The sequence below is a fragment of the Nuphar pumila genome, chromosome 2 (assembly GCF_984573655.1).
Source record: "Nuphar pumila chromosome 2, dmNupPumi1.hap1.1, whole genome shotgun sequence".
Classification (NCBI taxonomy): Eukaryota; Viridiplantae; Streptophyta; class Magnoliopsida; order Nymphaeales; family Nymphaeaceae; genus Nuphar; species Nuphar pumila.
In genome coordinates, this window is record NC_143250.1 from 102,417,015 (window position 1) to 102,561,193 (window position 144,179).

Below are 144,179 nucleotides of genomic sequence, written 5' to 3' on the forward strand. Positions count from 1 at the left end.
AAAAAATGACAAGTAGGGTTTGTGCCACTGAATTAGCCAAAATTGATAAACTTAGTAGCATAAATTTTCATATTTGGAAGAGAAGGATTCCTCTTGTTCTAACTTTGGAGGCCATTGAGAATGCCCTCACTACTAAAATGAGTGAACTTGGTACTTATACTTCTGACGAGGTAAAAGCCACATATATAAAATATAAAAGGGACAACATATTGGTCAGAACCATCATGTTAACTTATATGAATGATGATCTCATTAGGGTATTTAGAGATTACCCTACGGCTAAGTACATGTTTGAAGCCATTTTCAAAAAACATGACACCACCTCTGAAACACACATACAACTTTTGTTAAATCAATAGAATTCATGTCGTATGTAGGAAACTAACAATGTTGTTGACCATGTCAACAAAATACTTGTTATGGCCAAGGACCTGACAATTGTTGAGAATGTTATTCCTGATCGAATGTAGATATCCACCATTGTACATAGTTTATCATCATCTTGGAAGATGGTACAAAGAGCACTTAGTGTTGTTAGGTCTCCAACGAGTCCCTACAACAATTTATAGTATTGTCGGGTCTCCAACGAGTCCCTATAACAATTTATAGTATTGTCGGGTCTCCAACGAGTCCCTACAGTGATTTACAGTGTTGTCGAATCTCCAACGAGTCTCTACAGCGATTTATAGTGTTGTCGGGTTTTCAACGAGCCCCTATAGCGATTTATAGGGTCTCCAACGAGTCTCTATAATAATTTATAGTGTTGTCAGGTATCCATCGAGTTACTATAGCGATTTGTAGAGTCTTTCGCGTGTCATTATAGTATTTTGCAGTGTCCTCCGAAAATCACTGTAGTGTTATTTAGTAAGCTGTTACGCGTAAATCACTATTTGAATCAAGACCAACTTGTCGGGGGCGTATCTCTCTAACCGGATATTGAATTTTAAATTCATAAAAAGTGGTGTCTTTGTTATTAAGTCTAGTTTATTTCTGCAAAATTTTAACATTTTTTATGATAATTTTATTCCCCATTTTGATTAAAAACCAGACCCCTATTATTCTTCAATATTTAAGTTACACAGGTTTTTAGTCCATTTTGCAAAAGTCATATTTCCCCAACGGAAGATCATTTTCTAAATTTGTAAAAAGGGTTTTTTTTTATTTTATATGTCTAGTTTATATCTGAAAATTTTTGTAACTTTCCATATTCATTTAATATTTCAAATTTGTTAAAACTGGAAGTGGTTACAAAACTTTAAATTCTGTAACAGGTCCATTTCCTGTTTGAAAACAGTGATTTTCCGAAGTCACCATTTTCAACCAAAATAGATTTTCCAATTCTGTAAATTAAATTAGTTTTATGATTGAATCGAGCAGCTTCTCCCTCAAATTTGGAAAAATTTGAGTCAGTTTAGCCTCTGTAGCATCCAATTTACTGAAATCTGTCTGTTAAAATCTAATTTTTTGTTTCTGAAATTAATATTCTGATGTTTTGATCATAACTCTAGTTTTAAAGGTGATTTTGATATTCTATAAAAAAAGAATGTTTTTCTGCTGCGTTATGAATTCATGAATTCATTTCGAGCTAAAACAAGTTGTTTAAGGCTTTCATCTGTTCGAAATGCTCTAACAAAATCACCTACAAAATCTTGATTCTGCAAAATACTGTCTTATCTGAATAACATAACTCTAATTCGGGTTTTTCTCATATAATTGCTTAGGATTTCCAATTCTACAACATTCATAAGGTTGTTAGGCATCTGCATACCATTTTTAGAACTTTCTAAGGTCATTGACCATTCATTCATTGCACCTTTCAAAACCGATAAAAAAAAGACATTGCTTTGTTAAATTCACTTTGAATTCAAGTTTTAAAATGGATTTATATGTTTTAAACCCTAATTTCAAAAATTCAAAACTCGAAAGCACAATTTTCAAATATTTTGCAAAGTCATACGTCATTTACTTTTATTTCATTTGATTTTATTTATTTTTTTGGCGTAAAAGACTAATTTTGGATATATTCTTCAATTTCTCAATAATTGAGGAAAAAACTATGAAAGCCTATATTTATTTATAACAAGTTTGTTCTTTTTGTAAGATTTTTTCTTTGTTATTATTTTAAATATTGTACTAATTCAAGAGTTGTAATAGGTCAATTAATGAGAAGATTTCTTTATGCTTGGTTTAGAATGAATGAGCATATAGTTTAATTTTTCATAATTTTTATGTTGCATTTTTATTTTCATTTTCAGAAACACTATGGTGGAACACGAATGACACATGCATCATTTTATTAAAAGGTGATTAAATCCTAAATTGACGATTTGCATTTATGGCTATAGTCAAAATATGAACAAAACTTAGGATTTTCATCTTTTATGGAATAACATTGAATCCACACTGGATCTCTTTCAAAAATCATTATATTTTCTGAATTTTTCTTCCTTTATTAGAGTTTAACTTGAAATTAACTCAAAATATGTATCAATGGCCATAGTCATGATATATTGAGAGTTAATTTCATTTCAAACCTTATAAAGGCACCAAAATGTGTTTTATTCTTTATCTGAATTTAAATACAGATTATTTTATAATACATTTTATAACCATAGTCTGGAATGTATTATATCTGCAATCTTATTTTAATTCTACTAACGAATAAAACATGCTTTTCAATTCCAAGATTTCAAATCCTTTAAATGCATTCATCACTTAAGATAGAATTGAATCATCATTTTCCATCATTTTCAAATCATTTTTCAAATTTCCAAGTGAATTTTGCAATGATTTTCGAAGATGTCTTTCATTCCTAAATTGAAAGCCATCATTTTAATTTATTTCGTAAATTCAAATTGATTTTTCAATTTCATTTTCAATTCTCTTTAACTTTAAATCCTATTTTAAATACCTATTCTCAATTTTCAATTTCCAATTTCCAATTCTATTTCTATACTTCTATTTCTACATTCCAACTCTGAATTTTATTTTCAATTTCAAATATTTAATTCAATTCTTTATCCAAGACTCGATTCTCTATTCAATTTAGATCTCAAATTCTAATGACTTGACTTTGAATTCGATTTACAAATCTTCGATTTACAAATCTTCGATTTACAAATCTTCGATTTCAAAACTTTCAATTCAAATTCATTTTAAAATCTTGATCTTCGAAATCGTCATTCGATTTATGACATCTTTTAGTAAATCTTTGTGCGATTTAGAATGTCTTTCAAAAAAATCATTATACAATGTTCTTCACTAAAGCGCTATCGCGATTTATAATATCGTTCAGTAAATCATTATGCGATTTACAATATTTTTTCAATACATCACTATTGTGATTTACAGTAAATCGTTGTTGGATTTACAGTGTTCTTCAGTAAATCTCAATACAAAATCGATTTATGAACTTTCAAAGTCATTTATTAAAAGATATTTTTTTAACTCCATTTCAAAATCACTCAAAAAAATCTAAAATTTCTGAAGCACTTTTCAAAAGCATACATATTTGCATTTTCATTGCACAAGCATGATTTAATGTGCGTTTAGGATTTCAGAATAATCACTTAGACAAATTTAGGCAAAGCAAATACATAAGTTCGATCATTGGTTCGATTACCCTTGGTAAAGGCGCTAGGAACGGTTGAACCTCGTACCGAAGAGCGAGCTCCGTCTCTCCATTTTCTCGCAATTTTATAAAAACGAAGGCGAGTAAATTTTCAAAAATCTTTTTCTAAAGGTCAAGTGAGACATTGCAAGAAGTATTTTCTTTTTCCCTAAAAAGGAAGAAGAGGAAAATTTTTGCAATGATCACACCTACCTATCCAATGTGGGAATATTTGGAAATATCCAAGGTGGTGTCTTTGTTCTACTACCCCAGGTAGCGACAACATGGCTGCTGTTGTGCAAGCCTGGGTTCGGTTTCGCTGGGCACCTCGAACCCTCTCAATGAGGGAGAAGGGCTCGACCCTATCGACCCCACCCACTCTACTGCCCCAAGATTTCAAGTGGGTTGGGCTAGGCTCGACTGAGTCAAGGCCACCAGCTCAACCAATCGAGAGTGCCCCCTGAGGCTCTAGTTGGGCTCGACTCAACTCAGTCGAGCCACCCCCCCCCCCCTTTTCTTTTGGTTGCTACCCTCGCGCGTAGCAACAATTGCAACTGTTGCTGCCTTGGGCTCGACCATAACCAAGCTAAGCTCGAGCCCAACCGAGTTTAGCTTGGTCCCAAGTAGATTGGGGTTCAAGCCCAGCTCAGTTTGAAACTAAGCCTAGATCAGTAGTCGTCCAAGATCATCTCGATCTTTGTGCCATTTTTTTAACCAAGTCAAAACTTGTCTTTGTCTGGTTGACTCAAACTGGGTTAAGGTTCTACTCCTGCGACATAATCATTGCTTATTATGTTAGATTAAGTTTGTTACATCATTCTATTCGCAACACGATAAAAATCATTTACAGTGCACCATTCGACACAAAAGACGATACTCAATATTTTTAGCATAATTACCGAGGCATGAATAATATTATAACCTATGCTCAGAATCGTCAGAGATTCATACCATTTCCAAGGTAAGGGAAAGTTGCATGCAAGAATAATGACGAAACACTTCTAATATATATATATATATATATATGTATTATATATACACATATGCTTTTAACTCAATTATGCAATTTTGCATATTCTTGTCTATTTTTTACTATGTTGTTTACTTTGTCATCGCGTTGTAATGTGCACATGCTCAAGCTTTCTAAAATTTATTTAGCTCGATATGTGGTTTCACATATCGGGCCCTACTTTATGTTATTTACTTTATCATCACGTTGTAATGTGCACATGGTTTAACTTTATGAAATTTATTTAGTTCGATGTATGGTTTCACACATTGAGCCTTGCATTATATTATTTTTTTTTGTCGCGCTGTAACATGCACATGCGCTTGCTTTACATAATTTACTTAGCCTAATATACGATTTCATACACTCAGCCTCACGCAATGTGCATAGGCTTATGTTTTAATATATATATATATATATATATATATATATATATATATATATTTATAAAGTACACAATTTTTGTATACTCCTGCCTTCTTTAAATTAGACTAATATGTATTTAAAGATGCATATTTGTGTATCTTTGCCGAAACTCGGTTTTTGAAATAATCCACAAGTGAGATTTTAAACTCACATTCTCCGATGTCTTGAAGAAATAAAATCAATGTTTTACGGTTGCATATTCGTAACATTCAACAATTTCATACTTAACTTATCGTAAGTATAAAGTAAGACTCCCTTGTATACTAGTATTAATGTTGTCACGTCCATGCTTATCGAATAAACTCCCTAGCATTGGAAGGTTCCTTTAAACACCTTTCTAACCTATATGAAACTTTAAATTAACATGACTAAGAAGTTTTCTCTTCGTACGAACATAACAAAAAGGCTTCAACTATGTAGCCCTCGGTGGTACGTACGTCAGGTCTTTTTTTTCGATATTCAAAAGAACTCATATATTCTCCAACATAAGGTGTAAGATATCGTGATTTTCAATAATAGGTTTGGGGTTTATTTCTGAGAAACTCATATCTTTCCCATAGTAGTAAGCATTATCAAAGATGCACAACATGTTAGTACAACGATGAATGAACTAGAGGTTTATGATAACCTCAAAGTACAACATAGCACCTTGCTAAAGGAAATCACATAAATGAAAATAATTGTCTTCACATGCAAGATGCTCGATTTAGTTTAAAAGAGCAGAGCATGTTGAATGAGTCATCTGTTAATATAAGACCTAATGTACCTGTTCATCCTTTGATTTTGTCAAGGGAAAGAATAATATGATACAAAAACTCTAAACAATAAGTTGTTAACAACTATGTTACTCGACTAATAATGACTCAGTGTCCCCGGTTATTAGAGTTAGGGGACTGGGCTACCAAATATTATCCTAGGTTGTAGATTTCATTGACTTCTACAAAAGTTTTGATGCATCCCCTATTGTTTATGCCTTTAGGGAATTCTCTCTCGGTCAATAGGTTGCCCTTTTTTTAGCAGACTCAGCTAGTTATTCGGATATCAAAATATGTAGAATAATGAACCCCTGAATAGTCTCAGTTCTTTCTATGTATTATCATGTGCGTACCCATAAGTTGTTAATTATCGAAACAAGATTTTCATGCTCATTTTATTTATTATGAAATTGCATATTGTGAAATAACGCATATGTTAGTTTTGTTCTGACATTTGATATTGATGCATCTACCAGACTTTCATGAGTCTGACCCATTTTATGGGATATAGGTGACAATTAGCATAATTCTACAGGCAATAACGAGACACACATTTTGTAATTTTGTATAAGGGTTTCTTTTGTAATACCTCATTTTGTGTAAACTGTATCTATCAAAAACCTTGTTTTCAATCTACGTGGTTTTAATGAATATATAGATATACAAACCTATAGTGTTGAAAATGAAATTCATGTGTAATGCGCCCAAGACCCTTGAAATTGTTCTTTTCCATATTGTTTTCGACTGATCTACCATTTTTTACTCTGAAAAAGGATTTATTTTAAAGTTTCAAGTTTTTTCTAAAATTTACAAGTTTGAGATTTTGGGGCACTACAATACCCTATTTTATACTAGATAAGTATAACAAAATAAGAGTAATAATTGATTAGATGTTTATAATGAAAGCTATCATATGCATAAACATATATATGCGAACATGTAGAGATTGCTAATGGTTGCATGCATCATTACATATGAAATGTTATATGTAAATAAAAAAGACATGTTTAAGGTCGTGTGATTGACCTATGAATGCAAGTCATAGACTTGTTTGTGGCAGGTGTGGTGCCTGTGTGTGTGAGGCAAATGAAATGTCGAGTTAGGGCTTATTCGTTATATGACTTCTAATGCAAAAGTGCATTAATGTTCTATAAACGAACTTGATTGATTTAATAAATGTAAGAATGCATATTATAGTCATAAGTTGGATATGTGTCTGCTCTTTTGGAAAAGGAACATGAAGACTTACATTTTCATAGATTGTTATGTCTTATTTCACTTGAAAGTGTGCGTGTATCAAGTACATTGGAATTGTTGAATAGGATTTCGACATGTTTATCATATACGTTCTTTAGAAGCATATATTATATTTGTAAGAGACTCTAATGTCAATAATTATTTGAGAAGCATGTGTGTGTATTTTATACTGGATACGGTGAAATGAGAATTGACCTAATTATATTTGTGCAATTATATGCGAAATGAGTATTGTTATTCATTTGGGTGAATGAATGCTATTATGAATGTTATGGATGAAAATGAATAAATGAATGATTATGAATGCAAATGAATACTATGTGAATGCCTTTTTGTAGATTTTTTTGACCCATGTTTTATAAATGATTGGAATCACACTTTGGTTGTACGATTACAAACTTCACATGTATTCTTCAAGTTTGAATTTCTTACGGGGCATATGGTTGATGCCTTACAATATTACATATACCCTCCTGGAGGACTGAGGCAAGTGATGGATTGTTGCACAGCTCAAAGCTACGTTCTTACCTATTATGATCCATGGAGGATCCATACATTTTGACTTTTATAAACTCGTAAATAATTAAATTTTGTTATTCTGGATCTTTATATTTGTGAACTTGTAACATTTTAGAATGAGAATCCTTATGAATGATACATTTCCTTTTATGCAATATTTGTGCATATAATTTTAAAATCTCAAATCTTTGCATAATTCCTCATTTGTCTTAAAGCTTAAATGAATTATGTCTTTCATATTTTTTTACGTGTGATGATCCTTAGAGTAAGAACCTCAATCGAGTAAGAACCTCAATCGAGTTGTATCTAAGGTTGATTTTGTACTGGATTTGATACTTGGAGGCTATTATACACTCGCGCTTGCAATCCGACGAAACGTTCAATATTTAGAATGGTTGAAATATGGTTATAAAAGAACTCATTGACACATTACTTTCAAGAATCATATAAAACTTTACAACAAATATTTTTTTTAAAATTGTATTAATTTTGTTGAGAAAGTTTTAAAAATGTTAAATTTTTCAATAACATTACAGATATTACCCTTGAAATTGTGTAAATTTATTTTGATGCATGTTTTAACATAAATTGCTATATATTATACATGCCCGTTTGCCCAAAAAAAAGTGAGAGATGTTGGATTTTGGTCCAGTGTGTTCATAGAATCTCACAAATGAAACTCCAAGAGCCATAAAACTGGTAGGCTCATTAAGATAATTCAACATGTTTTATGAGTTGCATGCAACCTATTATATGTGGGTTATAGTATTTAATGAGACATTATCTTTATGTTAATAGTGGAGTTAAACTCAATATTCTATGAACCATTATATATAGATCCATGGTTATGAAAACATGCACGGTAGAGACATGAGCTAAAAATGAGCTCAATAGAGGATTGAGGAGAGAAACCCATCATGTGGAGAGGGTTGAAATATCTCAATAGATAGAGCATGCGTCTTCTTATAGATTGAGGTTTAAGTCCTAGCGACATGACCTCTCAATAGGGGTGGCAATCGGGTCGGGTTGGCGGGTTGGCGTGTCAGCATACCTCAACCCGAACCCGACCCGTTTATTAAACGGGTCGGCTGTGGTAAACACGAACCCGACCCGTTTAATAAACGGGTAACCCGACACGACCCGCCAACCCATTTAATAATTGGGTTGGGTCGGGTAAACGGGTTTTCAGGTTCGCGGGTCAGGTTGGCGGGTTGACGGATCGGGTTGGCAGGTAGGCAGGTTGGCGGGTCGGGTTGGCGGGTTGACCCACCCGCCTAACCCGTTTATTAAACGGGTCAGCCGGGTTGGCATACCCCAACCCGAACCCGACCTGCTTAATAAATGGGTTACGCGGGTCGACCCATTTATTAAACGGGTTGGCTTAAGCCCAACCCGAACCCGCCTAAGAGGGGGGTTGGCGGGTCGGGTTGGCGGGTAGTGTCAGAATTTCGGAACCACTATATTCCAACAATCGGCTAAAATGCATGGCAAATAAAGAGATGACTGGTATTATATTCCAACAATCGGCTAAAATGCATGGCAAATAAAGAGATGTCTGGTATTTAAATCTCATCATTGTAATCTACAAAAAAAAACATACATTTTTATACACATGCCAATTCAGTTCGAATCCGGCTCGCGCTTGTCTTAGTTAGTGGGGCAGCCCGAACTGGGTCCGTGGTAAATAAGCCAAGCTTGAACACAAGACGTTTGGTTTGTTCGGTGGTCTCTTTATATGTGAGAATGGGAATATACAATTAGCAGTTGTAATTGGTGGTTCCGTAGGATAAGTCCAACTACAGAATTAAGGCTCACTTGGACCAAGACTCGTTTGGACCCAAACGCGCCCATATTCAACAAGTTCACAACAAAAGCCTAGGTCAATGCACAATCTATATATGTGCGCAGCCTTGACCCAACCACAGACCTGGTTCCTTGTGCAAAAAAATCTGAACCGAACCCAGCCCGACCCATGCTGAGCCTATCGGGGTTCAATAGGTCCAATCTGACTTGGACCCAATAAGTCCTGAGCAGAGCCCGAACCGGATAAGAATCAGGCCTCCGATGAAATTCGGATTGGATAGTATGTATTCGACCCGACATTCTTCCGGGGGAATACCAAAACAGAGCACTTGGCGGGAACCCTTTTCCCTGGTGATTAAACAAATACATTTTTTATTTTTTCTTATGCAGGGTCCATGCGCCCGCCTATAAATACCATTTCTGGCCCCTCGCTTTCCGGAGAAGAGCGCTTGCGCTAGTATGCGAGGAATTCACCGACTCATCTCAAGTCTTGTTTCATTTTCCCCTCTATTTGCGTGAGATCGAGGGTTCCCACTGCGAGGCGTTAGGGTTTCCGTCATGGCGAATCCGAAGAAACCCCGGCCGTTGCTTGAAGACGAAGATGAAGACGAAGAAACGTCTTCGAACGGTGGATCCGCTTACGGATCGTCTGAAGGAGAGGAATCGGAACGGAAGAACGAGGAGGAGGAGGAGGAAGAGGACGACGATGAAGAGGAGCTCGAGGCGGTGGGGAGAACTGCGGATCCTGACGACGACGAAGGCGAGGATGCAGCAGCCGATTCGCCCGTGACTGATAACGAGGATGGAGACCGTACGAACAGCGAGACGGAAGTGGAGGGAGAGGAAGAAGAAGAGGTGAGCGAGTCGATTTCTAGGGTTTTGATCGTGAATTCGTTATTATTATTTCATTTGATTTATGATTCCTGCTTTTTTTCATGTTTTTCCTATGGCGGCTATGATTCTTTTCCCCCTTCTTCACAGGGTACGCCTTTTGACAGCGCATTACCTGCAGATCCGCAGGCTTCTCGTTCTCCCTGAGATTTTCGCTCTATGATTGTTTTTAGAACTCTTTGATGAGAGAAATCGTTGATTTTGTAATTCTTTGACAAATTTTCATTCAATAGTTTTATGTTTCGTGGTCTTTCGGCCTAAATCGACATAGCACTCAATGAATTCTATATGTATTTCTTTCGCAACAACAGTAAAATAATCCAACTATCAACACAAGGTAGTGATTTCTGCGCCTTTAAAAAAATTACGTTCAGATGCTATTGCATTGTATCTCTCTGCATGATTAGCAATCAGAAGCCATTTGTGAGTAGGATGAAGTTCGTGCTGCGTGCATTCAAATATTGGGAAATGACATTATATGTTCTTTGCAGTATAGTGTTCTTGACAAGTTTCTCATGAAGGCAGTGCAAAAAAACAACAGAAAATTAACACCTGATGTTCATGCAGGGTGGGAAACGATCGGCAGATGCTGTTGGTAAACGTGAAAAGGCTAGGCTGAGGGAATTACAACGGTTGAAGAAGCAGAAAATCCAGGAGATGTTGGATGAGCAGAATGCAGCTATTGACGCTGATATGGTATTCTGATTGTATCCGTCTCTTCTCTTTTATGCATTCTCTTTTCATTTTCCTCTTCAGTAACATGTGTACTTTATGGGGTTTTCTAAAGCGCGATCAATACATGTAGCATCAATAGAAAGGCACACAGTTCATCACAAAAAATTTCTGGAACCAGAAAAAGGAAAAAAATTGTAGCCTATGCCTTTGGTTCAAACTATGTTAACCTCACCGTCTTAACAACGTGGTTACATTGCTCTGATTACCTAGGCAACCACAAAATATCCATAGAAATGCTTGTCCTTGAGCCTTTTCAGGTAATGGTTATTCCATTGATGTACTTGTGCATGTTATCTAGTTATCTTGCCATTGTCTTGGATTCTCAAACATCCCAATCTTGATTTATTCATTGATTATATAAACACTGCTTCAATTAGAAAAAAAATCCCTGCACTTGTTCCATTAAAAAAAGAACATAAAATCTAACTTCAGTAATAGTGTTTCTGAAGCTACTACAAGTTCTTTGCACCAATTTGCATGATTCCATGCATTCCTGTTATTAATTTTTCTTGTAGTCATTTTCATATCACAGAAAACAAGTCATGTACTATGTTTGCCTTGTCTGTAGAACAACAAAGGGAAAGGTCGTTTGAAGTATCTTTTACAGCAAACAGAAATATTTGCACATTTTGCTAAAGGCGCACAAGCTGCATCTGAGAAGAAACCAAGGGGCAGGTAATGTACTTCATATATCACAAACTAGGCATTGACAAAGCAAATGGTCTGTTTGTTTTTTTGAGTCAATGAGGAACTTTGTTGTCTGCAGTGAGCTGTGGTATTGATGTTAACTTCTGTATGACACAGTCATGCATGCCAGTCTTGGCTATATCTCAGGATGTCAAAGTATCAGGATATTGTGGGTTTCTTAATAAATCTCAACAAAATTTCAGTTTTGAAAAGTAAACAATAAGAAAATGAAGATTTTGTTATGTTAATATACTAATATTTTGTTGGCAGGAATGTATCAGAAAACGTAGAAAAGTTTCCAAAATTGAGAAGATAAATGAGAGAAACAGATCACACATAGGACATAAAAAAAGGCTTGGAGCCATTGAACTGCTGCTAACTTCTGTATGACATATCGTCATGTTTGTCAGTCTTATATTTATCTTGGCATGGAAAAATATTCGCATGTTAGGTTCTTAAAAAACTCAAGAAAATCTCATTGCTGAAAAAGAGAAAAAGAAAAGAAGATAGGTTATATCAATATTTTTAGTTGGTAAACATGCACCCAAAAGGTAGAAAGGTATATATATCAAAATATTGGTTAGTTTTCCCTTAATTATTTTTTTATTATATTGTGATTTATTCATAGTATTACATACATTTGTTGCAAAGAGATGATATATGTATACATGGCTATTGTTTAGCCCACTTTGTCTTAGTTTGCACATTTAAAGCCTGCATTATGATACATGATATGATACTTGAAGGGGTCGGCATGCTTCAAAAGTAACTGAAGAGGAGGAAGATGAAGAATGTCTTAAAGAGGAAGAGGATGCTATTGCTGGTGCTGGGAGCACACGACTTGTTGCACAGCCTTCATGTGAGTTTTATTGTTTCAGCATGGATTCATATCTTGCATCTTTATTCAGTTGGACAACTACTGTTTTTTTATTGCAGTTAGTTTTTAACTTGTCATAACAATATGTTGGCTGTGCACTTAAGACAACTATATGCATGTCTATCCAAGGTACTCCTTGCTACAGTTAAAGGCTAGGAGTTAGTCTATGAGTCAACTCAGGTTGCAGTCTGTCATTGTTGCCTAGGTCTGTGTGTCTAAGTGCAGGCTCTATCCAAATTGGGCCTGTTGAATGCTGAGAAGTCATTAAGCAAAGCCTAGACTACCAAATCCCTCTATTGAAATGGAAAAACATTGTTTTTTAGTGGGTCAAATTGCTAATTATGAACTTAGTTGTCAAAAGCGGCCCCTAGGTAAGCTAGGCTCAGGTCCACCACCTAGGCTTTTGGGTCTAGGCTGTAGAACCTTGTTTTTCTGCCTAAGCAGGGACATAGTGAGTTGTGGTTCTATTGCGGAACCATCAACATACTCCCACAATCCTTTACCGATAAGGATTCTTTTGATGGTGGTAGCCCATAAATTGTAGTTCTTTCCATCAAATTTTTTTGGAACTACCGTTCCCAATTCTTTTTCAGCTATAGAGCCAAATAACACAAAGCAAGAGAGAAGAAAAAGTGAGAAATTGAGCAGATTTTCAACTCTTTTTGAAGCACCAATGTCTCTATACATTCATAGGAAGATGATACTATGTGAAGTTGCAGCCACTCCCTTGTCAACGTCACCTGTTTCACAAAGAACACAAAAGAAAAAGAAAAAATTAAAGATAGAATAGGAGGTCGTAACCCTATGTGGGACATCCCTCTCTCTTTTATATTAGACCGCAACAAATTATATTAATGCCCTCTCATGTAATAATGAACACAACGTACAGATGAGACAAAAATGTCCTTTAATATACAAATGAATAAAAGAATACTAATTCTAGCACTTTCCCTGTTATGTCTTTGTCTAAATCTAGATATTATGTGATTTTTATGGATGACTTTACTCTTTTCACTTGGATATATTTTCTAAAATCCAAAGGCTAGGTCCTTCCCATTTTTCCTAGATTCAAATCTTATGTTAGAACTCAATTTTCTCGAAAAACCCTTGCTTTATGGAGTGATGGTAGTGGTGAATATATATTAAGCAAATTCACACAAATTTTATATAATAATGGGATTCAGAGTGAGTTGAGTTGTCCCAGGACTTCTCAACAAAATGGAGTTACAAAACACAAACATCACCATATTGTGGAAACAACCCTAACCATGATGTATGATGCCAATCTCAAGGCTGGTTTATGGTCCGAGGCATTTTACACTGCAGTTTACTTAATCAATATATATATATATATATACACACACACACACACACACACACAAAGAGACGTCACCCCAGAGTGTGGGTCGAGTTTTTTGTTTTAAGCTTTCTCTCTTCTTCTTCTACCCCTTGTCTGTTTCCTGTGCAGGGCACAATCTCCAAAGGACATCTTCACACCATGCTTAAGGGGCTTGCCCAACTAGTTGTTGGGCCAGCCTTTTACAACAGTCAACAAAAAACAAATAGGAAAATAAGAATAAAAAGAAACTAAAGAACGAAAGTTGTCAGTCCCTAGTGGACTGACACCTATTACTAGCCAAAATGACTAAAATACTCCTAGTGTATGTATTTCAATTTACATACACAGTAAAAGATATATATATTGAGTATCTATATATACAATACATATGTCATATACACAGTACATTTTAACAAACGGTAGCTCCTTGACTAAGTTCAGACTTCTTTGTGAGCTCATATCCAGCCAATCCAAATAATACAAATCTCCCCTCCTATTGCTCATTCCAATCCTTTTTCTTGACAGTTGATCATTCACAACACAATCAATAGGAGAGAAGATAACATTACAGTTAAACTTGGTAATTTGGCCAACAAAAACAATATTCACTGTAAGAAAAGGGACATGATAAACTTGTGAAATATTCAATTTACTTTCAGGACAATAATTGGGAATAATGGACCCAACTTTAGATACAGCAGTGGAGAAGCAATTTGCAGTGTGAAAAATACCATTGTAAGGCTGACAATTGGCTAAAATGGACTCATGAGCAGTCATGTGGTATGATGCTCCTAAATCTATCAGCCACCCAAGAGGGCTACCAGAAATAACTGCACAAGCAAAATCAGAAGAGGATTTCGGAACATAAGAAAGGTCAGAAGAGGGGAGTAGCAGTGAATAACCGAGTTGAGAGCTACAGTTGGAGAATCTGTTGCATCAACTCCAAAATCCGTAGCTGACTTCCACCAAGATGCCCAACAAAACTTCTCACAAGCAAGTTGACAGACTGAATCTTTCTACTATTATCCATTTGCCCATTCTTGTCCTTAGGACTCTCTAATGGATTGAGTTGCAGAACCTCCACTCTTCTTTTTCAATGCAGGGCAGGATTGCTTCATATGTCACATTTCTTTGCAATAGTGACATCTCATATCACTCATGTCACCTCTGGATGCTTATGACATCCAACTTTAATGGGTCAAGTTGAATTAATTCCCCCTTCTCCATCGCAACTACAACCCCCAAAAGGCCTGCACACAACAGAAAACACAGTACAACCAAACCAAATGCACAGTATATAGTCCCAAAATTAGCAAGATATCACCAACTTCAAGATGCTCTCTGAAATGAAACCAAAAGACAGCACACACACTATGCTACTGATCACAATGAAACTAAAAAACACCACACACTATGCCCCGAACACTCCATTTTTTCCCTCCGTGCCATGTCAACACGTGTATCCTGGTGTCAACACGCATCGACACCCGAACGTGCCATTTTACCCTCTGCACATACAAGTTTGTATTCAATTCATAATTTATAATTGTATTTTCAGTTTATAACTTCATATTTTCAGTATATAATATATATTTTAGATATAGCATATATATTTAGATTCTATTCAGTTTATTTTGAATTTATTATATATATATATATATATATATATATATATATATATATATATATATATATATATATATATATATATATATATATATAGTCGTGTCCCTATACCGACATTTTTTGGAATCGCTGTCGTACCCTTCGTACCCGTGCCCCCACCTGCACCTATACCCCCCGTGACATAGCAGTCAATAGATGTCGATTAATAAGGAACATGCCTTAAACTACAAAGTACAACATCATCAAAGTATTTTCACAACCCAAACTTGATTCTGATATCAAATCTCAGTTACTGCCTCTTGATATACTTCAAATGATTCCTTAAAACCCAATCAAAAAATCCAAACTCTCACCAAGAATGTTATCAACAGCCTTCCAACACAAAATCAACCCAAATAATGCAAATCTAGGGCATTGAAAACCCCTGATGAGATCTATACCAGCTGATTTCTCAAATCTGAATACTATTCATGTCACTATTCCAAAAAGCAGAAAAATGTATAAAATCAAGTATACCTTCAATTGAAATGATTCTTGACTTAGAAATCATATAAAATCAAGATCTAGCAAAACCCTAACTCAATCGAACCAAACTACAATAAATGTACAAGCATCGTTCTTGGGGCACTCGAAATGAGGCACACATCCAACTCACCTAAATGAAGTTTTTTCTTTTTTTTCTTCCAGATGATCACCAAATACCTCTCTCTAGAGTTGGATATAGCTTTGATACTATATCAAAGAATAGAGTTTCAACCATGAAAAAGACAACAAAGAAGATAGAAGAGAAACTTCATTGAGAAAAGAAAGAAAACAACCATATATAGAGGACTTCCCTCCTATCAGAAATACAAAAATACCCTTGTAAATAATGTAATGTACACATAAATACATAGAGGAGGTTGCATACAAAATGTAATACACATATTGTATATAAGACACCATTCAAAAATTGTTTTTTCTCGAGAAAATCTTGAAAGATTTAGAAATTGAAAAAATATAAATAATATAAAAAAGATAGGAAAATAATAGGGTTTCTATTTTTTTTTCTAGCAAAAAATATAAAGAAACAAGTTTTTAAAGTCTTTAAAATGCAAAAGAAACAAAAAACAAATGCACTTAAAATATATAAAATAATATTTTTTAAAAATATTGCAAAAATATCATGATATTTTGTCAATATTATCAATCTAGCTTAAAATGCCGATAATATCACAATATTTTCAATATGTTAGCAATATCGGTGACTATGATACATACACACCTACATGCATATATGTAATGAAACGAGGATCTTCCACGAAAGCACAAATGCTTGTAATAGGTGTCTATTGAAGACACTACAATCATAACCCACAAAAGGGAATAAATGAAAAAACATAAAAGATAAAAATAATAAACCTTATTTCATTCATATGAAATGTATAAAAGCATTCTTATCATGGAGACGGGGATCGCCCCTTATTTATACACAAAATGAGATGAGAAAGAGGTGCTCTAAAGAGCTCCATAGAGTCGTTGGAGATAGTCCAAAAACTTTAGTTGGATCTTGACTAGTTTAAGGTCTAGTTCAATTTGAATTAGACAAAAAATAAAAATACAATAAAGGAAAAAGGAAAACGAAAAGAAAAAAAATAAAGAAAATAAAAATATAATAATAAATATAGAATATTATATATTATATAGTTACACTTTTTAACACTCCCCCTCAAACTTATGGTACAATGAGTGAAAGTTTGTTTAAGAGGAAATAATATTTAGGAGCAACGAGAGGTTTGGTAAAAAAATATGCTAATTGGTATTCTGATGTGACATATGACAAATCAATGGTTCTGTGTAGATACTCCTTTGGCATAGTGACAATCCATTTCAATATGTTGGTGCATTCATGAAATGTTTAGTTGCTGGCAATATAGATCACACTCTTGTTGTCACAGCAAATGCGTGAAACTTGTGTCATTTCAACTCTCATGTCAACCAATAGTCTTTTGCGCCAAACTACCTTCATTTAGGGGTGGCAATCGGGTTGGCGGGTCGGGTTGGCGGGTTGGCGTGTCAGCATACCTCAACCCGAACCCGATCCATTTATTAAACGGGTCAGCTGTGGCAAACACGAACCCGACCCGTTTAATAAACGGGTAACCCGACACGACCCGCCAACCCATTTAATAAATGGGTTGGGTTGGGTAAACGAGTTTTCAGGTTCGCGGGTCAGGTTGGCGGGTTGACCCACCCGCCTAACCCATTTATTAAACGGGTCAGCCGGGTTGGCATACCCCCAACCCGAACCCGACCCGTTTAATAAACAGGTTACACGGGTCGACCCGTTTATTAAACGGGTTGGCTTAAGCCCAACCCGAACCCGCCTAAGAGGCGGGTTGGCGGGTCGGGTTGGCAGGTCGTGTCAGAAATTGCCACCCCTACCTTCATTGTTGTGGTGGCCATGGCTCAATATCTAGCTTCGGTGGACAAAAAAAAAACCTGTTGCTTTTTGCACAGCCACAAAATCAAGGATTCACCTAAGAAAATACAAAAACCTTTGGTTGAGTGCTTGTTATTGGGATTACCTCTCCAGTCAGTGTCAATATAAGCCATTAAATATAATGAAGCAGACAAGAAGAGGCCGTGTGAAAGTGAAGACTTGATGTATCTAATAATACGCAAAACTGCTCTCATGTGAACAGAAGACTGACTATTTAAAGATCATTTAAAAAAAATTGTTTTGGATCTCGGTTGGACCTGACCGTATCCAGGTTCCATCCCCCCTTGTATTTCTATTTAAACCCCTAAGTGGGGGGGGGGGTCTTTTTAACGCAACACCGAAGCCCCCCTCTCTCTCTCTCTGCGCAACCTCCGGCACTGACCTTCTCGATGGAGCCCCCTTTGCCGAAGGCCCTGCTCGATGTCGGCGACACCTGAACCCTCGGGTACACGCCTCTCCTCCTGTTTCTTCTTCTTCCTCTATTTTCTCAGAGGACAACATCAACCGTTGGCTGTCAACCTCCCCACCTTCGCAGAAGTTGGACAACTCGAATATCGACAAAATTTTGGCCATCTTGGAAGAAAACTAATCCTATTGTGCATAGGACCATGGCTTGTTGAATCTTTTCTTTGTCTGCTCTCAATAGGGTGTCAACCTCCTCGTATGCTCCATACTGACGATAAAGCTTGAACAAGTTAACGACCTTGCTATCATGTGCCTCGACAATTGGCCAAGATTTACGTCATGTCATTCTGGCTAAGGCATCTCGAACATCCAATCCTTTGAAATTGATCATAAATTGTTGCTCAACGGGATCATCAGGCTGACCAACAGGTTCTCATAATCTCATAATATTATTAAATTCATCCATAAGTAGGGTCTTCTCTCCCAATGGAAACCAAAATGTGCAGGTACGAGGGTTCAATCATTCTGCCAAAGCTTGAATAAGATTTTCATTGATGATCTGCTTGCCTATTGCCGATGTCAGCTCCAACCCGCAACCATCCAGGTAGTTCAGAAACATACGTGAGAAGTTGGTGAACCAAGAATAGTACCAATGCGGAAAGAATGGACCTGTATGAATGACTCGACGATCTGGAAACCCTTGCTTTATCTCATGTGAGATATGACCTTAAGGAAAGATGGTATCAAGTGAACTGAGCGCCATTGATTTAGATTGGAGGAGAACAATAGAAAGGATCATAATGATGATAAAAATGCAGGACTTTATTGAAGAAAAATAGTTGGTAGATTTTGAAGAAATCTGAGGGAATCGAGATCCAGAAAGGGAGAAAAGGTATACACTTGGAGTTTTTGAAAAACAAAGGAGAATTTAGAAAAAAGATTTCTAGGGTTTTGAAAATTGTTCTAAAGAAAGAGAAGATATGCAGATATATAAAATAAGAAATGAAGAAAATATACACCTGGATTTTCAAAAATAAAGGAAAATTTTGGAAAGGCTATCTAGGGTTTTGAGAAAAAAATATTCTGAAATTACAAGAAAATATAAAAAATTACAGAATCATAAAACTGTATAAACAAGGATGCACAAACAACACTCCCTAAAAGGCTGACTCTGTTATGCAAATTTTTGAAAGAGCTTATAGGACCCTAATCTTAACTCTAAGATTTTAGATCATTTGAATCCAATTAAGATATGTTGATATTCTCAAGTCGAAGCTCGAAGTACGTGGCATAAAAAAATATCTTCGGTTTTAAGGTAATGGTTTTCCTTGGGTGCCAACTTGGTGGGGTGGCTGGAGTCGCCACCCCTCCCCCCCTATTGTTACCCGAGCCTCCTGCCTCCCTGCTTCTCTCCCCCGTCTCATGTTCTCCCCCTTCTCTTCTCTCTGTGGATCTCAGGCAGGAGCGCCGATGCTCTTGTCCTCCCTCTGGTCTCCCTATTGATTTTAGGCAGGAGCGCTGCGCTCATGCCCTTGCCCTCTTCCCTTCTCTCTGGTTGACGCTGACAGGAGGGGCAACCCTCTTGCCTCCTCTCTGTTTATGTAGGCAGGAGGGGCGACCCTCCTGCTCTCCCTCTTGGTTTACGCAGGCATGAGGGGCGGCCCTCTTGCCCTCACCCTCTACCCTTCTCTCAGGTTGACGTCGGCAAGAGGGCGCCAACCCTCTTGCCCCCTTTTTGTTTACGCAAACAAAAGGGGCGACCCTGCCCCCTCTCTATTTATGCAGGTTGGAAGGGCGACCCTCTTGCCCCCCCTCCCTCTCTCTCTCTCTCTGTTTGCGCAGGCAGGAGGGTTGCCCTCCTGCCCTCTCTCTCTCTCTCTCTCTTTGCGTGAAGGATTAGGAACAAAGAAAGAGAGAGGAACTGTAGAGAAACCCTGATTCCCAATACAAGAATCAGCTGCTACTAATGTTGTCATTATATGCTGTTATTAATACAAATTTAGGGTACTAAAATACCCTTTTATAACAAAGAATAATTTCATATGTGCCATTAATGAAAGGACCCATGATCTCGTGTTTAAACCCTGACCCGTGATCCAAACACGTCTTTTCACCCTCCCTTAAGTTGTGTATGGTTTTGAACCATAAACAACTTGCCTTTTAACATCCAAAACCTGTTTTTAGTCAATCCTTTTGTGAATATATCAACCACTTGATTAGTAGTTCGTACAAATTCGGGCTCAATTTCCTTCTATTCTACCTTTTGTCTAACAAAATGTTGATCTATTTCGATGTGTTTGACACGACTGTGATAAATGGGATTGAAGGAGGGATCGAGAGATTGATTCTCTCACTTCTGTCATTAAGTGCCTAATCCATGTAGCTTCAGCATAACAACTGCCATTGACCTATATTCGACTTCTGTACTTGATCTAGCAACAACCTTTTGTTTCTTACTGCTTCAGGATACCAAATTAATCCCAACAAACACACAATGGCCTGATACGGATCTGCATTCATCTGGATCTCCTGAGTCTGCATCAGTATATACAATAATTTCATGTGCATTTTGCCCATTTGTCCTTTTTCTATACAAAAGACCATCCTCAATAGTTCCTTTCAAGTACCGAAGTATCCACTTAACCGCTTTCATATGCCCTTCATGCGGCCCATGCATAAACTGAGATACTTGATTTACTGAGTAAACGATATCAGGTCGAGTGAAAGTGAGATATTGCAACATGCTGATTATGCTACAATATTTTGTATGATCCTCATATAAATCTCCATCTTGAGAACTGAGTTTCTGATGAAGGACCCTAGGAGTTCCCAAGGGTTTGCAATCCTTCTTACCTGCCTTGTTGAGGACATCAATAGTGTATTTATGTTGGGTGAGTCATTCCTTCAGAAGTACTGTCAACTTCAACTCCATCACAGTTTCTCACGATCCTAACCTCCTTAATATGAACTTTGAAGTTACCTGTGATGATAATATCATCTATGTATATCAATAAGAGAATAACTGTGTCTTGGTTCTTGAATATAAACAAGGAATTGTCAAGGACAGATCGCCTAAAACCATATTTTTGTATTTCCAGAGAGAAACTATCAAACCAAGAACATGATGCCTGCTTCAACCCATATATCGCTCTTTTTAATTTGCAAACGTATTTTGTAGGATTGCCTTCTGCATATCCAGTGGGTTGTTACATGCATACTTCCTCCAAATTTTCATATAAAAAGCATTTTTGACATCAAGCTCACTGATGTTCAATAGCTAAAGATAGTATGACTCTGATTGTTTCCATTTTCACAACTGGACTAAAGGTCTCGTCATAATCCTGTCATTGTTCCTATGTAAATTATTTGGCGACTAAGTCTCGCCTTGTATCGTTCTATAGTGCCATCCGGTTTGTACTTTATTTTGTACACCCATTTCGACCCAACTACATTTCTGTCAGGTGGTTTGAGAACAACATCCCAGGTACCACATTCATGTAGTGCCTTCATTTCTTCATTCATTGCTTCAATCCATCTTTTAGAATTTGCTGCTTGAGAAAATGTTGTGGGCTCATCTTCCTTGCCCAAAGCCGTTAGAAAAAGTTAAAAGTCCATTGAATTTTTTTTATAGCTGACCCATCTTTCGATCAGATGACAAGAGCGGGTGGATCTTCTAACATCAAAAGTAGAAGTAGATGTAGAGGGTGTATCCATTTCCTGATTAAAAATAGTGGGCGCCTCTCTTCCTCGTCGAGTATAAACAAAACCTTTATACTTTTCTGTGCTCTCCTGTGCAATCAACCTATCAACCAGCATAGTTTATTTATCCTTCTGATCACAATCTGAAGAACAAATATCGTTAGTACTGGAGAAAAGTTCAGAATTCAACCAAGGATGTTAGACCTCAACTTTGGAATTTGATTCAGAAGAATTGCTTCGACGATGATCAAAATTCAATTCGTCGAAGATAACATTTCTTGATATTTTGATGCGCTTGCTCATGGGATCATAGCACCTGTATCCTTTGTAGTTATCTATATGACCCACAAACCTGTACTTCAAAGCCTTTTCCTGAAACTTATGTCTCATTGAACTGACAATATGCACATAACATACACAACCAAGCACGCGCAAATCATGATAGTTGGGATGAACTTCAAATATGAGAAAATAAGGAGACTTGTTCTCCAAAACAGTCATGGGCAATCAATTTATCACATAAACTGCTGAATGAAAGGCTTCTATCCATAGAGTAATCAGAAGATTACTAGCATGTATCATACTCATTGCACTCTCAACAATACTGCGATGCTTTCTTTCAGCAAGTCCATTCTGCTGAGGTGTATGAGGGCAAGACACCCTTCTTCTTATTCCATTACTTTGAACAAAATTAAAAAAGTCTCTTGAAGAGAATTCACCTCCTCCGTCACATTGGAAGCAAAGAATATTTTCAGAAAATTGATTCTTGACAAGAGTGAAATTTTGGAACTTGAAGGTCTCAGACTTGTGTTTCATAAAGAAAATCCAAGTATAACGAAAATAATTGTCAACAAATATAAGGTAATATCTAGTTCCAGATACAAAAGCAACTGAGACTGCCCTCCAAACATCAGAACAATGAGGAGAGCTTCAAGTTGGGATCAACAAGGCGAACACGAGTAGAAGGATCTTCTTGGAAAATATACATATTGCCTTGTTGTTTTCCTTTAGCGAACGTCTTCCTCGTGCAGAGATCCTTGACAAGAGCAGAAGAGGGAGTAAATTCAACTTAAGCATTGATATCATCAACAAGCTTAGAAACAGAGACAATGTTTTTCTTGATGTTAGGAGCATAAAGAACCTTTGAAAGACTGAGAGAGGACTTTGACATAGGTATAACGAAATTTCCAATATGAGAGATAGAATGGTGGGATCCATCCCCAGTGACTATACTATTTCTACCAATGTAAGGAACACAGTTTAAAAGCTTACCAACATCACCAGTAACATGAGTCGCTGCATCAGAGTCCACATACTACCCTTCTCATTCTGTTTCAGATTTAATCTTGCTAAGGCTGCTTTGATGTGCCCCTTTTTATTACACAAAAACCAAGTAGGAATTGGCCTCTGTCGCTGTGAGTTAGGAGGCTGTGAGTTAGGAGGTATGTTGGGTGTAGGTAATATTCCACGACCTTCTTGTCCACTTTTCCCTTAACATCATAACTTCCTCGTCCTCGTTCATATGCTACCCCTGTGGCAAGAACATCTTGTGTGGCTGTATGCATATATGATTCTTCAGAGAACCCTTTTAAGTTCATCTCATATTGAAGTAGTTTTGCACGCAGGTCTTCAATTCTGAGCAGATGAGGTAAACACGATAAGAAAGTAACAATTATATGATATTGAGGCCCCAATCCACTCAGAGTTTGTTGGACCATATCTTTATTACTCACTGCACACCCAACAACTACTAGTTGATCTGTGATGATATTTATTTTGTTCAAGTACTCCATGATAGTCATGGATTCCTTTCTTAACATATGAAATTCTCTTTTAAGAAATACATTCTTGGTCTGAGAAACTTGTGAATATGTCTGAACTAGTCTGTCCCAAAGTTGCATGGCTTTACAGTCACCTGGAATTGCCACAAGCACCTCTTGTGACAACATAGAGGTAATATAAGCAACTAGTGCTCGGTTTCTTTTCATCCAAGTTACGAATTCTGAATTTCTAACATATACTGTGGTAGATGCTCCTTTACTGTCCTTTTCTTCTCGTGATATAAACTCTGGAGGGATGAGAACAGATCCATCCAGATGTCCATATAGATCCTGACTCCTAATAAAAGGAATGATCTTCCTCTTCCAAGTCAGGAAATTGAAATTGTTTAATTTTTTAGACATGAGTTGACTAAGAAAGCTTGATGAAAGACCAGAAGGAGAAGGAAATGAATCCATGTTTTACAATAAGAATAATATGTCCAACACAACCCGATAATAGCTAAAAGAATCAATATATCGAAAGACAACTTTCAACTTCAAAGAAACTCTTGCAACCTTTTACTTTTTTTTGCTGACAGAATAGTCACGCAGATGACTAAAGAAAACTGGAAACTTGCTATTCCTTTTTTTTCCTTTTGCAGAATAGACTATATCAGGCTATGTGAAGATTTGAATGAAAATGTCAGAAGGCAAATGGAGCTAGATCTGAATTTGATAAAGAAAGGATTAACGTGGCTGATAGGCAACCGATTACGTGATCAGATCTAATTTTGATCAACAAGATGATTTAGAACCAGGTTGAGAATTAAGAAGGCAACACAAAATCTATTAATAACAGAGAAACATGATTAGATCTGATTTTGATTTAATCCGATCAAGAAGATGAGGCAATTTTTTTTTTAGGAATTAAGAGGCGAGACAAAGTTGACGTAGGATCTATTAATAATAAGAGAAATGTGATCAGCTTCTGATCAGATCTGATCAAGGTGATACCGATTTTTTTTGGGAATTAAGAGGCAAGACAGAATTGGTTAATGAAAAACGTGATCAGATCTGATTTTGATCAGGTCTTATCAAGATTGAGAAGCATAAAAAAATATTGGAAATCAATTTTCTGACTTGGGAGACTGAACAATCTTTCTAGACATACCTTTTGGAAGCAATCCCGAATCCAGCTCTAGCGTGGCTTTAATACCATGTTAGATTTTATAAATCTAGACTTTTACCATGCGTGAAGGATGAGGAACAAAGAGAGAGAGAAGGAGCTGCAGAGAAACCCTGATTCCCAATACAAGAATCGTCTGCTACTAATCTTGTCATTATATGCTGTTACTAATACAAATCTAGGGTACTAAAATACCCTTTTACAACAAAGAATAATTATATATGTTCCATTAATGAAAGGATGCATGTTCACGGGTCTGGACATTGACCCGTGATCCAAACACGTCTTTTCACTACCCTCCCTCTTGGTTTACGCAGGCAGGAGGGGCGACCCTCTTGCCCCCCTCTCTCTCTCTGTTTACGCAGACAGGAGGGGCGACCCTCCTACCCCCTCTCTTTTCCCCGGGTCCCTTCAGCTGCAACATCATGCTGCAACTGAGGTAGGATACTGAGCTGGGCTCGGTTCGAGCCCAACCCGATTCTCTGTACTAGAGGATTGAGCCTAGGCTTGGTCTTGTCCAAGTTAAGGGCCAGGTCAGACTCAACTTGATTGCCGAGTCCACCCCCTCTTATTTTGTCTTCCCTTTTGCCAGGAATTTAGTCGGGCTCGATCGAGTTGAGCTCATTACCCAGCCCAGCTTGGTCCCCGCCTTCTGTTGGTCAGACACAACCAAGCTTTGTCCGACTAGCACCGAGCCCAACTCGATTCACTCTCGACATGAGCCTGGCTCAGCTTGGTTGGCTTGAATTAGGTTCGGGTTCGACCCTTGCGGCGCAAGCATCACTTATTTCAATAATTTAAAAAGGTTTCATCGTTTCTTTCGCAGAACGATAAAATACCTTTTAGCGCACTCCATCGGCGTAATGGATGCGACACACGCACCAAGACACATGCCCTTGAAAGCCTACGCTCTGAATCGTCCATGAGTCCGACAATCTCCGAGGTAGGGAAAAGTTGCTTACGAGAACAAATGACAGAATGCTTCTAACTTACACATATAGCATATATATATATATATATTTATATATGCTTTTAAACTCAAGGACGAGGTTTGCGTATTCTTGTCCATTTAAAATTTATGTCATTTACTTTGTCGTTGCTCTGTTACGTGCACATGCTACTGTTTATGCAATTTACTTAGCTGACGTACAGTTTCGTACATCATGCATTACTTGCGCAATTTATTTAGCTGATGTACGGTTTTGTACATCGTGTATCACTTACACAGTTTATTTAGCTCGATGTGTTGTTTCACACATCGAGTCTTGCTTTATGTTATTTACTTACTGCCGCGTTGTTATGTGCACAGGCTACTGCTTAAGCAATTTATTTGCCCGATGTACAGTTTCATACATTGTGCACTACTTACGCAATTTATTTAGCTGATGTATGGGTGCGTACATTGTATACCGCTTACGTAGTTTATTTAGCTCAATGTGTGGTTTCACACATTGAGTCTTGCTTTATGTTGTTTATATTGCTGCCGTGCTGTAATGTGCACGACCTTATGTTTTGATATATATGTATTATATATACATATATATGACATTGTAAGGTACACATTTTTGCGTACTCTTGTATTATGCTTGCTTTTAAAAACGCAGATTTGCGTATGTTCGCCAAGTCTTTAAAGAAAAGAGAATTTTGTGCGAGATTCCAATGTTTGAAGTATTTGTTGTTTCGAAAAGCGAAAACAAATATATGGTGGTTGCTTATTCACAATCAGGTCTTTTTTTTTCCAACCCTGCGTAGCCTTAAGAGATATGTGGTCTTTTGTTTTGATATTAAAAAATAACTCGGATATCCCCGGCCTAGAGTATGGGACTTTGATATTTCTAATTAAGGGTGAAGTTTCTTTTCGAGGAATCGATACCCCGTTCATCGTAGTGGTACTATCAAACATGCACAGCATATTGTTACTACGATGATTGATGAAAGGTTTATGGTAACTTCGTAGCGTACAAATACAAAATGATAAAAAGGAAATCACATAAATAATGATAATCGAAACTTTGAGATTCTAAATTAAGGTTGGGGTTTCTTTTTGAGAAACTGATACCCCTTTCATCGTAACAGTACTATCAAACATGCATGAACTATTAGTATTATGATGATTGGATGAGAGGTTTATGGTAACCTCGTAACGTGCAAATGCGCAATGATGAAATTAAAATCACATAAATAGTGATCATCGCCTTCGCAGGTAAGATGTTCGATTTGGTTTGAAAGATCAGAGCATGTAGAATAGGTCGTCAGAGATTGAGTTAGGCCTGAGTTTGGTATAAAATCACATAAGCCATATATGCTAATCAGGCCTCACTGATCCCTTCTTTTGTTATTAAATCTTAAATATGTTACAATGATTTGGGGGCTCGAAGACACAAGATTTACATTCAACTCGAAAGTTTGGAACTTTTTTCAAAAAAATGGGACACATGGACATGAGAATTCTTGATTGTTAATCAATAAAGACTATTTTGAATATTATAACATTTAAAAATGGATATTATTGAAATAAAATTAAAATGTAATAAAATATTATTAAAAAAATATTAAAATAATGCCATATGTGTCGGTGTATGAGTCAGCATGTTCGTTCACGGGACAGCCAAAATTGCATGTGACATATTACCCAACCCATTGACATCCCTTCTTTTTGTTACCAAATCTTGACCCTACTGGATCCAATATGGTTTGGTTTGGGTTCTACCTGACCCATAAACACCTGTGTGTGCATTCGCGCGCACGTGCGCGTGTGTGTGTGTGCAAAACACCGTACGATGATGAATGAGAACAACCCTTTATGCACTTTAAAGTTGATGAAGATGATTCCACATAACAGGTATGAGTTGGGTTTGGATTGAGTCAGTTCAGAGACTGATCTGACTTGCACCAATGAACTAACATTACCAGAATGGGTCTACATGGGTACACCGCCTTTCTAGAAGTACCCATTTTATATAGGTTGCAGGTAGAGAAAAGCAGACCTAGGTTTGGGTCAGTGTGCATGTGCTGTGTTGGGCATAGACATACAAAGTAAGGAATCTTAAGGTCAAAAGCATTCCTAGTCTCCTAGGCAACCAACATTCTTCCATATGTTCCAGAAGATACCTTAGATATAAATAGTGGAGTACCCTTCCTGTTTTACCTTGACACAGTGATCCTTCCTTGAGAATGCACTTCATGGTGTAGCATGGTATGCTCTTTTTCTTTGACATACTCTATTGTGGTATGTGATTGTACGTAATGGTTTTGTCATTGTCTTTTAGTTGCATTTATTCAATTTCTTGATAGATGAATGACATACTTGATACTCTGTCTGGCAATGTTAATGATATTAATGAACATTATACATCTTATGCCAAAGTTATGCCAAAGTGCACACATTAAATCTGAATTTTGAATATTTAATGTCATGCCTTTTAATCAGGCTTGTCTATCTTTATTTTCAGGTATAAAAGGAAAAATGAGGGATTACCAGCTCGCTGGGTTAAATTGGCTAATACGTTTATATGAAAATGGCATTAATGGGATTCTTGCTGATGAAATGGTGATTTACCTATCTTTTCTTGCATATTTCATGTTATACTTCTTGATATAATTTTCAGTCACCTGTTTCTTCTGTTAATCCATTCTCTATTTCTTGTATTTTGAGTTTGAGTTTTATTTTTTGGGTTGATATATTTTTTGGTTGTCTATTATTCTCTTTTTTCCTATATGTTTGTCCAAAAACATTTCCTTCTGTTCCTGAAAAGCATTAAAATTCTTAATGGCTTGCATTTCAAATGAAATTCCTGGATTATGACATGCATGCCTCTTTTATGAAATTGGCCTCCTTTTACGTGGTCCTTTTATTGCTTACACTACAAAAGGTGCTCTTGCATAATGTGCTGCTCAGTGTTGTTATATAATCCTCTATTTTTTCATTTTTTTAAATCACTGTGCCGTTGCATAATGTCCTTTATATAATTCTATCCCTTGGATCATAGGGGCTTGCTGTTTTGATCAAATCTGACCCCATGAATGTGTTTAACATGGTCAAAATAGTAGGAATCAACCCTTGGTTCATATTTTTCCGATGTAGATATACAATTTTTAAGGGGTCAAAAATTGGTACGTAGTCAAACATGTAGATTACATCTAGAGGGTCAGATCTAAAAAAAAAGGAAGTTTTCGTGGAACCCATGAGCGTAGCCAATATTTCTCCTAAATAAGTAAATAAATATCATATGTTGCTCAAATCCTATTTTTATGATTTTTCAAAAATATATATTTTTGCTAATAGTGATGGATAAGCATACGAGATCAATTCAAGAAAATTTGCCATGGTGTATGTTGTTTGCTGATGATATTGTTTTGATTGATGAGTCTAGAGCTGGGGTTAATGCTAAGTTAGAATTATGGAGACAAACATTGGAAGCAAGAGGTTTTAAGTTAAGTAAGAGTAAGACAGAATGTCGATTTAGTAAGCAACGAAGTAGTGATGAGAGTATAGTGAAGCTTGGTGAACAAGAAATACCGGTGGATGATTGTTTCAAATATTTGGGATCTATCATTCAAAAGTATGGAGAAATTGATGGAGATGTAAATCATAGGATAAAGGTTGGGTGGATGAAATGGAAAAGTGCAATTGGAGTGTTGTGCGATCGTAGAATGCCATTGCGGTTGAAGGGAAAGTTTTATAGGACGACTATTAGGCCCACCTTACTTATATGGTACGGAATGTTGGGCTGCCAAGAGACATCATATTAAAAAAATGAGTGTAGCTGAGATGCGTATGCTTAGATGGATGTGTGGAAATACAATAAAAGATAAGATTCGGAACGAGGAGATACGTAAGAAGGTAGGCATTGCACCCATTGAAAATAAGATGAGAGAGAATCGTTTAAGGTGGTTTGGACATACGTAAGAAGGCCTAATGATGCTCCGGTTAGAAGGATGGAGAAATGGGAAAATATATTAGTTAAAAGAGGTCGGGGTAGGCCTAGGAAGACTTGGATGGAGATGATAGGAAAGGATATGAATGCTTTGAACGTCACCGAGGACATGGCATTGGATAGAAATGATTGGAGGAGAAGGATTCATGTGGAAGACCCAGAATGATTTTCTTTTTTGGTTCATATTGCCGACCCCAATTGTTTTGGTATGAAGGCGTAGTTGTTGTTGTTGTATATTTTTTTAAAGGGCCAGCTTGAGCTCAACTCACCTTTCCTGGTTCACTAAAAACTTGGGCTCAGCTCGGCTCATCACTTGCTTGAGCTCACTGTCTGTTTTAGTCTTACTAGGCCGAGCAGCGAGCTTGAACTGGCCAAACACCTTGTTTGGTTTGTTTACTTGCTTTTTGAAAGAAAATGTTATCTAACTTGCATTCCTTTTCTCATATCCCTGACCTGATTCATTTGTCTAGCATCAGTCCCACCGTTAGTTTTTTGGAAACATTCTATTCAAAATTCCTTTTGGGTGCCTATCACCTTCTACCATGTTCTCTACTGTTTCCAACTAATTGTCTGTTCTTTCATCCCGTGCCTTTCAATTTTCGACCACACAATCACTGTTCAAAGTGACAGGAGTCTGGTGAAAATCCGAGTATATCATCTCTTAAGGTTTTATGTCTGCTTGAACAAATCTAGTTTGAAACTTCGGATGACCTGAATTGTCTGCTTGTAGATGGACTATGAATTCTTTGTATTTTTATTCTCATTGCGCTCTTTTGTTTTTCTTGTATCATTTACTGTTTCAGTTTTTGCATCAGTTTGTTGTCCCATGTTCATTGAACATGAAAAACAACTTTGTGCGCCTTGAATTCTCTCAAGCTGGAAACATGCTTTTGTGGATCCCCACTTGGAATCATTCACGTGTTGGTTATCCCAACAATGCTATTTTTCTTCACTACTTTTATTACCCAATTTGATGTAAGTTTCTCATCAAAACGAGCGAGTAAATACCACTTATGCTTTTACAACAAAGTACTTGTCCCTTCTGCCAATGGGGATGATTGTTAAACCTTGTTGGTTTGTCCTTCTATATTATTTATTTGACATGTGTGGTCCAAACTTATCAGCTTTCCTTAACCACATTGAGTGTCTTTCTTTGTCCCTACTTGCTTATCATAAGTCTGTATTTCTTCATTATTTATGTGGGTCATTGACCCATTGGATGAATATTGTATGTTTATTGTTATGCATAATGTTCTGTATGAAAATACCTTTCCAATTTGTATTTTTCCACTGCAAATTGTTATGCTTGTCTAAATTGGTGTCCTTTTATTGTTTTCATCCAGGGGCTGGGTAAGACTTTGCAGACTATTTCTCTTCTTGGTTACTTGCATGAGTTCAGAGGAATTACAGGGCCTCATTTGGTAGTTGCACCAAAATCAACTCTTGGTAATTGGATGAAGGAGATTTGGCGTTTTTGCCCAGTTTTGCGGCCTATCAAGTTTCTCGGAAATCCAGAAGAAAGGGTAAAGGACAGGGTGCTATTAGCACAGATTCTTTTTAGTGCTGTGTTCTATTTGATAATCCTTTGTATGACAGTAAACCTTGTGTAGATAGCACAAGGCCTGGTTTTATGCTAATGATGATCTTGGAATGGCTTTCCTTTTGTTCTTGCAGAAGCATATCCGTGAGAACCTATTGGTGGCTGGAAAATTTGATATATGTGTGACTAGTTTTGAAATGGCTATTAAAGAGAAATCTTGGCTTTGCCATTTTAGCTGGCGTTATGTTATAATTGATGAGGCCCATCGCATTAAAAATGAGAATTCTCTATTGTCAAAAACAATGAGACTCTATAAAACCAACTATCGCCTCTTAATCACTGGAACACCTCTTCAGGTACAGCCATTCTTTTCAATATGGTTCTTATCTGGTGTCATTTATACACACATACATATCATTAACATTGTGTGTGTGTGCGTGTATGTGCATGTGCACGCCTGCGTTCATGCATGTGTTCATAGCAATTTCTCCACATCCATTGATTAGAAAACTGTTACCGTGCACATCGGTCTCTAGCTTTCCTTTAGATCCCTTGGTTGGAAAACTGTTTCTGATGGATATTTGACCTAGTTGTGCTGTATGTTAAGCTTTGTGTTCTTGGTGTAAATGTTTACTACTGTTATTTTGTGAATTTTGAATACTGCTTTGTTTGAGTGCAGAACAACCTCCATGAGCTATGGTCGCTTCTCAATTTTCTTCTGCCAGAGATATTCAGCTCTGCTGAGACCTTTGATGAATGGTTTCAAATATCTGGTGAAAACGATCAGCAGGAGGTTGTTCAACAGCTACACAAGGTACTTGAACTTGATTTATCTAATCCAGGTTTTCTGATGCTATATTTTGGCCAAGTTCTGTTAATATTACATGTGCTGTCTTTGTCTTTAAGGTCCTTCGTCCCTTCCTTCTTCGAAGATTAAAGTCTGATGTTGAAAAAGGTCTGCCACCAAAAAAGGAGACCATACTCAAGGTTGGCATGTCCCAGTTGCAGAAGCAGTTCTATAGAGCGTTGCTTCAGAAAGACCTAGAAGTTATCAATGCTGGGGGAGAACGCAAGCGTCTTCTGAATATAGCTATGCAGCTGCGTAAATGTTGTAATCATCCTTATCTTTTCCAAGGAGCTGAACCAGGCCCTCCGTATACTACTGGAGAACATCTTATCACAAATGCTGGTATTTTTTGCTCTTTTGACGTAATTAGCTTATGGACCTTTGTGTTTCGGTTAATTTTTTTGTATGCTTTCCATTTCTAGGTAAGATGGTCCTTCTTGACAAGTTACTTCCAAAGCTAAAAGAACGTGGCTCACGGGTTCTAATATTTTCACAGGTAAGGGTCCATGATAGGGTTGTATATAAAATAGGCATTTTGGAGCTTTTTATGCCAATATTTTTTAAGGTGTAATCTTTTTTTTTTCATCCACCTCTACCTTGTGGGGTTTTCCCCTCTATTTTGAATTCCTAGAGTTGAGTCATTAGGTTTTTTATTTTCTTGAGCCAGCAATTAATCCTTCCATGAGGAATGCCTGCATCTAAATTCATTTTTGTATAATGCATGACAGTGAGATCTTTATACATTCCATGGCTCAATTTCATCCTTCAGTTTCATAATTTGATCTCGCTCCTGAAATGCTTGGTGTTCCTTTCTTTTCACCATTGCAATTTGCTTTACAAATATACTCAGCGCCAAATGCTTATACTTGGTTCTTTTGTCTGGAATTCAGATGACTAGGCTGTTGGATATTCTTGAAGATTATCTGATGTTCCGGGGTTATCTGTACTGTCGGATTGATGGGAATACTGGTGGTGAAGATCGTGATGCTTCTATTGAGACATTTAATCAACCAGGAAGTGACAAGTTCATATTTTTGCTGTCTACCAGAGCAGGTGGTTTGGGGATCAATCTTGCAACTGCAGATGTTGTGATTCTCTATGACAGCGATTGGTATGGTCTTGTGTATTCCATTGTCTTTTTGTTAATGCCTGATTTTGGCTGTGGGTAAAGTTATGGAGAGTTTTGTTCATGCTATTTACCAGGAACCCCCAAGTTGATCTGCAAGCTCAAGACCGAGCTCACAGGATTGGTCAGAAGAAAGAAGTTCAAGTGTTCCGTTTTTGTACTGAGGTCAGTTAGCTCACCCAGAAATTGTTGGCCATTTCTTGAGGTTCTTTGATAAAAAAGCTACTTTCCAACAGGATACTTGCTACTTGTCTCCTCAGTATCTCTCTCATGGCCATTTCCTCACAATTTAGTTTGCTTAATTGCAGTACACAATAGAGGAGAAAGTAATTGAAAGGGCTTATAAAAAACTTGCACTTGATGCTTTGGTCATTCAACAAGGTCGATTGGCAGAGCAGAAAAGTATGCATTCTGTCCTTTGTTCTCATTTCTAAATCTTGATTGAGAAAACTCTCATTTAATTGCTTTATTTTGAGAATGAGATTGTTGTTACTTTTCAAATTGCTTTTGCTGCAGCTGTCAACAAGGATGAATTACTGCAAATGGTGAGGTTTGGTGCTGAAATGGTTTTCAGCTCCAAAGACAGCACCATCACTGATGAAGATATTGATAGAATTATTGCTAAAGGCGAAGAAGCAACAGCCGAGCTTGACGCAAAGATGAAGAAATTCACAGAAGATGCCATAAAATTTAAAATGGATGACAGTATGTCAAATCCATGCTTTATTATGATGCCACAACTACTTATCATCTGGTTGCTTTCTTTTAGGGTTTTCTTCATTTCTGTAATGAAAGCTCCCTACATAGATTTTTTGAATTTGATGGCATATTGGTTGTTTATCTTGCAGCTGCTGAACTATATGACTTTGATGATGAAAAGGTACAGAAGTCTTGCTGACGACTACATTTTCTTGCTTGGTTTAGTTGCTTGTTCAGTATGCTTATGCTTCAGTTGATTGGTAATTATATTTTTAAAGTGTTTTGTTGTTGATTTTTTGTTATTTCTGTTATTGAAGGATGACAATAAACTTGACTTGAAGAAGTTTGTTACTGAGAATTGGATTGAACCACCTAAAAGGGAGCGCAAGCGCAAGTAAGTGGGCTTGCTGAGGGTTCATGCTTCATTTATAATATAGTATTATGGCCAAGGTATCTTATTTATTGTCTTCTGGTTCTTTCTTAGCTATTCAGAGTCTGATTACTTCAAGCAAGCATTGCGACAAGGTGTCCCATCAAAACCCAGAGAACCCCGAATTCCTCGTATGCCACAATTGTAGGTTTTTCTGTCTGCTTCGGTATGTGCAGATTTAGTGGATTCACGAGTTGTCAAGGTTCTTGATCCTCACTAACTTTTGATTTTAGGCATGATTTTCAGTTTTTCAATACACAAAGGTTAAACGAACTATATGAAAAAGAAGTGCGCTTTCTCATGGTATGCAGTTCTTGAAAATTCATTCTTTCTAACCACCACCATTTGAATTGACTAATTATTTTGGACTATTTTGTTCTCCATATGCAAGATGCTGTACAAAGAATTGGTTTAACCTTTTAAAACAATTCCAACTTTGCAGGTCACCCATCAGAAGAACCAGTTGAAAGACACAATTGGAGATGGAGATGATGTTGAAGGTGTTCTCCTGCATCATAGCTTCCCCATTGATCACCATGTTATCCTCTTTGTGCTTTGTTGGATTTGATGCTTTTATAAATATAATGACATGCTGTGAGCTCAGAATAGTAATTGATCAAGTCTTTTAGTGAGTTCACAAAAAATAAAGAACTCCATAGTAGCTGAAGTACTGGATTTCTTGCACCAAGTAAAGTTAGAGATGGTTCAAAGCATGGTTAATTTTTGTCATGTCAATTAAAGCTAGGCCAGGTAGGGACTGGCCAACCTGACCCATCAACAGTCTGGGCCATGGGCTTTCTGAAGGCCTGCCCAGGTGGTGCCTAAACCCAGTTCGGGTTGAGATGGATCTTGAAAAGGAGGCCCAGGTCCTCCCCAAATGGGCCAGGCCATGGGTGACCTGTGGGCCCATAAGATGAGGGGGGAGATTTCTATCTGCAGTTGATGAATCTGCCCTGATCATAAAGTTGGATTTCTCTATGATTTTTTTATTACACGCCTTGCCTCATGAATCTAAATTGGACTTGATTGGGTGCTTCAAAACTTGCTAAAACTAGGTCGTGCTCTGCTTCAGTTGGTATGGTAATATACATATATATTGGCTTGTTTATGTATATATACACTTATATGTATGTATTATGCTTACATGCTTTGTAATTAGTAATGTCCTATAGAGGCATTTTTGTCATTTCCTTATTATGTAATTGCAACTGTCCAATAGGGGCAGCATTGTACTTTTTATTTTCTGTTATTTTTTTTTGTATTTTGGCACATTCTTGAAAATGACCCTTAGAGCCGTTGGGGGCTTCCCAATGGCTATAACGTTGGGAGCTCCCCAACATCTCTTAGAGCCTTGTATGGGCCTATTTAAAGAGGCCTTCTGCCTCTCTTTGGTATGCTTGTCTCAAGCATTTTCAATATAATTTTTTTTTTATATTTTGTCTCCTCTCTCTTTCTCTCCCTCTAATACTCTTTGCGAGTTCTTTGTGCTAGCCTTTGTGGCTTATTGTATTTTGTCCGTTAGAGGCTTTTGTGTTTGTGCACTCTTTGTAGCCCATTAGTGGCATTATATTTGTGCACATTTGGTTTCATTACAATGGTATACTAAGTACAAGTGTACACCGTTCTTTTTGTTGGGCTTTTTGCTCAGGATTGACTGAGTGCTGAGTTCTGTGTCACATGGTTTCTATTTGCTGATTGATATTTGATATTTTAGATACAGGAGACCCTCTCACTGCGGAGGAACAGGAAGAGAAAGATCAACTACTAGAGGAGGTGATTCAAATGCTGTTATCATTGTTGGAAGCCTGATATTCATTTCTTAGCGGGAACTTTTTTTTTTGTGGCTTTAGGGGTTTTCAACATGGACAAGGAGGGACTTCAATACTTTCATTCGAGCATGTGAAAAGTATGGTCGTAATGATATAAAAAGTATTGCTTCTGAGATGGAAGGGAAAACAGAGGAGGAAGTAGAAAGATATGCTAAGGTATTTAAGGAGAGATACAAGGAATTGAACGGTAAGTGTTCTTATTTGGCCATTTTACTGATTCATTCATGTTGTTAACTATTCCTTTTATCATTTCAAAGACATGAGATCACTTTGGATTTAGTTCATTGTGGTTTCTTGATCCAGAGAATACTACTCTCCTGAGTCATACGTCTTGGGAGCCTGGCGGTTCTTCGAATTCATAGGAGGAAGGATTCTGCTGGTGTTCAAAAAATATTAAAAGGATCCTTTAGTAAATCAACACTAGTTTGACCCTGATTTGACCCAAAAAACTTGGCAAGCTTCATTCTGGCAGGCTTGTCTGCTTTATCAAGCTAAATATTTTTCAATCTGTTACAGTTTGCACTGTTTCTTGCCCTGCAGGATCTAGATTTGACTGACTGGATAGTGTGATTTGCTAAATATGGTTCTTTTTTGAATTTTGTGTTGGTGCTTTTCAAAATTATGGTTGGCATCTACCTCAATCTTCTCAATCACTTGATTGGGTTTATAAGCTGGTCACTGCAGCTGCTTTCCATTTACTAGGACAAATGTTCAATGTCTTTGTTGATTTTTTCTTTTCCCCATTTCCTGCTAGATTATGATAGGATAATCAAGAATATTGAGAAAGGGGAGGCAAGAATTTCTCGGAAAGATGAGATAATGAAGGCAATTGGAAAGAAATTGGATCGTTATAAGAACCCATGGCAGGAACTAAAGATCCAGTATGGACAGAATAAAGGAAAGCTATACAATGAGGAATGTGACCGTTTCATGGTTTGACTCCACCTTCCTCCAAAATCTTAGTTACTAGTTTTTCCTTCAAAATTTTGACTTCTGGTTGTCTGAATTTTCTTTTTAATGGTATTATAGCTCTGCATGGTTCATAAACTTGGTTATGGAAATTGGGATGACTTGAAAGCAGCTTTCCGCACATCTCCATTGTTCCGTTTTGATTGGTTTGTGAAGTCTCGTACTACACAAGAGCTTGCAAGACGCTGTGATACACTTATTCGTTTGGTGGAAAAAGAAAATCAAGAGTTTGATGAAAGAGAAAGGCAGGCGAGGAGAGATAAGAAGCTTGCCAAGGTTGTGGACATTCCTTTTGTTTCCCACGCTGTTGGGATGTTCCTTTAACCATGGGAACATTTTCTTTCTCCATTTTTGTTTTGTTACTCATGTGGTGCACATTGATTGGTGTGATATTTAAATTTTCATTTAAAAAAGAAATTATAATACTGTAACTGGGTAGTGGTGTTGCATTTTTCTTCTTTGCTTTAGGTTTTAACCTTCTGTATTTAAGCTGTGGCATGTGTAAATGTTTACTAATTTGTTGAAATTTTCTGTGACTTTTCAGAGCCTAACGCCATTGAAGCGATCCAAGTCAAGGAGTCCTGCTGTTGAGCCTGTTGCCTCTTCTATGAAGAAGCGGAAGCAGTCAGCCATGGATGACTATGTGACTTCAGTAAGTAGCATTTCTCCTTGGGTAGTGGAAGTGGAAATTACTTACTAGCATATGATATGATTATGTTCAATGCACAACTTCTGGTGCATTTCTTGTGAAGCATTTATGAAGGATGGTATTTCAACTTTATCTTGATTTCTTTGTTACAGAGTAGGAGAAGGAAATGATGGTGTCAAGGCAGATCCTGCAAAATACATTTTGGTGTTTTGAATGCATCATCATTATCAGAGATTCCGTAAAAAATCAATGGAAATTTGGTCAAGCTTGGTTCTCCTGACTGTTACATATTAATGCTGTGGCGTCTTTTCCCCATGTTTTCGGTGTCACATGGGTTCATGCCTAAATTGGAAGCCCATATACATGACGTTGTGTGTTTAAATTCAGTCTCTAATAGCAGTCCACGTTGTTGGAAAAGGAGGAAACCATACTTTTGGGTTATGGCTGAGAGGATGAGTTCTGAACTTCTAATAGCAAATACGAAGAATTCCTGTTGTATACATTTCTTCAGTATAGTTTGTTCCATCGATGTCCGGTTCCCCCGGTTCCATCATCACTATCCCCTATTTTTCTATCTTGGGCTGGACTGTTTAAGGCCTCTATTCGTTAAAGGATTGAACCTCCATGACTCTTTTGAGGTTGCAAGCCCATTGGTATTATGTTGGTATGATCTTCCTTGCGGTTTAGTGGTTCTGTGGCAAGTGAATATCATGGGTCTTTATTTTTGATGTATTTCCCTTGCACGTTGCTTTATGATTTTGGAGGGGTGGGTGTTACATGGATGTGTCTGCAGATATGGGGATACAGCCATTTTTATGAAATTTCCAATATGACTTGTGTATAAAGGGTGATATCCGTGTCACATAAGCTCTCTGTTGTTTGGGAATGGAGTTGGCAGCATCAACACCACATTTCGACACCATTTTAAGAGTGCTTTTGGCAACTCCATCCACAATACCAGATAATGGCAACACATGTAAATGTTGTTTCCATTTCAATGTATGGCTCCCAAACAGAGCCTAAAAACAGTTTACTGTAGGGTTATGATATCGTCATTTAAACTGCTAGGGGTGCCTCTTTGAGAGAAACCTTGCGGGTAATCACCTCCTATTTGTTAGTGATGATTTTGCTTACCGGGCAAAACTTGTTTCGGTGGATGGCGATGGTTATTTAACGATATGGCAAGCACAAATTGACCAAAGGCTTGTCTAGTTGAACTTATTCCTATGTGAGCTATATCACTGCTAAGCCAGCGAACGAGGGCTTACTTGTTCTAGGATGGCTCAGATATGATTACCTGTCATAAGTCGCTTTATCAGACTAGTTTTACCAATTTTGATTTTTTTGAACTTAAAGAAAAATTTCGTTATATATGGTATTAAGGAGTAAGAAAAGAAAATGAACAGACCAGTTGTAAAAAATGCCGACAATTCTGTGATACATTTCAATAAGGGTTCAGATATGTTGTGGTAGTTTTGTGGTTTTTATGTATTGTGAGGTTTCCGTGAAAATCTAGGAGTGGAAATTGGGATCTAGGTGTTCTTGAAGTAGAATCTTACCAGGTTATGATTTGGGTTTAGCAAATTGAGGCCTTCAAGGGTTCAATATCGGGAGTGAAGTGAGGGTTTAGTAGAGATTCAATACCACACTATGTGAACATTGACTGCTTAATTTTATTAACTTAATTCTTATAGAGCAGTCAGAGCTGTAGGTTTTAATCAACCAATATATCCGTCAAATATATCATTTTCGAAAATACTTTAAAAAACGTAATAATATTATGATATTGAAAATGACATGATGCTCTTGTATTATTTTTTTCAGATATTTCGTTGTGAATTCTTATAAATATCAAGTTTTTATTATTGAAGTTTTTTTGGAGAATCCTCTCTCACACACACTTTCGAGAAATCCCTTTTCATGTTGTTGACTGCCCTTTATTGGATCGTTTCCTTCATTCTCAGAGAAGAGAAGGGTCTTTCATTGGAAAGGACAGATTTGTAAAAGGTCTTGCGAACTAAGTTTCCCATGAAAGTTCTTTCGAATGGGGGGGAGGTAGGAGGGGATTTACACATGAAAAAACAAAGATGGCTCGAAAACATGGGCCTACTTTTCTCAGCATGGCACGTGCCCACCATAATAGTTGGATGTTTGTTTCACCAATGGTGGGAAAGAGAGGGAAAGGGATTCCAACTCACCAAATTTTCATTAAAATTACATGAAACAGTCAAGTCCTTAAAGAACAAGTTTTGATGGCTGACTACTGCGTAATCCTACGGTAGAGTGAAAGTTTCCTCGTGTTGTCTCCACAATTGTAACTATTTTCAGGTTGAATGGCTTCTTCACTTGTATGCATTGATGCAGGCGTAGTTTGTGAGTACTGAGCACCAGGTCTAGTCAGTAATAGGGGATTTGGCTACCAGAGTGGATAACAGAGTTTAGGGTGAACCAGGTGGGCAAGGGGGATAACTTGGGGTTTTATACCACCCAAATTATCTATAGTTTTTCTTTTCAAAAATGATAGTATGTACTAGAAAAATGGGCAACTTTTTCAAAATGCTCTATAATTTTCAAAATATGCTTGATATTCAAAATCACAAATAGCCTACTTTGTTAGGACTTTTTTACCCTTTGCATGTGCAAAACTCATAAAGTTCGTGAGATAAATTGATTTACTCATCGGGTATCACAAACTTTCACTTAAACGGAGTTTTGCACATTTTTTTTACGGAGAAGTTTACATAATCATATTTGCAAACATTATGTTAAACTCAAACCTCAAAACTTCGCAAATACCTGATGTATATAATACGAAAATTGTATTAAAATATGCAAACTTGTTAAACTAAACATCGTAACCTCGTAGATATTTACTTAATACCTTTATACCTTACGAGGTTCACATAAAAATATATGCAAAGCTAAATTGACCAAATACGTGTACTTTTAGTAATTGAAATCATATAAACTTTACAAGTATTACACTAAATTTGCATATATAGTTGAAAGTTTGCATAACAATATTTGCATTTTTTTTCATGGTCAAAGTTTTGCAAACTAATTTCACATATATAGTGCGAAGTTCATACAACTAAATATGCAAACTTCTTGAAACTTAAATCTCTCAAAACTAATTGAATCTGTATGAAAATAACTTGTTCATATAATTTTATTCTATTCATTCAAACTAAACATGGTCATACATATTCATTCCATTCATTAAAAATCAACAAGTTCATACATATATATTTATTTCAATCATTCAAAAATAAATCTGCTTATACATATATTTATTTATTTTATACGAAATTGAACATTTACAAACATTCACATTAGATAGCTCAATATTAGAGTGTTCAATTTTTGGCTTCTTAATGTTAGTCAAATTAATAAATGAAAAAGAGAAGCAAAATAAATAAAAGTGACTTTATATATTCAATAAAGTATGTGAAGTTACGTATGTTTGCATGCAAAAAAATTGTGCAGATTGCTATGTATTTACAAATCTTATGGGAGGAAATTCATAAGAATCACACATTTGAGATGAACTTTATATGTTTACGAGAAAAATCGTATATCCGAACTTAGTGAGGTATTTGCAAAATTTTAAGGTTAAAATGATGTTCACTAATATGATTATATAAACTTTATAATATTTGTACAAAAAAAAATATGTGAACCTCCTTTTAAGTGAAAGTTTGTGATACCTAAACTTATATCATGCAAACTTCATGAGTAGGGTACAACCATTATTGAGTACATTGGCTTCAAGGCAGCATACCCACACTTATGGGTTTCCAGCTTATAACATCACATCAGTTTGACAATGCTCGTGAGTCACACCCCCAACCAAAAGGAGGAGTCTTCCTTCGGGGGTGCAAATGAGTTGGATTCAGGATTGAAGGTTTTGCAAATTTTTGCTGTTCTGGATCCGACAGGATCTTACTTTCCGATGTATTTAGGTGTTTCAACTCCGACCCTTTTGAATCCCTAATCTTCATGGGTTGTGTTCGTCCGATTTGTGTACGAAATCCGGTCCTTGAACTGGGAAGAGAAAATGACTTATGCCGGGGTGCTTTTAAGAAAAAAAAACCTTGCAACGCCCTGAGGTTCCGTGTATTTTCTATAAGTACAGGGTCTCAATTGTCAAAAAAAAACTCTACGTAGGGCGTTTCAGAAAAAATTCATTCCCTACCTAAACCAAAAAAGGGTGGTGTGGGGTGGTGTGGGGCGGGGCGGCTCCATCCCTGCGAAAACCTATATTCCTTTGTGGAGCGAAGAGAGAGGTAGAGAGAGAGCCGAACTATAACCATCAACATTACGAACCGAAAACAGGTTCAACCAACATTGAACCTACCGGGAAACCAAACACGGGCCCAAGACATGCCAAAGAGCCCCAAAAAAGGGAAAAAAAAAGAAAAGGAGAGATGCAAGGAGAAAAGGAAGAAAGAAACAAGAAGCCAATACAGATAGGCGACGAGCATCACCCAGGATCATGAATGGTCCCTGGAGGCAGATGGTGTTGCAGATCAGGGATGTTGATGCGGAGAATGGCGTATATGTCCGCCAAAATAAGGTTCACCATTTTGTTGAACACTGCCGGAATCTGCCGAAAAATAGCGTTGTTGCGAGTCATCCATACGGCCCACCATGACGAGAGAAGCCAAGTTCGCCAAATAATACGCCATTTGTTGCAATGACGAACTGGTTGAGGACCCCACAACAAATCATTGGCGAACGATTCCTGACGCACGCTGACCCCCGGCTTATTCCAAGTCACCTTAAAGATGTTTTGAAAAACAGAGCACTCCCAAAAAAGGTGAAAGGCAAATTCTTCAGCCGCCTCACACAACACACATTTACTCGGCAGATGAAAACCAATGGATTTAAGGAAGTTGTCAGTCTGCACCCGATTGTGTAAGATTAGCCAAGCCAGGAAACATGATCTCGGAGTGGGACCCTTGCCCCAGATCAGGTTCGTCGGAAACCGGTCCACCCCCGATGGAAGGAGAGCGAGGTAGCCTTCTTTAGAGCGGAAAGATCCGTTCGGAGCAAGGTTACGACCAAAGAACAGGGACTGCGATTCAACATTGCCATTATGAGATAGAACTGCAGACCATGCTTGGATCCATGATCGACGAAGCTTTGACATAGATCGCTGACGCACGCTTGTGGCCCCCACCAATGATTCCACACCACCGTATTTAGCTAGAAGCACGCTTGCACACGGAGACCCAGGTTGGTGTGCAAGCCAACTCTGCTTCACGACAAGAATCATACTCCTCAGCCGGGGGTCCTTGATTCCCAAACCCCCCTATTTTGGGGTAGTCGAAGAGTGTCCCACCCTATTAGGTGGCGCTTGTTTTCGTGACCACGCCCAGACCACAGGAAGTGCGTCATTACCTGAGCTATCTTCTTACTAACCCCCATGGGCATCAGGAACATAGACATAAAAAATTCTGGCATAGCAGAAAGAACGTGCTTGATGAGAGTTAGTCTACCTGCGATAGAAAGGTAGGACGCTTGCCAGCCCAAAATTTTTTTCTGAACCCTTTGGATAGTGGTGCTCCAGGCTGCCGTTGATACACGACTGATTTGGAGCGGTAGACCCAGATAAGAGAAAGAGTTATCCGAAACCGAGCATTCGAATATCCACTGGCCCAAGTCCAACATAGAAGCAGGGGCGTTGACCATGGAAAGACAACACTTCTCGTAGTTCAAGGATAGACCTGACATCGATTGGAAAAAAAGAAGGACAAGCTTGAATCTTAACATTTGTTGGATGGAGGCCCTTCCGAAGATAATTATGTCATCAGCGTAGGTCATGATCTGACTACGACACTCTTGAATACCGAGAGATTCAATTAGATCACCCTCCACTGCCCTCTTAACCAAGACCACCAGCCCTTCATAGACGACGTTAAAGAGTAACGGAGACAGAGGACATCCTTGTCGAAGACCACGACCAAGTTTGAATTGTTTTCCCTTGACCCCATTGATCTGAAACTGTGATTGGGCATTGGTTACCAGCTCATGCACCCACCTAGAGAAACGCCTACCGAAGCCCAAGTTTGCCAACATGTTGAAGAGGAACGGCCAATGAACCGAGTCGTAGGCTTTATGAAAGTCAAGCTTCAGAGTGAAAATGCCCCCCCCGCTGATCTTGAGAGAGTGCAACACTTCTGTGGCCAAAATGAAGGAATGTTGAAGTCTTCTGTTAGGAATGAAGGCGAACTGAGCCTCTGAGAAAATCCTAGGAGCAATTGAACGCATCCTGTTAGCTAAGACCTTGGCGATAATGCGATATAAACTCCCTAACACTGATATAGGTCTAAACCGCGAGATATCCGATGCGGCTTCCTCCTTAGGAATAAGCGACACAATTGCTAGGTGAGAATGAACCGGCAATCGACCATTTCGATGAAACTCGGCGAAGACACTAAGAATGTCACTCTTAACGCATTGCCAGAATATGCGAAAGAAATCCACAGGATAGCCATCAAATCCTGGAGCTTTCCACCCAGACGACTCCCACACCGCCGAGATGATTTCTTCTTCGGTGAACAACCCCTGAATCGAGTTGGCTAGCGCTCGATCTATGGACAAAAATAAAGTTGAACCCATATTGCCACCTACAGCTTGGTTGCAGGAATACAGGTTAGAAAAGTAGTTGGAGACAGCATTGAGTACCTGATCGCCCGAAAAGGAGACACCATTGATATACAGAATGGTGGGGGACGAGCGGCCGACGCAGGAGGCGGCTGACGCAGGAGGCGGCTGAGATGAGCCTCGCTGGAGGCTGCGGCTCCGTGGCTCCGCCGGATTCCGGCGTGGCCGTTCAGTGGGATCGCTACTCCCGCCGGGTCCTCATCACCATCATCATCGGCCGGCCGGACGGTGGGCTCGGCCTCGTCGGGCAGAAGTTCGCCGTCGGCGGCTGGGTGAAGACCGGTAGGGATCAGGCGGAGGGCACTTTCGCCTTCCTCGAGTTCAATGACGGGTCCTGCCTCGCGAATCTGCAGGTGTTCTTTCCCTTTCCCTTCCTCCCTCCCTAGGCTTTATATTTTAGCGTTTTTGGATTGGGGTTTATTTAATATCCTTCCTGTGAACGATGTCTACTTATCGCTCTCTCTCTCTCTCTCCCACATGTATTAGAACAGTTGGGGATGCTTTTATTGATGTAGATCTTCTAATTTTACATGTCTAAGTTTATTTTCTAGTTTTCTCTTGCTTGGTCAAGTATTTGGGACATTTGTGTGTGAATTAATTCGGTAATTGATGTCGTGATTATGTTTTTTCTGATCAGTGAATGTGAATCTTGAGATAATTGAACCAGAAGTAATGTGGGTTACTTGAAGATCGAAGTTGATATGTTATATAGGAAGAAAATATGTCTAGGATTTGTTGAGATGATTAATCGGATTCGGTTGGTTTCCTTGGAGTTCCTGAATAAATAGTTTTGTTGTCGTTTTTTAATTGTTTCGGGTTTGTGTTGTGCTTGGAATATTTGTATTTATGTTGAATAATGGGTTGACGCACTTAAAAGTTCATTCTTGAATCTTTTGGTTTTTAATCGGCGGCCAGAATGGAGTCTTAGAATTGCTTCAATTCATATGTATGGTTTTCTTCTACACATGTTTATTGGTTCTGCGCATGCCATAATCAAATAGGTTATTCATAGTAATGCATGATCTTATATGGACATGATATCTTCTCACAAATAGAGATGTGTGTGTGCACTTGCACCAATGGTGTGAGTGTTCACGTGCATGTAAATGTCACATTGGCGGACTTGAAACAGATTCTGCTTCGTCGATATTCAGTGATACATAGTTAACATCATTAATATAACCTCTTATCACTGTAACTTGAGCATGCTTGTGTTTTCTTTATTTGTTGGTTCATGCAGAAATCTTCTTCGAATACTCTTATTTTCTTAATTTGAAGATATTTGGAAAACATATCTGCATTTAGAGATACCAACTGCATCACTTGGGCAACTTATTGCAACAGGGACATGCGTGATAGTTGAAGGAGAGCTCAAAAAGGCACCCGAAGGGACAAAGCAGGCAGTGGAGCTCAAAGTGGAGAAAGTGTTGGAAGTTGAGGGGTGTTGACCCTGCCAAATATCCAATACCTAAAACCAAGCTTACATTGGAGTTCCTCAGGGACCATGTGCATCTTCGTCCTAGGACCAATATGGTATGGTTCTTTCTCTTGCTTCTGAAATGAAATTTATTTTTCGCTCTACACGAATTTAATTAAGTTGTCATTGAATGTTAGAATCCTTTCATGTAGCCTGTTTGCAAATGAAGTACCATTTCACAAACATGGAATACAAGGCCGAAGTTTTGTGTTAGAAAACCATTCTCAGCATTATATTTAGTTTTGCTTACACAATGAGATGCTATTGATTGCAATGAGTCCCATTCCATCTGGGCTTGGTGGCTCCTACTTTAAGGTTAGGATTGTGAATTTAGAACATCTTCCTATTATGCATTGCATCTTGGTTTACAAATTTGCTTTTAAGCTTAGGTCTTCAATTTCTTAGACATTTGTTGTGTTTGTGCACTTTCTGTTAAAAGGGACAATTCTATCTTTTTTTTTCCACAATGACTCCAGAAGTGCTAATCCTGGTGTATGCTTGCAGATATCTGCTGTTGCTCGAATTAGGAATGCACTTGCTTATGCAACACTTACATTTTTCCAGAAGAATGGTTTTCTGTATGTGCACACACCTATTATCACAGCCAGTGATTGTGAAGGTGCTGGTGAGATGTTTCAAATTACTGCAATATTTTCTGAGGCAGAAAAAATAGAGGGGTTGAAGCAAAACCCTGCACCATTGGAAGAAGATATTGAAGCTGCTAAACTTCTTATTAAAGAGAAAGGCGAGGATGTAGCACATTTGAAGGCAATAAAGTCTTCTAAAGAGGAAATAATCTCTGCTGTAGCTGAACTTATGAAGGCCAAAGAAAATCTTTCCAGACTGGAAGAGAGAGCTAAGCTTAAAGCTGGCCTACCACAAAAGGATGGAAAGATTGATTATTCCTCTGATTTCTTTGCCCGTCAGGCATTTTTAACTGTCTGGTCTGCTTCAGGTGGAGACTTTTGCTTGTGCTGTTAGTAGCGTTTATATGTTTCGACCAACTTTTCGAGCCGAGCAGTCTCACACTTCAAGACATCTAGCAGAGTTTTGGATGGTGGAGCCTGAAATTGCTTATGCTGATTTGGAGGTAGATTCACTATGTGTGAAGTTAATGATTACTCAAATACTTAAAATTAGGTTTTTTCATGGTTGCTTTATTCTCTGCTTTGGGTCACAAATTTCCATATCAAGTGGATCTCTTGACCTGCCAAATGATGCCCATGTGCATGCAAATGACTTGCACAGACATGTGCACATGTGTGCACACACACATCCTGTCACCTGCGACATGCCTTCGTCTCACATTGTGACAGATTGTTGAGTTCTAATATATGCACCTTGCTTCTTTATATAATTTCCTATTTGATGCCCAAAATCTTCTTGGACATCCAATGGTCACAGATTGTTCCTGATACACCTGGCAAATGCATTCTATATGAGGCTCAATGATGATTTGAAAACAGTAGCTGCCATGGACGTACTTGTTTTTAAGGTATGCTGCTTCTCCTTTATAATTTTGTCTTTGTCTTAGGACTATTTCAGTCACAAGCAACAAAAACTCGAATTTCCAAAGACATTGGTATGCTTGTTAAATAATTAACGATCAATATTGATGGGGATCTATTCAACAAGATAATTTTTGCTGTTGATGCAATAGCCATCTGAAGCTCTTGATTTTTTTTGTTTCAGGTTGGAGAATTGATTGGTGGCAGTCAAAGGGAAGAGAGATATGAGGTCATTGAGAAAAGGTATATCTTGTGATTGCTTATGCCAGTCTGATTTCATGAATACAGTATCACAAATTGTAGGTGTCTGCATATTTACACTACAATCAAACAACTTACTGTTTCTTGATTGTGGAGGTTCTTTGGTGTATCCATGACAATCACTTAAAAACAACCAACTGTTAAGCCAATTAATCCATCTCCTTAACTTAGGAACTATCAAGTGAAATAAGCATGTACAGTAATCTTTGGCTGTATGTTGGTGTGTCCTGATAAATGCTAAATATATTTGATATGAAGGTAAGTTCAAATATCTATAGGTTCCCTTATCCTTGATAGTCCTGTTTAACAAATGTGTGGAGTACTTGGAAGTTTACTATCCGCAGCATTATACTGAATTTTTAGCTCTGGCTTGTCTGGAAATTTCGGAAAATGGTTGCTTCCTCTTTGCTGACATGCAAGTCCTTGGTTCCAGGATAACGAGAGATGGATTTGCCTATTGAGCCATTCGAGTGGTATCTTGATCTGCGCAGGTATGGAACTGTGAAACACAGTGGGTTTGGTCTGGATTTCGAGCACATGGTTCTCTTTGCAACTGGCCTGGACAACATCAGAGATGTCATTCCATTTCCAAGGTATCCATGACGGGCGGACCTTTGAGAGCATTAATCCCACATTATTTTTCCACACATGGATTTTATTTCTTGGATTAGATGATTTTTGGTTACGTTTCTTGGCGAATTTTGTTCACTTAGAGTCTATAATTATTTACACGAACTGCTACAAGTGATGCAAAATTCCTTTTTGTGGACTCCATAGCTTCATATTAAATGCTATGTTTTAGTTGTTTCTTTTGAGGACTGTGTTAGCGGTTCTCAGTGGTTGGTTTAGATCCTTGTCAGCATGGTGTGTGTGTGTTTCTCTCAGTGCCATGTTTTGGTAATTTTATTGTATCTTTTATTTTTTCTTAGGTTTTTCTTTTTCATTTTTTGTATTCTTTTTTTTTTCGTTTTCTTTTTTATTTTTCATGTAATTGAGACTATTGGGGTCCCCACTATTATAGTCGTTGGGGTCCCCAACGACTATATTGGGAGCCCTAATGCCCCCCTCTTGTGAGCTTTTCCTTTCTCTATAAATTGAGGGGCTCTCCCCTCTTGTAAGTAAGCTTTTTCTCATCTTTTTACTTAATAATATTCCTTTTGCCTTTTTGACATTTTTCCTTAGTGGGTTTGTGTATTGTGCACATTATGTGCTTGTGATTCTTGACTCTTTGTTAAACTCTTTTAAGAGTTATCTTGTAATTTGTATTTTCGTATTGTTCGTTACATGGTATCAGTGTCAATTGGGTTATTTGTAATCTTGAAAGCATTTTTTAAGTTCTTTTTCATCTCTACCTCTCTTTGTCATCATGGAGTACGACATAAGAGTTGAACTTTCTTTCGGATCAAATTATTTGATGTGGGCGTTGGCTATGGAGAATCACCTTCACAGAAAAAGCTATGGGGCTTCATGATGGAGACCACTCTTGAACCAACGTTGAAGCTCACCATGATTGAAGGTGGTGTTGAAAATGCCCTTGATAGTGTAGATCACATTAATGCAATCAATGAGCATCAAACTAAGATAGAAGATTGAGAGAGTAACCACGCTAAAATTTTGGCGTGGTTCATGAACAATGTTGACAAAAATTTGTGCTAATATTGCTAAGTTTAGAAGAGCCAAGAAGCTTGTTTTTTTTTAAGAGTATGTATACCAAAAAAGATTTAGCTAGGCAATTTTTTTGTCAAGAAAAAAGTCGATCTACTAAACAAGGAGACATGAGTGTTTGAGATTACTTTAGTGATTTGTCTCCCATTTTGGATGAACTTGCTCTTTTTGAGCCCAAGTGGGTGGCTCCGGAAGATGTTGAATTAAAAAGAGAACAAGTTAAGAAAGAACATTTGTAATTTCTTCACGATCTTAGATCGAAATTTGAACAAGTAAGAGCATCCCTTCTTCGTAGAAGCAAAGCCTTACCTATTGAAGATGCCCTTGCCGAAATGTGCCAAGATGTAACTCGTCTTGGCATGACTCGTAAAAGTGATGAGATTTTGGTCGTTACTAGGTTGGGATCCAATGTTAAGCCTTATAGGCCTTCCCACTTTGCCAAAAACAATGGCTTTAGAAAGGGTGTCATTTGCCACTATTATAATGAACTGGGTCATATCAAACCGGTTTATCCTAAGCTCAAAGAAAAAGTGGTCGCGGTTGGTGAGAATATTCAAAATAAAGAAGTGAACAATAATGGAGGAGTCATTAAAGACACTCTAAATCAAATTTGGAAGGCACTTCAACATCTTCTCAAGTGTTCCTCTACTTCGGGTGCCACTATCGCAACCTCCTCATCTCCTTCAGGTATGTGAATTTTAGACTCCGGTGCTTCTTTTCACATGACACCTCATAAACACATCTTTTCTAATGTCCATTCCATTTTCATAACATCTTATGCTTCAACGGTCGATGGGACTTCTTTGAAAATTGAAAACATTGGAACACTTGACTTAAAATATTATCAAATTTTCTTTGTTTCAAAAGTAAGGGTGGTTCGAAAAATCAATCTAAACTTATTTTCTGTTTCTCAAATTACCGATTAAGGATGCCAAGTCTCTTTCTCATCTAAAGATTGCACCGTGCAAGATCTCCAGTCAGGGAAGCTGATTGGGCAAGGCTATAGAAGGGACGATCTGTATTTCATGGATTTTTTGTTATTACCATCAAAGTCATTTTGTAATTTTGTAAATGTCAAAAGTATAAATGTTTGGCACAAGAGACTTGGCCATCCAAAATTTTCAAAGACGTCTTTCTTCTCCTTTTTGGGAAACTCTTGTAATGAAAAAGTTATGACTTGTAAAGATTGAGTCTTTGAAAAATTAAAAGGCATTGTTTTTTCTCAAAGAAGTTTTGTCTCTACACGATCGTTTGAATTAATTCATTCCGATGTTTGGGGTCCTTCTCCTATCATGTCTAAGGAAGGTTTCTCATATTATATAATTTTTGTGTATGATTTCACTAGATACACATGAATTTTCTTTCTAAATAGAAAATTTGAAGTGTTTTCCATCTTTAAAGATTTTCATGCAATGATCAAAAATCAATTTCTAAGTAATCTGTCTATTTTAAGGTCAAATTTCGAAGGAGAATATATGTCAAATGAATTTCAAACTTATTTACAACAAAATGAAATTTGTCATCAAAGATCTTGTTCTAACACACCGCAAAAAATGGTCTTGCTGAAAGAAAACATAGGCACATTATGATTACAACTAGAATCCTTCTAATTTCTAAAAATATTTCAAAGTCTTTTTGGGCCGAAGCCGCTTTAATTTCAACATACCTTATTAATAGAACTCCTCCGTCATCTTTAAAAAATGTTTCTCCTTTCAAAAAACTTTATAATATATCTTCGAATTTCAAAAGGCTAAGAATTTTTTGTTGTAAATATTATGTACTTACTCAAAAAAATGATAAGCTTTCCCCAAAGACTATTGAATGTGTTTTCTTAGGACATGGTAAAAAACAAAAGGGATACAATTGCTTTGATCTATCAAATAATAAATTTTATATCTCAAAAGATGTTACATTTCTTGTAGAAGAAGATGGTTTTGCAGATAATAAGCCAAAAGAAAACAATGACTATTCTTTTTTATTTGATTTACTACCCCGACAAGATGAATCAAATTCAATTGAGAATATTGAACCTCTCAATGAAGTTGAAAATCACAATCATCAAATATTTGACAATGAAAGAAATGAATCTCATGAAAATATTGATGAGCATATAACAAATAATACTCAAGTTTATACTAGAAGAATTGAATATATTCATTGGAAGAATCATCTCAAAGGTCATATCGTATCTCTAAAACACCAAATAGATCTTATGAATTTTTTTCACCATATTTTAGAACTTGTCTATTAGCCATTCACTCTTTTTATGAACCATCTCGTTACAATGATGCTAAACAATATGCACATTAGAATGAAGTCATGGAACATGAATTTAATGCACCTAAGAAAGCTCAAACTTGAGAAATTTTGAATTTTCCTCAAGAAAAGAAACCCATAAGATGTAGGTGTGGTTTTAAGGTAAAAATGAAAAGTGATAGATTTTTAAAAAGATATAAAGCTAGATTTGTAGCTAATGGATATGCACAAGAGTATGTGGTAGATTATGATAAGTCGTTTGCCTCGGTTGCTTGAATGACAAGTGTTCGAGCTCTTATTGCCATTGCTTCTATAAAAAAATGACATATTTATAAACTTGATGTTAAAAATGTTTTTTTAAATGGAGATCTTAGTGAAGAGGTTTATATGGATCTTCCTCTTGGTATGAGTTTAAATGAAAAAGTTTTAAAACTTTAGAAAGCATTGTATGGTCTTAAACAAGCTCTAAGGCTTGGTATGATAAGTTTAGTAATGTATTAATTAACTTGGGTTTTATTTCATTTTATAATGATACTGCTATCTTTGTTAAGAAAATAAATGATTCTATTGTAATTTTTCTTCTTTATGTTGATGGCATGATCATCACAGGAAGTGATAAAGATGAAGTAAATGACATTAAATTTATGTTAAAGAAAACTTTTGATATGTCTGACTTGGGTTTTTTGAGATATTTTTTAGCTATTAAGGTGGCTTATTTATAACGAGGATATATTCTATCCCAAATGAAGTTGACAACAAACATTTGTGTTAAGTCAGGAATTTTAGATGGTAAGAACGTAGAAACTTCTGAAGTTATAAATGTCAAATTAAGACTTGAAGATGGAGTTCTACTTGATGATCCTATTCCTTATCGATAATTAATTGGATCAATTACTTGTCTATCACTCGACTAGATATTGCTCATGTTGTTCATTTTATAAGCCAGTTTCAACATGCCCTTACAACCGTTCATATGACAACTGTCATGAGAATTGTGCGATATATAAAAAATACTATTTCAAAGAGACTTTTCTTATCCTCCTCTTCCTCTTTTGATTTCACTGCTTATACTGATGCAGATTGAGAAAATAATACTAATGATCGAATCTTAACTACTGGTTTTTGTATTTTTTAAGAGATTTGCTTATTTTTTGGAGGTACAAGAAGTAGCAAAAAATATCTTTGTCATCAACTAAAGCTGAATATCATGCCATGACGACTAAAACCATGGAGATTGTATCGCTTGAAAGTCTTCTTGGTGATATTGGAGTCATCATCTCAACTTCTTCCAAGATATGCTGCGACAACAAGAGTGCGATATACATTACAAGCAATCATACTTTTCATGAGCGCACCAAGAATATTGAAATAGATTGTTACTATGTTCGAGATGAGTACCCCTGGGGAACTATTATATTACCTTTTGTCAGAACATTAGTTGGCTGACTTCTTCACCAAGGTGCTTTCGACTCTTCGCTTCTTGTTTTTTCTTAGCAAACTTTTGATTTTCTCTTTGTAAAGTTAAGTTTGAGGTGTGTTAAAATATATATATATATTCTTCTTTATGTATTTATGTCAAAATACCTGATAGGGGTATTTTGATAATTTTATTGTACCTTTTTATTTTTTCTTAGGTTTTTCTGTTTCTTTTTTTATACTTTTTTTTTAAATTTTTTCATGTAATTGGGACTATTGGGGGCCCTACTATTATAGTCGTTGGGCCCCAACGGTTATTAATATGATCGTTGGGGCTCCCCAACGTCTATATTGGGAGCTTCAATGACCCCTTATTGTGAGCTTTTCCTTTCTCTATAAATTGAGGGGCTCTCCCTTCTTGTAAGTAAGTTTATACTCATCTTTTTACTTCTTAATAATATTCTTTTTGACATTTCTCTTTAGTGGATTTTTTAGTGGGTTTGTGTATTGTGCACATTATGTGCTTGTGATTCTTGGATCTTTGTTGAGTTTTTTTGCCCTTTTAATGTTTTTTTTTTATAATTTTGACCCCATAAATATGTCGGGCATGGTCGATTTACGAGGAATCTACACCTAGATCGTGTGTTTTTGATGAAAAAAATGATATTTGGAGCCTAAAAAATTTACAAAGGCTTTGGACCATTCATTTTTTGAACCTTATAAAAGTCCACCCATGTGTCAGAATAGAACTCTTCTAGAGCTGATCCCTATAAAATCAAGTACATAGATCACATCTTAATGGTCAAAATTTAAAAATAAAATGAAAGAAGCTGAAAAACCCTTTTAGCATGTCGCACCTAAAGTGTGAGCAGCTACCAATCACTCCAATAGAGAAATTGGTTGCTGCTCACACGTTAGGTGCAAAATGAGTTTTTCTACCCTTTAGGTGTTTTTTTTGTATTTCCAACCCCATAAATGTGGTGGGCATGGTCTATTTATGAATAATGTGTTTTGGATGAAAAAAATGCTATTTGTAGCCTAAAAGTTTACAAGAATTTTTCGCTGATTTTTGGAACTTTATAAAAGCCCACCCATGTGTCAGAATAGAACACTTCAAGAGCCAATTCCTATAAAATCAAGTACATAAATCATATCTGTCAGAATTTAAAAATAAAATGAGAAAAAACTCATTTAGCACCAAACGTGTGAGCATCTACCAATCACTATATATATATATATATATATATAGTAACTAGAATATAAGAAATGAAATATGATAACTAGAAATAAGGGCATTTTCAACCCTTTTTTTGCAAATCCAACCATGTGGATGTGCTTGGCATGGTGAATTTGTTGGGATTCAACCATTGGATCATGTATTTTCTATGAAAAAATGTGATTTTTGAATGCTTGAATATTTATGAAGATTATGAGCCATTGATTTTAAAACCTTAAAAAAATCAGGTTTATCCATCAAAAGCATGTTCTTATAAATCTAATCTTGTATATCACGTCCATATGGTTAGATTCAAGAGAAAATAAACAAAAATCCTTGAAAATAGCAGCACATATATATATATACATAGAGAGAGAGAGAGAGAGAGAGAGAGAGAGAGAGAGAGAGAGAGAGAGAGAGAGAGAGAGAGAGAGAGAGAGTAATGGGTATGTGTTAAACCACATTGGTGCTAAATTGGAGCTAAAGCATGTTGATCGTTCATCGATCGTTGATGGATGGTCAGCGTGAAAGAACACAAAAATTGTGTAAAAAACATGATTTTTAAGGAAAAAAACATTTAGTGGTGCACTAAAAGTGTCAATATAGGTCCTGCTAAAGGTATGAGATCTTTACTGGTGCTTTTAGTGCACGAGTAAAGGGTTTTTGATGCGTTTTGTTTTTTTCATCAACACACGCGATGGACGGTCAGCATGCTTTAGCTTTGGTTTAACACCAAATGAGTGTAGCACGAACCCATTATATATATATATATATATATATATATATATATATATATATATATATATATAGAGAGAGAGAGAGAGAGAGAGAGAGAGAGATCATGATGCTAAATGAAACATGCTATTAGATTTTTGGTGTTTTTTTCGCAATTCCAATCCCATAGATGTGTTCAACATGATTGATTTACTAGTGATATCCGAAGTTAATTTTTGAAACCTTTTAAAAACCTATCCATGCATTCGAATCAAATGCTCAAAGAACTTATTCCTATAAAACAAGCATATAAACCACATCTATATGGTCAAAATTTCAAAAAACTATAAAAAATTTAATAGCATGTTTCATTTATCCTCGTGCTCATTTTGTAGGTTTCTTTCTCTCTCTCTCTATATATATAAGAACTGAAAACCTATCCACTAAAAAACATGCCAACCCTACTCACAAGATTTTTTTTGGTGTTTTTTTTTCAAAATTCTGACCGTACATATGTGTTCAACATGATTGATTTATTAGAAATCGACACTTGGATCATGAATGTTGGATAGAAAAAATGGTATTTGGAGCCTCAAAAGTTTATAAAAATGTCGTTAATTTTTGAAACTTATAAAACCCTATCCATGCATCATAATCAAATGCTCCAAGAACTAATTCCTATAAAAAACAATCATATAGAGCACATCTCTATCGAAATTTAAAAAACCCCTTCAAAAATTCAATAAAACCTGAGGTGGATGGGTTTAACATGTTTTTTATTGGGTAGGTTTTCATTACTGTATAGGAAAAAAAACTAAAACCTATCCATTAAGGAACATATTATTGGATTTTCAGTGTTTTTTGAATTTCTGACTTTAGAGGTGTGTTCAGCATGATTGATTTACTAGAAATTGATATTTGGGTCATGCTTTTTAAATGAAAATAATGGTATTTGGAGCTTAAAAAATTTATGAAAATTATAGGCCGTCGATTTTTGAGGCCTTATAAAAACCTATCCATGCATCAGAATTAAATGCTCCATGAACTGATTCTTATAAAAACAAGTGCAAAGATCAAATCGGGAAGGTCAGAAATTTGAAAAAACACTGAAAATCTGATAAAATGTTTCTTAGTGGGTAGGTTTGATAGATTTTTTAGTGAGTAGGTTTTCATTTTCATATATATATATATATATATAATGTTATGTTGCTTCGGCTACTCCCACTCACTAGAAATGTAGGTTGCATATTCTCGATGAGTCCTTATAGAGTCACTTAACATAGTTTATTTGATAGAAATCATGTTTCTTGAACAAAAACATAGGTTTTTTTAAGTCAATAAAATTTTGGTACAGTGTGGTTCATTGAGTTTTGAGGATCATAAAAAGCCTACATATGTGCCATAATGACATGATACAAAATTTGTTTTTCAGTAAATAATAATTGTAGATCATATCTATAGGGCCACATCAACAAAAAAAAGTTTGAAGGTGAGAGTAGGTGCTCCAAGACCTGAACATACTAGGTTTCATTTCTTGTTCCGTCCTATAGTTTTGAAGTGTTTTATGATAGATCTGAACCATTAGATGTGTTTAGCATGCGATTTAGTAGGAATCAACTCTTGGACCATGTTTTTATAAGCCAGGAAAAACTGGTACCTTCATGGCCATTGATTTTGGATCACCAACAAACCTATATAAATGTCAGTGATCCAAAAGCCTGTTCCCACTAAACAAAACCCATAGATTGTTAGTTGTGAGAAAAAATGCCAAAAACAATAATTTTTGTGGGTGCAGAACTTTCTCTCTCTCTCTCTTTCATATATATATATATATATAAAGTTAGAGAGGAGGACCGTTCATCCAAAGAAAGGTCCAAAATTAACAACCAATGACGATCAGCTGACTCTCCTTCGGCAATCTTGAGCATCTCAATAATTGGACTTCATGTACTTGTTCTTTACAATTTATTAAGAAATATGCTTTATACAAAAACTTTATTAAATATAGAAATGTTTTTCAAAAAATTGATGGCTCACAATGCATTTAAAACTTTACAATACAAAGTATTGTGGGCTGTTGATTTTTAGTGCTTTAAAAAATGCATCATAATTCAAAACATGTAGATTTTGGCCCGTTCTCTTTCCCCTCTTTCTTTTCTCTCTCTCTCTCTCCCTCTCTCTCTCTCTATATATATATATAAGAAAAATATTTGCTACTAATGAAAGTAAGAAACTAATGAAGTAGAGATCATAAGTGCAAGTTTTATATCAATCTAAGTAAATGTGTTCAGCATGGTTTGTTTGCTGATGATCAAGCCTTGGTTTTAGTTTTTCTAATGTAAATACATGATTTTTTGAGTTAAGGAATTTTGGCACATTGTGGGCCCTTGATTTTTTAACCTCTTTAAAACCTTAATTGCTTGTCATAATCACATGATTTAAAACAAGTTTTCTATTAAACAAACCCTGTAGATCACATCCCTAACATTTGATATACAAAAAATTGGAATGTTTTTAAAGAAAAAGTGATTTTTACTCATTATTTCCTTACCTTAATAACCAATATTTACTCATATATATAAGCGAAAGCCCGTATCATCCAAGGGCCTTTCGTCAAATCCAGAAAAAGTTTTTTTTAGTGGAACTGCCACTAAAACTGTACAACATAGCTCGTGTGATCAACTGCGCAAAAGCATTCGATTTGCGTCGGACTTTTTTTTGCTGTTTGATGATACGGGCATATCTATATATAATGTCCCAATCTCTTGGAGAGTGAGCACGGAAATAAGAGTGAACTAAGCCCCTCTCATTGGCCAATAAGAGATTTTAAATTTTAAAATAATTTGCATTTTGTAAACAATTAATGGCTCTTACATCCCCACCTCTTAATATCATGCCCTTTCATTTATTCAAGTCTTTAAGAGTGCCTCTCTCTCTCTCTCTCTCCCACCATTCACATCCTTTTTTTTTTTTTAAAGGCAAACTAGGGTTATTTAGACCCCTGCCAACGATACCATTGGGATTTGAACTTGCAACGTCCCAACACAAGGTGAAGCTGCTCCTACCAGACAACCTGAGCCCCCGTTGTTACTCATCACCTTCTCTTTTGGTCGTCTTTCACACTCTCATTCTTATTTCCCTATGACGTGACGTGTGCATCCTAAACACTTACCTGACCCTATGTCATCAAGTTTGGGTCAATCAATCCAGTCATGCATGGTGAGTCTCGGGGGTAAGCCCTCGGGGTTTTACGAGGGTCAGGACAGCTACCGTAAGTACGGCAGTCTGAGGCAGAGCGGCTGGGTCTGTGATCGTGGGGGGTGGTTTCTCCGAGTAAAATAAAAAAAAAAATACAGTCATGGATCAGGTCGGTTTCTTTTTAGATGTGGTCCTGCACGTAGTTCTGTTTCTGATTTTCAAATAACAACCAAACATACCCCATAGAGTTGAGCATGATGTTTAAATTGATAGGGACTGATGTTATGTCCTAATGTCCTTTAGACGGTCAGTGGTAAACATACCCCATAGAGTTTATACATGTTAGGATACATGAGTTGTCCAATTGCTCTTGATCTTTCTATTAAGAAGCACAAGCCACGTTGATTGAACTTCTTCTTTTATGTTTATGGTATACTGTAGTACATATGGTTGATTTTTTTTTTTTGGATTTATAACCCGAAGAAACCACACCCGGCATGCAGACCTGGTCGTGCTGGCTCAGCCTGCCATACCTATGGTCGTCATGCGGGCAACATAAAACTTTGAGGCTAGGACCCTTGCCCCCGAGGCCTATACTAAGCGTTGGCTTGCACAGAGGGGCAACACCCATGAAATCTAATCTTTACTGCCCGTCTAGCAGCCAAGGCTCCACCACACTACACCAACCCCCCTTGGGGGCTACATATATGGCAGATATATAAAAGCTGTTATCAAGTTTTCTTTATACATTAATTTGGAAGATGAGTGATGAACGAGTTTTTTTTTCAATTGCACACCTAATAAGATCCAGATGTGCATTAGGATTGAGTATGGTATACATAGTCAAATTAGTTTTGTTCTCAATCAATGTTGATTCAAATAAAATCTGAGTAGTTTGTCCTTTTTTGCATGTAAAGTCTTGCTTTTTAGTCCTTTTAACCGGATCCGTTACTGCTGAAATATGTGCATTTTCAATCTGAATTCAACCTTATTGAATATCATTTGGATCTGCAAAGTAGGCCGTTGATTTTTGAAGCCTTTTAAAAACATGCCTATGTATCATAATCAGGCGATTCAAAAGCTGATTCCCATTAAGAAAATCCTATAGATCACATCTGTGAGGTAGGTTTCTTGAAAACAATAATAAAAAAAAGACGTTTGTACCTCATGTTGCCATTATCCTTATATACAGGGATAATCTTTTTTTTTGAAAGGCAAGCTGGGGTTAGGCCGACCCCTACCAGTTATACAATGGTACCATTGGGATTTGAACTTGCAACATCCCAACACAAGGTGACATGCACCAGCTGCTCCTACCATATTAGTAGAGCCGCCTTTGGTATATAGGGATAATATTTGCTGCCAAGGAACCTCTAATACACCTTCCCTTCCGGGAGACTGCCTTGCTCCTGATTTTTTTTTTCAAGAAAAGAAAAGCATGATAGGGCTGCTGCAAGCAAAGCCTAGGAACTAAGATCGATTTGGGATCCAATTTGACTTGGGATGGGTTTGAATCCATGTCATGTATTCAGCCTGATGGGTCAAATCAAACCTTAGCCAAAATACCTTGTCAAACAAGTTGCAATTACTTTGCTCGTAGGGCTGTCAATGGGTCAGGTATCTGACTCTTTAGGGCTGTAAAGGGCGAGTTGGGTTTAGGCATACCCAAGTACGACTTAATTGGGTATGGCCTAATTGGGTCGGCTTCGGTTTCGGATTTGTATGAAATTAGATAAAACCAATTCGGAACTGACTAGCTTAAAACCCGACATTTCCACTTAATGAGGTCGGGTTTTCGTGGGATTCGGGTTTGAATGCAAAACTCAATACCCAACCCAAACCCGATATGAAATTTTCTACCAAACCTGAGTAAATGGGTTTGGTTCATTTGGGTATCCGAACCAAACCCATTCTGTTTACGTGCCTGTTCAGGGCTCCCCAAAGCCTGCCTAATTAACAAGCATTCAGCTGTGGGTTATGTCGGGTTGAGAAAATAAAATCTCAAATCCGACCCAATAGTTCAAAGTGTATTGAGAATATAGTTTTGAATAATCCACATACAGGCCCCTAACATGTGGCAAATTTACGTTAAGGGTATAATTGGATTGGATATACTTGTACCAAACTGATTAGATCCGAACTGGACTGATTTTGATAGACCCGTGGGTTTGGGTCGGGTCTAAAACCTAAATCTATTTAAAAAAATAGGACGGTTCAGAATATAGAAAATCTAGACCCGAAACCGATTAGACTCACTCTGATTTTTATACCCCACCCTAACAATTCTATGTAATTTACAGCTGTACCGACCCAAACCCAAATTCGAACCTGATGTGTACCCAAAACCGTTTCATATTGGGTCTATTTATACCCAACCCGAATGGTAACCTCAAACCATCTTGGATCTCACACCCATCCCAAACCTAATGTATACTGATTATGAGAAATTTAAATATAATTATCATCAAATCGTAACGGAATTTCTAACTCTAAAGAAGTTAAAATCCCAAACAAAACTTACGTTGACAAAACCACCTATTCATACTCGTCTTAATTTATACCTAAACTACAAAGTAAGCCTACAATCTTAGTAATATCTAGACCCAATCTAGATATGGATCAAATTTAGATCTGACTCATTAAGTACTGACCTGTTTTTTCTTAAACCTGTTACCCATATGGATCCATACTGTTTACCCATACCCAAATCCGAACCCAAACCCAAGTGGGTTTACTTGATACCTGAACCATTTGGACCTGCTCTGATTTACACCGGAATCCTCCGTTAAGCCATATGGATCTTCAATTTTGGTCATGCCCAAAGCCGAACCCGGACCAGAATAAAATTGGGTCAGCTTTGGGTCTAATTTTTAGACTCATTTATAAACGACTCTGACAAAACCCATTCCCTAGTGATATTCAATAATTTAAGGAAATAAAGGTTAAAATTGTCATTTTCAAGAGTTAGCTGGTTAGGTGAATAAAAAAAGCATGAGGACATTTGAGCAATTTGTAAAAGGTTTGAGGTCTCAATTATTTGAAAACTGAGGCGGTAAAATGTAGATTTGTGAACGTCAGGTGTTTATATGTAAATTATCTTATAATTTTAATCATGAAAATATACAGTAACGAGTGTTACAGGTTTATTTTGGTGATCCCGACTAGGTCAGCCTTACCAGTCAAGAAAGCCAACACACAACCACCCCATGGCGGGCTGGAACACGTAGAATATTGTCCAAACTAGACTCACATGTTACTCAGTTTGGGTTCGGGTCTATCAGAATAACATTGATATCAGCGTTTCTCTGTCTATTAGGGGTGTCAATGGATCAGTTATGACCCGATCCCGACCTGTACTTAGATGTGTCAGCGGGTCGGATTTGGTTCAGACCCAGATGAAACCAGACCTGACCTGACCCTGATTTTCGGGTATGGTATTAGGTCTGGTCTTGATTCTAATCAGGCCCACCTTAAGAGAATCCCGATAAAAACTACATGAACCAGACCCGAGCCATATCAGGTAAAATACTATTTTTTATCATTTTTACATTAAAAAATTATGGGTCTTAATCGAAACTCGGGTCAGGCCCAGGTCTGGTATAAAATTTCACAAACTATACCCGGATCCATGTATTAATCGGACCATCGGGTCCGGACCTGGGTCTTCTAATTTATCACCATACCTGGACCCTTAGGGTTTGGTACGGGTCAGGTTTGGGTAAACCTGACCCGTTGACACCCCTACCTGTACTGGAACCCATAAAGCTAGGGTTTGGTTACAAAGAAGGGAGTCCGATTAACTATCTGGGCCGGATCTATGAGGTCCAATTATTAAATGGGTCGGGTATGGTTTATGAAATTTTATACCAAACCCTTGTGCAACTTGAGTTCCGATTAAGATCCACACTTTTTCAATCTAAAAAACTTAAAAAATATTACTTTACCGGGACTGGTTTATGTAATTCTTATCGGATCTGGGTATGGTTTTTCTTATAAAACAATCAGTTAGACCGGAATACAAATTCGATACCCACACCACTTACTCGGATCTAGGAATGCAAATGGGTCAGATCCAGCATAGAGGTTTTGCAATATTTATCTGTTCTAGATCTGAATCCTCGTGTATTTAGCTGTTCGAATCCAAACAGTTTGCATCCCTAGTTGTATCCGGGTTTGGACCCACCCATCTTAGTGAGGGTCCGACCCGTTGACACCCCTAATGTGACAATGTCTATAGTCTATACACGGGTATATGGGTTTGGGCCAAGGGCGAGAGAAGCCGAGACAAAACCGACTCACAGACAAAACCAACTCATTGACAGCCTTAAATCCAGTCCAAATAGAAATAAAAGAAATCCACCTTTTTTTGCATGCCCACAAAATCAACAATGATAGATTGGGAGAAATGAAAGGACTCTCCTGCGTGGCCAGTGGGGGTGGTTGTGAAGGCTCTGAGATGAATGCACTGAATCAAACCTCACTGACGCACGGATGTGTCCGTAGCTATCAGAGGTGGGCCACTAAAGCAAGGTGTTCATGGGCCCTACCTGGGGTTTACCTCACTTCTGCCAGGGTTTCTCGTCATAAAAAAAGAAGAAGAGAATCTGTAACCTTTTTTTGTCCGCTGTCAACTTTAATTTAATATCCAGTGTGGGGCCGTTCATGTTTACAAAGAAGATCTCATTATTTGATTTTGGATTATATCATTGAACTTTGGTAGTTTGGTTTTATTGAGATCGAAAGTTGGGGACATGATTGTTTGGGGATGGATCTGACTTTGGTGTGAAGTTGGATCAGAGTTGCTCATTCTTAACCAGGGCTAGGATGGAAACCAGCTTGAAACCAAGAAAATTTATAAAAATGCAAAGTAACATAAAAATTTTCATGGCTAGCTAGAACATCGCGGAGTCGCGCCTGCATGGCCAGCGGGGTGGTTACAAAGGCGTTGAGATGAAATCACTGGATCAAACTCAGGCTGGCACACAGGTGTGTATCGGTAGCTTTCAATGGTGGGCAGCCTAGACAGAGTGGTCTTAGGCCTCACCAGGGGTTTGCCTTGCTTGGGTTGGTGGATTGGTTGTTGGCAAGGCTTCCTCCCCTCATCAAAAAAACGTTTTATATCCTAAACCATGTAAATGGCTTCAAAAGGACTAGGGATGGCAGTGGGGCGGGGGACAAGGTTTCCACCCCGCCCCGCCTCAAGATTTTATCCTCCACCCCCGCCTTCTTCCCCGTTTCATGTCCTCCATCCCCAGTTCAAACGGGGATGAGGCGGGGCGGGGCGGGGATATTGCGGGGAAAAGTGGTTGGGGAGGGACGGGGCGGGGAAAAGTGCACGTCCATCCCCGTTTCATACCCTTCATCCCCGGTCCAAACGGGGCGGGGCCCCGCTTTCCCCAGGTCCACTGCCATTCCTAAAAAGGACAAACTTTTAGGTGTTTGCTTACTGTAAGCTTATGTGTTGTGTATAGCTTATTAGAAAATATGCATTGTAATAACCGACAATTGTTAGGTAATTCTGGCCAATAAAAAATATCCCATCACTTTAGATATTTATAATTGGTCAGAATTACCCAACAATTGTAATAACTATGGATATTTTTGATTGGTTAGAATTACAGAACAATTGTCGGTTATTACACAATCTTTTTTTATTAAATTGATTCAAGTTGTCAACCTGGCTTTTCATAAGTAAATAATGCTTAAACACATTCATAGGTTTGGATTAAACAAAACAAAACACACACACCTGCAACTGTGTTCATGAAAATCTTTAGGATGCTTAAGAGATAGAACTGTTTAAGAGCAACTAAATTATTGCATGTATAGCTCAATCTTATAAAACTAAAGTTAGATTAAAGCAGTATACATCATTGGCTGATATTTTATAATTTATCGGTACGTTTTTATTTACTTATTTTTTTAAAATTTAAAGCCTTTAATGATTTAGTCCTTTTTTTTTTGTTTGATAGTCTGCTTTAATCCATATTTCTCCATTATCAAATTGTTAAAACTACAGAAAAACTTGTCGTCCTTTTGTTTATTTACATAAGACTGTGCCTACGCTATTGGTTATTACATTTAGTTGCTTGCTTTTTCTTAACCTACCTCAAAACTGATTTGAATTACAAAATTTATCAATGAAATAGTCCACCAAGTCTCTCTGTTCATCGATAAAATAAATGCAAAAGATATAATCATTTTATTTGACTGCCATTATTGTTGCAAAGTACAAAAAATTGCACATAGGGCTGTCAACCGGTCGGGTTTGTATCAGGTACCTGATCTGACCCAAACCCGAATTCCTGGGTATAGGCATGAAAAATACCATCCAAATAATATTCGGGTCTACAACACTCAACCCGAACATTGAACATTACGCAGGCTGGGTTTGGGTCATGATTTTTGCCGGGTACCCAACTCGACCCATGTATTTTATATGTAATTTTCATAAAAAAAAATTCTGAAATTATACAGGTCCGGGTCTAGAATTCCGTTTTCGTGACCCGAGAAAACTCAAAACCCGAGCTCGAACCTGGTGATTTGTTATTTGGATGGGTTATGATATGCCCTAATGGTTGGGCTACCCGACCCGTTGACAACCCTAAATATAAGAACCAAAAAGTTAGAGCAGTTTTATCTAATTAAATGACATCTCAAGAGTGAAGTGGAATTTTGCAAGTGACACCTAACAAAATTGTATACATATTTACTTTTTACAGTTTTTTTGGTACTTTGTGTTCATTGTGCCTTGAATCATATTTGATAATTCACTTTTTTCAACACCAAAGATTATTTTCAGGTTAGACTTGCCAGTACATTAAAAAAGTACCAAGATACTACAGGTTGTGCTTAACAATATGCAAACACAGCAGCAGTCAAATCTGATTAAAGATGTCAACGGGTAAGAGTCACATCCAAACAGGGTACGAGCCAGATATTTGGACCCGATTATAGCAGGTAGGATCCAGCCTCAGTGTAACACCCCCCAAGATTTTTAATCAATTGTAAAACATGTGAATTTTTTTTTATTGATAATCATTAGCCAAAACATTTTTAACTTTGATTCAAAACCTCAAGTTAAATTCCACATAATAACAATTATACTGAATTTAATGCATATAACTTTTTTGCATTCAAAATAGTGTAACTCAATAAACAATAACATTTTTAATAACACACATGCACAGTTCAGTATCTGAAAAAAAAATGATTGTCTATCAACGCTACCTCACCATCCCGCATCCGCTCTGCAACTATACATCACTTGAAATCCCATAAAAAGGACCAGTCTAATGAAAGTCTGACAGGTCTACACCAGAAGACACATTGAGTGTATAAAGCTAATACATATAGCACATTAATGATAACATAATCTATTTAATTAGATATTCATAATATACATCAATCATGATACACATACATGATAAATTTCAATAAAAAAAATATAATGCATTCATTTGCAAAGTAATTAAGTAAGCGTGATGTGTCATTCACTAACATGTTTAACTCGTTCAATCGTAATCTCATGACATGGTCCATAGTTGATAATGATATGAAACCTCAAAGACACATGTAGTACATCATACTAAACCTTTTATCATAATCAACATGAATAATTACAAACATGCATCCTTAATCTGATATATCAGAATTTACTTTCAATATTTATCCTTCGAGATTTACCATATTTTTAAAACAAGTTTGACTCCTGATCACCTGATCTTGGAAATGTACAACCTCATGGAGAGTTTCCGCTATAATCAGATTACCTAATCTTGGATAATGTACTTTTTCACATGGATTTATCGTCCCAATGAGTTTTTTAATCATTGACAATGCACATTCTCATAGAGATTTACTGCCCTAGTAGGATCACTCAATCTTGGTTATGCACACCCTCACAGAGATTCTCTTTGAAACAATTCTTCAATGGTTCTATTGTCATACATGCATAAACACAATTAACCATTCACATGGTTAATGACTACCAATTCGGGCATAATCATATATATATATATATATATATATATATATATATATATTCAATTAACGAGAAACAAGATTATCGACCACCACTTTGAGGCACCAACACATATCAATTCAGATGACCATACACAAACTTATGAGCCACTAGTTTATGCTCAATCAATTAGTCGATTTCATATCAAAAGAAATTGTCATATATCTTATTTATATCATGATGTATGTAATGCCTCAAAATTCTAACTTGTAAAAATTAGAAAAAAATTTAATTTTTTGAAATAGATCATTTCTTTTAGAATTAGATTGATAGCTCAGCAAAAAAGCTGGTTCGAAAGACCTAAGTTAGCAAACCTTGAGAGGGTTACATGTGTATTAGATTTGAATCCAGATCTCCACACATTCATTCAAACATATAATGTTTCAAACGAAAGACTTAGATGAAAATAGTTTTATACAAAAGTCCATATTTAAAATACCAAAAACGTGCGCAGGAGCGAACAAACATAGAGAGTGGATCCATGATTTCGCTGTGTCATCGTGCCATCGCTTGTAGCAGCTACTCATCAACTGTAAACCTATAAGATGGGTTAGACTTGTGAAAGTCTGACAAAACATCACATATTTATAAGTAATCAAAACATACAAGTCAGTTAAGCAGTAAAACATGCAATCAAACACAATATGCATTAATCAAGCATACATAAAACTATCGAGTGTTATCAACCCATGTCGTAACTGTTACCTTTCCCAACCATACCAGCATAAGCGGCTTACAAGAAATGTTATGATGCCAATAACATGCAATCATCAATGTTTTGTATTTAACATGGCATATTTTCATTCCAATGAACAATGATAATAAGGTTCTTTGTTTCGATATTTTAGCTTTCCTGTGGGTACGCACAGAACGATACATAAAGACAACTGAGATCATCATAAGGGTCTATTATGCCATGTATTTTGAATACCCTGAATGACTAACTGAATCTGCTTTAAAGGGGATGGTACAATCATCAGGAGATTCTCTAGAGGCGGGTCCCTCATATTGAAAAAATAAGGATACAACCTGACCTTCTACAGAAGTACGTGGGTCTTACCACTTAGGATAAATTGGAAGACCAACTCTCTAACCTCCAAGTGACTAAGGACAAAAATTAAGGTTTTGCTGCTACAAACTAGCTTATGTCATTTGGGTTGTACCAACTATCCTTTCCAAGGTAGACATGAAACTGAATGAGTTATGAGGTTATCTTATTATAGAGATTTTATCTTTTTATGTGCCACTTATCAGTAGCCAAAATCAAAGCTCAATAGCTCAAGTGCTTTTATTCTGGTAACCAACATACCACGATTTGTTCATAGGTGCCCAACTCATTCAACATTACTTTGGCGCCTTAAGCCCATATGAGCACTTTGCCTTTGAAGGCAATTAATAAAATTTTTTGTGTGCATGTGGTTTTCTATAATTGGATACCTTTTTGCACCACATAGTCATAATGCCCAACATCTCTCTATGAGCAACCATATGTACGGTGCACACAATAACCCACATGCCACCTATGCCATTTATTAAGGCATCAAGAATGGTTTCCTTGAACCAAACACTCATATGTCTAATAGCACCGTGAAAGATCATGATCTATATAGACATCTCTCAATATCGTGATCACATATAATAATCATGCGTCACATCAAAATCATAACATTTAGAGCATGATACAAAAACCACTTACTCAACATAGTTTGTGGATTTCCATTGATTGTCTCAGATCACAAAAGTCTGTTCCTTCATAGTTACAGATTATCATGGTAGATTGGGAAGTCAATCTGAGCAAAACAGGTATTTTATAAAAAAATCAATACTTAAACCTCAATGTTGTCGAGCCGAGACAATCTAGATTTCTCGAGTGTGCGTACAACCAAATATGCATAAAAAACTCATAAATTCTACACATACATACTTCAATCTCATGCATGCATCCAAGGCTTATAAAACATGTTAAAAGCTCATAATACTTGTTGAAAGCTCGTAATATATGTCAAAAGCTTGTAAAACCTATTAAAAGCTTATAATATATGTTGAAAGATCGTAATACATGTTAAAAGCTTACAATACACGTTGAAAGCTCATAAGACACGTCAAAAGCTCGTAAAGCATGTTAAAAGCTTGTACTTTTATGCTAACAATGTAATTAAGCGAACCTCATAAAAGCTCATAATCTTAAGCGAACCTCACCAAAGCTCGTAAAATTTAGGCTATACTAAAAAGTATGAATTAATGTTGTACAACAACATGAGTTGCCGAGGTTTAGACCCTACCCATATCCAATTCAATTTGGATCTTACCTAGGTCCAAACCCAATTTAGTCATAATCTGGATCGAGTTTGCATCATGGATTCAATCCAAATACGATTTTTAAATCATCAGTTATATTTTGCAAAATGAATTTTATTTCTTTAAATAATTGGATTTTCCCCAAAAATTCACCAGTTAATTATGTTAATATATTATAATAATAACCACTAATTATCTATGATTCACCAATGTGGACTGATTTTTGAATAAAAATCTCATAATATTTGATCTAAAATATTATTAAAATCTAAAAAAATTCTCAGTTATTATAGTATAATTCAATTATTTCATATATGCATCACATCAGATATCACATCATCTAGCAACATATCATAACATCACATTTTCATAATATTCATACATTTATAAATTGAACCTCGAAGCATGCACATGAAAATATAAAATATGCGTATTTGATACATCAAATCAATTGCATTTCATAACATGCATATATAATTTCGAACATGCATATTTAATTTCAAACATACATATTTCACAATACGAGACACCTAAACATTAACACATGCAAATATATACTTATATTTATAAAATCAAACATGCGAACATATATACATATTTTATTCGTAAAACAATGCATGCAAATATTTATTTTACTTAATTTAAATCATGCATTAGAATCACACAAATACCAAAGTTAATGTAAATTTACCCTAACTTGAAATGTGTGAAGCTCCGCGATGGATGAAAAATCTCAAAACTACCCGTAGAGATTTTCCTTTGAAGTTCGTGATAAAAGACACGCTCGCCGATAGTCTGAATGCGGCAGAGCAAGTAGAACAAGCAAAACAAGCGGTGGGGAGATGACAATGCAGATTTTGAGGCAACACACACATCGGACGATGCAGTTCTCGAGGTGGTAGCAACCCCAGGGCCCACCAGATTTGGTGGCGGCAATTTGCGGGCTGCCTCTTTTTTCCTTTCTTTGTCCTTTTTTTTCTTTCTCCATGACAAAGGAGCTGAGAGAGAGAGGGCCGACCCCTCTCTCGAAAGCGAGGGGAAGAGTGAGGTGACTCTTTCTGTCCTATCATGAAACAAAAGAGAGGCGAAAGAGTGGGATGGCCCTTTGCCTATGAGAAATCACAAGAGGAGGGAGCAAGTGGTTTCCTCCTTCAGCCGGTTGAGAGAGAGAGAGAGAGGTGAGGGGGTTTGCATGAGAGATGAGATGAATGAGAGACGTGGGGTGCCTTTTATAGGCAAAAAAAAGCAAAAGGAGGGAGAGGGGACAATAAGTGGGAGGGTTTTAGGGAAGAACGACGAGAGGGGGACTGATGTGAGAGGAGAGGCTCATAGGTAAGGGGCATTTAAAAGAGAGATGTGAGAGGTGATGGGGTGGGTATTTGAGCCTTGGGTAGGATCCGAATAGGATCTTGGATCCAAATGAGATGCAACCCTAATCTATTCATTAAGGATATGGGTATCTGGGTTTGGATTTGGTGAGACCCATTTAGGTCTCATCAAATCCAAATACAATCTATATATGTATATATATATATATATATATACTTATTAATATACATATATATGTGCATGTGTGTATTTGATTAGATTTATTTGGGTCCCGAGTGAACCCAAATCTTATTTATTTAAATGAAATCTATTTGGGTCTCAAATAGATCCAAAATCTTATTATATATTTATTTTTGTAGGATTCATTTGGGTCTTTTAAATGGATCCACAATTCTTATTTTACTTAGAGAGATCCATTTGGGCCTCAAATGAATCCAAAATCTTATTTTCTTAATGAAATCCAATTGGGTATCCAAGTGGATCAGCAAAAATCCCTATTTCACTTAGTGAGATCCATTTGGGTTTTCAAATAGATCTAAAATACCTTTTTCTAAGTGATATCTATTTGGGTCTCAAAATGAATCCAAAGCACTTTCTACTTTAGAGGGGGATTCATTTGGGTCTCAAATGGATCCAAATCCTTTCTAGGTCTGGTTCAAACCCCGATATGGGTCTAAACTCTACCCAAATTCATTCGATTTGACCCGAATCATTGAGATAGTTTGAACTTATGTTGGTGTTGGTTGATCCTCTTGGATTTCTACTGAGATTCATATCCAAATACCTTGTACAAAACTTCGTAATTACCCAATTAAATATCAAATAACTTACATAAATGCCAAAATATTATTGATGATTACTTAATAATTTATCGATCGATAATGTCTAATTAATTCTAACAAATGCTAAAAAATCTCTTTTTATTTATTTTAAATCCCAAAAACATTGCAGGTATTACACCCAGTAGATGCGTATACGTCTGTGTCAAACATATATTAATTGGATCAAAGTTTGACTTAAAAAAGCTAATGTTTCATAAAATAAAAGGAATTGGACCTCGTTCAGATTAATGGATTTGATTCTTACTGGTAGTCCCATACTAACAAACAACGATCCGTTTACAATATCAAACTCAGATTTTTAAGAATTGGGACCAGGTGCAATAACATTTTACAACTGTAATGTGCAGCTTCACCTGATCACCCTCCATCTACCGTTGTACAACCTGTCATTGCAGTTGTACAATGTCATTGCACCTGTTCCAGCCTCGATATGTGAGAGATCCACAGACACATGGATTAAAGTGTTGGATCTATGCCTTGATTTGACTCCTTTCCCACAGTGGATCTCAGATCTAAGAATCTGATATCCCTGCCAAAGGCTAAATGGCCCCGGAACAAGATGGGGTGGGGGTTGGACTAAGGATCCTTGGATCTCTCAGATTCGAGTGCATCATATTCACCCAAAGATGAAGTGAGATTAGGTGCAATGTTATTACACACTTCAAGTGTACTGCTGCACCTGATCACCCACCATCTGCTGCTGGGCCCGCACAGCAGACACGGCGGTAATCAGGTGCAGCAGCACACTAAAAGTGCAAACACGTTGCACCTGATCCTCCCTTCCCAAAGTGTGCAATATCACTTGTGCATTTTCATGACTCTTTTTATCTAACAATTTGAATGAAGTTTTTTATTTTTATTTTTTTACAGAATTTGTACTTTCATTTTCATTTTTGTTTAAAGATATTTTAATATTTAAGTTTCTTTGTCATATTGAACCATGATGGATCCCTTTATGCATCATTCAGAGTTGCCTTAAAAATCCATGAGCTATGAGATATCAAATCATTGACACTACATTTATTGTTCACCAAAGACTCATCCCTCTCAAAAGGAAGCTATTTATTTCCCTTACAGCATAACAGGCTGCCTTTGCTCTTGGACCAAAAGAATCCTGCTTTGTCAACATTCAACAATGCCAACAGACATGTCTCAACAAACCTATGCAGCAAGCCCACTGTTTCACCCCCAACACTGTCCAAGATGCTAAGAATAAAGAGAGCCATCCAACCCATTTCCAGAAAATAAAGAGGACATATTAACAATTACAAAAAAAAACTATGATCTTTTAGAGAGAGAAAGGATGAGATACACCCAAGATCTACTTTTTGATTCCCATCCTTTATTTATGCATAAACATATCAGAAATTGCACCAGGCAACAAATCACTCTCCTGCAATGCTGCAGTCCTGAAGTGTGTGAACAAAATTGAAAGAAAAAAGGGAAGGTGGCCAGTAAATTGTTGTACAGACATCCCTGGACCCTGAGCCTAATGATGTGCTGTTGCTCTGGATGTTGGTTGTCTTCTTTCCTTTCTATACTCAGTGATCCAGAGAGGCATCTGCCACAATCCAGAGAGGCATCTGCCACAATACTATCCAAAATGGTTCCTCTATCTCATCTCAGCCCACATCAAAAGGCAGAGAGAGAGAGAGCATAAAATAAAGGTAATTATCAGGATGCAAATAATTAAATCCCACAGAACAGTACTGCAACTTGTAAAAAAGAAGAGTCTTTTCTGAAACTCAATACTATGTACGAGTACATTAAAGCCACCTCCTCAGGTCCACCATCCAGAAGGGTTAAAATCTAATAGTTAAATCTCGGGAAACATAACACACACATGGGCTGCACAAAGTCATGCATACAGAAATTTGTATGTGGGTTTTTATTTTTCCCATCCTTTTTTTGTTGAATGGCTAGCTTTATTCTGTTTGTTGTTTGAAAATTGGATGCTTATATGATTATGACACGGATGACAACCTCAGCTGGCCATAAGAGCTCTGAATCTCATGGTCTTAGTGATTTTAACAACGGAACTGAGAAGAATTAAGGATGAACTAATGACAATTATGTTGGACCAAATGTGGTACACATTTAAAGCTGCTGATTTGCACAAAAGGTGAGGTACGTTCAAGTTCGACAAGATCAGCCTGTCAGAATTTTTAGCTGATTTATAGGTTATAAGCTGCAAAAGAATTTGTAAAGTGGTTGAAATTGATTAGTTTCTACAAGATGTTTCACTTGGGTCCCCTAAAAAGTGCTGTCAGAAGGCAGCAGGAGTGCTGTAAATGCGAAACATTTCATCAATGAGTTATTAGTGATTCAAATGGTTTGAACACAAGGGCACCATCATCTGGTAGAAATAACCAAAGTAGTGTCATTCGAGATGGCTCTTGCTTTTCCTTCTTTAAAGTTGAAATTTATGTATAACTTACCATCTAAATTTGTTGGTGATCTTCCATTACTGTTTTTTATCATCTGTTTGTTGTGTTTTCATCCTTTCACTTTCAATGTTTTAGGCTAGTGGAACTGGAGGCAGAGCACCCAATCAGATGTATGTTGCGGCTGCTATTGGAGGTGCCGCAGGGGCTCTTGTGCTGGTGATAATAGTGGTCTGGTTTGTTTATTTTCTTCTCCTGAAATGCAAAAAATTGCGAAATAAAAATTCTGAGACTGGATCTTCAGAAGCACAAGGTAAATTTTTCACAAATGGTTCAACAAACTCTTTCTCAAGCATTTTTTTTTCAGTAGGATTGATGGCATTGGTGCGTACCTTGATTTTGGTTATTAGTTATTGGATTGGTAATTATCATTTAAGATTTTCTGCTTATGTATAGTGGAATGGGCAAAGGCCATTAAATCATCATTGGCAGGGGATGCCCCTGTATCTGAGCAACAGGGAGCAAGGAAATTTACACTGGAAGAGCTGCGCCAGGCTACGAAGAATTTCAGTGAAAGTAATCTCATTGGAGAAGGTAGATATGGGTTGATTTACAAAGGCTTGCTGCATGATGGAAATGTGGTGGCAATCAAGAAGCGCAGCAGAGCTCTGCAGCAAAAAAATGTTGAAGAGGTATGCTGCTCGGATCTTCTAACTCAACCATACAAGTATATAATTCTGACACATAGAAGACATTGATCCATCCTAATCACTAAACCAAGATCTTTTAGATGAAGTCCTTCATGACCTCAATAAATCTATAGCTAGGGGACCATGTCAATGAAGCCCCCATCAACTAGGCCAGGGAGCTGATCTATTTTGGTCCGTAGCTGGTTGAGTTGCACGGAAATAGACTATCAGCAAAAGCTCCAAAATACCAGAGATTGGTGGACTTGGACCCATGCCGTCACAAAATCATCTAGTCACTTCTTGAATGTTTGGACATAGAACTTGAATCAGTTTTCTGGGGAAGTATTTACTTTATAGTTCACATTGTTCAGGATTTCTACATTTTGTCATACAGATGCAAATGTACTCGATCTACTCTTGAATCAGTGCTCCCAATCATAAAAGGATTAAGCAAGCTTAAGAACCAGAACAAGCTGATGGTACATATATTGTTATCCTTACTGAAGCTACTGATGCCCAGGCTGGCAAAACATTATCCAGGTTCATATTAGTGAGGGATGCTGATACCATGTTAGAGGACTATACACAGGCTCAACTGATAAAGAAAAATCTATCAAAATGCTATAAAAAATCAAATCAGCCAAAAAAGACCACTGTATTTTCTGTGTACTATAAAGATCACAAATATATGAAGTATGAATTACATATTATAATATTTAAACAAAAATGTTAAGAATAGAATATAGTATTCATGAGGCAGAGCAGTTTGTAAGACCAAACTGCTGAATAACAGGGCCATCGCCCAATCAGTAATGGATAAACCAACCACAGAAAATGAACGCTGGTAAGATATCAGACTCAAATGTAAAAACGTGCTTAATGACACTGGTAAGAAGTTCAATTTTTCCTCAATATTTTCATGAGTGTCCATGAATCCAACATGTGGTGCATACATAAACTGCATTATAAGGTTTATGGCAGGATACAATATTGATACAAGTGGAGAGATATTGCAGGACACCAGCAATGCTCCTATTACATCTAAGCATAAGCAAAAGATATCCTACACTTAATGAACCCAGCATTGATGGGAAAGGGATAAGTTTAATAAAGTTATTTACAATGTGCTCACAGACATAGTAATCAGCATGGACCTTAGCATCAAGCAAGAAAAGTTCAATTTTTCTGTTCCAGTGGGATTGACTATGCATGACCCATTTTAACATACATATTATTTGAAGATAGCCAGAAAGATTTCATGCATTTGGATTTATAGATTTTCACATCCATGTTAAGAATATTTCAGATACAATAATGAAATAATTAAAAAATAAAATAAAATTACAAACCTTTGCCCCAAAACCATTGCTGGATTCTTAATATTGGATGGACTGGCTCCTATGATCAGTTAATGGTTTATCAATTAATGGTAGGACCCTAGTTGTTTCAATCTCTCCTTCTGTCTCATTCTCAACCATCCTGACTCTTTTATCCTTGTTATTGACCTTAATATGGATGAATTATATTCTCATTTCAGCCATATGCTAGATGGACTCAATAGGATTGCAATTTATAGCCATATAAATTCCATTCCTTTTTCTCCTCATCTATTGAAACCTACTGGTCATTCCATACAACCCTTGGAAACTTGTGTCCCTAGCGCACTTCCATCTATGTGATTGAACCTTCAACCACCTTTACAACATCACCTTCCATGCATCATTTAATTTTCCTTGGACCCTGTTCTTCTTTCTTTACCATTCATTATCTCATTTTATCTATGAATTGGTGATTGACATGTGATGAAGTTTTTTATGCGTGGTTAGCTCTGCCTCACTATTCTATCCTATACCCTTCCTACAACCAGCTTATCCTTCTTCCTATCTGATGCTTGAACCAGAAAGTGATTAATAATAATTTCTCAGAGTAAAGCAACCTTGTAATAAAACAAAATAAAAGATGTCAAAATATGTGCTTTTGAATCTTGGCAGGATCCTTATTTTTCCTCTCATGCAATGGGTAGTGCAATGCATTTCATTTTGTGAACGTTAACTGTCTGTAGTCTGTATTTATTGGCATTGTACCATGTCATGATGTATACTGACACCCTCTTACTTGCCTTGTAACTTTCTTTTTGTGCATTACTATATTGTATCTGCAAAAGAAAGTGACAGTTTCTGTTGACAAACAGGTCCGATACCTATCAGCAATTCAGCATCGTAATCTAGTCAACCTTCTTGGTTATTGCCAGGAAGACAATCTACAAATGTTAGTATTCGAGTATTTACCAAATGGCAGTGTCTGCAACCATTTGCACGGTAAATTTCCAATGTGATGTACTAAGTTGGCGAGTAATTGGATATCTCTGATTGTTTACTTACATTTTGCTTTGCAGACCATGGCAAAGATTCTAAAGGACATTTGGAATTCAAACAAAGGCTTTCCATAGCCATGGGATCTGCCAAAGGTTGTGAAGTTAGTAGTATCTTTGATCAATTATGATTACCAATAGCCATGTAAAATCAATACCATTGTTTGATTTGATTGTGAGCAATGCTTAAGAGGAATTTTTTTTTTCTTGCAGGTTTATGTCATTTGCATAGTCTATCACCTCCTTTAGTACATGGAGACTTCAAAACAGCTAATGTCCTTGTTGATGAAAACTTCATTGCTAAAGTTGCTGATGCTGGGGTTCTAAAATTAATTGAGAAAGTAGATGATCCTGGCCCCTCAAATCAAATGAGTAGTTTTAATGTTTTCATGGACCCAGAGTATGTCCATTTTCTTGTAAGATTAAAAATTGACCATTTTCTTTGAACTAGCTAGATATTTTCAAGAAAACATGCATTATTTATACTTCTTTTGACTGATATTTGTTTGCCATTTCATAATGAGCTAGTTCTCTTACCTCTTTTCTTTTTTCAGTTGACAATCACTTCTTTTTTATTGGCTTTGATCTATTCAGGTTTGAAGAGTCTGGAACAATGACAGAAAAAAGTGATGTGTACAGCTTTGGGATATTTCTTTTAGAGCTCATAACAGGCCAAGTAGCTTCAGATTTGCAACCTTCAGGATCTGCTCAAGCCCTCAACCAATGGGTAATTACATAATCTTTTTTATCCTTCAGCTTGAAGAAAGGGAAAAAATATTAGAACCATGTGCTGTGATATTATTAAATATTACAAGGACATAAATTCAGTAAAATGAAAGACCAATTACTGAAGATAAATCTACATAACACAATTTCAAAAGAAACTCACAACAGTTCATGCCTAGCTAGTCATGTGAACATGGGGATTGGATGGACTGCTCAGGATATGTCTCAGAAACCACTCTTTTAGAACTGTAGTTTGTACTGTCCCATGTTTTCTTAATGTTAATGAGTGATGGTTCACACCCTGTACTCGCCAAGTTTTTATTAGCTTTTTAACTGATTTTTTTTAAAGCCCCAGCTAAGCATCTGCAAGTGATTGTCTAATAATGTATCACTCTCAAACTAGCACTTTGCATGCATGTTCCTATTGTGTTTATGTACATAATAAAAATCTCATTAACTTGATCAAGGCACACACAAATGCACATATTAACCAATTGCAGTATGTTATGTATGACATCCTATGTTGATCCTAGCCATCCAATCAATACCAACAGCTAGGACTAGTCGACATTCTCACCTTGTATGTAGACTAAGCCATCCAGATACATTGATTGGACGGTTGAGACTGACATATGATCCTAGAGCATCATATATCTTAGGATAGAATCCTTTTTCTTTGGACATTCATACATACCATGTACAAAGCTTGTCCACATTAATGGCAATGGAAAACAATAAAATAACTATGGTCAACATTATCATCTGAATGGATAACAACACATACCTATTGAATTTGAGTTCAAGATTAGGCAAGCTGTTATTTCATGCTTTTGATATTCCTTTCTTCTGTCCAAATTAATTGTCCAAGTAGCCAACTATAAATCAGGACTCAATCAGTTATTTAGAGTGACCAATAAGTTTTTTTTTGCTTGTGCGGTGGTTGTGAGAGCGGATCCAGTACTCAGGTTCAAGTATCTAGCAAAGTACCAAGTCACATTGGGTGCTGCTATGTGTCCGGCACACCCTTCACCGGGGCGGTGGTCAGCTCATTGTGGGGCTCACCTTCTCTTAGGACACCATCATGGGGAGGGTGGGCCTCATCACACATGGCGGCACCAGATGGGCTAAGTACTTTCTGATCACTGGATCAGGCCTGGTGGTTGTTAGTTTGTTAATGATACTTCCAACTTATTTTGAGAAGGTTGAGATGTGCATGAGCTCAAACAACTTGGAAGGCTTCGCCGACCGCAGACTGCACGGCAATTTCACCCGAGAGGGAATGAAGGATCTTCTTCTTCTGACCCTGCAATGCATCAATCCTAGTCGCAGAAGGCGGCCGGAGATGCGAGTCGTGATGTTGGAGCTCGACAGGATCTTTGAGAAAGAGATGAAGCTGACGACGGTCATGGGAGAAGGGACTGCTGTGGTGACTTTGGGAAGCCAGTTGTTCACCTCTTCTTTGTGAAGATTGAAATAGAATTGTGCCACTGTAGATCTTTTTTTTGGGGGTTTCTCCGATTTTCACTTGTAAATTGTTTCTCTCAAAGTGAATCAATCTGTAATTTGTTGAGGCGTTTAGCAACATCATGATTTAGTTCCAACTTTGCATTATAATTAATGATTTCTGCAAGTTCGATTTAGTTCCAACTTGGTTCTTATTAGAAATCTCTTTGTAATAGGTGGGTAAGCGACAGTTGCCCCCATTGAAGTTGAACCTGAGTGCAATAGGGTTAACACAACCTTGGGTATGGGATACAATCACCCCCTCACCTTACGTGCAATACCAACCACTCCTTTCACTAAATAGGCTACCCTGAACAACTTCAAAGAGAAAGCAGAAAAATGAAGAGTGAGAGGAGAGATAGCATGAAGAAGAAGAGGAGAGCATAAAGATATTGTTTTTACTGGGGTTTATATAGTTCTCAGTAGAACATTCCAAAAGACCGTTTGTATGGCCCATAAAGACCAAACGGGTAGCATGCACTCATTAATGCTCAAACAGGTAGCATGCACTCATTTAAGGCTTCAAACGGGCCTCATGCACCCACTCGCCTTCCCAACGTGCCAAAGACATTGATGCTTAGCTGTTAAGGCTATATGTCGCTCCCCCAAATTAGTAAAAAATGATCTCTGACTGCCTGGACAACCTCCAAAATGGTGTGATAAAATTTAAAATTTTCAAGATATTTCATAAGGTACAAAATTATAAAAAAGAAGAGAAGACTAAACCGAAACTGAACCAGGACAAACTCGAGTCCAAAATCCAAAATCCAAAATCCAAAGTTCAATTGACAAGTCCCTTGAGAGCCCTTCCCACTAAGTCAACTCTACACATTTCAAACCCAATGCGTTTCTCAAAAATGTTCAATATGAAACCTACTTACACGTCGGAATCTGGTGATCCAAATGTTGATTATCTCAAAACAGACAATGTAGATTGCATCTATAGGTTTAGAATTACCAAAAAAACAAAAACTAAAAAATATTGCATATTCCTTAGATGGAAGTAGCAGACTTAGAGAGAGAGAGAGAGAGAGAGAGAGAGAGAGAGAGAGAGAGAGAGAGATGTAAAAAAGTGGCAGTGGGTAGTTAGGGTTTGTGCTGAAATGTTAGAAATAGGGATGGCAACAAAGGAATCGTTCTCCAATGGAAGAGCTCATTTAAGTACTCATTTCTTAAACGGATTTTATAGCTGTTTAATTTTTTTCTCCAAGCAAATTGCTAAGAGCCTAAGAGCAAGAAGACAAACACAAAATTATATGTCATAATTTCTAAAAAAAGTGATAATTTTAACCGTTGTTTTCCAAAAAAAAACACATTAGGCCTTATAAAATGCTCTAATGCAAGGCATAACTAAGATCCTAAATACAAGCAACCGAACACCAAATTATATTTGTCATAATAAAAACTAAAAAAATGAACAGCAAAAAAAAGTCAAATTGAAATGAACGCCAGAGGAAAGGCTTGAAACTTAGACCTTATGGTTAACAGCCACACGCTCTAACCAACTGAGCTACTCTAGATTCGTTATAATTCAGTCGTCTTTTAAGTATAATACTAGTTGACTTTTTAAAATATTTCTTGCACTGGAGCTAAGGCCTAATGATTTATTTTTTTTAAATTTTAAAAAACAGCAGTTAAAACTATCGAAAAGAACAAGGTGACGATTGAAGAAGCCTACTTTTTGAAGTATTTGGCATGTTTCTAGTGTTTTCTAACTCTTTGTGAGTGTTGTTTTTTTTTTTTGTCTCTTTTTGAATCTTTCTTTTTTAACCAAAGAGTTTTCTTCTCCGATGAAGGACAAGCAGACCTGGGCTCCGCATGCGATACTATAATTTAGTCATATAATTAAAAAGCTTTCCCGTTATCATCGACGGTCCTATGGTCTAGTGGTGAGGACATTGGACTCTGAATCCAGTAACCCGAGTTCAAATCTCGGTAGGACCTTACATTTTTTCATTTTCTTTTTTGTGTCATCAGCCTTTCTAATCGCAGGTATATTTATCTGCCTCCACTTGCTCGATTTATTCTTTTTTTGCCCCATCATCCCCATCTCACGCCTGCATTTACAAAAGGTCTCAAGGACCGAGCAGCTGGTTGACCCGTCTGGACCCAAAGCTCAACAGGACCGCACCAACCTCGACCCTACCTCGCCAGGTTGAGGGTCTAGACCCCCTCAGTACGACCCAGTGACCCTATAGGTTGTGCCCGGGTTCAGCACTTAAGCCCCAACGTTGAACCCAAACTGTTTTAATACCTAAATTTACCCAAATGGACTAACCCATATTGAGCAGTGTTTAATCATTTGAATTAGTTGGAATTGATACATATATGAGCCATTTGCAGTATGATACAAGTCTACCTGGAATGCTTAAATTTTTTAATTTTTTTAAACACAATGAAAGTTATTTTTAAAAAAGAAAACCTGCTTTGATCTTCAGACCCAGGTTGAAAACAAAATCACAATAATTCATTTCAAAAACATTTCATTCCATTGAATGATCAAAATTTATACAAACTAATTTATATCAAAATTTCAATTGAGTCCTCGTGTACTTTAGCATCCTCCCATCATCTCTGTGAACTTGAATTTTTTTAATAAAATTAACTAAGAACATTTAATGTTAAAGTATATACTAGTAGACCTCTTTCAGGTATGTACAAAATTATAAAATATACCACACCTCTCATATGTGACATTAGACAATATTCACACATAAAACACATCTCCTTTATGTGTTTATTCGCAATCATAATTAAAACATGCATTTATCAATATTCTTATTTTATTTTACATAGCAATCTCTTTAGCTGAACTGAATCTAATTACTTGCAATTAATCGAATGATCATAAAGAATGACTTGCATCTCACAATCCCTTATGAGTTATATATATATATATATATATATATATATATATATATATATATATATATATATATATATATATATATATATATATATATATATATATAACCAAAATAATTTAATCCAAATAATCAATACAAAATTATTTATACAATCAAATTAAGCAATTAATTAAACAAATAATTATGTATATATATGCTTATCCTACATGCATGATTCATATTATTATCTTTCAATTTAGATTATTTTTGCATTAAATACCATGCTAGCAAACATTTCACATAATTAAGTGACAATCCTGATTTAATAACTAAGGCACCACTAACTCTGTCAAAACTACATGCATTCAAGCTTTCAAGGGACGTTTATTCAAATATTTTATTTTTATATTTTACCCCTATGCCTACACCAAGTATCTCCAATTCCTTCGTCAACGAATCACTCCACTAGTAAATCACAGTGCCACTGTTAACACGCATATACATGGTTGGATTGTCCAACTCTGTCAGCAGAGTCCATTTCCCTAATCACCCGTGTTTGAGGGACAAAGATCCAATGTGTTTCAATTTTCATGAATCTTAAATTTTCATCCTTATAGGGATCTTGAATCTTAGAGTTTCATACTCACAGAAAAATTTGTCCAGACTACTTGGTGTTGAGAATTACTCCTCATAAAAACTATTAGAAATTCCACATGATTGGTGCAGACGTCGGTTCACATCTAACCAACTCACTCGTCCACCATTTCTCAATGTGACAAGCTCCAAATTATTAGTGCAAATTTTCTTATCATTCAAAAAATATTTTCTCAATGCATGTCATTTCCACAATAAATGCAGCATGCCCAACATTTACGATAAGTTGAACTTTTTGGGTCAATACCTATAAATTTTTTTATGCTATGTAATATGAAATTTAAAAATTATGTTTGTAATACAAATAACATGAATTTATAATTGAACTATACATTTATGCATCACAATATGCATTTTAAATCATTTAAATATAAATGATTACAAAAAAAAAAGATGCAACATTTGTATCAAAACAATTGAACGCATCATATTATGCTTTTTCAATCACGAATAGATCTAATAAGAATTTCAGAGTTTTAAATTAGTACTCATGGCTCAACCATAAATATGCATACACATGTTTAAAATTTTGAAATTCTAAAAACTAAATAATAATTCAAATAAATTCATATGAATCATTCTGAGATTTCCTCTCCTCATTTTGGGATGTTTTGAAATATCAAGAATTACTTGCCCTATTTTAAACCATGATTCCAAAAATTATTTTAAAAATTTGGACACTATTTTCTCTATTTTTGAGTAATAATGCCAACAATTTTATTGAAATTTGAATAGTATCTTACCTATTTTAAATTAAAAAATCTATAAATTATTTTGGAAATTTTGGCAGAACCTTTCCTATTTTAGTATGAAAAACTAAAAGTTATTTAAAATTTTCGATAGAACCAGCCATATTTTAGTATGAAAAATTCAAAAGTTATAAAAAATTTGATAGAACCTTTTTTATATAGAAGCATAATTAGATTGAAAATTTGACATAATTACTGCAATTTTATATATAAAAGAAATTCCAAGGGTTCATGAGAGACTTAGGAAATTCCAAGGGTTTCATCGGGCTCAAATCGGGTCTACTATAAGAAAAACCATACCAGGACCTGATAAAAACTACATGAACCAAACCCAAACCATACCCGATAAAACCATACTTTTTATCATTTTTGCATTGAAAAATTGCAAGTCTTAATCGGAACTTGGGTTGGGTCCGGGTCTAGTTTAAAATTTCATAAACTATACTCGGATCCAGACCCAGGTCTTAATCATAACTTCTTATTTATCACCATACTTGGACTCTATAGGCTTTGGTTAGGGTAAACCAGACCTATTGAGACTCCTATTCACAAGTATACCCTTAAATATGAATTTAGATAAATATCCAAATTTACTAAAAATATTCATTTAGATAATATCCAAATATCTTAAAGGATTCATTTTATTTTTTGATATAGATTTGGATCATTATCTAGATCTGATAAAAGATCTATAGGTTTCATATAATGAATTTATTTAACATTTAGAAATTACAATTATTACATGACTAATGTCATAAATCTTGTTCTTGGAAAAATCTTAGCCAGAAAAAATCTCAAGATATTTTGAAAACTTTGACTTTTCTCAAAACAATCTTGAAAATGTCAATATATATATATAAAGAGTGCAAAAATGATAATATTTTTCTAAAAATGGCTTTCATGGTGCTAATATTATGAAAAAATGCAATAAATTTATAGTTTTTTTTAATGATGAAGAATCCTCACCGAGAACTGGGTCACTTAATGGTCCCGGCCACATACAAGGTAAACCTTGGGTGGGGTCGTCGACACCCAGCCCTTACATAGCCGACCAATTAAGGCACCCATATACTCGGTGGGAGTCAAATCTAGGATGAAAGGGTCAACACATTCTCTCCAGGCACGCTACCACTTGGGCGACCCGGGTTGGTCTTATTTTGACAATTCTACATTCATTTGATATACTATATCTGGCTTTGAAAATATTACAATAAAATCATGATATTTAAAGAAAAAAAAACAATGGTGTTAAGCTCCAGCCCTCTAGACCCAAGTCAGTTCCACTAATCCTCTATGTCATACCTATGATCATACCCCATCTTGGGATCTTATTATTGTGAGTTTTTTTGATTGAATCTGACCCTATAGATGTGATCTACATGGTCAACTTAATAAATATCAGTATTTGAATCGCCATAATCTGACTTACACACAATATTTTCAGGTAATTAAAAGATCAATGACCATAAGAATGTTAATCTTTATTTATTTAAAAACCATATTTTTGTCAAAGAAATGCAATACGAAAACCAATTCCTACCAAATTCATCATGATGAATCCATCTATGATGTCATATTGTGGACCAGAGCGGGGGCGGGGGACACGGTCTCCACCCCCTGCCACTACAACAAAGCAGTAGATTAGCGACGACCACATTCCGTCGCTAATCCGTCGCTAATCCGTCGCTAACCATGTTAGCGACGGATTAGCGACAACGCGGCGACAGCATGCTTACGTCGCGAATATTTCGACGCTAACTGGCGACGGAATAATTCCGTCGCCAAGTCCGTCGCTAATTGCGACGGAATAACGAGCGCTATATTCCGTCGCCAATCCGCCGATACTAAACGGCGACCACGTCGTGGCGACGGATTTAATTCCGTCGCTAAGCCGTCGCTAGATTAATATGAATAGCAACGGAATCATCCGTCGCTAATCCGTCGCAAAAACGAAAAAAAATCAAAAAAAATTTATTTAAAAATTAATTACCGAGAACTGTACAATTTATATTTCCTGTACAATTTATATTTCCTGTAAATAAAAAACAAACCACACAAAAAAATTCATATAACAAGTATCTATAATAATTAATCGTTCCACCTTAAAACTAAGAAGTTTAATTATTTACAATTCAACAATTACAATTAGGAAAAATAAAAAAAATAGAACTTCTTCAACACAGTCCTCTAATCATCGCCAAGATTTTGTGCGTCTTCTTGTTCATTGTCTTTATCTGTCCCTTCAGCTCCACTACCCTGATTATCGCTAGCAGCCTACACAAGAAAAGAACAGTCAGTATTGATAAACAAAATATAATGAAATAAATTACACACTATATGTGATTCTATCATGTGCTCATGTGTGATCTAAGGCAATAAAAAAACTCTATATGTGATTCTATCATGCTCATATGTGTGCTAAGGCAGTCAAAAAATTGAATATGTGATTATAGCATGTTCATATGTGTTCTAAGGCATCTAAAAAAACTCTATATGTGATTCTACCATGCTCAGATGTGCTTTAAGGCAGGCAAAAAACTATATATGTGATTCGATCATGCTCGTATGTGTGCTAAGGCAGTAAAAAAATTGAATATGTGAATACAACATGCTCATATGTGCTCTAAGGCAGGCAAAACCAAAATTTTTATATGTGATTCTATCATAAATGATATATAACATGTTCATATGTGTTCTAAGGCAGTTAAAAAACTCTATATGTTATTATAGCATGTTCATATGTGTGCTAAGGCAGTCAAAAAATAGAATATGTGATTATAATATGCTCATATGTGTTCTTAGGCAGTAAAAAAACTGAATATGTGATTATAGCATGCTTATGTGTTCTAATGCAATCAAAAAAACTTTATATGTGATTCTATCATGCTCATATGTGCTCTAAGACAGACAAAAAGTTAAATATATATATATATATATATATATATATATATATATATATATATGTGATTCTATCATGCTCATATGTGCGCTAAGGCAGTAAAAAAATTGAATATGTGATTATAGCATGTTTATATGTGTTCTAAGGCATCTAGAAAAACTCTATATGTGATTCTACCATGCTCAGATGTGCTTTAAGACAGTCAAAAAAACTATATATGTGATTATACCTGAGAGGGACCTGGAATCGAAGATCCCCTATCCTGAACAGCGGCCTTGATCTCATTTCGGAGAAAGGGGGCGACGGTGTATTAGAAGTAGTTATTCAGTGATTCATTAATGATCTCGCGTACATCATCACCGGAAAGAATAATCGGCTGCTTGGAGCTTATGTCGGCGCAAGAAGTTGGTGAGCCGTAACTGGAAGAACCAATAACTGGTGAAGTGTTCATATTACTCCCAAACCCGAACACGCGACCTTTTTTGGGTTCACCTGCTGCAGTCACCCATGCTGTAGGATCAAATGATGGATGCTGAGTAGCGTCTTCGCCATATCGCTCTACCATTTGTTGCTCATATGCCTCCTACAAAATAATGTTTAAAGTATTCATTAATAATTAATGATAACATTATGATGACTTGCATATATATTGCAATGATTATTAATAGAATTAATACATACCGTTGTCGTTCTCGCCTTCTCTGATACGAAGACTCCCGTGGTCTTCCGTTTATGTGTTTCTATAAACACATCCTTATATGGTACACTGCCTCCTTTTTCTGCTTCCTGCGAAGTTAAATGACAAAAGATTTAGTACACAATTTTGCAACAATACTTATAAAATTAATATTATATATTGATGAGTTACCATTTTCTTTAGGTGGCTCCCAAATGTCTTAGATCCACCTGTGTGTAGATGGGCTTCGGGCATCTTCGATCGATTTTGTGAAGCCTTCGCAGAGCGATTTTTAAATGCATCTCCCGCCCACATATCGCACATTTCATCCCAGTAATCTCTCCTGATAGTAATAGGACCATGGCCCTTCCACAGTAATGGATCATCTACTACGCCAGATGCTTTTTTTGCTGCAATCTTCATAGTGTGCAGCATGTCTGCAAATCGATTGGCAGTCACCTTCTGCCACACCTTCCTTGCATCATTTTCTTCCACCGTAGTTGCAAAGCGATTCGAAGCCTACAAATATTTTCAGAAAGTTAGTAGACATTGCTTAAATAAATTAAATATGAAACACATTAACTATGAGGAACAACTGTATACCATGAATGAGGACCACAATCTGTCTAATACCTCCTTTGGGTACTCTTTCCATTGAGCAACTGGTCCTGGTAGATGTTGAAGAAGTGAATTCCTAATCTCCCGTACTACTTCTTGTGGCTCAAACCTCGTGCTGCACATGAATTGTTACACAGTAAATATCAATATAAAATATTTAAAAGATATGCAATAATTGAAAACAAAATACTTACGATCGATTATCGATATACACTATTCGAATGAGTCTTCTTGTGCCAGCCTGAGAAGACCCTGTTTCCTGTGTTGGCTGTTGACTTGTGCGATCAACTGGTGTAGGTGGGTCGTGTACAGGCGCAACATCATCTGTAAAAAAATACACACCAAGTTCTCAGAATGTGCATTTGAACTAATCAAGCATCTAATTAGTTATATGATATACCTATCACAGGAGCCCATGAAGATGAAGGTTGAGCCTGGCTACTACTGGATGAGCGACCACTATAACCTCCACGAACCATATTCTAACAAATAACATATGTCATACAATACATTCAAATAATTCACATCAAGTATTACAATGCATTCAAGTCATTCACATCAAGCATTGCAATGCATTCAAATAATTCAAATCATTGACATCAAGTATTGCACTAATTCAAATCATTCGTTAATTGCATAAATTATAATACATTCAGATAATTGAAATCATTCACATCAACTATTACAATGCATTCGAATCATTCGTATCAAGTATTACAATACATTGAAATAAAATTTTTAATCATTCACACCAAGTATTGCAATACAACTCACATCAAGTATTACAATGCATTTAAATAGAGGTTTGTAGTATAAGATTTTGCTCACTAGCTTGAGAATTCTTCCTCGTCACTAGTTTGACTTTCTTCTTCTTCTTCTTCTTCTTCTTCTTCTTCATTGTTTGCCCATCCACTTGGTACATCATTTGGATCACATTCCTCTATGAATGTTTCATCAGCCAATGGAGATATGACATGCATATCATGCGCAACATCGTGACCATAAGCGAAGTCACAGACATCATCTGATTGATAGTAATCACTGTCTTCAGCTAACTCATCTTCTTGTAACTGATCATACTCGGGGTATAGTTTGGATTTCACCTTGCAAACTGCCCACCATTCATTTCTATCTGACTTTTTTATACTCGGATATGAAGTATAATAAACTTGTTGAGCTTGCGAGGCTAATATGAATGGTTCATATGTTCCAAACCTGGATTTATGATTCACCTCCACAATGCCTGAAGCTTTGTCGAGTCTTGTTGCAGTTGGATCAAACCAATGACACTTGAATACTGTAACCCTGTTATTCATGCCTAAGTAAGTCAACTCCATTATTTCCTCTATAACACCGTAGTAATCATGTTCATTTTCACCGTAGCTGCTACCCTTGACACACACGCCACTATTTATCGTTGATTTGTTTATACCGTAGTCTTTTGTATGGAATCGATAACCATTTACAATATACCCGTTGTAGCATTGCACAACTTTGGTCGGACCATTTTCTAAATCACATATTCCTTGATCTTTAACATCACCATGGCGAACCTACGCACAGACATAAACAATTATTGTGATCACGATCAATTAAGTAACTTAGTGTTGTTTATAAGTACAAAATTTATGTTAGCTTCTTTACCAACTGTTTCAACCACTCCACAAACTTAGTTTCACGTTCTTTTTGTACTTCTGCATTAGTGAGATGTGAAACTTTGCTTTGCAACTCCAGATCAAATCGTCTGCAAACCACAAATACTTATATTACCGAGCCATGTATCCACATATAGAACATAAAAGGATTTATAATTGAGTTGCATATACATATACTTACTCGATGTATGGGTCGATCGCTGAACAATTAAAAAGAATATAGATGTGTGCTGCATCTTGCTCTCGATCTGTCAATAGCCTTGATTGGCAACTACCAAATGCATGCCCAAGTCGTTGAAATATCGACAACTTGTCAGCTACAGTTATTTGTTCTCCATCATCGTTACGGGGCGGGCATGTGTAACGTGTTGAAATATGAGGTTCGAAGTACATAGATGAGAAATTTGAAATCTCTTCTAAAGTGTACGCCTCACAAATAGAGCCTTCTACTCTTGCTTTATTACGAACCTTTTTTTTTAGGTCGAACATGCATCTGACAAGAATATACATTTCAAATTTTAAATATCTGTCATTAAAGAGACAAATATAAAAAGACATATACCTTTCAAATGGGTATATCCATCGATATTGCACAGGGCCACCAACCCTTAGTTCATATGGCAAATGTATGATCAAATGTTCCATAACATCGAAAAATGCTGGCGTAAATATCTTTTCTAACAGACAAACAGTGGTGATGACAGAGTCCTCGAGATTCTTTACATCTGATACAATGACCTCCGATGCGCACAATGTTCTGAAAAATCCGCTCAACTCAGACAATACCCCCCATATAGGTTTGTCTAACATATCATGGAATGCTAGGGGTATCAATCGTTGCATAAAGATATGACAATCATGGCTCTTCAACCCATATAACTGTCCATCGTCAATCTTCACAGCCCGAGCAATGTTAGAGACATATCCATCTGGAAATCTCAGTTGTCTCAACCATTGACATACATGTTTTATTTGATCAGGTCCGAGCACGTACTTCGCCTTTGGTTTCAGTACTTTGCCATTATACTCTTTGAGTTCCAATTCTGGTCTTTTACATATTAATTTTAAATCCATACGGGCCTTCGGATTATCCTTCGTTTTTCCTTTAATATTCATTACTGTATTGAACACATTATCAAACACATTTTTCTCTACATGCATCACATCCAAATTATGTCGTATCAATAGGGTCGGCCAATACGGTAGTTCCCAAAAAATAGATTTTTTCGTCCAATTGTGTTCCTTCCCAAATCCACGGAAGGGTGTAGGACTGCGGGCATCTGTTAATACATCTGGAAAGTATCGCAATCTTCTTAAAATCTCTATGCCAGACAATCTTGAGGATGGACCTTCCATTTCAGTTGTGCCTGCTGTAAATGCATTCTTTTGACGTCGGAACGGATGATCGCTGGGTAGAAATCGACGATGGCAATCAAACCAGCAAGGCTTCCTTCCATGCCTCAATCTAAAAGCTTTGGAATCCTCCATGCAGTACGGACAAGCCAACCTCCCATGTGTGCTCCAACCAGATAACATACCATATGCAGGGAAGTCACTGATTGTCCATAGAACAGCGGCCTTCATGTTGAAATTTTGTTTTTTGTGGGCATCATACGTGGTAACACCGTCATCCCACAGTACTTTTAATTCATCAATCAATGGCCTTAGATATACATCAAGATTTTGGCCAGGTGAGGTCGGACCAGAGATCAACAGAGACAAGAAAAGATTTGGACGTTTCATACACAAGCTTGGTGGAAGGTTGTATGGAGTTACAAATACTGGCCAGCATGAGTATGGAGTTGATCTACCCCCAAATGGATTAAATCCATCTGTACATAGACCGAGTCTAACATTTCGCACTTCCATTGCGAAGTTCTGATGAGTACGATCAAAGTGCTTCCAAGCTTCAGCGTCAACAGGATGCGTGATCTTGTTTTCATCGTGTCGAACTTTATTTGCATGCCATCTCATGTGTTTAGCTGTCTTTGAAGACATATACAATCGCTGCAATCTAGGAGTGATAGGAAAGTAGCAGAGCGACTTGTATGAAACTTCCTTTGATCTCGTGCTACCATTGCCTCTTGTCTTTGGCTTGAACCGAGGATGCCCACATGACGGGCATGATATGTCGTTTTCCTGCTCCTTGAAATACAACATGCAGTGATTTGGATAAGCATCAATCTTTTTGTAACCCATACCTAGAGCGTTGACCATAACTTTCGCACGATAGAAATTTTTTGGCAATTTCTCATCTTTAGGCAACATACTCTTCACAATCATGCACAAACGGTCAAAACATGATTGACTCAAATTATACTCGGACTTCAAATTCATTAGTTGAAGAACTGCAGACAAGATAGTGTGACTCTCACAACCGTTCCAAAGTGGCTCATCAGCATCTCTAAGTAAATCATAAAATCTACTAGCTGCATCGTTTGGTGATTCTTCATCTACGACAGTTCTTACATCACTAGAACTCATAGCAGAACCCAGTTCTGTTCCTGCAGCATCAAATATCAAATTCGTATATGGATTATCGTGCACCACATTCACCCGTGCATCAAAATCGTTTCTAAATTCTTCTCCATGAAACGTCCAGTTCTGATAATCACTCACAAAACCCTTCCTGTATAGGTGATGTCTAACGCCATGAGGTTCTACAAATCGATTATTCTTACAAATCTTGCAGGGACACCTAATCCGACCTGTGGGATCTACCGTACTGACACTTGCCGTTGCAAATTCAATAAAACTGTCGACACCATCCATATATTCATGCGATAACTCATTGTCCACTATCCTACGGTACATCCATTCACGGTTTGCAGTCATTCTGTCGTATGATGTTACGAATAGTATCCTAACCAGTTAAAAGAGAACCATCAGAATACTATGATGAAGAAAATATCAAATTTATCATGCAATATATGATGTCATACAATCACAAGAATTATGATGCATGCATTGATAACTTAATATTTTCATGTGCAAACTATTCATGACACGATACATTCATTTGAAGCATGCTTTCAGTATACAATTTCACATGGAAGACATAATCAAATTGAAAGTAACTACATGTAAGCATGGATACAATCACATCAAACATTGCAATACATCGAAATAATTCATATCAAACAAATATCAAACATGTACCTGCAGCAAACACACTTCAATATCCCACTAACTACTACCATGCATAGCATGGACTCCGTACTCAAAAAATAAGAACACTTCCATATTCATACATTAAAATCATGCTCAGCATGATCTCCGAACTCCAACAAAGTAGTCCTAGATATCAACAACTAAGTGAGTGTGTGAACAATAAAGTGTTATATTCAATAAATTAAATAACATGTGATGCGCTTGCATCACTTACTCACCACGGGTATTTACCCGATTTGCATTATTTTTGTCACTTACTTACCACGGGTGGCGGGGCACAAGCGAGTTCTGTTGAGAAATCTGCAAAAAAAAATGATGTTTTAAAATGAAGTCACCATGAAATTATTCGACCATATTAAATCATAAAACCTTAAAATACAAGAAAATAAATTATAAATAAACCAAAACATCATAAACTATAAGAAAAATAAACCATAAAATTAAATAAAAAAGCCACAATTTAAACCTTAATCAAACAAGGAAAAAACCTGCCCAAATCAAATACAAAAAAATCCTTAATCAAATTAACTAAAAAGTATTAATTAAAAAAATGTGATTTAAATCCCTAATTATAGAAAATAAAAATAAAAACTCTAAATAAATAAAAAAAACCTAATCAAATTAACTATAAAAGCCTTAATTAAAAAATTTTGATTTAAAGTCCTAACCAAATTAACTAAAAATCCTTAATTAAAAAAATTATGATTCAAATCCCTAATCATAGAAAATAAAAATAAAAGCTCTAATCAAATCCAAGAAAACCCTAATCAAATTAACTATAAAATGCCCTAATTTTTAAATTTTGATTCAAAGCCCTAATAAAACAAAATCAAATAAAAAACCCTAATTAAATTAACTACAAATAGCCTTAATTTAAGAAATTTGATTCAATTGCTTAATAAATGAAAATCAAAATAAAAAATCCTAATCAATGAAAATCAAAGAAAACTAAACAATAAAAATAAAATAAAAACCCTAATTTCTGAAAAAAGAAAAAAAAGAGCAAGAAACCAGGGGTCGACCCCCGGCCGGACACGACAGGGGGTCGACCCCCGGCCGGACATCAAAAGGGGTTGACCCCCTGCCGGACAAGGCAGGGGGTTGACCCCTGGCCGGACACGGCAGGGGGTCGACCCCGGCCGGACAAGGCAGGGGGTTGACCCCCTGCCGGACATCAAAAGGGGTTGACCCCCTGCCGGACACGGCGGGGGGTCGACCCCCGGCCGGACATGGCGGGGGGTCGACCCCCGGCCGGACACGGCAGGGGGTCGACCCCCTACCAGGGTTGACCCCCGGCCGGACACGGCAGGGGGTCGACCCCCGGCCGGACACGGCAGGGGGTCGACCCCCGGCCGGACACGGCAGAGGGTCGACCACCTACCGGGGTCGACCGCCTGGCAGAGTCGACCCCCTGCCGGAAAACGCAGGGGGTCGACCTCCAATCCATTTAAGGTGAAATACGTACCTGCGGTTGCTCCGGGCAGCGACGGCGGCAGCGGAAGGTTGACGGAGATCGACTTCCGGCGAACGGTGGGGGCCGGCAGAGAGGTCGACGGGATGTATAGGGCGGCCGAAGGAAGAGGGCGGCAGGAGGGAGAGGGCGGCGGGCGGGAGCAGCGAAAGGAGAAAGGAAAAAGAGGGCTGGGATTAGGGGTAATACGACATTTAGCGACGGCTTAGCGACGGATTAATTCCGTCGCTAAGCCATCGTAATTCAAAAAACAAAAAAGGCGACAGAAAATATTTCGTCGCCTAGGCCGTCGCTATGTTGCGACAGAATTTTAGCCGTCGCAATTCCGTCGCTAACTGTCGTATTTATTGCGACAAAATATTCTCTCGCACAATCCGTCGCTAAGTAGCGACGGATTTTGCGAGGGAATATAATCTGTCGCTAGTTTCGTAAAATTCTACAAATATAGCGATGGATTCATTTCTCTCGTTAATCTGTCGCTAAGTAGCGACGATATAACTCCGTCGCTAAATTTCGTCGCTAATCAACTATTTTTTTGTAGTGTGCCCCATCTCAAAATTCTGCCCTTCATCCCTGCACGGGTTTTGATTTTAACTTTCATCCCCGCCTCTATCCCCATTTCATGTCCTCCATCTCTGGTCCAAACGGGGTGAAACAAGGCTCTCGTTTCCCCTCAGTCCACTGCCATCCCTAAAAAGTATTTTAGCATTTTGCTAATGGAGATTGGGGACGGGTCAAGATGGGACGGGGCGGGGCAAGGCGGGACAGTGGAACGTGTAGGTCCATCCACACCTCCATTCCTGCACGAGTTTTGATTTTAACCTCCAACCCCGTTTCATGTCCTCCATCCTTGGTCCAAACGAGGCGAGCCAAGGTGGGGCCTGTTTCCCCCTCGTTCATTGCTATCCCTAGTTATATTTGATCAAAACATTTTTTTTTTATTTCTACTCGGAAAAATCACCCTAGGTACAAAGACCTAGCCGCGCTGGCTCAACCTGCCATACTATGTCAGAGTAAAACTTTGAGGGCTTACCCCTCGACCCCAGGGAATCGCCAAGTTTCAGCTTAAGCACCGGGTGTCGCCCATGAGATTTGAACCTAACAACTTGCACCAATTAGATCCCAAGTAGGGTATGAGGATAGGGACGACATAAGAGATGAGTGGAATCTGATTGCACCAGACCCAATCCCACTACCAACAAATTACAGCCCTACAATCTATTGAAGCAGCTGGTCACAAGGTGGGTACTTTCTCATTGCCAAAAGGTGTCCCCAAGCAATCCACTGGAACAAAGGAAAAAGGTGAGTAAGCAAGCACAAAAGTTCACCATGAAAGACTACAAAAACACGTGATAGCACTCAGTTGAGCTCCAAAAATAGGAGCGAATGACCAATGCTTTATGTGTGACCTTACACATGGCTGCCTGGCCTCCAAGGTCCGTTTCACCGTCCTAAAAACAAAAAGCCAAAATGGTCCACCCTCTCATAGATATATCCTTATGCTTCACCACACATAATACTCTCTCTCAGCCTTCATGGAGCACTTGAGCTTCATTATTGGGGTTATTGGTAAGCTCATTGGTGTTTATATATATATATATATATATATCTGTGTGTGTGTGTGTGTGTGTGTGTTGAGCTTCATTAATTATTGGGGTTATCGGTAAGCTTATTGGTGATATATATATTCAGATCGCCGTGATGTCATAACGAGAAGAAAGTGCCATTTTTTCAATTTCTTTTGCAGATCTGGCACTATAGGTGTGATCTACAATGTTTTTTTTGGTAGGAAATGGGTTTTGGATTGTGTGATTACGGCGTGTAAGTGTGTGTTGCCATGGCTGAAAAAAATGAACTGCCCATAATGTTCATAATTTTCACAGCTCGAAAACTCATGTTGTTCTGTGGGAAAAACACAATCCAAGATGCACTTTCCAGCAATTAGGTCATGTTGAATGCATCCATGATGTTGGATTGAGTCGACATGACTTGCACCTATGATTTCTAGCTCAATTGAATGTCAGATAGTCTACTTTTACACACACACATATATATATATTGAGAGAGAGAGAGAGAGAGAGAGAGAGACTCGTAAGGCAGGGTGGTCTAGGAGCTCCACCTGGAGTTTTCCCTTGCTTCGACGATGGTTTCTGGTCACACACACACACACACACACACATATATATATATATATATATATATATATATATATATATATATATATATATATATATATATATATATATATATATATATATATATATATATATATATATATAGAGAGAGAGAGAGAGAGAGAGAGAGAGAGAGAGAGAGAGAGAGGTTTTTTGAAGCAACATAAATATATGTTCATAATTTTATTTTTCTTCACTTTGTTGCAGGAAATGTGATTTCCATACTAGTGTTCGCTTCACCATTGTGAGTTCATACACGTTACTTCATTGCTTTGGTTGTGAAAACTAAAAAAAAAGTTCATTTTGGTTTTGGAATGAATGCTAAAATTATTTTCTCTCAGTAGTAGAGTCTGCTTTATGATTATATATATGCTGCATTTGTGTGTTTTTTTTTTAATATTTTCATGGAGAAACCACACCTAGTATTAGAGACCTAGTCGCACTGGCTTTGCCTGCCCTACTTACAGGGAGTCACCACACTTTGGCTTGCCCAAGAGATAGCACCCATGGGATTTGAACCTAGACCACCTGCCTAGCGGCCTAAGTCTCATCTCTCAAGCTGCATTTGTTTTATCCATTATGTATTCAGAGGCACGTTCAAGAGGGTTGTGAAGAAAGGGTCGGTGGAGAATTTCAAGGCAATTCCTTATGTGTGCACCCTGCTCAGCACTTCCCTATGGACGTACTACGGTCTTCTTAAGCCGGGAGGACTTCTAGTGGTCACCGTTAACGGTGCCGGTGTGGCATTGGAGGTCATTTACGTTACTTTGTTCCTCATCTACTCGCCTAAAGATGCAAGGGTACTCTCTCTCTCTCATATGACAAAGTACCCTAGTGATAATGATCAGAGATTTAGTAAGATTTCACTAAAGATGTATTTCTGTCTATTAAAATATTAGAAAAATAAAAAATGATATCTTTTTTTGCCAAAAGAATTTATGAATTTTAAACCAACATGGCTTCGCTTGTCTGGGTCTGCCAAAACCCAGCTTTCTCTGTAGAATTTTTTTTTTTGAATTTAAGCCTTCTACTTGCATTGCAAAATCAGATGGAATTTGCATCCACATCTTAGTGACAGAGATTTTACATGCATAGGATCCTTTCCTTTCACCTAAATTCATTTTTCTTTTTCGATAAACGACTTTTTTTTTTATTTGCGATAAATTGATGACGTTCTTTTTTATAACCAAAAGAAACTGCAACTGGCATGAAGACCTGGTTGTGCTGGACCCCTGCACTCGAGGCCTATGCTCGGGCATAGGCTTGCCCAACCTTGACTGCCCGTCTAGCAGTCAAGCCCCCCACCCCACTACGCCAATCCCACCCCACAGGGGTCAAAATTGATGAGGTTTTGTTTTTTTGGATTTGCAGATAAAACTAGTCAAGTTGGTTTTGTTTCAGAATGTGGGGCTGTTTGGAGCGATAGTGGCGGTTACGCTTCTCGCCGTCCACGGGCAGCAACTGCGTCTGTCAGTTATTGGCATCATGTGTGCCGGCATGACGGTTGGCATGTATGCATCACCGCTAGCATCTATGGTAAAGTCATCCGACCCCTACCCTTTCCTTACTGCCTTTTATCCACACCAACCGTTGCCGTATCACATTCATTGCAAACAGTAATTTATAATTCAACCAAAAAGTTTTAAAAGTCCCTGAATGGTGGGCATTCAGTGACCAGCTTAAGCCTTAGGGTAGGGATGCACAACAAGCCTAACCTGAACTGTTCGAACTCAGCTTGGTTCAAAATGATTTTATCCAAGCTCGGCTCTAGGTTGGAGCCAAAAATGTAAGGCATTGTCCGAACTTGGCTAGGTTCCAAGCTCGAGGGTAGCCTGAACAAGATATAGCAAGCAAATTTTTTTGCAAAGTATGGAATTGATCGGCCTCTCTCTTTAACATTAACCAAGTGACCCACCATTAAGCCAAAGCCCATATTTTTTACTACTATTACTGAAAAAATTATATACAAACTAAAAATTCTCAGCCAAAAAGGCACAAAAGATGAGATTCGAACCCAATACGTTCTGAAGAAAGACTAGCGCCTTACGTATTAAAGTAAAAATGCACTTTTGAATTTATTTGCAAATATATATATATATATATATATATATATATATATATATATATATATATTGGGTTTGCAACAAACCGAGTCTTATTGGGCTCGATAGGTTGTTCAAGCTCAGCTCGATGGCTCATCTGAGCTTCATACACCGGTTCAAGCTCAGCTCATTTACAAAGAGAACAAGCCCGAGCCAGCTGGTTCGGTGTGCATCCCTAGCTTAGGGGTGTGAATGGGTAGGGTTTGGTTTAGACCCAGGTGGAACCAGACCTGGCCCCGGTTTTCAGGTTTGGTATCGGGTCCGGACTCAAGTCTAATCGGACACCATAAGAGAAAACATACCTGGACCCGATAAGAATTGCTATTATTTTTATCATTTTTATATTAAAGATTTGTGGGTCTTAATAAAAAATCAAGTCTGGTATAAAATTTCACAAACTATATCCAGATCCATGTATTAAAGGTCTGGACCTGGGTCTTAATCAGGTCTTCTTATTTATCGTGATACCCGAACCCTATAAGGTTTGGTACGGGTCGTTGACACCCCTAGACCTGCTTGATAGCCAACCATCTTGGCATTTATTGAGATGGGTGTGATTTTCATCTCAAGAAATACTGAGATGGATGGCCGTCAGCAGAGGAGCTGCATGCTAAGCAGACAGTGCCGCTGCATAAAAAATGACCTCAAACCAACTTTCAGTTGCTGGGAAAGATTGAAAAAGTCATACAGCTGATGCAGATTCCATGTTTTTATTTTGTTCTTTTTTGGGATATGAGTAAAAATGATTGAATGACTTCACTATATGCTAGAAAATGGGCTGTCTTTACGGGTCCTTAGGGGTGCACAAAAGCCGGGCTTTGGCTAGGCTAAAAAAACTTGGCTTGTTCAGAAAAACTTGGTTTGAGATTGAGCCAAGCTTGAACAGCATATGTACAAACTTGGCTCCGCTCTGGCTCCATAGGCGGAGCTGGGGGGGGGGGGGGGGGGGGGAGGCAGGACTGGGCTGCTGTAGCCCAGTCCTGCCTCCCGAAACAGTTAATTTTTTTTTTTGTAAAAGCCCAGTCCTAGCCCAGCCCTGATTCCATATGAAATAGATTTTTATCCATTTTTTAGCCCAGTCCTAGCCCAGCCCTGACTGCAGCAAATAACTTGATTTGTCCATATGAATTATTTTTTTATTAATAATTGTAGTCATTTTTTATTTTATCTAAAAAAAAAAAATTTTCGGGGCGCTGCCCCCAAAACCCCGACTATCAAACCAGTTTTTTTTCCTACACCCCTGTTTGCCCTTCCCTCACATGAATCCTAGCTACGCCACTGTCTGGCTCAACTAGGGCGGAGTTTGTATTCAAAACACCCACCTCTCACACAAGCGTCAAATACACTACGCACTTGGATGGAACCTTTGTTGGTGTCTTTTATCCAAAAAAAAAATTATATATATCCTAAAACTAGTCACTGTATGACTATTAACCCTGCTCTAATGCTTGATCAAGCTTAGATCGTTTATATTTAATGAGCTTGAGTTTGTGTTCAAACTTGTCTTGTTTATTTACTTGGACGACTCCGAGCCAGGCTTGCCGAGCTCGAGCTAGCTCTAATCTCTACTGGTCATTATAAAAATGCACACCCACGCACAAAACAAACATGAGTAATAATGCACACACATACACACACATGATGAATAAAACTTAGATTATAACTTTCATCCTATTATAATTGCATGCTGAACACATCTACCAGGTTAGATTGAATCAAAACGACCTGCATCATGATTTCAGCTAAGATTGCATGTACAATTGATTGCATTAAATACATAGCCTACACATCTTGCAAGAGTATTAGTTACTCATACATTGCAGCAATGATGATCAGAGAACCGTTGTGGTCACAAAGAGCGTTGAGTACATGCCTTTCTCCCTATCATTCTTCCTTTTCCTCAACGGAGGAATTTGGGCAATATATGCTGTTCTTGTGAGAGACCTTTTCATTGGGGTATGCTCTCTCTCTCTCTCTCTTAAGTTTTTGCATATATATGTTACCCCTTTGCTTAGCAAGAATATTGCAGGTACCCAACTGCATTGGATTCCTATTGGGGACTTTGCAACTCATTCTCTACATGATATACAAAAGAAAATCCAAATCCAAGGCCATGACAAGTGAAGAAATGGAGGATGCTGGCTCCAAGCACCTGGTTGATGTGGAAATGCAGCCAAGCCATGAACAAGATGTTGAGGAAGATAAAAAGCTTTCTAATCTCCACAAAGGTAAAAGCCTACCAAAGTCCCCACATACTGGCAAGAAAGGCCTTCACAAGATTGCCAAATCGATTTCCATGTCAGTTTATGAGCTTCGGTCAGATCTGTTCTTAGACGGGAAGCCAAGGGAGACAGATTGATGAGAGTTCTTACAGAGGCTGGATCATGGTGGACTAGCGACACCATACATAAGAACCTTTAAACAGCTACCTCCTTAGAGGCAATTTATATATTTGTTTTCCTTCTTTTAGTTAAACGTCTCTCATTTTACTTGGTTAAGCTTCTGTTATCATACCAACGGCGCTCCGCGAGGATGATAGGAGCTGTCAGTGAGCGTCTCCCTGTGGTGGGACGTTGCAGGTTCAAAACCCCAGTGGTACGATTGAATAATAACTGGTGGGGGGTCTGCCTAACCCCAGCTTGCCCTTAAAAAACAAACTCAGGGTTGATTAACCATTCAAGTCATTATTGGACTGATCTACTTGAATTTGGCTACGTAATATACACTCTTTCGGTACATGGTGACTTGAGTATTGACTTTCACTTCTTTGATACCATATTCTCAATTGCTTTAAATTATTCGGGCGAGAGAGAGAGAGAGAGAGAGAGAGAGAGAGAGAGAGAGAGAGAGAGAGAGAGAGAGAGAGAGAGAGAGAGAGAGAGAGAGAGTTTTCAAGTTCTCAACCATCTGGTTGCATCTCATGTGATTTGGAATCACGTGATTTCGAATCACACATTCCACCTCGGGATTTGGAAACACATGAGATTCACTCCAAATGTAATTTCAAATCACACTGGTTTCTCATTTTCATTTACTGATGTTTGGTTAGTTGTGCAAATGAGATTATGAATCACATGAGAGTTTACCAAACATGCTAATTGCAACTTCCACCATTCTCATCCACACTATACTGGCATATAATCACCCCATCCGGTCCAACAGACAATTAATACCATATAATTCAGGAGTAATAACTTACAGGACAGGATACAAAAGTTTGGTTTGCCACATAACTGAATGGTCAGCAAGACAAATAGCTCATTTGTAATGCTTTCATAGAGTGTCAAAGCAAAACTAATTTGGCCAAAGACAAGGACAGCCAGTTAGGAAACAAGAAATAATAATGATAATTATAGTAGATCCCTCAGTGATATTTTACAGCAATCAGGATTCACCAACAACGGAAGGCATCTTCAATTCAATAGAATCAACCAATCATAAACATACACACACACACACAATTGTTAAATAGATTATCATATCAAAATTTCTCTCATTCTAGCAGACTGCTCTCAGCTTCGAATAGACTTTACCTGATGGGGATCTTAAAATAGGACTGCAAGGAGAATCTCACGCAACTTTAATGTCCAAGAAAAACCCTAGAATGTTCTTTATATCTGCTATCCCCATAGTCCCCGTCGGGATATCAATCCATCATGGAAGCCCAATCATAAACACTCACACAACTAGTTAAATAGATGACAACACTCACACAACTTGTTAAATAGATGACCATATCAAAATTTCTCTGCCTTGGATGCAGAAACTGACACAGCATCAAAATTTCTCGGTCATTCTGGCAAGAGACAGATCTCAACTTCGAGTAAACTTTACCTGCTGGGGATCCTAAAATAAGACTGCACAAAGAATCTCTCGCAACTTTAATGTTCAAGAAAGACCCTAGAATGTGTATCTTTGTATCTGCTATCACTATACGGGTCCTCGTCGAATTCTCAATAGAAAACTTTGTTTTACCACCCTTACCAGCCAGCCGTCCGATTGCACGAGAAAGGTGCTCACCTCGCAAAGTCTTGACATCTTTGATCTCAAAGGAATCTACATACAAATCATCGAGCGGCAGGAGGGCAACAGCATCTGGAAAATCAAAACCAAGCATGAATGCATGGACAAAGTCAGAACATTTTTGCAGGTTACTGATGTCAGGCGTGTCTGACCGTGTCTTCAATTCCACCTTCCTCGTCTGAAGATTCACAGAAACACAATCATCCCAAATCAGCAGCTACTCTTACAAACCAGACAGAAAACCCATAATCTATTTCATGGATTAATCAGTATGAAACATGTGGAAAACACCACAGAAAAAACAGGAAAAAGTATTAAGAAATATGTGTGAAGGATGAATTTCACTGCTTCAGCATTGTTATAAAGTAGAAACACCACCAAATGTATGCATATAAAATTCAAGTTTATTGTTGATATAAACATATTGCAGCTAATCTACTGTGCACTGATAATAATTCCACGTGAAATACACTCTTCAAAGAGACTCCTACTCAAAAAAGAAAAATGCTAAAAGAACTCAAATGGTCATCGTTTCTGTCATAGAACCAGGTTTAGGAAAGAAGCAACTTATTTTGATATCCTAACACCAAAGAGATTGCTCGGTTTTATGAACTTCAAGCTCGTCTTTTCCCATTAAAATAACAGAAAAAAAGTAAACTAAAAAATGATTAAGAAGAAGAAGAAAGACCAAATGAAAGAGAAAACATTATTGCTTATCATACGCAATTTACCTTTAATATATCAAAAACTCCTAATCTAGAAACAGGCACCTATCACATTTCCCTCCCTAAGAGAGGAAGAAAAAAAGTGGGAAGAAAATAGCAAAGATGGTAGTCCAAAATTCAGATAAACAAAACCCAGAAAAATTCAGATAAACACATAATCCACTTATTTGCGAACTCCATTGAAAAAAAAACAGCTCTTTCAAGTGCAGGAAGACGGAAGAAAAAGAAGAATCATACAAACACCAGAAATCAACCAAAGAATAACAACCAACAATCCAAAAAGCGATCGAAGAACTATTGGAAAAGGAAAAAAGCAAGCAAATTGATAGAAAAACGCTCACTCGAAACCACAAAAATCGATCAAAACCCCAAACAATCTGAAAAAACAGACATTTAACAGAAGAAACCGCTAGAGAAGGGTATGGCACAAATTGGACGTTGAGATTCATCCGGTGTCGATCTTCATTTGCTCGTAGACGGACGTGTAGATGTCCATCCAGGCCTTCTTCAGAGGGGTGTAACGGTGAGGGGGGACGGAAACCTTGCGGAACTGAACTTGCCCACCGGACATCTCCTGGGCCTTGAGGGGCTCGAACTTCGGCTTCACGGTGAAAAGAATCGCTTCCGTTCCCGGATTCACACATCCGGCGTCGACCGTCATGGCTTCAACAGCCTCCTCCTTCTCCATCTCCCCAAAACCCTAACCCTAACTCTGGCCTGCCCACAAAATTTTCTCATCAATTTGTGTCCATTAGACGTACAAGCAGCATGCTTGCAGAGGCGTTTGTGCAGTTTAAATCAAAATTTCTGACAAATCAAATCGGGTGTTTTACTCTAAGAGGCTAATGTTAGGATCGTGGCAATTGAGCATCAACCTAGTGACAATAAAAACTGAAGATACAAGTTCAGTAACAGAACAAATATGAGGAATAATTCCAGAAAAACAAGACCAACTTGAATAGCAAATTTAATAATTTATAGTTCAGCAAACACTATGTAATCATGAAATAGGAGAAGATGCTAAGTTTACAATTCACACTTCAGAGAGAGAGAGAGAGACGTCACCTACACCGGTGACTGAGAACACAGGCGGGCGATCTCGCCGGAAAACGCCTTCAAGCAGGCGTGGCGTCTGGCCGTCGGAGACTCTAGGGTTTTTCGCCAAAGAAAAGAGGGTCGAAGGGGTTTGGGTCGGTCGAGGCTAGGGGTGGGCAACGGGCCGGGCAGCCCGATGGGGCAAGCCGACCCGGACCGCCATGGGCCGGGTTTGGGCCAGGATTTTAGGGCCGGGTTTGGGCCAGGATTTTAGGCCCGGGTCCGTTAGAAACCGGGCCGAAATCCGGCCCGGTCCATTAGCGGTCTGGGCCCGGGCGATGGGCCTGAGTTATAAAAAGTAAAATTAAATTTTTTTATGAAAACTAGAAATCACATAATAACTTGAGTACATGAGAACTTGTTAATTACTTTTAATTACCTAATTAATTGTATTAATTTTAAGAAAAAGATAATTAATTATACTAAATAACATTGCTTGCACACACTGTTGGTTAAGATTGTTTTGTGTTGTGTAGGAATCATCTTATTTGGGTCCGCTTGGGCCAGCCCATACCCGACCTGCTTGACATTGTCCTGTTGGAGCAATGGGCTAGGCCATGGGCCTCTCATCAAACTCGAGCCCATTAAGAACTGAGCCACAACCTGGTCCGATAGTAAATGGGCCAGGCCTTTGATCCGGTCAACCCGGTCCATTAGCTGGCCGGGCCAGCCTGATGCCCACCCTTAGTCTAGGTTTTTGTTTCTTAGTAGGGTTTGAAGGCGTACACACAAATATCTGCTAAAATCTCTCAATATATTGTGAGATTTTAAAAACAGATAGTCTTGAGAAAAATGTCTCATTTTTTCATTTTTTTTTGTTTACTAGAAGAAACCACCCAATGCACAGAGACCTAATCGTGCCGGGTGTGGTTTCTTCGGGTTATAATTCCAAAAATAAAAATAAAAATAAAACATGATCACATCAGATCTAATCTACAAAAAACATTTATAGAATATAAAAAGAAGGTTACTTCTACTCAATAATGTGATATTTGTGATTATGCTCTTGCATTTGAAATGAAAAATACCATTCGCATAAACGTTTTTTGGTTGGTCTACACCACCTTCAATGTCCTTATATCATTGCACAGCCATGCCAAATTTTCACAAGCATGCTCCAATCGAATCTGATTTGCACGTGTCCTTCTCACAAATATCGCTGATATTTTCAAAATAGTATGAATTTGTTTCTATATTAACAAAAGATTTAATATTTTTCAAATATTACTTAATATGGAAATATTAGATTTACGTTATTATATTAGAATGATAAGAACAATTTGTGCACAAGAACGAATCTACCCCTTTAAGTTATCAAACTACCCTTACATGAGTATCCTGACCTGGTTCGGAGATCCAACCCGTATCTGACTTTTCTTTTTTTGGTTGGGTTGGGGTTGCACCTTGGCCTCGAACAAATTTCAAAAAATAAATTAAAAACCATTGTTTACAATTTTCATTCGGCATGATTCCAAAAAACGAATTAAAAAATAAAACATTGTTTGCAATTTTCAAGGGATATAGGATTTGAATCCGCCACCTCTGAAAGGCAACAGAAACTATTTAGTATATCATCAATTAGAGTGACTCATTAATGGTCCATGGTCTAGTGGTTATATCATTTAACTCTGAATCCAGTAACCCGAGTTCAAATCTCGGTGGGACCTTTCAATATGCAATTTGTCAATTTGAATAAAGGAGCGCTAACATGGTGGGCCCGAAACAGTAAGTCTTCGTCATTTCACCCCTGCCAATATTGTATAAAACGTAAAAGGATATTGCAAGTTTGATATATGGGGGTGGCATCTCTTTTTTTTTTTAAAGGCAAGTTGGTTTAGGTAGACTCCTGCAACGATAACATTGAGATTTGAACTTGCAACATTCTAACATAAGGTGACCTATACTAGCGGCTCCTACCAGACAAGCATAGCCCCGTTGGTTGGGGTGTGCATCTCTCGCCACAAGGTAAAAACCAATCGATGAGCTGGTGGGAGTAGTGGTAGAGTTTCACGGCACGAAAACTGGACCATGGTCACTATGGCACACCTCTCTACCTAATATGACGTTTGACCCATGATGGTTTGTTCCAAGGAAAAAACCCCTCTATCACTTATTAGAAAACAAATACATGGATGCAGAATTTACTGCGGGTTGAAGATGTCATTTTTACACTCGAAATCGTCAAGGAGTCCAAACTCTCAACTCGTTTACAAGACTTAATGATTTATATCTGTAACCGTGAATGCTTGTATGATTTCTTGTATTTTTTATACATTTTTAACCATACCTTTTCACTGCATTTTATAGGATGTGAAGAGTTCTAGTTTTGAGACATAACCCTGGGAGAAATCCTTTCATCCCTCAAGAGACACATCTCTTGCATTTGAATAATGTGACTGTTGGAATGACCTTCAATGATCACCTTATGGATACATGGCCTTACATCTCCCACTTGGCCATAAGAGATTTTTTGTGTTTATATGTTTGTTCTCAACAGAAACTTTACATACATACTTTTTGAGTAATCTTTACTCATTCATCATTTAGACATATCTGAGTCCCATCTGACTCACATGCCCAGTGAAAACATCCTCAGTGATTGCCTTGGTTAGCGGATCTACTACTATGTCACTTGAAGGAATATAGTCCACAACTATTTCATTTTTCATAATCATATCATGAATATATTGATATTTAACATCAATATGTTTACTTTTAGAGCTATTTGCTCCTGTTTGTATTAGTCTTATAACAACTTTATTGTTACAATAAAGTTGAACTAGATCTTTTAGAATGTCCAATTTTAACTCATTTAGAAAATGATTTATTCATACACCAAATATGACGGCCATGTTACAGGCAATATACTAAGCTTTCTGGGTATGTTGTGCTACACATCCTTGTTTCTTGCATGACCATGCAATTGCCCTACCTTCTAACATAAATACATAACCCAATGTGGACTTTGCTTAATCTCTATCACCAGCAAAGTCAGCATCAACTATCTGATTGATAGCATAGCTTAAGTTCCTTAGTTTTGTTTAGATATCAAAAAATTTTCTTCACTACTTCCTAGTGAGAGAGCCTAGGATTACTTTGATATCTACTTACTAGACTTACATCAAAACTAAAATCAGGTCTAGTACAAAGCATTACATACATGAGGCTTCCAATTGCCAGAGCATAGGAAGCATTCAACTTTTCTTGTCCATCTTTTGGACAATCATTCTTACTTAGCTTTTGGCTTTTTACTATAGGAGTGCCTTTTACCTTGGTATTTTTCATTCTAAATTTCTTTAGAATATGATCAAGATATTTTTCTTGACTCAGACATAGAATCTCAATTTTCTATCTCTCTGGATCTTAATTCCAAGTATACATGAAGTTTCACCAATATCTTTCATTTCAAAGCTTCACCCATATCCTTAATATATCATCGATATAGACAGATATCACAATAAACTTACTCTCACTATTCTTGGCATATACACAATGGTTTAGACTATTTGCCTTATAACCCAATTTAGTTATAGCATTATAAAAAGTCAAATATTACTGTTTTGGTGACTGTTTAAGTTCATACAAGGATTTATTTAACTTGTATACTTTATCCTTTTAACCTTTAATTTCAAAACCTTCTGGTTGCTGCATGAAAATAATTTCATTTAATTTACCATTTAAGAAAGTTATTTTCACATCCATTTGATATAGGTCAAGATCAAAATAAACTACCAATGTCAATATAATATGAATAGATGCCAGTTTGGCTACATGAGAATAAGTTTCTTCATAATCAATTCCTTCTCATTGAGAATAACCTTTTGCTATTAATCTTGCCTTGAATCTATCAATAGATCCTTGTGCTTTGAGTTTTTTCTTGAGAACCCACTTACTACCAATTGCCATATATTCACTAGGCAAAGTAGCTAGTTTCCAAACTCCATTCTTTTCTATGGAGTCCAAATCGTCTTTCATTGCTTTCTTCCATAGTTTATACTCATTAGAAGCAATTGCATCTTCAAAACTCAAGTTGTCAAGAGTTTCATTCAAATTCATAAAATATCATAATTTCTCACTCAAGAATGTGTAATAATCATTTAAATAAGATGGAGGAGGTCTTGTTCTTTTCTGTCCAATTACTGGTTATGAATTTTGCTCATTATTCACAAGAGAATCGTTATGCTCTAACTCTTGAATGGGCACCCAAGATCATTTATGATATCCAGAAAGACATCATCATCTTCAGGATCAAAATTATTTTTTTAAGTTTTCAGGAATTCTACCTCTCTACTATCTATAGATTTCTTTTCAGGATTATATAGACGATAACCCTTTGATCCTTTTGGGTATCCCATGAAGATGCATTTGATAGTTTTACTATCTAACTTGTCTTTCATTTGACTAAGAATTAACACATGAGTAGGTGACCCTCACTTTCGCAAATGACTCAAGTCTAACTTCCTAGCAGTCCATAATTCATAGGGTGTAAGCTCTAAAGCCTTAGAAGAAACCTTATTTAGGATATACATGGCACTGCAAATTGCTTCTCTCTAGAATTTCTTGAAAAGATTTGCATGTGCCAACATGGATATTGTCATATCTATTAAGGTTCTATTCTTTTGTTCTGCTACACCATTTTGTTGTGATGTATAAGGCATAGTTGTATGAGGAGTTATATTATTGTCAATGTAGAAGGTCTTAAATTCATCAGAGTTATACATTCACCTCCTCTATCAGATCTACTAACTTGATTTTTTCTTTTTAGTAAACCTTCAACTTCATATTTATATGCCTTAAAACTTTTCTAGAGCTTTAGATTTCTTAGAGATTAGGTATATGTATCCATGCATTGAGTAATCATTTGTAAATATGATGAAATATAATTTCTTTTCATGTGTTTATACGGTTAAAGGTCTATAAATATCTGTCTGTACCAAAACTAGCAAGTCACATGACCTATTTCCCTTAGGAAAAGGTTTTCTAGTCATTTTACCTGATATGCATGGTTCACATTTTTTAAATTCTATATTTTTAAGAGAAGATAACAATCTCATGTGAGTTATTCTTTTTATTTTATTGACATTTACATGCCCTAACCTTAAATGTCATAAATATGCATTGACATTAAATACATAATCAATATAACCATAAATATTTATTGTATTATTTGTAGAAGGAGTTGCATTAAGATGAAAAAGATCATGGTCAACATCATAGCGACCCCTGAGCTTCACTTTTCCATATTTTCCAATAGTAACTTTGTCACCTTGAAAGCGGATTTCGAAGCCCTTTTTAACAAAATCTCTCACTGTCAAAAGATTCCTTCTCATAGGAGGTACATAAAGTATATTTGTTAGTAGGAGACTGGTCCCTTTTACCTGAAGCCTGTTGGTCCTTATCCCAACCACATCACTATATGTGTTATTCTTTATGATCTCAAGTCTTCAACTCCTTCATCTCCACAAGTCCTTTCTTTATCTTTTTTATTTTTTTGGGCTTGACATGTGCAATGAGACAAACAAAAGTACGAAATAAGAGCCAATAAGGGCATACAATAGTACAAATACAAAGTGTACAAGTACAAGTCTACTATGAGACAATACAAAGAGCCAACAATGGTTAATATAAGAGAAAACACAAATAAAAAATATAAATCTTTATTGATAAAATGCTTAGAAAAACATTAAAATGAATGGGGACAAGTAGTCTCTGTTTATACACAAAAAGACTACGACTTAGATCCATTGGGAACTCTTATAGAGTTGTTGGGAGCTCCCAATGACTTTATGGTTAATGACCATGGAGTTCCTATAAAAAAAGAAGAAAGACAAAAATATAAAAATTAAAATAAAAGACAAAAATGTTCTTGAAGACATACCTATATAGAGTCGCAGTTATTTTCTATCCAACAACAACCACTTTCATTGCTGAAGTAGACCATCAACCTTATTTCATGTGTATTAGTAGCCACCATAAATGTTGCTCTTATTTCCTATCCAACAATCACCACTTTTGTGGCTGCAATAGATTATTAGTGGTCGATTTAAAAAACAAAAAATGATTGTACTATACGACAAAAATAACATATTTCCTGAAAGACCTTGAAATTTTAGAAATTTGTTTGTTGTCTAAAATCACAAATATTGTTATTTTTAGGATATTTTGAGCCTTCACACCTATCATTTTTGGTGAAAATTTTCTCTATATGTAAATTTGTTCTATCTCCACCAAAAATGCCTTAGTCACCGCCATCGACGGCAGCTACCGCATCAACCGACACTTAATCTCCATCACCCTACCAAAAACCAGTCTCCGGTAGATCCCTTATCAATTGACGATATAAAATAACTTGGATTTTCTTATGGAAACTCAAACATCGAAACCTCGCAAATACTTGAGTTACCATGCATTAAAAATTTATTAAATTCATATAAAATAAGTGTGAGCAAACCTTCTTTTAAACTCAAACCGATAAGCATCACAAATACTTGAGTTACCGCACATAAAAAATATAATAACGTTGCATAAAAAATCTATACTTTTTTTTAACTTCAACTGACAAACCTCTCATATACTTGAGTTACCTCGCATAAAAAATACAATAACGTTGCATAAAAAATTTGCAATTTTTTTTTTAACTTGAACTGACAAACCTCACAAATACTTGAGTTACCTCACATAAATAATTTACGAAATTTGCATAAAATAAGTGCAAAGAAACTTTCTTTTAAACTCTCGAACCTCCAAACATCGTAAATACCTGAGTTACTTCGCACAAAAAAATCTTAAATTGGCATAAAAAATTTGCAAAATTTCTTTTAAATTTGAACCGACAAATTGGTACATAAAATAAGTGCAAGCGGACTTTCTTTTAAACTTAAACATCCAAACATCGCAAATACTTTAGTTACTTTGCATACGAAGCTCCTAAATTTGCATAAAAATACACAAAATTTCTTTTAAACTCAAGCCGAGAAACTGCACACATACCTGAGATATTTTGTATAAAAAATAAAATAACATCGTATAAAAATCTTTAAAAAGTCTTTTTATATTTAAAACATGCACTTTTTTCTGTGATTGAGATGCTGGTACCAGGTTTGGATCAAGATTATTTTTGCTTAGAGTTATTTTTGACCCGATACCAGCATATCAAAAATTTTGCTCCTTTTTTAAGAACAAAATCCAAGGTTCTTCATAGTCCCCAACCCGTGGTCTCCAAAATCCCCTCTATATAATTTTTGAGTTTTTCTTATCTTCTATGACTTTTTTGGTGATTTTGACGAGGTTACGTCATTCTTTCCATCGACTTCTCTTGTTAGATCAAAATATGAATTCTTTGTGGTCCCCAACCTATGGATCCCAAAATCCCCTATGCATATATAGTTTAGTTTTTTTTTGAAAGAATATAATATGTTTGTTTTGAAGACCTGTGTTTATTTTGAAGATGTTTTATCACATAAAAAATAACATTTTTGCTTTTTTTGAAGATATTTGTCTATTATTATATGATTTTTGATTTTTGTGTGTATGTGTGATGGGGCTTGGGTTGACTGTGTACAAGGTGTTAATGTGGGTAGTTGGTTTTACAAAGTGGTTTTTTTATGTATTCTATTATCAATAGTTGTTGTATATTTCATGTAATTGGTGTAGGTAGTTAAAATTATTTCAGCTTCTACTAAAGTGCACTACCGTGTCACTGATGATCATAGTTGGAGATCTTTAGTGGTCTCCAAAAATATTAGCTTTAATAAATTAGTGGCAAGGTTATCTAAAAAAACATGATATAGTGAAGAGTTAATGAGCCTCCGGTATACATATTCATTGTCCATAGGTGATAAACTAGGCTGGGTAGATGTTTTTGATGATGATGATATAGAAGGGATGCTATTTAGTGGCGACATTTACTTAGTAGTTCACTTAGTTCAACAAGAAGCAATTGGAAGGGATGTATAACAATCTATCAATGTAAGTGTGTTGTCGAACATCAAACTGACCCAAGTAGTGAATGATGTTGATGAACCAAACATTCAATTGTCTCAAATAAAAAACAATAGTAATGTTGTATAAGTGCCCGAATCGATTAGGAATATAGATGTTAAACCTGCAGACAACGAAGAACTTCCACAAACAATTGAAGGTGTACATCAAGAGAGGATCACTAGAGAGGATGTGGAACCACGTGGGCAGCCTAGTTCTAGTGATCTGCATCCCAACAATGATGCACAAATGACATGTAGGAAGCTCAAATGTTGGTATATTGTGTGAATTTTATGAGCATTTATTGGGCTTTAGAAATGTTTTAGGTTTATACACTAATGTTTAGGGTTTACTAGGTTCTCGATGGATGGGCTCTCTTTCGTGAAAGAGAAATTGACAATATTTGATGCAAAGGTATCTCAGTTGTATGAACAACTATGTAAGGAAAAACTTAACGATTGCAAACAATTTCATTGGCTATCAATGAAGTCCAACGATCGTGAACAATTTCAGTGGCTATCAATAAAGTCTAACGATCAAGTGATTGTTATCGTAAATTTTTTTAATGATATTGAGAATTGCCATGAATTTTTGAAAGATCTTATGATCAGGAACAACTATAAAATAAAATTCAAGAAAAGCTGCAATAACGAAGTAATTATAGTATGCACGTGAAAGAACCTACAAACTAAGATTGATTACACCTAAAAGATCCATTGCACAAAGGTGTGGAGAGCAACATTCTTTTAAGTGAAGAAATATCAAAGTGAGCTTACATGCAGTAGATCATTGGGCAACCTAGTAGCGGAAAATGTGTCTTCCAAGTAGGTTTCACGTGTTATTCACGAATGGTTGCACGAAAACCCGAAGAAGACTCCAAGAGAAATCATGAATAGCATAAGTCGCAAGAAAGGTGTGGAGCTTAGTTACAAACAAGCATGCCATGGACGAGAAGTAGGTAGGGTGGAGATATATGATTCATTCGAAGACTCCTTTAGGTTGCTTCCCACCTATTGCCATTATTTAAAGATGATTAACTGAGGATCGAGGGTGGTCATTGAGACTAATATGCGAAATCGATTTATGTACTTGTTCTTATCTTTCCGTTAATGCATTGATGAGTTTATTAAATGATGCCCTCCAGTTCTTCTGCTAGATGACACATTTTTAAAAGAAAATACATGAGTATATTATTGTCGGCCTATAGTTTTGATCTTTGTGGTTAGATGTTTTTGGTTGCCTTTGTAGTTGTGGATAGGGAGTCGAAGGATTCATGGACATGGTTTTTGTTACACATAAAGCGACAATTGGATCACTATGATGTTGAGAACTCCAGAGCTAAACAACGGTTAACAATCATCTTAGATAGGTATCTAGGGCTACAATATGATGTCTCTCTTATATGGTCTAATTGTCATATTGGATATTGCATGAAGCACTTGATGGACAACTTTAAAATTGCTTTTGGTCTATCACTTATACCACTTTGGTGAAGCATAGCCAGAGCATCAACGACAGTACAACACACAAACTTGCTTGACAAGATCAACGAGCAAAGTGGAGACGTGTACATATATGTCATAGAAGATGTTGCAAAGAAATATTGATTTAACAATGAGTTTTCAGCTAAGAGGTAAAAGTGCTTAACCTCTAATGTAGTGAAGAACTTTAATGCGTGGATTCTCACAATACGTGACAAGCCCTTGATTCCTCCTATTGAAAAGTTTCATCTCATGTTGATGAAACTTTACGAGCAAAGAAGGAATGATAGACATAACATGTTAGAAATTGTTGTGGTGCTCAACATAAAAGAAAAGCTTGAGAGCTGTAAGAAAGATGCACAATGAATATGTGTGCAAGTAGTGCATTGCCTCAAACGCCGATATGAAGTTCGCGATCATGATTTTGGTTACGCTGTTAATCTCATGAGTCAAGAGTACAATTTTAGAGAGTGGCATGTTAGTGAGATTTCGTGCAAACATGCAATTACATGCATTTTGTAGAAAGGCAACCAATCAGATGAATACTGAAATAAGTGGTACACTGTTGATTCATATCACGTTGCTATATAATAGCTATCCATTAATGCTGATGGTGGATAATGTGCCACACGTCGCACCTTCAAACCCTATTCTCCTCTTACTATCAAATGTAGTTCCTAAACCAAGGTGCCCTAAGAAGAAGAGATGAATAACAAATAAGGATGTTCTGCCATACAAGTGCAGTATCTGTGGTGAGTTTGGCCACAACATGCAGAATCACATTAAATCATATGTTTATTCTTTAGTTTATTGTATCATCTATATTCATTAGTTTTTTCTTTAATGAATTTTGTTTTATTTATTTATTTAGTTTTTGTTAATGAACAATTTCAATGTCTTATGTGTTGTATGTATATCTTAGGTAGTTCGCAATGAGTACAAGAAGAGCAAAATGAAAAGGGAGACATGACGAACGTCAACCCTACAAAGTCTCAATCCCAATGCCAGCGATTGTGCCTAAGGTACAAGATGTGCAGAGGACTGGCAGGAATCCAAAAGAATTTGATTTTGACGAAGAAACTTGAATGAAAAGTGATGTAAGTGTGAATTTTGCATGTTCATTTGTTTGTTTTTTTGTATGTGTACTCATTTGCATAGAACACATTTAGCAAGATTTATAGAAAGACTTCAAGTAAAACATAACTGGCTCACGAAAAAGGAGAAAATCTACCAAAGAAGATTTACCTTACTCCTTATTTCTTTATGAGTAAGCACAACCTTTTGTTTCTGTTGTATTACTACTGAAAAACAAAAAACTAACTTGTATACGCTGATTGGTCACAACAATTGCTCACAACTCCCGGGCATGAAGAGGGGGTAGTTACATGCTTAGACAATGAATTATTGTCTTACATTTGATTTGAAGCTGACAAGGTATTCATTTATAACATTATTGCGTAAGTACCAAACTTAAATTCTCGGTGCCCAAATTGTTTTTTAATCTCGATTTATTTTGCAGCTCTTATTTTCTGCCAATTGGAACAACAATCATTGGGTTATTTGGCAAATGAACCTAAAGGCGAAGGACTTCACAATGTATAATTCACTTCACACCATAATGTGCGCAGATGATAATGTCATTAACATAGTAAGTTATCATTACCTAGTTAACAATAATAAGATTATTTTCTCATACTCAGTAGGTTTAACATGTTTAATGTTTTGTTACAGGGTCATTTTTTTGCATGAGGCTATGATTGTTTCACTGATTGGACGGTAACACTTGCAGATGATATCCCTCTACAAGATAACGAGAATGTACTTTACTTATATGTTTGTTAATTTAATTATTATTTTTTACATGTTGACTTGGATTATGATTGTTATAGAAAAGACTACGATCTTTTTGTTATTGCCTACATGTCACCCTTGGGGCAGGGGGCATGAGAGAATTTCACCAAGGTACATATTTAAATGTTTTTGTTTCTGATGAACATAAGAAGGTTGATAAGTGTTTTTATAACGAACATAAACCCTTCCGTCAGGGTAATATCACAGATGACAAAAAACAAATAAATGCTTACTACAAGCAAGTTAAGGAATTTGAGTTGACAAAGGTAGTCGAAGCGAAAAAGGCAGCGGTTGAAACAAAAAAGGCAGCGGAAACCATAATAGCGTAGCCAGCGGGATCAAACATTATAAAGCTACTTGAAACCATAATAGCGCAGCTAACACGAAAGGTAAGGCTATTGGCATTGCTAAAAGAACACACTTCGCTAGTGGCAAAGGCACGCGAACAAAAGCTATGTGGTCAGCAAATGAAAAAGAAGTGCAAATTGAAGCTCCTATAGTAGCATTCACACAAAAGGGAGCGACAACATTCGAAACAAAAAAGAAAAGAAAAAACTAATGATTGAGGACAAGGATAATGATGAATTGTTGAGCGAAATTGATAATATTTTCAGATGAAGATATTGAGATGAAGTAAACAATGAATGCATAGACGTTATTTAAATTCTGGATTAACCTTAACTCAAGTATTTGCGAAGTTAAAAAAAATTCATAATTTTTTATGCGAGGTAACTCAAGTATTTGCGAGGTTTATCGGTTCGAGTTAAAAAAAAATCACAATTTTTTATATTTGTGATGTTTATCGATTCGAGTTTAAAAGAAAGTTTGCTCACACTTATTTTATGCGAATTTGGTAAATTTTTAATGCACGATGACTCATGTATTTGCATGGTTTCGAGGTTCAAGTTTTCATTAAAAAACCCAAGTCATTTTTTGCTGCCAAGTGGTGGCTCCTACAGTCATGGTAGAATCTGCCATACCCGCACCACCAGAGGATTCATTGAAGACTGGTTTTTGATAGGGTGATGGAGATTAAGCGTCGACTGCCAGTGATGGTGGTAGCTAAGGCATTTTCAGTAGAGACGAAGGAAATTCATATATGAAAAAAATTTAAACCGAAAATGATATGTGCAAAGGCTAAAAGGGTCCTAAAAATAACAATATTTGAGATTTTGGACAACAGACAAATTTATGAAATTTCAAGGTCTTTCAGAAAATGTGTCACTTTTGCCATACAGTACGGTCATTTTTTGTTTAAAAAATCTCTACTAATACCTGTATATTAGCAGCCACTAAAAATGTAACCCTTATTGCTTACCCAATAGCAGTCACTAATGTGGTTGTAGTAGATTATTAGCAGCCTATTTAAAAAATCCCAACTAACTGTGTATTAGAAGCCACTAAAAGTTTGGCTCTTATTGCTTACCCAATATCAGTCATTAATGTGGTTGTAGTAGATTATTAAAGGCTAGTTGAGAAAGTGGCTGCTAATACCTATGGATTAATCACCACCTTTAATGTCACCCCTATTGCCCACCCAACAACAACTACTTTTTTGAGTCACTGCTATTGCTATGTATTCTTGTAGTGTATTTATAAATATAAAAAGATAAAAATACACTTGATGATTATTACCTATTATAATGTTTTAAATAAATATATATAAATATATATACATACTTTAACACCTATCCTCAAAATGATGTAATTACTAAAAGTTTGTTAAGGAGGAAGGTAAACTGAGGTGTATGAGGAGCTTTAGTAAAGCAAATTGTAAGTTGATACACCGATGTAACATATGATAACTCGATAGTTTGTCTTAGATATTCATCACGTACATAATGACAATCCATTTTAATGTGCTTTGTTTGCTCATGGAAGGTGTGGTTGCTTTCAATGTAAATTGCACTCTTATTATTGCAACACATCATCAAAGGTTGGAAGATTATCAGTCTCATGTCTCTAAGAAGATTCCTTAGCCACACAAGTTTCATTGTTATCGTAGTCATCTCATGATATTCAGTTTCAATGGAAGACAATGATACTTTTTGTTGTTTTATACATCTCCAAAAAATTAAAGAATCTCTTAAAACACATATAAAAACCAGTTGTTGACATTTTATTATTAATGTTTTCTCCCTAATTAGCATTGACATAAGCAAGTAAATCTAAAAAATAAGATGATAAGAAACCCTTAAGTGATTGAATTCTCAATGTATCTAACAATCCTCAACATTGCACTCATGTGTACATAGTTAGGGCAGGTTGATGATTGGCTGTATGAGCTATATCAAGTCTGGTGAAGGATCCGATTAATTGTCGATACAATGTAGGATCTTTAAGTAATGTTCTATTTTCAAGTCTCAATTTTGCTTTGAGAACCTAAGGAGTTTCCACCTTCTTTCCATCTGAAATCCTAGACTTGGCATAAATATCAATAACAAGTTTCATTTGTCATACAATATATCTTTTGGGTGAGTAATCCATTTCATTACCTAGAAAATACGTCAAAATCTTAGATCAGACATATCAAAATTTTACTTTAAAATATTTTTGATACTCTCTTTTTGTCATTTTTGGTAATTATCATATCATCTACGTATAACAAAAGTATAACATTAGTACCTGTATTCTTGACAAAAAGAGTTGTGTCAGTATAATAAGAGCGAAAATCCAAACTAATTATAGCATTGCTAAATCTATCATACCAAGCTTTAGAGGAGGTCTTTATTAGTTTTAGATTTTATTTTCAATATCAAATCCCAGTAGCGGATCCATGTAAACTTCACAAAGTTCTCCATTAAGAAAGTTATTTTTGATATCTAATTAAAGAATGAACCAATTCTGAATAGAGACAACAACTATTAAGGTTCAAACATTAGTCATCCTAGTTATGGGTGCAAAAGTCTCCTCATAATCAATCCCATACTCCTGAGAGTATCCTTTGGCAATTAACCTAGCTGTGTATCTCTCTAAGGTTTCATCACATTTAGTTTAACCTTAAATACCCTTCTGCATCTTATGGGTTTCTTTCTTAAAGGTAGACTTACTATTTTTCAAGTGTGTACCTTGGACTCTAATTCTATATTCATGGCTTCAATCAAATGTGAACAATTTTGGTCTTCATTGTAATGAGACGGTTCATGGTAAGAATGAATGGTTAATAAGCAAGCCATATAGTTTGGAGAAAAGGATTTATAAGACAAACTTATTTGGTGGAACAGAGACTCAATAAAATTTTCTAAGTGTAATCTCATCTATGGGTAGAACTTGATTTGTTGTTTCGTCTATAGGGAGATCTTGAGAAATAATTTATAAGCACAGTGTTGATTTATTTGCTCACACCGCGTATAGACTTGTATACTGTTAGAGGAGTTCTCAACTAAATTGTTATCATTATGAGATAACTCAACATTACCATTATCATTATGAACATCATTATCCAAAGAACCATCACAAAGAGGACTATCATCATGATTTAATTCACAATCATTTGATTCATGAGAACCAACTTCTTTCCTTGGCAAGAGATCAAACAAGAATATATAATCAACTTCTTCTTTGTTGTCCATTTTATCAAAACCCTTCTCATTTTTTAAGAAAATCACATTCTTAGATACATAGAGTTTATTATTTTGGGGATCAAAACATGATAACCTTTTTGGTTTTCTTCATATTTCATAAAAACATATTCAATAACTTTTAGTAATAATTTATCATATTTATGTGAAAGCACAAAACATTTACAACCAAAGATTTGTAATTGTTTGAAATCAGGTGTCATTTTAAACAACTTTTCAAATGGAGAAATATTTTGCAAAAATAATGAGGGCATTCTATTTATTAAATATGTTGAGGATAAAATGGTTTCGACCCAAAATTTCTTAAGAATGTCTCTAGAAATAAGCAAGGCTCTAGCAATTTCTATGATATGTTTATGCTTTCTTTTTGTCAACCCATTTTGTTAGGGAGTTCTAAGACAATATCTTTGATAACAAATTTTATTTTGCTTAAAATAATTTTAAAAATCATTTGACCTATATTTTTCACCTGAATCAAACTCAATTATGAAAATATTACTTTGAAATTGGTTTTTAACCATCATGTGAAATTCTTTAAAAAATAAAAAAACATTTGATTTAAAGTTAAGAAAGTGGACCCATGCATATCTAGTAAAGTCATTAATAAATATAATATAATATGAATAACCACCTTTTGATATGACTGGACAATGACCTCATACATCCGAATGCACCAACTTCAATGGTTTTTTAGAAAGAAAAGTTCTTTATAGAAAGATAATATATTTCATTTTCTCAAGAATACAATCTTTGCAAGAAATATTCATTTTATTCTAAAAAGTTTATGCAAAAAGAAAAAGATACATATTTGAGAAACTTGGATGCCCAAGTCTTTTATGTCAAGTTTTAATATCTTTGCCTTAAATATAATTACAAAAAGATTGAGATAGAAGAGACAAAAAATTCATATAATGGCCTTGCCCAATCTTTTTTCTAGGTCAGAGATCCTGCACGAAGTAACCCTTATATGTTAATGAGATTTCACACCTATGGTCAAAAATTTGAGAAACTGATAAAAGATTTAGGTTCAATTTATGGACTACTCTAATTTTTGGAACAATTTTTTTTTTTAAGTTTTGAGAATCTAAAGTTTCAATACTTTTGATTTTTAAAGAGGTTTCATTGGCGGTTGAAACATATGATAAGTTTGAGTTAGTGCATACACTAGAAAGAGTATTCTCATATGAGGTCATATGAAAAGAAGCTTCTCAGTCAAGGATCCAATAACACATACCTGAAGAAGAGGAAGAAGCAATGATCACACCCGATGTAGAAGATGATGATTTGAAGATTTGTTAAAGTGCCTCCATTAGTTGAAAATGGAGTTTTGAAGATCTCCTCAATCTTTGCTTACTTCTTTCTTTTTTGGTAAAGATTCTCTCACATGAGTGTCCAGGACTCCAAGATTACTTTAGTGTCTTATCCCTTCTATAAATGATGTGTAACTTAGATGTGAACAAATGAGAAAAGATCTATTTTTTCAATTCTTACATGGTCTATGTCCGGAATATGAACAAGTTAGATCATTATTCCTCTATAACAATGTTGTTAAGTACCTGCACTTTGAGGCATGAAGTGCATGCCTTAGGTGTGAGACAAGCCTTCATGCCTCGGGGTGCAACATTGAGGAGTTCACCTTAGTGTTTGAGGCACACATGTCGCTCGAGGTATGTGCATTGAGGAGGAACACACACCTCATATACTAAAAAGGTATTCATGTAAAAAGGCAATGTTTCACATATTCACTTAACGTGAATTACGTTGGCAAGTGCGTGCATTAAGGGCAACATGCCTTTTCATTTTTCTAAAAGTTGTTTAGTCGTCCTTTTCTTGCCTCTTTGTACGAGTTTTTCTCTTTCTCCTCTCTCTCTCTCTCTATATATATATATCGATTTTTAGAATTTTGTGAGTTTTGGAGATTCTTTTTTCTAGCAAACAAAACCTAGTTCTGAGTTGTTTGGTTCAAACGCCCCTCGTTGTTCATTAAAAGGAGGTCTAATTTGAGTTTTTTCTTCTCGTGTTGCATATCTTGCTCTTTCAACTTGAGGTACAAATGTATATTATTTCTCTTATTTCTTATGAAAGTTGTAGATGGTTATCAGGTTGGGCTCTTTTTGCATTGTTTGGCCTATAAGGGATTGCATTTCAAATAGTGACTGTGAATTTACTAAGTGCATAAGTTTCTCAACTAATAGAATAAGTTTACCAAATATATATGCACAAGTAAAATACAAAACACTATAACCCAAACCATGACATGTTTATCTACTTCATGTGATTTTTTTTTCTCTCAATCAGATCTTTAAAAGCTCAACATGAGTCATGCATATTTTTAATTTACTTATGAATTGAGATTTGAATAAAAACTTATGATACTATTTTAATTAGGTGAGATATATTATGTTAGTTTTGCTCTTAATCTTACTTTAAAACCAAGTTGGATCTTTTAGTTCTTAATCTTTCATATGCCTATGTGTTTGAATGTACTTTTGTGTGTGTATAAATGTGATCATTATTTAAATAAAAAATTATATGTTTTCACAGGTTATTGTTAGTAAAATAAATAATTATTTATTTATTTTTTATTTTATTATATAGTTGCATGTTTTCTTATCTTGCGCTACTCATTATTGTGATACTTGCACTTCAATGCCTTGATACTTATGCTTTGCTTCATCGAGGTTGTAACGCTTCGCCTCGCCTCGGCGCTTTTAACAACCTTTCTTCATATATCTTCTCAATTATCTCTAGAAGATGTTCTTGCTGAAATATGTCAATAAGAAACTCGTTTTAGCATGACTAGAAGAGGAGATGAAGTATTGGCGGTATCTAGGCTTGACAACAATGTGAAGACTTACAAGCCTACACACTTTGGGAGGCAAAATAACTATGGAGGGTCAAGAAAGATTATTTACTACTTTTGCAATGAACCGCCATGTCCAAAGCTTAAATATAAAGTATAGAGCTGTTCGGTCTCACCTGGTGCAAGGTGTGAAAATAAAACAATTTAGTTGCATCTTGAGAGCTAAATTGCACAAATACCCATTGCACCAGGGACTTGATTTTATATGAGACAACCATCACTTAAAATATAGCACATCTAATGCATGCCTTTGACCCGACCTAGTTTAAGCTCAGTTGCCATACTCATTGAGTGACCTTTCCCAACCACTTGCACTTTCTCATGTTTGTGAAAACTTGAGAACTCCATCTGATGAGAGGTAGCAGCATCTCAGCCAATTCCTGGGTTCACGACATTCCTATGGGTTACTGCCATATAAGGAGCAAAGAACAACCAACCCATGCTGCCGGGATGGGAGGATGGAGTGGAAGCTTTTCTCATTAGAAAAGTTAAGACGTTTTCTCCTTTTTCTACGATGGTTGTCGTTGGTAGGTCTTTTTTCATCTTCGAATTGTCGAAAACCTCTGGCATATGCTATGGGCAATAATAGCTCCTGTGCATCCCAAAGCGCGTTCCACTCCTAATGGTGCTCTGCGAATTGCTGGATAAACGGGCATGTTAGCGCTTTTGCTTTTTTGCAGGGGGGCTCGATAGGGAGGATCCAACAGAAGCACGAAATTCCAATCGTTCTTCTATGATTGTGATTTGCAATCACCTGTGTGTGTGTGTGTGTGAGCGTGTGTTGTGGCACCACACAATTTGAACTGGAAGCAGGAAGGAGAATATCTTAATAAATGCTTGTTATTATTTACTATTATCTGTATGGCTCAAAGGACAACCTCCCTCTGCAAATCATTATAAATGCAAGACGTTTACATTCATTATATTAAAGTGGAGATGCTAGAAATATTCCATTATTGTGTTTGACATCTTTTTATGCAAGGACTGCTGTTTCTACTCCTGTTGGGAGAAGAACTTGTTCCATCTGATCCTCTTCTCCACATTCCCATATCTCTGGTAATGCTTCCCGAATGTTGTGGATGCTGTTGAGCGCAAAATCGGCACCTGGGACCAGCAGTTCCTTACCCACCTGTTATATATTGATAAATCATCAAGAATACTTAGTGTTAACATAGACATGAATATTGACCTTTAAAAGTATCTCAGAGTATCTAAAATGATATATTTATTAGGATTGCCGAGTTTTATTTGAGAAGATGGACCAAAGTTGGTAGAAATTTCTCAAAAGAGAATTTCTTATGAAGCAAGAACTTACTATAACAGTAACAAGACCAGTTCCCTTGGCTGTTGCTATGTTTCGAACACTGTCATCAAAGAAAATCTGCAAAAGAAGAGTATTAGCTTTTACTGTCTTTTCTCTTACATCAATACTGAAAACAATGAGAAGCAGTAAAAGTGGTTGGTGAAAGCTTACCGTCTTTTCAGGGTTGATCTTTGCTATGCTTATAGCAGCTTGGAAGGCTTCAGGAGATGGTTTACAGATCACGCCTGAGCAGCCACTGCTGATTGACTCGTCGCTTTCAAATTCCGAGGAATCATCTGAATCAACATTGATCATGCCAATTTCAGACATGGAATTATCTAAATCACCCTTATTTTCACTTGGAGGATTAAGTGTCTCAAAGCATATGACTCCTTCGAAACAGTCTTCAAGGCCTAACCTACTGAGGACTTTTGCAGCATGGGCTTCGTCGGCATTGGTGAATATCTGCAGAGTGATTGAAATTACATGTTTTAAGCCATCAACAGAAGAAAAAGGAGGAGCTTTGTAAATCCAATTTATTAATGGTGCATCCTGGAAGTTACCAAATTCATGTTATGCATGAACTCCTGTATTTCAACTGTCAATTCTTGTAAATTTCATCACCTTCACCATGACCTCCAAAAGTAATTCAAAGTTCCATTCTTCTGATTTTGTTAGAAAGATCTAGCGACCACTTAGGTCATGCCATAAGAACTACAATTAGTCTAAATATTAACCTTTCATTCAGAATCATAGTAAGCTCAGAGTTACTTGAGAGTTCATACTATTTGAAGTTGTGCTTCAAAAGAATATTAATATCCTCTTGCCTGCTTCTAGTTTGTTGCTAAAATTCATCAACTCAGGATATCCAAGACAGACAAATTGATAGAGTTTAAGGATTGATGCGCTGGATTGGTCATTGTATTAGGTAAAACACCTCAAAAGGAGCTTTTTATATGGCCATGACAATGAACTATACAGTTATTTTTTTGTCTCATAATTCTCTCAAGTGATGGAAGTGCAATCTTCATCATGCCAATTTTGGTGGACATTGACTATTTTGGGTTGAAACTGATGGCTGGCTGGTTAGAATTGACATGGTAATGAATCTTTATCTCCCATGCATTCTAACAAAACTATCCTTTTGTACTTTTTTCATACTTGAAGACAAAACATTTCCTCAGCAATATAGGCTGGATCTGCATCAAAATTCACAATTATATTTTATCTTTTTATTGATCTTTACCTAGTTGCAGAAATGATAAAATTGCTGGATTTTCTCCTATTATCATTAAGTTGTAATATGCAGCAAATTCTAAAATTTCTGCTTACTAATTTGTGAAAGCAATAGTAGAGGTATTTTTTCTGACAATAAGAAAAGAAATGCACATACTATTTTGCGCTGAGGCATTGAAAGCAGCATGTTCCTCAAAACAGGATCTGGCTTGAGATTCTCATAGGGCAATCTGCCATGCACATATTCATGGAATTCATTGTTGTCGAACTCAAAACCCAATGCCTACATAGAGAGAAAAGCAGAAAATCAGATGATTGAATCAAATGGTCAACCTGTTATCATGATAACCAACAAAATGACTGAAATTGCTTCTAAACAATGCCCTTGTGGTCCATGAAGGTTATAAGGTTTGATGTTGGCAAGAAACAGAACACCTGATGAATTTTTTCCACAGTTTACTATTGTGAATCCCTTTTCTCTGAACCCCAACCTACTGCAAAGGTTTTCTCATGATTTTTATTGACATATTATAATACTCATGTTTGGCTGAGAAAGAAAGAAAGAACAGAGAGAAGCATGTAATACCTTGAGACCAGCCATTGTTGTGCCATGTTCCTTGTAGAGTTCTAGGCACATCTTTGGGACCTCCTTCTCTTCTATATGAAGATGATTAATCATATATTCTGAAAAAAGAGATTTCTTCATTTTCATATGCTATAGAAGAAAATACATGAAAACTGACCGGCAATCATGAATACATATGCAAGGCCACAGGGGCCTGCAAAATTAAAACAAAGCGCAGACTACACAAAATACACACAGATTACCTTCAATGTTCTTTCGGCATGCTAAGTTTAAGCCTGTACTCAGAGGGTAGAGCGTATCATCCATGTCTGCAACATGAAAAAACGTTTCAACCAATATAAAGTGCTAGAAATTGTGAGAATATTTTTTCCCTGAGAAAGAAATGAACAATAAGAGTTCTATTTCTCAAACTCATGAGAGTTTTGTGTAATTGGTAATCTGAGAGAGAGAGAGAGAGAGAGAGAGAGAGAGAGAGAGAGAGAGAGAGAGAGAGAGAGAGAGAGAGAGAGATTCTCACCAAAAAGCAAGCATTCATATTTGGTTTCAACCGAACTCTCAAAGGCGTCCATGGTGAAGAATTAGGTCTGCAGAAAAAACTACAGAAGAAATATTAAATCTAAAAAACTGCTAAAATTCTTTAAAAGAAATGCAGAAAACGAAGAAAAAAGAAGAAATCAATAAATGCATATTTTACCTTTCAAATCTCTAAGATCCTAAAAAAACTATATTACACAGAAATTCAATTGTTTATGAAGAAACAATCAAAACATCCCAAAAATCCAAAAAAAATTCCACGTACAAATGAAATACCCTAATAATATGAATAAAAAATGTTTTAAAATTATAAAAATCCAATTTTTGAAAAAAAGAAAAGTACATGTAAAAGTGTAAAAGAGCAATAATGAAAAACTGAATAAACAAAGATGGCATACCCTTGCAATCTTTCTAACAATAGAAATCTGTCTGCAATCCAAATCCTTGAGTACACCACTGCTTCAGGCCCCCCTATTTATATCTAGCCTCAAAGGACTTCCCAACAGAAAAAGAATCCAACTTGGGGGGTATTTATTCTTTTAATCGAGAGTCCTTTTCAATCCAAAGAGTACTTTTGCTTCTGCCCCAGAAAGCCACAGCCCTGCAACATTCTCTTCTGCTCTCCACTGTCCCAGAATGGATGACACATCATCAGATCAAGCATCAGAATATCACTATTTAGTATTGGGAAAGGTACCAACATTTATGGAATCCATGACACCAAGTGGCACGATCCAGGTATATATTAACTTTATACCCAACAAATTGGCCAATTGGATACTACCATTCACCTCATTTTCTGGGCAGGAATTCACATCAACATCAAGACAGAAATTGGTGAAGATAAGGGCTATTCTCACGCCTAGAATTTGGGTTGGGGTTAGTGGTGGAGGTGAAATTTGATGGTTTGTACCCAAGTATATGCACCTTAGTAGCAAGCATCATGGCAGGAATTTTTGAAAGGACTTATTCCAGATTGGTATGCTATAAAGGGGAGTCAGTTGTTGGGGGCTGCTTGCTTGGTCAACTTTTGCTGGACGATTAGAGGATTTAGGTATTTCAACCAATCGTATTGGATCTTGAATTCATTTTTAAACCAATTTTTCGATCGTAATTACAAGGAAGCAAAATAAATACATGAAGCTGAAGCAGGGAAGTGAGTGTTCAAAACTAGTGTGAAGCGGGAAGCAAGACTCATTTTAGAAGCGATTGTGAAAACGTGTGAGAAGAGAAATGAGTAGGAAGCTAGGATAAACTAAAAATATAAATATTAAAATAAAAAAATACAAAAGAAGAAGAAAGAGCGAGGGAGAAACTAAAGAAAAGCATGTGAAAATGAAAGACAGATGATGTGAGAAGCGAGTGGGAAGGGCGTTTCTCATAAATGGTAACCGTGCTTCTTATGAACGAGAAACGGGTTTTCCCGAGAAGCGTGCTGAAGTGTGCTTCACCTCTATGAGTCCGGATCGGGTGCAATATGATTGTGCATTAAGTACCTGATTGCCCTCCATCAGGCTTTGGGCCTCACAACTGACAGGCCCTGTCCCCAAGATGAAGGGTGATCAGGTGCTTAATGCACATATTTGTGCAATCATATTGCACCTGATCTCTTCGGCGCGTCTGGTAACTATGATTTTGAATTCTAAACTGAATCAAACTTAATAGCATGCCAAAAAATATATTAAAACAATAGTATACAACATACAAATTAAGCCCAATCAGCAGATTTCGTATCGATTTTGGATCGAATACGATACCAATTAACAGATATCAATAATGATTCCTACACATCTTCACGTGTACTCATGTGGTGTCGGTTAATTGGCCTGAGGTGGGATGGTGGCCCCCCAATAGATTTTGAGAGGGTGGCCATCACCAAAACGTTTCAGATTCCCGATCCCCTGGGGCCCACAACATTATCCTTTACACAGTGTTCCAATTGCATTACGTAAAATTACTGTGCATTGCATAGGCCCACAGAGTGTTAATGGGTCGGGTATAACCGGATCCTTGCTTGTAATGGATCTGATAGGGTTGCTGTTTGGCAGTAAATAAGCATGTCCGATATGTTTGATCTTCTTAGATCCCTTCTTCAACAAAACCAATTTCATGATAAGTTGATCGTTACATTCTAAGAAGCCAGGTTTCTTTCAGACATTCTATCGAACATTTTATGTGCATCATCAAAACTAGTGCCTTTGATATTGGCGGCCTCTTCTCCACGGGAATTTTCCAGCAAGTAACAAAAATTTCTCAGTATTTTGTTTGGTTCGGATGCATTCTTAAATCCAAAAGCAAATAGAAGACGACCGTCGTGAATTTTCCAGCAAGGAACCAAAAATTTCCAGTATTTTGTTTGATTCAGATGCATGTTTCACACCAAAAGCAAAACAGAACAAATCCCATGAATTTTCCATCAAGTTTCCGGCATTTGAGATGGCTACTTCACTTCAATGCAAAATAAAACAAATCAACATGAAGAAAACTTTGCTCTTAGTCAAAGATCAGAACAAATCATCAAAAATCCCCACAAAAAAGGGAAGGGAAAGGCGTTATTTCGAGGTTCATCTTATTGGATCTTGGTATGGATCCAATGTGGCCATTGGGTCTCACATATGAAACCCATAAGTCAAAGATTGATCCAGGTATTGAATCTAAAATATAGATCTAAGTATTAGATCCAAATTAGTGGGTCAGGAATCCAATAACCCACTTACGTAACGAGTCATTGAAACCACTAAGATAGTGGTAGGCCCCACATCACATTCGATTCTCAGCATGTTTGAGAATCCAATGAGATGGTTATTGTAACACCTCAATTTTTGAAACCCGAAAAATAGTGATTTTTTTTTAAATACTTTAACAAATACAACAGAAAAACTTAATAGGTTTAAAATTTGACGTGCTACTTTTCGTTACCATCCATAATCATACAATTGAAATAAATTCAAACATGCATAAAAAAATCAAAGTCCACAATCGTTCATAATTAATTATATTTGTCTCTTGAATTAAAAATTAAATAAATAATTAAAGTCCAAAATTCATGAAGGCATAAAAAAAGTAGGCTCGATTCCCATCGCAACTTCCCGCCTTCGCATGCAAGCATATACTCACTTCCTAAAAAATATTAAATTATATAGGATCAAACATAACATGTCTCAGTAGGGTAGATTATACTAAACTCGTAAAACAAGAATATGAAACAAGAATTTCACCCAACTTTTCATAATTTAAATCTAAAGAACAAATCATATATTTGCATAGTTGACATGAGTATACAATTCACTAATTTAAACAAGTATACAGTAATCGTTTCAAGCAAAGAAAAAAAAAATACATGAACAGTTAAAATGCATGAACTTACCAAATGCAGAAGCCATTAAATGCATGAATCAATTTTTATCTTTAATTATATTTTCTTTCTTAAATGATGCATGTGATGCCTAACTAATACATATACATCTTAAGTTATCACTTTTTAGCCCTGTGGGTTCAACATAAACATGAACCTGGATCAGAGCCATGGCACATGAGTATTTTCATACAAGGGTGGCTTTAACCTGACCGAGAACCTTTCATCAGTCTCGGGTGAGGGACGATAATTCGAGAGAGACTCCCAACACCTCCATCCCAATGCATCAGAATTTTACTCATGAATATATTTCTCCTATGCTATAGTTTAATGCAGAGAGTTTTTCCTATCTTCGTGGATGAGGAGGAGCAACCTTCCGTACTCAAAACATGACTTACCCCACAAAGTTTTGTACCGCTTGCCACTCTCCTAGTAAGCATCTTTTACTTGTGATGTGTCATTTTTTCGCTTATATTAATTAATGTCTTTCATGCAATCATGGTAATTCAAATCTAATAGAAGGATTCGGCCCCTTGTTGGGCAATAGATGCACTTATAAACCTTGGTCTTGGTTCACACTCATTCATGCTTATAAATGTATGTGTAAATGAAATAGAACATCCATGCGAATTGCATACACACATTGACATACATTCACACATTCATGTAATCAACCACATCATTAACATCACATGAATTTGCATAATTTAGCAGCTTGTAAAATATTAAACTTTCACAATCACATTGCATAAATCGAACCTCTTGGGCCCTTACTTAATTTGTAGCCTCCTTTTAGGCATCATATCTTAATATTGCAACATACATTCATGCCTTAGGGTAGGCATGTCATACCCTACATAAAATCAGACCTATACATATATACATATTCTGCATACTGATCATAAAAAGAAATTATGCAAAACATAAGTAAATTATGCAAGTATCGGGGTTGGGTCCTTAGACCAGTTCCAATTTGCAAAACTATCAACTTTGTCCGACTATTATAGATTTAATAAAAAAAAATAATTTCGTGAACAAAGCTAATTTTTCCATAGATTGAAGGAAATTTTGTCGGCTTTCCATCGCTGCAAATCGTTTGTAAAACTTCATCAGTATGAGGAAGTTACAAACATTTTACTACAGACATGCACTTTTCTATTCCGAATATCGCAGAATCGTGCCCAGTCTATGAACAGAGCCTAAAATTTCACAGTAAGTGTAAAATTTTATTGGCTTTCTAATGCAATAAGCCGCTTATCAAAACTCATTTGAACGAGGAAGTTATGAGCATTTTACTGGTCAATTATTTGGTAGGAGAGCTGTAATACAGGGTCTATGCATTCGGGTGAGGCCAAATCGGGTCACTCGAATCCATACATTTGAATTTTCTTAATAGAATTTAAATTAAATCACACATATTAGGCTATCATAATCTAGAATAGAAAAATATGTTTTTCCTCAACCGTTTGGCTGAAAAAATAGACCCGTCTTTCTCATGGCTTAATTCCTTAAAATAATTTTTGGCAAACTATATAATTACATAAATAAAATATATAATTTCTATATAAATAAAAAAAAAATATGCAAAAGTCACAGAATATCCACATGTACACATTCTATCAACTACAATTAAATATTGTATAGACTTAATTATGAATTTCATGGGTTCTACTAAATTTACCATTTTTTAAAAAAAATCCGATAAGACTAAATTCACAAAATCCAAAGATTTTAACCATGAAAATTCTTCAAATTTTTACATGACGCCAATAGTATCATACATTACTGACCCAAATCAATTTTTGCAGAAAAATCATAGCCTAACTTACGTATTTTGAAAATTTATAGTTTTATTTTTTGAGAGAGAAACCATTTTTTGGGAAAAAATGTGTTTTCAAAGAGGTTTTCTCTTGAAAACCCATTCTTTTTCTATATTTTGATAGCCCTAAGCCTAACCCACGTATGTGAGGGTTGATTTAGGGTCTATGCTTATGAAAAATCAATAAAATTTGTGCTACAAATTCTATTTCGCAAGTAAAGTATAGATCGTCTTATATTTTGGCAAAAAATCCGCTCCTACGCGAGTTGGTTGGCCTTTTTGCACGATTCGGCTGTTCCATGCAAGCTACAAACCCAAGAACAACCTCTTAATATCATTTTAATCCACATGGAAGCCTCCCTAAGGGTGAAAACCTTATGGAAGGGGCGCAGGGAAGGCAGAGAGGGACTTGAGAGGGGGTGTGAGAGAGAAACTTGAGAGAAAAAAATAAAAGGAAAAATGGGTGGGTGGGTGGGGGGGGGGGGGGTGAGCCCCTCCTCTATATTTATAAGGTTAGGGCTTTGGGACAAGGGATGGAATAAATCCTATCCCTTGATACAAATCAAGGCTTACTTACCTTTTTCCTATCTTTGCTAATTTCCTTTTCTATTTTGAGTTATATATATACTTTTTTTTCTAACTTAGGTTTATGTTACTCTGTGTAATATATATATATATATATATACATACTATATATCACATATAGGGGGTCTTCATAGGGCTGGTCGACAGCCCTATGTGATCCAAACTTTTGATTTTACAAAATTTAGCAACTTGTTTGCTTGACAAGCAAGTTGACTTTTTTTCCATTATTTTCTTTCTTTTTTCTTTCCTTCTTCCTTCCATGGTCCAGCCCCCTTCTAGAGACCTCTAGGGTTGGCACCATTCTTAGAGGACCTTGTTTTCTGGTAAGTTTTATTTTAACCCCATTTTAAAGTGTAATTTAGTTTTTATCATTTTCAAACTTTAATTTAGGATGCCACATAGGATGGGATAGCCCACCTATGGACTCCTACAAGATTGTCTAATCTAATTAATTTTGAATTTTATTCCACCAAATGAAATTCTAATTTAATTTAAATTAAATTCAAGCGGAACCTTTTATAAATGCAAATTCAAATTCACATGCAATGTAAATACATGAAATCTAAATTCAGTCTATATCTAATTAAGTTTTAGTAATACATTTCTAAAATCTTAAATATTTAAATTACTTATTTAAATTAATTCCCCTAAGGGTTAATTCAATTTTTTAAAAAATTTTTTAGGAAAATATATTTCAAAATTCTAGAAAACCCTAGGCGTGTAGGGGCTATTTTTCTCCACATATAAAATTTTCAACTAAACCTTACAATAGAGAGAGAGAGAGACTTTCATTTAGAGACAATTTTTTGCTCGATATTGCAAAAGTAAGCATGCAATAGTTTAAGTTTTGTTAGGCTTTGAATAATCTAATTATAATTTCATTTTCTAAACAAGTTTATTTATTAAAATATTATAAAAAAATTAAAATCATTTGAGTTGTTTGAGTTGAATCGTTGAATCATGATGAGAAACTAGACCTCAAATGGTTTTTGCCCAAGTCACTAAATGGGCCAACCATGGTTTTCGCCTTGGATTATCCAAAAAAAGCGTAAAAGTCATTAAGGAGAAGGTTTTCTCGACTTAATGAAACAACTTTTTCTCTCAATTAAGTTTATTCCAAACTCTACAAGAAACTGAAGCCCAATAGGCCACGAAAAAAAGTTGATTTGGTCTCTATTTGATTTAAGAGTGGAGTTTAGCTTTAAGTTGTGTTTGGTTTAAAAGGGGAGCTTAGCTTCCTTAAGAGTTAGTGATCAAGAATTCCAATGATCTATTGTATTTACCAAGTTGTATAAGCATTTTTATTTTAGAAAATAACAGTACTGTCCTTGCAAGATGACATGTTTTTTAAAATACCTAACAATTTGACAAAATCTTTCACATATCCAAAATTTTGATTCTCTATTTTTTTATAACATTTTTAACCCTCTGAAAATACAGTATGACCTTCACAACCCTTACTTGCAAATGTCCCCATAAAAAGGCACAAGCATGAGGACATTCACAGATACAATACAATATTCACAATTATGAGTTGCAAATGTTATACTGTATTTGTGAATGTCCTCCTGCATGTATTGTTTTTTTATGAGGATGTTCGCAAATGTGTGGGTACATTTGCATGTGAATGTCAGGACATTCATAAATGTGAGATTATTTAATTAAAGTAAGTTCACACATTTTGAGGACTGTGAAGGTTCAACAAACCTCCTTTAACTAGATATTCACATTTATGAAAAAGTGGTAGTTGCTTAATTCATAGCTACCTAAACGGAATGCACGTGCGTTGACCAATGGATGATCAACGAGCAAAAATGCACAAAAGCTCTTTAAAACACAAAAAAGATGCTTTAGTGATGCTTCAAAATGTCGCTACAAGTCCCAACAAAACTGAGACCTTTAGTGGCATTATAAAAGCACCACTAAAGGCCGAATGTCCTGACATTTGCATGCAAATGTCCTCGTATATTTACGAACATCTTAAAAAAATGGCATAGCAGGAGGACATTCACAAATACAATACAACATTTGCAACCGTTACATCCTAAATTTTAGAAGATAGTACACGAGCTTCAGGATCCACACACCTTTTTCTACAAGCAGTGAGGGCTGATCAAGCCTAGGTGAGACCTATGAGAGTGATATGGTAGCTGATGTGTCCTCCTCACATATAGAAAAGTCAATGGATACATGTTCATACGAAAAAAGTGAGAGCTCGATACATGTTTGCATCAGAACCAAGGAGGGCCAACCTACGGGGCCTACATAGGGGTGTGAACCTGGAGACCTGCATGGGATGTCCCCCACCTCTAAAGGCTTAATGGATCATTCTTGAAATTAATTAGTTGATTAGTTCTTTTGAGGAGTCCCTTTTAGATAAAGAGTCCTGTCAAGGGAATGACTCTAGAGTCCTTACTTTGTCTTTATTTTTCAGTAGGAGTCTTTATGCTTTAGGATAGGGTGATTGGATAGAAACTCTATCTCAAGCCTCCCATCTATAAATAGAAGTTTGAAGTTCCCATTATACATCGATTAATTGATGAATTGAATTATTGAGTTATCAGAACCTCTCTCTAGCTCATGTCTTTCTCTCTCTTCTCCTTTTCTTGTTTCTCTCTCCTCTCATGACTTCTTTGGTCCTCCATGGTTATTAGTGTACCAGACCTCGAAGGGTTAGACGTTCAACCCTTCTCTGGAGCCCGAGCTCCCCCAGCATTCCAGATCATGCATTTTTGCTATCTCGACTATCCAAGTGGTGTCTCCGCATTTCAGATCATGTGTCCGAGTTTCAAAACACGGGTAACTTCATTTCAGCCTGCTACAGACTTCCAAGGTACCCCTACTACACTTTCTTAATCTTAGAATAACTTTCATTGCTTTTCTAAACCCTGAGACCCAAAATCGCTTCTTGCTGGGTACCTGAAATACCAAAATTCCCTAAACCAATAACCCAAAACTGTCAATAGCATTCCCCTGTGTTTAGATCATATTCTAAACTCTCACACACATATCTGAGTGACCCTAGAACCCTTGAAACATGTTTTCTTAGTTCTTAACCAAAACTGCACCCAAAACACTTACCAAGTCCAAATTGCACTTACCTGATTTAGTCGTTCAACTCTATTTCTATTGTTTTGCCCAATCTGAAACCACTAGAAACCTCAGAGCTCTTCTTTACTGTATCCAGCATGGTTCTGCACCCCCAACATGTATACCACATGTCCCATGATCCAAGAATCTCAGGTTCCATCCTCTTGAGTCTGTTAGGCTCAAATTCAATTTTTGTTTGTTAAAAATTAATACCTACCTTCTGACCCTTCTTCCAAACCATCAACTTCAAAATTTTTGAAGAGTCTAACCGAGTGGTATCAGAGTGAATGATCCTACCCCATAAGAGCAAAGATTCATTCATCAACTATGGATCACAAGACTCGCAATCAAATTTTGATGGGGCTAAAAGAGTCGTAACATGAACATGCATCCATGCAAAAGGGTATGAGTTCACAACATTGTGACAAAAGTTTAAAATGGCAATTTTTCGGCAGTGAATTTCTCGAGAGATTTTTAACTTTTTGAATATTTCTTGAGTTTTTTTGGCAAAATCTCAGGAATAAATTAAAAAATAAAATAAATTCTTAAAAAATCTAAAAAAGAAAAAAACAAATAAAATAAACTTACTAAATTTTACATGAAAAAAATATAAAATCTATTTTCAATCTCACTAACCATATCTAAAAACTATCAAGCATGTACATCAAATGTACTTCCATTCAAATAAGTATCAAGCATCAACAAAATCATCATACATTAAGTATCAATAATCAAGTATCAAAAACAAAAACAAAATGACCATAAGTTCATGAAAACACACACATAATAATGATTCAAGTTTATACAAAAAGAATTATTCACTTGCTATTAACTAAGAAATCAAAAGTGTCTTCATCAATTTCTTGGTCGCCAATGATTTCATTCTCCTCTTCCTCATCTTTTATTTCTTGTTTTTCATTCCTTTCTTCAATTGAGCCATATGCAAATGCATCAATGTCGTCATATACAATGGGACAAGAATCTTTTGCTTCTTTGCATATGCATGTTCATGCACACATAAACTAAATCAGTAAGAGTTGTTGGCTCAAGACGATTTCTCTTTTTGGTATGCGCCGCTTCAAATGCACTCCAATTTCTTTCACATGCAGATGCACTGCATGGTTGACTAAGACTGGTGGTGAAAATACTGGTGAAAAGTTTTTCTAATCACTAATCAACTCATCCTTACAAGAAAATATTGCATTTTCAAGAGAGATGCTTATGGTATAGACAACAAATCATGCAATTTTATATTGTTTTCTTTTTGTGGCTTTCACTTGTAAATTCTGATCAAAACGGACACAAGTTCATCTTGAATGATAGTTGTAAATTTCTTCTTGTAGGGTGCTACCAGTAAAAGGATCAAGATTGATTTTATACATATAGAAAGAAAAGAAAACAATATCGATTTATCCAGCCAAGCATCTAAGACAATCAAAGATTTCTCTGATTTCTTCTTGTAGGGTAAAACTCTATTTTTCCTTCAATTTTTTTCTATAGGGCAGGGAGCACAGCTAGTGAATCTCATATTGTTTCACTTAATGCCTTGCTTTCACATGCTAAGGTCGTAATAACCTCTCAAAGTGAAAGTTTCTTGCTTGTCTCCAGAATATATGTGTGCTTGCTTGCTTGTGTGTTAGATTAACTACCCCACAGGTTTATTGCTTTGTGATTACAATGGATATGCATTAGTCATGAAGAGCAGACAACAAAGTCAACTCCTTGCAGAGTTAGAGGGGCCTCAACCTTCTTGTAACCGACAGATAACAAAGCCTACCCCTTGCAGATGTATTTGATCCTAACACATGTTGGTCGATAGATTAAGAGCATCATTTTGTATGACAACAAAAAAAATTATGTTAACCAACTGTAAACTCTATGCTGCAAATGGTTCTACCATGTCATTTTCTCATCACAAATTGATTGAAGAAAGATTGAAGAAACTGATGGAAGAAATTAAGCAGAGTGATGATATAATTCTTTTTATTGATGAAGTGCATACTTTAATTGGGGCTGGTGCAGCTGAGGGAGCAATAGATGCTGCAAATATTTTGAAACCAGCTCTTGCAAGGGGTGACCTTCAGGTGATTTAACTTTGAAAATATACAGGAGTGTCTGCTTATATTTGTAATGTGCATTACATAGAAGATTTTACTGTTACTTGTATGATTATTTGTTGTGATTCATTTGTAGTGTATTGGTGCTACAACGCTAGATGAGTACAGGAAACACATTGAGAATAAAGTGAGATACATCTCATCACAATTTGATTCCAGACATCAGTTACATATTACCGATGTGAATACAACTTTTATGCACCAAAGGCAGAATTCAAGCAAAAATAGATGCCCAATTGACACTATTACTGCAAGAATCCTACACAATCACCAATAAATCAACAAAAATAGGCACTCAGCTTGTTTGGTAAGAGTTGTTAGTGCACACCACCATGTGTTGGGACGTTGCAACTTGCAAGTTCAAACTCCAACAGTATGTTGTGTAACTGGTGGAGATCAGATTAACCCAGCTTGCCTATCAAAAAAAAGGAATCCTACAAAATCTAGAACAAGCAATCACTGCCTTCGTTACATAGAAAAAAATCCATACCTTGTTTTAGAAGCAGGAAGAAAAGAGAGTCCCACAATGGGACTCCCACCCCAAAATGAAGAACAAAACAAGACCCATGAGGGTTGTCCTGTATTTCTCTTATAGATTCTTACAGATAGCTTCTCTGTTGAGAAGGTATTCTGTCAAACATAGATTCACCACTCCGTATCATCTGCAGACCAGTGGACAGGTAGAGGTCTCGAATAGGGAGATAAAGCGAATTCTAGAGAAGACAGTTTGCCCGGACCGCAAGGATTGGTCCCAGCGCTTAGATGATGCACTTTGGGCATATAGGACTGCATTTAAGACCCCCATTGGCATGTCCCCGTATCGCCTTGTATTCGGAAAAACATGCCATCTTCCTATCGAGCTGGAGCACAGAGCATATTGGGCTATCAAGAAATTGAATTTTGACCTCACCCAGGCTGGCAAAGCGAGAACATTGCAACTCTCAGAATTAGAGGAACTTAGGAATGATGCATATGAGAATGCCAAGATTTACAAAGCTCACACTAAAGCATTTCATGATAAGCACATTGTCAGAAAAGTGTTTGAGCCAGAGCAAAGAGTGTGGTTATAGAATTCTCGTTTGCATCTATTCCCAGGCAAATTGAGATCGAGATGGGAGGGACCGTATATTGTGAAAAAAGTGTTTCCATATGAAGCAGTTACATTATTTGATCCTTAGACCCAAGGTACATTCAAGGTTAATGGGCAAAGACTGAAGCCCTACATTTCAGATTCCTTGTAGAATGGTGAGTGTGAGATAGTGTATCTCACGAAGGCATAAGGATTTGACCAGAGGGATGTATCATATGTACATAGTAGAGTAGTTTTGTTTTTCATTTCAGTATTTTCTTTTATTTAGTATTGCATTTCATATGTGCTGACATTTTTTTTTGGTTTATGCAGGTTGAATCTAACATTTAGTGTATGAGAATTAGTTACCAGGTACAGAGCATAGCTTTCAGAGCATACATTGATTAGATGAGCAGAAAATTATGCAATCAGATATGCATAGGATGCTGCAAAGTCAAGTCAATTATTAAACTTGAGAAGCCCGACACAGATCGGGTTGTATCTATCCTTTCTCCCACATCTATTTTATTGTTTTTTTAGTGTGCATTTGCATTGCATTCTTATATATTTTGTATGCCACTAGGGACAGTGTCATTCAAGCATGGGGGGTGGTTTAGATGCACACTATTTTTTTTTATATATGTCTAGTAGCTAAAGTACACGTTTGAGAACAAGTTTGTAGCATATATGATTGTTTTTGGCATAATCTAACAATTTAGAAATTTTTAAGCCCCATGTAATTTTTTTTTTCTGAACTAATTCAAATAGAGTAGTTATTTGTGAGAAAATTCAAAGAAAAGATAGTATTTGATTGTTAGAAAGTTTTGAATCACTTTAGTATAAGTATGCACAATATGTTTTGTGAAAGAAATAAGCAATGGAAAGATGTTTTTGAAAAATGAGCTTAAAAGAATAGAGCTACATTTAGTTGTTGATGACTTCGTGAATCCTAGTAGTGGAACTCAGGCACAAGATGAAGTGTTTGATTCTTTTGACGAAAAGGATAACGAAGGAGATCATCTTCTTGTCTAGCTGATATATGTGGCCTTTGTAGTTCGAGCAAGTAGAATCTGAAGGGTGTTTTACACCTGGTGCCCTAAAGCCATCTGGTTTGAGAGCCACCGATTCGAAAGCTTGTTACACAAACTGCATAGAAAGCCTAAGAGATAGAGACATTGCACATGACGAGAGAAAGACTATACGTAAACTATTAGAATAGAAGGTCTAGTGACTTGAGCAATTAAGTCCGAGGGATACTCTGTATCTAGTGCCCTAAGGTCGTCAGGCCTGGGAGTCACTGACCCAAAGCTCGCTACATGGGTCACGAAACTGGATATTCAAAATAGTGCTCAAAAGGTTGAAAAGAATGCTCCAGAGAGAGAATTGAAAAAGGGTAAAAATTGAAAATCAGAAGAAAAAGAATGTGCTGAATGAGAAAAATTTCATTGCTTAAGAATATTTGTGAATTACTGTGCAAAAAATATACAGGTGAGGATAAATGAGTAATACATGAGAATACTTGACTTTCTGAGAAAAATCATAATTAGCTACAATTTTAGAAAAGTGAAGGAAACAGATTTTACTGTGGTGGCATGAGATTTCTGAATTTGTGGTGAGAGTGTCCATTACATGAAATATTTGCTCCAACTGATTTCTTAAACTGCCTACTATTCTTGAAAAACATTCCTGCATATCATTGATGTTTGTGGGTAGCATCTCTGCAAACCCTCACGAGACCTTACTCGTCCACTGGGGTAACCCAGGGGTTTAAAGGGCTTGTTGCATAAGCTAAATGCAATCGTGATTCCTACGAAAGTGAGTTAGTTTTTATGCATTTATGTCTAGCATTTCTTGTTTCTGTTGCATATTATAGTTGGTGGTTTGTTAAGGGACTAACAAACATTCAAGCATGGGGGTATTTGATGATGCATGAAATGCACATCATGTTAGTGATTTATTCATGCATTTATGGTGAGTTTGAAGTTTAAAACCTATGTTTAGATGTATTTTGATGTCAAGGGGTTGTGGTTCGAATTTCAGAAAAATCGGAGTTAAAATGAGAGAGTTATGGCTATTTTAGTGTTCGGGCATGAATTTCAAGGTGAATCAGATCCATATCCGACCCAATTAGGCTGTTTTGGACCTTGGATCAATATTTAGAAAGCCTAAATCCAACCCACACACATATCCATACCCATTTAGAAAATATTTTCAGAAAACCCCCTCAAAAAGTGGCGCAGGGTAAAATATTTTTATTTAAACCTGTTTTTGAAAAATACCAAAAGTATAAATAGAACATTTCAGCAAACCCTAGACGTTTTTGGCTTTGGAATTTGTGCCCCCCTTGTGACTCTTGCTCCATCCCCTCTTCCAACCTCCCATTTCACGCCATTTTCCATTGAAGATCAAGACTTTGCTTGAATTCCAAGCATTTCTTCATCTCCCTTCACCATCTCTTTCATTTCTTTGTCTTCCTTGTTGGTATTAACATTGATTTGCTGTGTTTTTGCAGGTGTAGCAAAGGTGAAAAGCACTTTTCTTGCGTGGAAGTGTGAGACACTCCAACAAGAAGAACCGGCTCTACCTCAATCCGGTTTTCTAAGCCTTCCGATCGCGAATCAGCTCCTTTTCCATCCTCGGTGGATTTCCAACATGGTGCAGCTGCAAAACCCACTCTCATAGTGACGTTCCAGCATCATTGAACAATACAGGACACAAAGCCAAAGGCATCTTTCGCTCTCTCCTTCCCCACAATCGTCGGATCACCCTGGAGGTTGAAAAGCATATTAAAAGTTCCAGGAGATTCTTGTCCAAGGGTGAAAAATCGACAAGTGGTGAAAGGACAGAAGTGCCCTTGGCATGCAACAGAAGATTTAAAGTGCTTTTCTATTTAGTTTTAATTCTAATTTGTAATGGTTATTAGCCTTGTAATTGTTGACTTAGATTTGTGAATTAATAAATTGAATTTCTTAGAAATAATTGAGTAATTCTCGTTCTTTGTGGATTCGACCCGTACTTGCCACTTTTGTGGAAAGTCGGTTATTTACTTTTGGTTGACGATTTTCCAAATATTTTAATGAAAAACTATCTTCTAAAAAGCGCATTCATAAAAACTCAACCACCCTTTCTGTATAGGTGATGTCTAACGCCATGAGATTCTACAAATCGATTGTTCTTACAAATCTTGCAGGAACACCTAATCCGACCTGTGGAATCCACTTTACTGACACTTGCCGTTGCAAATTCAATAAAACTTTCAACACCATCCATATATTTATGCGATAACTCATTGTCAACTATCCTATGGTACATCCATTCACAGTTTGCAGTCATTTTGTCATATGATGTTACGAATAGTATCCTAACCAGTTAAAAGAGAATCATCAGAATGCTATGATGGAGAAAATATCAAATTTATCATGCAATATATGATGTCATACAATCACAAGAATTATGATGCATGCATTGATAACTTAATATTTTCATGTGCAAACTATTTATAATACGATACATTCATTTGAAGCATGCTTTCATTATATAAGTTCACATGTAAGTCATAATCAAATTGAAAGTAACTACATGAAAGCATGGATACAATCACATCAAACATTGCAATACATCGAAAACATTCATATCAAAAAAATGTCAAACATGTACCTGCAGCAAACACACTCCAATATCCCGCTAACTACTACCATGCCTAGCATGAAATCCGTACTCCAAAAATAAGAACACTTCTATTCTCATACATTAAAATCATGCTCAACATGATCTCCAAACTCCAACAAAGCAGTCCTAGATATCAACAACTAAGTGAGTGTGTGAACAGTAAAGTGTTGCATCCAATAAATTAAATAACATGTGATGCACTTGCATCACTTACTTACCACAGGTATTTACCCGATTTGTATTATTTTTGTCACTTACTTACCACGAGTGGCGGGGCACAAGCGAGATCCGTTGAGAAATCTGTAAGAGACACTGTGTTAAAATGAAGTCACCCTTTGCTGAAAGAAAAAAATTTAGAATAAATATCGAAGTTTGACAGGATTTCGGTGAGGCGGAACGCCGCCCAGGAGTCAATACCTCTCCGTTTGGCCCAACAGGTTTTCGAGTTCGGCCGGCCAGTCAGTAGGCCAACGATGTACGACAGCGGCATGAGGTCCCCGGAGGAAGTGATCGTCCCCCAGAGCGGAAGACATGGGGTGATGCCGTGGTTCAGGAACCCGACGATCGCCGGGCGCCCTCCGGACCGTCGCCCCCCCTACCGAAAAAAAAGAGGCAGGAGGGGCGACCCTCTGCCGAAAAAAAAATGAGGTAGGGGGTCACCCTCCTGCCCGAAAAAACAAAGAGACAGGGGGGCGACCCCCTATTCGAATAAAAAAATGAGGCAAGGGGGGTGACCCCCTGCCAGAAAAAAAGAGGCAGGGGGTCGCCCCCCTGCCCGAAAAAAAAAGAGGCAGGGGGTTGAATAAAAAATGAGGCAAGGGGGGCGACCCCTGTCGAAAAAAAAGAGGCAGGGGTCTCCCCGCCTACCAAAAAAAAAGAGGCAGTGGGGCGCCCCCCTTCCCGAATAAAAAAATGAGGCAGGGGCGGCAACCCCTTGCCGAAAAAAAACAAACGAGGCAGGGGGTCACCCCCCCCCCCTGCTGGAAAAAAAATGAGGCAGAGGGGGCGACCCCCTGCCGAAAAAAAAATGAGGCAGGGGTCGCCCCTCCCCCTCCCCCCCCCCCCCTGCCGAAAAAAAGAGACAGGGGGCGACCTCCTGCTGGAAAAGCAGGGGGGCGACCCCCCTGCCGGAAATAAAAAATGAGGCAGGCAAGGGGGTGACCCCCTGCCAAAAAAAATGAGGTAGGTGCCCCCCTTGCCGAAAAAAAAGAACGAGGCAGGGGGGCGACCCCCTGCAGGAAAAAAAATGACCTAGTTACCTGGGAGACGTCGGGCGGCGGGCGACGAAATGGGAAGCGATGGGCCGGGGGAGGGATGGGCGGTAGACCGGGGAGCAACGGGCGGCGGGCGGCGGGCCAGAGAGTGCGTCGGGCGGCGGCCGTGGAAGTGCGTCGGGGGAGAGAGATGAAACAGGAAAGAGAAATAAGGGTTCTGATTAGAGATTTATGGGAAACTTAGCGATGGATTTGGCGACGGCCTACTTTCGTCGCCACTCCATCGCAAATTTGCATGACCAGTTAGCGACGAAATATTGCCGTCGCTAACATCGTTGCTACGTCGCGACGAAAAAACTTCCATCACCAAATCCGTCGCTAAACGCCGAGGGTATTGCGACATAAACCTGACGTCGATAAGACGCTGCTAATTAGCGATGGATTTGGCGACAAAAGTTTTTTTGTCGCTATGTTTATAAATATTACGGATTTTAGTGACAGATTTGTTTCTCTCACTAATCCGCCGCAAAGTTGCGACAAAAAAAATCTGTCATAAAATTCTGTCGCTAATGGCCATTTTTCTTGTAGTGGTTATTGGAGTATGTTTGCTGCAGGTACATGTTTGACATTATTGTGATATGAATGATTGAATATATTACAATATTTGACATGACTATCCATGCTTGCATGAAGTTATTTTCGATTTGATTATGCATTCCATGTAAAATTGTATCATAAAAACATGCTTAAATTGAATGTATCGTGTATGTGAATGTGATTTCATCTTTCTAAATATCCTTGTGATGTGTGTAAATATGATGTGATGGTGTTACACATGAAAATATTAAATTATCAATGCATGCATAATAGTTCATCGAATTGTATTTTATGTTAAACATGTTTGTGGTATAGAGGAGAAGAAAATTTATGCATTAACTAAAACAAAAAAATTGCTCACCAACAATCAATGATGATGCATGAAATGCACATCATGTAAACAAGTTTTTCATGCGTTTTGTATCAAGTTTAAGGTTTTAAACCCATGTTTAGATGTGTTTTGATAGTAAGGGGCTATGGTTCGAATTTCAGAAAAATCAGAGTTAAAATGAGAGAGTTATGGCTATTTCAGTGTTTGGGCACGGATTTCGAGGTGGATCGGATCCATATCCGACCCAATTAGGTCAATTGGACCTTGGATCAACTCTTAGAAAGCCCAAAACCCAACCCACACACCTATCCATACTCATTTCAAAAAGTTTTTCTAAAAACCCCCCAGAAAGTGGCGCCTAGCAATATTTTATTTTTTAACACTCTTTCTGAAAAATGTCAAAACTATAAATAGTTTTTTTTTCAAGAACCCTAGGCGTCTTTGGCTGTGTTTGGACGCCCCCTACAGTGACTCTACAGCAGCAGCTCCTTCCTCTCCATCTTCCCCAAGTGTTGGCCATTGAAGATCGACCTATGCTTGATTTTCAAGCATATTTTCAAGCTTTCTTTGGTTTCTTTTCCTTTCTTTCTTATTCCTTGCTGTCTTTTCACCATTTTTCTGTACTTTTGCAGGTGTAGCAGAGGTGGAGACCATTAACCTTGGGCGGGAGTGCGCAACACACCACCAAGGTGAGCCGGCCCTACCTCCATCCGGCTTTCTACACCCTCCGATCGCGAATCGGCTCACATGCCATCATCGGTGGATCTCCAACGTGTAGCAGCTGCAATAGGTGCCGTTTTTGGTGAAGTACAGCATCCTTGAACTGTAGAAGACGTCTACATCCAGCCACGGTCCGCTCTTCTTTACCCCCCGGTCGTCGGATCTTCCAAAAGGTAGGTCTTCTTCTTCCTTCTCTTCTAGATAAAACCGATTTGTGTGGGTGGTTTTTGTTTTGTTATTTTCTGTATGTTTCTTGTTTTTCTTTTTATTTCAACCTTAGAATAGCATGCGTGCACAGACCAACACGTTATATTAGGTTTTCTTTCATTGGTTGTGTATTCGATTTATGTTTTTCCATCGTTTTTATCTAAAACGTGCAAATCGGCAAGAGGCTTCTCTAGTCGATTTGGGTTTTTGTTTCCAGCGTGTTATAGGTGTTTTCTTTTTAGAAAATCTCAGACACAAATTTCATTTTGATTCATTTTAGTCGTTAGGTTTGTTTGTGTGTTGTTTTTGCTTGAAAAGAAGAAAAATCGGCTAGACTTTTTCTAACCGATTCTTGATTTTCACAAAAAAAAAATAATTTTTTGTTTTGATATTTTTGTTTCGTCCAGTATGTGTATTGTGTTGTTTTGCTGAAAATCTCATTAGAAAATTTCATTTTAGTTCATTTTATTCGTGGGTTGTGCTTGTGTCTTGTTTT

The 144,179-nt window shown here is 36.8% G+C and overlaps 5 protein-coding genes, 2 long non-coding RNA genes, 1 other non-coding gene and 1 pseudogene across 11 annotated transcripts; 6 read left to right on the forward strand and 3 right to left on the reverse strand.

Annotated features, from left to right (window-relative positions):
• Nucleotides 1-9,816: 9,816 nt before the first annotated feature.
• Nucleotides 9,817-38,778, forward strand: LOC149846449 (ISWI chromatin-remodeling complex ATPase CHR11-like). Of its 2 annotated transcripts, none has more exons than XM_089996359.1 (25): nucleotides 9,817-10,234; nucleotides 10,838-10,966; nucleotides 11,574-11,680; nucleotides 12,439-12,551; nucleotides 28,519-28,616; nucleotides 31,347-31,526; nucleotides 31,678-31,899; nucleotides 32,223-32,357; nucleotides 32,450-32,732; nucleotides 32,813-32,886; nucleotides 33,281-33,501; nucleotides 33,594-33,681; nucleotides 33,825-33,918; nucleotides 34,033-34,221; nucleotides 34,365-34,396; nucleotides 34,533-34,609; nucleotides 34,700-34,789; nucleotides 34,879-34,948; nucleotides 35,088-35,145; nucleotides 36,360-36,418; nucleotides 36,496-36,661; nucleotides 37,229-37,407; nucleotides 37,504-37,719; nucleotides 37,988-38,095; nucleotides 38,245-38,778. In XM_089996359.1, exons 1-25 carry the CDS (start codon nucleotides 9,938-9,940, stop codon nucleotides 38,260-38,262), a joined length of 3,303 nt encoding a protein of 1,100 aa, XP_089852485.1. In that variant the 5' UTR covers nucleotides 9,817-9,937; the 3' UTR covers nucleotides 38,263-38,778. The 2 variants fall into 2 exon arrangements, with proteins under 2 accessions (XP_089852485.1, XP_089852486.1); XM_089996360.1 differs by having other exon boundaries at nucleotides 36,366-36,418.
• A 6,096-nt stretch (nucleotides 38,779-44,874) lies between these two features.
• LOC149846450 (asparagine--tRNA ligase, cytoplasmic 3 pseudogene) lies at nucleotides 44,875-47,219 on the forward strand (annotated as a pseudogene).
• LOC149846451 (Class II aaRS and biotin synthetases superfamily protein) lies at nucleotides 44,947-48,095 on the forward strand. Its single transcript, XM_089991338.1, has 6 exons — nucleotides 44,947-45,116; nucleotides 45,966-45,972; nucleotides 46,069-46,294; nucleotides 46,743-47,328; nucleotides 47,931-47,989; nucleotides 48,035-48,095. Exons 4-6 carry the CDS (start codon nucleotides 47,230-47,232, stop codon nucleotides 48,093-48,095), a joined length of 219 nt encoding a protein of 72 aa, XP_089847464.1. The 5' UTR covers nucleotides 44,947-45,116; nucleotides 45,966-45,972; nucleotides 46,069-46,294; nucleotides 46,743-47,229.
• A 356-nt stretch (nucleotides 48,096-48,451) lies between these two features.
• On the forward strand, nucleotides 48,452-78,599 carry LOC149846452 (putative serine/threonine-protein kinase PBL22). Its single transcript, XM_089991348.1, has 9 exons — nucleotides 48,452-48,600; nucleotides 72,510-72,570; nucleotides 73,487-73,661; nucleotides 73,805-74,040; nucleotides 76,229-76,355; nucleotides 76,433-76,504; nucleotides 76,622-76,808; nucleotides 77,003-77,135; nucleotides 78,336-78,599. Exons 1-9 carry the CDS (start codon nucleotides 48,452-48,454, stop codon nucleotides 78,597-78,599), a joined length of 1,404 nt encoding a protein of 467 aa, XP_089847474.1.
• A 1,910-nt stretch (nucleotides 78,600-80,509) lies between these two features.
• On the forward strand, nucleotides 80,510-80,581 carry TRNAQ-CUG (transfer RNA glutamine (anticodon CUG)). The gene has a single exon. It is a non-coding gene; the product is annotated as a tRNA-Gln (tRNA).
• A 4,387-nt stretch (nucleotides 80,582-84,968) lies between these two features.
• Nucleotides 84,969-86,251, reverse strand: LOC149846454 (uncharacterized). Its single transcript, XR_016430527.1, has 2 exons — nucleotides 86,015-86,251; nucleotides 84,969-85,160 (listed from the first exon to the last, which is right to left on the reverse strand). It is a non-coding gene; the product is annotated as an uncharacterized LOC149846454 (long non-coding RNA).
• An 8,603-nt stretch (nucleotides 86,252-94,854) lies between these two features.
• LOC149846455 (bidirectional sugar transporter SWEET16-like) lies at nucleotides 94,855-100,150 on the forward strand. 2 transcript variants are annotated; one of them, XM_089997999.1, is made up of 6 exons: nucleotides 94,855-94,945; nucleotides 95,758-95,794; nucleotides 96,140-96,350; nucleotides 96,922-97,086; nucleotides 99,489-99,608; nucleotides 99,682-100,150. In XM_089997999.1, exons 1-6 carry the CDS (start codon nucleotides 94,912-94,914, stop codon nucleotides 100,009-100,011), a joined length of 897 nt encoding a protein of 298 aa, XP_089854125.1. In that variant the 5' UTR covers nucleotides 94,855-94,911; the 3' UTR covers nucleotides 100,012-100,150. The 2 variants fall into 2 exon arrangements, with proteins under 2 accessions (XP_089854125.1, XP_089854126.1); XM_089998000.1 differs by having other exon boundaries at nucleotides 96,952-97,086.
• An 895-nt stretch (nucleotides 100,151-101,045) lies between these two features.
• On the reverse strand, nucleotides 101,046-103,545 carry LOC149846456 (uncharacterized). The gene is made up of 3 exons (XR_016430528.1): nucleotides 103,470-103,545; nucleotides 102,792-103,117; nucleotides 101,046-101,853 (listed from the first exon to the last, which is right to left on the reverse strand). It is a non-coding gene; the product is annotated as an uncharacterized LOC149846456 (long non-coding RNA).
• Nucleotides 103,546-122,077: 18,532 nt separating this feature from the next.
• Nucleotides 122,078-126,373, reverse strand: LOC149846457 (uncharacterized protein C24B11.05-like). 2 transcript variants are annotated; one of them, XM_089998003.1, is made up of 8 exons: nucleotides 125,309-126,373; nucleotides 124,894-124,960; nucleotides 124,619-124,684; nucleotides 124,377-124,474; nucleotides 123,948-124,073; nucleotides 122,726-123,019; nucleotides 122,567-122,632; nucleotides 122,078-122,380 (listed from the first exon to the last, which is right to left on the reverse strand). In XM_089998003.1, exons 2-8 carry the CDS (start codon nucleotides 124,943-124,945, stop codon nucleotides 122,225-122,227), a joined length of 858 nt encoding a protein of 285 aa, XP_089854129.1. In that variant the 5' UTR covers nucleotides 124,946-124,960; nucleotides 125,309-126,373; the 3' UTR covers nucleotides 122,078-122,224. The 2 variants fall into 2 exon arrangements, with proteins under 2 accessions (XP_089854129.1, XP_089854128.1); XM_089998002.1 differs by having other exon boundaries at nucleotides 124,894-124,972; nucleotides 125,309-125,381.
• Between the last annotated feature and the right edge of the window lie 17,806 nt (nucleotides 126,374-144,179).

What these genes read in the sequence shown, in the direction of transcription:
- LOC149846449 (XM_089996359.1), top strand. Translation starts at nt 9,938, where the DNA reads ATGGCGAATCCGAAGAAACCCCGGCCGTTGCTTGAAGACGAAGATGAA. An exon ending in ATTCTCTATGACAGCGATTG is followed by an intron (nt 33,502 to 33,593) that starts GTATGGTCTTGT and finishes GCTATTTACCAG; the next exon opens with GAACCCCCAAGTTGATCTGC. An exon ending in AAAAGGGAGCGCAAGCGCAA is followed by an intron (nt 34,610 to 34,699) that starts GTAAGTGGGCTT and finishes GTTCTTTCTTAG; the next exon opens with CTATTCAGAGTCTGATTACT.
- LOC149846451 (XM_089991338.1), top strand. Translation starts at nt 47,230, where the DNA reads ATGTTTCGACCAACTTTTCGAGCCGAGCAGTCTCACACTTCAAGACAT. An exon ending in TTGCTTATGCTGATTTGGAG is followed by an intron (nt 47,329 to 47,930) that starts GTAGATTCACTA and finishes TTTTTGTTTCAG; the next exon opens with GTTGGAGAATTGATTGGTGG. An exon ending in TATGAGGTCATTGAGAAAAG is followed by an intron (nt 47,990 to 48,034) that starts GTATATCTTGTG and finishes TCATGAATACAG; the next exon opens with TATCACAAATTGTAGGTGTC.
- LOC149846452 (XM_089991348.1), top strand. Translation starts at nt 48,452, where the DNA reads ATGGATTTGCCTATTGAGCCATTCGAGTGGTATCTTGATCTGCGCAGG. An exon ending in TGGATCTTCAGAAGCACAAG is followed by an intron (nt 73,662 to 73,804) that starts GTAAATTTTTCA and finishes GCTTATGTATAG; the next exon opens with TGGAATGGGCAAAGGCCATT. An exon ending in AGCAAAAAAATGTTGAAGAG is followed by an intron (nt 74,041 to 76,228) that starts GTATGCTGCTCG and finishes GTTGACAAACAG; the next exon opens with GTCCGATACCTATCAGCAAT.
- LOC149846455 (XM_089997999.1), top strand. Translation starts at nt 94,912, where the DNA reads ATGGAGCACTTGAGCTTCATTATTGGGGTTATTG. An exon ending in CTTCATTATTGGGGTTATTG is followed by an intron (nt 94,946 to 95,757) that starts GTAAGCTCATTG and finishes ACTTTGTTGCAG; the next exon opens with GAAATGTGATTTCCATACTA. An exon ending in CTAGTGTTCGCTTCACCATT is followed by an intron (nt 95,795 to 96,139) that starts GTGAGTTCATAC and finishes TTATGTATTCAG; the next exon opens with AGGCACGTTCAAGAGGGTTG.
- LOC149846457 (XM_089998003.1), bottom strand. Translation starts at nt 124,945, where the DNA reads ATGGACGCCTTTGAGAGTTCGGTTGAAACCAAATATGAATGCTTGCTT. An exon ending in ATATGAATGCTTGCTTTTTG is followed by an intron (nt 124,685 to 124,893) that starts GTGAGAATCTCT and finishes TTCATGTTGCAG; the next exon opens with ACATGGATGATACGCTCTAC. An exon ending in AGATCAACCCTGAAAAGACG is followed by an intron (nt 122,633 to 122,725) that starts GTAAGCTTTCAC and finishes CTTCTTTTGCAG; the next exon opens with ATTTTCTTTGATGACAGTGT.